The 144,179-nt window shown below is 44.5% G+C and overlaps 2 protein-coding genes across 8 annotated transcripts in view; one reads left to right on the top strand and one right to left on the bottom strand.

The window, feature by feature from the left end:
• The window catches only part of SIN3A (SIN3 transcription regulator family member A), a 104,672-nt gene extending 60,364 nt beyond the window's left edge, over positions 1–44,308 (top strand). For 4 of the 7 annotated variants that reach the window (XM_040342978.1, XM_040342980.1, XM_040342977.1 and 1 more), the window contains 4 exons: positions 2,157–2,249; positions 14,105–14,199; positions 16,793–16,991; positions 43,442–44,308. In XM_040342978.1, coding sequence (XP_040198912.1) covers positions 2,157–2,249; positions 14,105–14,199; positions 16,793–16,991; positions 43,442–43,672 — 618 coding nt within the window. In that variant the 3' untranslated portion in view covers positions 43,673–44,308. Of the gene's footprint in view, positions 1–2,156; positions 2,575–14,104; positions 14,200–16,792; positions 16,992–38,191; positions 38,712–43,441 lie in introns of those variants that run through there. The other 3 variants (XM_040342981.1, XM_040342982.1, XM_040342983.1) reach the window with 3 other exon arrangements.
• A 12,002-nt stretch (positions 44,309–56,310) lies between these two features.
• On the bottom strand, positions 56,311–115,703 carry ANXA2 (annexin A2). The gene is made up of 13 exons (XM_040342975.1): positions 115,596–115,703; positions 106,921–106,979; positions 106,674–106,776; positions 101,015–101,109; positions 100,027–100,140; positions 75,173–75,263; positions 73,434–73,513; positions 71,272–71,331; positions 70,740–70,833; positions 67,028–67,123; positions 65,476–65,534; positions 57,294–57,416; positions 56,311–56,548 (listed from the first exon to the last, which is right to left on the bottom strand). Exons 2-13 carry the CDS (start codon positions 106,966–106,968, stop codon positions 56,489–56,491), a joined length of 1,023 nt encoding a protein of 340 aa, XP_040198909.1. The 5' UTR covers positions 106,969–106,979; positions 115,596–115,703; the 3' UTR covers positions 56,311–56,488.
• Positions 115,704–144,179: the final 28,476 nt, after the last annotated feature.

Raw genomic sequence — 144,179 nt, 5'->3', positions numbered from 1 at the left:
CTGCTTTGGTTTCTCCATACTGATTTTTCTTTTTCTTTATAGTACAAAGTTGTTGTATTGGTAATGAATGTGTTTACCTTTTTTAAAGGTCCGTCCACCCAGAAGTGATCACTTATTTATAGATGGAATCTGGGGGGCTCTGTCAGTCCCTAGCTTTTTGTATGTCTGGAAAATTCCCAACATGTTTTTTTTTTTCCCTCTTTGACATTACGGGACACAGTAAGGCCCCTTTCACACGTGGGGATCCATTTTTAGGCATCTGCTTGCTCAGCGGGGATTGCTCGGTTGATCCCCGCTGAGCCGACGGATGACTAGGCGGAAACGGACCAGGCAGATCTATGCTTTCCTCCATGGGGGGGGGGGGGGGGGGTAGAAAATTAACAGTCTGTTTTCATCCGATCCACCAGACGGATGCAAAATAGGGTTTGCATCCGTCGCACGTTAGCGGAGAGGATTGGATCGAGGCTGATCGGGTGTCAGCGGACATCACCGCTGACATCTGACGCTCCATAGAGGTACATGGAGCGCCCGTTCTGGTTCGCCTCAAAAAAAAGAACAGGCGGATCTAAACAGTCTGCACTTGTGAAAGGGGCCCAAGTCAAGTACCGTACTACCTACAGTAGGTTTGAACCCTGGCAAACAGAACAATGGTAAGCCGGCCACTCTATCCCTGTTTAACCCCTCTCCTAGCCAGCACATCCCATTTTTTCATTTATTTTTCCTGCTAGTGTCCTGGCCGCCTAAATCATTTTCTCCAGCTGCCTGGGTTTCTGAGTGCAATACTTAAGACCATGCGTCACATTTGGGCCTAGCATTTTACCACAACAGGTCTTTGCTAAGATGCAAGGGGAACAGTCTTGCTGCCACAGGTGCCCTCAGCCCATACTACCCAAGTGGTTCTGGCAAGTGGACTCTGTATCCTCAGAAGGAACCAGCGCCTTTAATCTCAAACCTAAATTTGTCATAGGGTCTTCATATAGGAGTCATTCTCGGCTTCTTCAGGTGAGGTGGAGTCCTCTGCCTGCAGAGACCCCAATGTCCGCTCAGAACACACTGCCTGCATAAAGTGTAAGCACTCCAAGTTTATTTGATCCTCCTGAACACTCAGATCAGGCTGGGCCTTTGGTCGCTGTAGCCAACAGTCTATCTCCTGAAGAGATTTATTTAATACAGGCATTTATATAGCGTCAGAAATCTTTCAGTCTTGTTTTAGATGGATGTGTTTGGTCCTGTAGGTATGTTTTTTTTCTTGGTGACCTGTCGATGGCTGTTGCTGGACCATTTGCTTTTTGACGTCCTTGTATCTGAATACGAGCAAGAGAATTTTTTGGGGATTTGCATGCTGGGTAGAAGACTGGTGGGCTGTCTTACAATTTTCTGCTTGCCATTGCTCAAATCTCCTGTATGCTGCATTATAACCTGACTATCTGAATTCCGGTATCCCTCATCTGCAAAGAAATATAATTATTTGGCAAGTACTGTACATCTTATTATCCCTGTCATAACTCCTGACTGTCCACCTTGGGAGTTTTGGGTGTTCCCACACACTTTTGTATGTTCCAGCTCCTATAACAAGAAGAATGGGTACTTCCATTTGAGGACCCGGCACAGATGCCGTGGCTCTTAGAGGAAACCATTGGGGGTCCTTTTTTAACACGGGCAGTCCGCCTGGTGGACTCCGCTTTCTCAGCAGGTGATTGATCTGCAGATCCCCACTGAGCTGGCAGGTGACTGGTCCGTCTCCGCCCACTGTGGAGAGACAGACCCGTTAGAGCCCCGCTCTCCTCTATGGGGAGATCGGATAAAAACGGACCGCCTTTCTGTTTTCAACCGATCTGATTCGTTACACTGATGGGAAATGGGGTCACCATCCGTCTGGATTGATCGGATCGCAGCAGGTGTCTGCGGACAGGTCACCATTGACATTAGCTGTTCCATAGAAGTGAATGGAGTGTGCGATCAGGTCCGCCTGAAAAACTGACAGACCTGTTCGGAAAGACTGTGTGAAAGGTGCCTTGGGTAATTTTTAACTTTCAGCTTTTTACATAACTGAAATCTGTTTTGTGTAGACTGACCCTGTAAGTGAAGAAACTGACCAATGATCTATTTTCCCCACTGACTGATGTGTTTTTGTTTTTTTCTTCTTCTTTTTGCAGTTGGTGTTCTCCCAGAGTTGTGGGCAGGTCCAATTAACAATTGAATTGCTGGACACTGAGGAAGAAAACTCAGATGACCCAGCGGAGACCGAGGTAAGCCCGACTCGCGCCTGAGGGGCTCTCGGTTACCGCCACCCCTGGCAGGACCCCAACCTCCAGCACCTCCTGGGGGATGGGACACAGGGGGGCATGTGTGAAACCTAGAAAATCCACCTTCTGAGATCAAATCACAGCCCACCCCGGTCACACTAAACCTGCAGTGCGTGTACTGTCTGAATCTCTTTTTATAGAACTGTACATAATGTTACCTATCCGTGGTTTGTTACTGAATCCAGAAAAGACAAACTTCCCAAAAATATCCAAATATTTTGGAGCCAGAGTTAAATTGTAATATAATAAAACTTGTTTTAACGATCCAGGGTGACTCAGTGATTTGTTCTGTTTTCTTTTACTTTCCATGCCTTTTTCTTTCCATTCTTATCTATCTTTCTAAATATACTAATATTCTTCCTCTGTCTTTAACCCATGGAAACCAAGATGCTTTAGTCATTGTTAGAAACATTTAAAGGGGTTTTGCATTGAAACGTAACATTCTCTATTAACACGGATAACCCAAAATCAACAGTGGGTGTGTGTTTGTTGGAATTGCCTGGCTGGCAAAGGCCAACTTTGAAGCTATAATTGTCAAGATATTTGAATGGACGAACTCGGATACCAGGTAAAATATCCCAGTACTTCTGATGATCGCCTCTCATTTAAAAGAATATGTTCAATATTTGTTTTGCGGAGTCGCTGTCACCTTTGTCTATTTAGGGCGAAGGGATTTGTGTCTGCCAGGAGTCCCCTTCAAGGTATATTTGTTGCCTCCCTGCTCTATTGGAGCCTTGGCTTTAGTGCTCTGATGAAGTAGGTGGTCTGGAGCTTAAAGAGCAATTTTGGGCAAAAGTTTTCCCATGCAGTGGGGGCTGTGCCTGCATTGCACGGGTCAACTCCTTGTCTAGGTGTAACGAGAAGGCTTATATTCACCCAAATCTTTTTTTTCCACCTGAAAACGGCGTTACCCCCCTTGGTCCAGTCCAGTGGTGGACTGTTCTTGTCTGTGGAGCTTGCTCTGGGCTTGATGACGTCAGGAACAGTCCACAACTCGAGACCACCAGAGGTAGGGGATTGCCAGACCAGTCTTGTGCTTGGAGGATCAAATGATTAGGTATGTAAATCGTTCTCCTCTCCCCTAGAGAAAAACAAGCAGTTTACTTGTGCAGTGCAGACACAGGTCCACTGCATGAGAGAACTTTTTGTGTTTGCCCGAAGTTGGGCTTTAACCAGGGTAGACTGTACCTGGGAGGTGGCAACAAAAGCATTGATCCCTAGGTATACCTTCCTGGGGAAAAAGGTGTAGGCAAAGGGGTAGGCTATCAACAGACTCTGCACATTCAGGGAAAAGTGACCGGGTCCTCCCCTTCCAAAATCCTATGTAAGGGTGTCTACATTTTTGTGTGCCATAATTGCTTTAGGTCTCAATACTGATAAAAAAACTAACTTTTTAAACAATATATTGTAGGAAAACACATGGTAAGCTTAAACCTCTCATTCATTGAGGACCAGTTACTTGGAGACCTGTTTTTAATTTTTTTATTTAAGACCTTACTTTTTATATACAATGCAATTATTGGTAATCAAATGTGATATAACATTTTCTGTGTTTAGCAGCATAGGAATTGTGATGACATGGTAAAACCAAAGAAAATGTAAGCTCCACAACTTGCATGAAGGAGAATTTGCAGTCCTTGAACATAACATGTATTCTAGTGTGTGTATCCTCTAATCGGCTGCTTTAACCTATAAATCGGACTCTAAAATGCTGATTTTGAGATTTCTGTGATGGTTCAGGTAAAAATATTTAATTTAATCGCTTGGCTCTGGAAGATTTTACCCCCTTCATGACCAGGCCATTTTTTGATATTTGGCACTGCTACTTTATGGGAACTGTACCCAAATAAAATTTTATATCGTTTTTGTTTCTCACAAATGGTTTTCGCTTTTGGTGGTATTTGAGCACCACTGGGGTTTTTTTTTGTATCACATTTTACGGCTAAATAACGCCCAAAAAGCGGGGGTCGTCTAATACGCCCAGTAACAAATGCAGTCGGCTGTATGTCGATCTGCCGGATGTGCGGTAATACTGTATGTAGCTTCGGCTACATACAGTATACACCGCTGAGCCAATCCGGGCAAGTGATGTATTCTATTAGTGAATACAGAGCCTGCTCAGATTGGATTAACGTCTGCCAATCAGAGCAGGCTACATACAGTAGACTGCTCGGATTGTTTTTGAGAGCCAGAGAGGCGCGGGCTGATGTTGCAGCCTCTGCCAATCCAAGCAGGCTTTGTATTCATTAATAGAATACATTGCTTTCCTCGATTGACCCAGCGTGGTATGGCTCCAACTTCCATTAAGAAGGAAATATAGGCAATATGAAGCCTCAGAAGAGGGGTCGTCCTATACAGTGAGTATAGGCAAACAACTGTAGAAATACAGTAGAATTAGGGGGTCGTCTTGTACGCCCGGTTGCCTTATACAGCGGAAAATGCAGTATATCTTTTACTTTCTGCTATAAAGCATCCAATTAAAAAAAAAATTATTCTGCTACATGTCTTTGGTAAAAAAAAAAATCCCAATAAGGTGTACATGTTTGTGTGACTGCTTTAACATCTACGAACTGAGATATATACTAAATTAATTTTTTTTTTTTTTTACTTTTAATGGTGGTGATTGTTTACACTGTGAATAACTGAGCCGATCACCAGGTCCCGGCAGTCAATCATTCGGCGAGACCCGCGACCATTATAGGTATTGTTCGTTGGAGGACAAAGCAAAGAATGCAGTCATCAGTTGAAATGGTTCAAGAAAATGATGCAGTCTTGTAAAGTCTCCACACACACTACAGTGACAGAGTACCCTTTCACAACCTTGAAGATCCACTTTCCTGTATGGAGTTTCTCCTGGCCTCGGTTCACTATAAAAAGGAGGTTGGCACACGTCTGCAAATTCTTAGCTGACCAAGAATGCAGTTTCTGTATTTTTTTTGGTCATCCGATTTGTGCAGTTGCACCGGTTCCGCCCCCTTGCTGTGAGTGACAGGTTATTTACATATCTCATGCACTAGCCTGGAGACGGGCATTATTTTTTAATTCCCACCCCCACCCTTTTCTGAAGTTGTGTGGTTACTTTTCTGGATTTTGACTGGATGTTTGTGATCATAGCAGAATTTAGTGTAAAAAATACACAGGAGAAAATGCCTGTTGACAAGGGAAGTGTAGAGGAGGACGGGGAGTCTACTGACATCACGACTCCACCCACCGAGCTCCAGACAACAGATCCACCCACAGAATCTGCAGTTTTTCAGTTCTTGTGACAGACAGAGGGGAGACATTTGACAGGTAAGGATACATGCAGGAGGTGTCTATATCCTTATAGATCAGCACCATGGCAGTAGTTTAGAAAGGATGAGAGTGGGTTTACATCCACTTTAATAAAGAGGCATGAAAGTCTGCTGGCAGCCATCTGATTTAAAACAGAGCTGGTGTGGAGTTTTCATGCCCATTTATTTAGAAGATTAGGCCTTTACTCTCAGTTTCTGTACATTGGTAGGTATTTGGGGTTTAAAGCAAATCTGTCTCGAAGTTGGGAGGCTTTCGTTGACAATCTTATAGAAATTCTAGTTGCCCGGCAATGGTTTCCCACTTCCTTTTGTACTTTCTGAGCTATTTACTTGAAACGAGCAGATCCTCAAAGTCGCAAATCCTTTTATATGCGCTTTCAGAAGGGTTTTTTAATGGCAGCCTCCATGTTTCTCTTCAGAGTAAAATCTAAAGGAACTGGCTATTTACTGTGCACCATGTAGAATTGCTGGCATCTGCGGAACAGGCGCCACCTTGTGGCTTCCTCTGGATTGCACAGGGCACATTCGATGGAGATGCACATGGCGTTTATCACATTCAAATATTTTGAGATCACAAGATCTGGAGCATAAGGGCCTGAATTTGTATGAATTTAAATAATCCTTTTTGGAGCAGACAATAAAGGTTCCATGTTTATATGACAGACATTCCCTTCATCAGACGGTGGGCCTAGAGCAGAAATCCCCACGTTGTACCCAATGTCAGGATTCTGATGTTTCCCTCTTGTAAGTTACATTTTTAACTAGGGCTGCAACTAACGATTATTTTCATAATTGATTAGTTGGCCGATTTATCGTTTCGATTAATCGGATAATAGCCTTAAAAAAAAAAAGAAATTAACATTTTTTTTAAAATGTTGGCCCAATTTGTTGTTGGGTGGATTACAAAACACAAAATTGCCGCAAAAACACATTACATGCCTTTCTTCAGCTTCTCCATTGAAGTATATTGAACCAAAAAAACAACAAAATGGCTCTGTTTTGCGTTTAAAAGTCCTCGCCCTTTCCATATACGCATCAGCTGAAAAAAAAAAATCATGGATGTGAACGTGTCCCATAGGAAAACATGTAACTGAACTGTAGTGTGTTTCTGCAAAAAGCACCAAAACACAGAGGCGTGATCCCAGGCCTGAGATGTTTAGTAACATAATGGGGTTAAAAAAACAACAATAAGTACAAAAAGAGCAAATAATCGCTACTGTAAGGGGTTATTTTTTTTGCTGTGGGACAGTGAAAGTAATATTTACAGTAGCGATTTGCTTTTTTGTACTATAAAGGGCTAATTTTTGTTGTTTTAACCCCATTATGTTACTGGCCGATTAATCGATTATGAAAATTGTAATAGATTAATTTCATAATCGATTAGTTGTCGATTTATCGATTAGTTGTTTCGGCCCTAGATTTAACTGTACTCTATCCAGTGCAATGTTTGAAATGTTTTTATCTGTTTCCCATGTACTTGAATAAAAGGCTAAAACACTCAAAGTAAAACTGAAGGTTTTTTTTGGGGCTATATTTGTCCCATTTAGGAGATTTCACTCCCTGCCCCATACCTGAAACAGGGGGCAAGGGGTAATTTGTGGTAGTCAGTAGGGTCCCTGGAACTAGCGTCCTCATTGGAAGATTTCCCCTCACTTCCTGTTCTGACAACCAATTAAAATTTGGCTTTTTTTTTCTCATTTGGTAAAAAAATGGTCACCAGGGGAAATCGTGATGGTCTCTCTCTCTACCAGAACAATCTCCTAGTGTTGGTCCCCAAAGATTTTTTACTAATAAGACACGGCTTTAGATTGTCATCACTGGTTAACAATATCTAGCATATTACTAAAATGTCAGTATGTGACTATGTATTCTCTAAAGCAGTCTGAACAAAGGTGATTTGATTTGGTGTGATTGATTACTTCATTTTGAACACAAACACAATCATTGCCGATTTATAAAAATGCACCGCCCTATTTTTTTTTTTTTTTTAATCAACTTGATACTGAAGCGATTTGTAAATGTTCAATCTCCATTACAAATGAGCCAGTCCAGCCCTGAAGATATGCTGCATTTGTAAGGCTGTTCAAGACTTGATTGTTAGAAGTTGGGAATGTGTGATGTCACCATGTCCCCTTAGGTCTGTTGATCTCAAGTCCTGTCCTCGGGACCCACTAACAGGCCGGGTTTGCAAGATAACTGAAATACATCACAGGTGATCTCATTTGCTGCTCAGTGATTGCCGTATTCTAGTCTGCATCTCCCCAAGGTAATACATAATATCTGGCCTGTTGGTGGGTCTTGAGGACAGGAGTTGAGCACCACTGCCCTAGGTCCTCTAATTATATTGTGAAGCCCAAACACGTTACTCTACTAAAGACTGGCATCACGGATGAGGCTTCTAAAATCTGTGAGAGGAGTTCTTGGGTTTCTCATTTGTGTTTTTTAAAGTGGAACTTTAGTGAGAAAATTTAAGTCGGGGATCCTCCAACTACGGCCCTCCAGCTTTTGCGGAACTACACATCCCATTAGGCATTGTAAAACTGTGACATTCACAGACATGACTAGGCATGATTGGAATTGTAGTTCCTGAACACCTGGATGGGCTGTAGTTTGAAGACCCCTGATTTAAGTCCTTCTAGATCACTTCAGCATGACCTTTTGCAGCTATAGCCATGTAAAACATTAAAAATGTGTGTCTATACTGTTTAAAACCCAGTAATACACTGTCTCGCTCTGCACATGCTCAGTAGCTCTCTATTTTTTGGCATGGTCGAATTTGTAGAGGTCTGACAGTCTTAAAGCAGTCTCTAACCCTCCTATTGTTTAAAGCAGTCTCTAACCCTCCTATTGTTTAAAGCAGTCTCTAACCCTCCTATTGTTTAAAGCCAAGGAAGTTGCTTCTGTTTGATCTGCAACTGGTCCTGCACATTTGATCATTTGACACCAGCCATTTAATGGTTTGACAGTTTGTTTGAGGATACAAGCAAATGTGACATTTGGCGATCCTGGAATTCCAAGAATGTAACAGTTGATGGGTTTAGTTCCGCATTATGATTTACTGTTCGGGTGCTCCGGGCTTCAGCAAAATGGCAGAAAGAAGAAACCATAGCAATTCTGGAGGCAGTTTCCAGCACATTCTAATATTGGGTAGCATAATTATTAATGTGGAATGTATGCTCCTTGCTAAAGGAACATCACTTTTTTTTTTTTTGGATAAAGTTCTGCTTTAAACTGCTAAATTATACAAAATAAAATGACCGCATACTGTTATCTTATAATTTGAGACTCCGCACAATCTGGGTTCAGAACAAAGTATAAAGTGTTTTCCACTAAGGCCCTGTTCACACTTATACGACTTGTCCCCCTGATTTGTGATGGCAAAGTAGCATGACAAGTCATTTCCCATGACAACCATTCATATTAGTACGACTTCAAGTCGTTCCAACTTCAAAGTAGTCCCTGCACTACTCTGGTCCGATTTTGATGCCACTTACACAGGCATTCCCTGAAATCGCGGTAAAATCGCGTGACTTTGAAGTCGCAGTAGTGTAAAAGGGGGCCTAATGATCCACTCTTCTAGTTCTGTGATTGATGCACCATACCTTTTTAACTTTGAATTTCAGTGTTAATAATCTGAATGGCATTTCATGCATTTGGCCACATTGCTCAGTGCAATACTTGGACCACAATGGCAATCTCTGTTAAGTTTGTCAAGAGTCTCCTTTGTTAGGAGGAAATTGATAACCGTGTGCTGTAAACGCGTTGAATGCCAACAAGTGATGTCTCTCAGCAGGAGATTACACTTTCTCCACTTCAGACCAGGGCTGCATCAAAAATGTTAGTCTTGGCAGGAAAGACCTGAAGGTATGGAAGACCTAATGCTGTATTCTATGCCATAATTGGAACTAAATATTAGCGTTCGTTTGGTTGGCTTGGGCTGCATTTATACTTTTGACATGATGTATTTTCCATTGAAATGTATCATGACACAGCGATGAATGTTGGCATTGCACATCTATGTGCATCAGAATGTTTTACCAAGGAAAGGGCACTCTGCATTTCCACTGATTTCTAAGGAAAACACAACTGTGCAGGAGGGGGCATAAGGGTCAATTCCGCCTTAAAGTTAGGAGCTCCATCCATACAGCTCTGGAGATCTGGGGTGGTTTTCAAGAATGGCAGCTAGGAAGGTTTCCCTTCTGTGTAGGAATGACTTTTAGTCCTTTGAGGGCACTCGTGTGATGGGCCTGTTTCTTTGGATAGTGCTTTGTGTATGTGGGTACTTTTATTAGGAAGCACCCATCTTCTGTAGATTGTCCCTATACTTCAGCTCTATCCAGTCATGTATTTATACCTCTACTACCAGCAGAAACACTAAGCATACATTCTGTGGCCAGAATTGGTAGGGATACTACAAGTGTATCTACAAATGTTACATCGAAAACTTGGAGCCTTTAAAATATGTGGCCCAAAGTGTTAGGTGATTTCATTTTATTGTTTTACACTTTTCTCTAAGCTACATTGCTACTGTTTGTAGAAGTATCATAGGCAGAATAACTAATTTGACTCCATATATTTTTACTGAACACTTAAAAGGGTTGTAAAACCTCCTGTAATGCAGCTAGCCCCCCTTTTACTTACCTGAACCTGGTCTTTCCAGCAATTGGGATGAGCACACCATCTCCAGCCAATGTCTCCGGTCCTGATTGTATAGGTTCATAGCAGCACAGCCATTGGCTCCTACTGTTCAAATCTAATGACGAGGGGGGCCTGAGTCTTGCTGTCTGTCAATAAAACTCAGCGGCAGGACACTAGAGCGCGCCCACATGAGTGCCCGAGGGAGAGCGGATCTCAAACGGTACAAGTGGAGGAGCCAGGAGTGCCACTGGGGGACCCCAGAAGAGGAGGATCGTGGGCACTCTGCAAAACCAACTGCACAGAGGTGGCAAGTATGACACGTTCGTGTTTTTTTTTTTTTTTTTTTTTTTTTTTTTTTGTGTAGAGCGGGAATGGCTTACCTTGACTCTTTGGCCTACATTTCCTTGGGAACCTTTTAGTACCTCGGGACATGCAGTACCCAGCAATCCTTGGAGTGTTTGAGACAGAGCTATGTATGGTTAAGGGACACTGTCAAGATTTTGTTACATAATTGGTCTGGTTGGGGAAAAAAGACACAAGTCCATCCAGTTCAACTAATAGAGGGGGGGGGGGGGGGGGGTGTCATTTATTTTGGGACCTTCTAATGTTAAGTGGTGAACTTTATACAGAAAAAGCCAGTTTGAGATATGACCTATAGTACCAGACTGTAAGATCTTAAGACAAGAAATTGAAGTCAATGCATAGATATAAAGGTGTCCATAGGCAACAGTCTTGTGAATCGAGACGTTTTTGCTTGGATCAGTAGACTATTGTATGTCCATGGTCTCTGATCTGTGCAGACCTTCTTTGGCCGATTGATCTTGGTGAAAGAATCCAACATCCATGTTGTGTTTTCCAACTTAATCACAGTCTCTGCCCAAAAAGAAGTACAGTGCCAGAGCTATAGAGTTCATAAATGTGTACTCCAAGGCAATACAGGCGTGCATGTTTGTGTGACCTCATTCACTTTGTCAACGGGCACATTACCATTGGAGTAAAGCATACAACATGCTTTTTCAGCAAGATACAACATTCTGCTGCTTCCAGGTATATCTTCTCTTGAAACTGCTGCTGGGTGACTCTTTTTTGAAAGTTGCTATTGCAGACCTTGTTTTTGAAAGTGCAAGGCAACATTTCTGTACTGCATTGTAAGTCTACTTTGTGTATCAAGTATCCTGATATTTCTCTAGCTGTGTGCAGCCATTATCTGACTGGGTTGTGAAGCCTCCGTCAAGATGACATCCCTGGAGCCACATCCAGTGTAAGAACGGCCATTGCTAACGCACAAGTTAAGAATGGGATTACCTATACTTCTATCTAACGGGATCACTCTGCACATGCTCAGTCTGGTGTGTTTTTTGCTAGAGCGTTTTTCTTGGGATGGTGCATGTGATTGGCACCAGTCTAATAAGGGGGTCAGGGTCATGCAGCCTTATAGGACGGTAAGAGGAGACTGAAAACTCCTCCTACAAGCTTTAACCAGACACTGATAAAAAGTCACAAGACTATTATTCGCTGCTGAGTATTTAGCATTTAGCATAAGTACTGTTTGAGACCAGATATAGCGAATGCATGGTCCTGGGTTTAGTTGCCCTTTAAAGTGGTGGTAAACCGGCGTGCTGTCACCGCTAAGAGGGCTGACCTCTTCCCCCAGTCTTCCTTCTGGATACTTGTCCTCCAGCTACACGAGTGGCCGGGGGCGCGATGACATCGCTCCCATGCATGCAGAAGCTGCCGTTTTACGGCAAAGGCTCTGAAGGTCCAGCACTGTATGCCGTACCTTCAGAGCGCATGCACCGGTGACCTCATTGGCTGCATGCACTGTGAATATCTCTTAAACTGCAAGTTTAGGAGATATTCATAGTACCTACAGGTAAGCCTTATTATAGGCTTGCCTGTAGATACAAGTAGTAGAACAGAGTTTACTGCCACTTTAAGGTAAATCTACAGAAGAGTTTTTTTAGTGACAAAGTCACCATTGTGCCTTGCTACATTTGAGTTGCTGAAAGCAACACCTGCTCAATACTTTGCTGATATCTAGATGCTCATGACTAGTTGAATAATGCTGCACTTGTGTGCCATCAATCTCAAATGAGTCGTTTACTAGGGGAAAGTAGATGACTGATCACAGTAATGGCAGTTATTTGCTAAGACTAAACATTGGCCAGCAATTGTCACTTGTGTAATCCAATCGGGGGCCCAAAACTGATACGTTGTCAAGTGCGATTGCCAATTTTGAGTTTTGAAAGCATTTAAAGTGACTGTAAAGTCTTGTTTTATAGAAAAATAAAAAATGTTATACTTGCCTTCTCTGTGCCATTGGTTTTGCACACAGCTGCCCAGATCCTCCTCTTCTCAGGTCCCCCTTTGGCTCTTCTGGCCCCTCCCTCCTGTCCAGTGCACCCACAGCAAGCATCTTGCTATAGGGGCAGCAGAGCTGCAGCTCCGTTTGTCCATTCAGGCCCAGTTTCGGCCCCACCCCCTCGATCTACTGATTGGCTAACTGACTTTGACAGCAGCTGGAGCCAATGGCGCTGCTGCCGTGTCTCAGCCAATCAGGAGGGAGAGTCACAGAAGGCTGAGGCATTTGTGGACATCGCTGGATAGAGATGTGGCTCAGGTAAGTATTTAGAGGGGCTGCTGTACACACAAGGCTTATCTTCATGCATATAGAATGCATGAAGATTAATACCTTCTGCTTTTACAACCCCTTTAACCTAAACATTTTTATTGCAATAAACTAGTGTAAGTAGATGCAGAATCTTGACCAAGTATGACTGAAGAGGACACCTCTGTTTGGAAAAGCTCAGTTGTCAGCAGGTGAAATCTAAATCCGATGATTTAAATGAGGCGAATCAAACCTTTTACTCTTCACAAATTCAGATTTATTAAAGGATTCACGAATCGCGTTCAGATGAATTAAAAACAACGTTGAATTTCCCTGTCCTCTTCAGAATATTTGATTTTAAAATTGAGCTAAAACTGCTTTTATTTGGTAGAATGCATGCAGTGCCTTCCTTGGATTCACATCTGTATCCCTATATTGTTGGTGGTATGGCTTCTTCCTGGTAATACAATAGTATATGAATGAATGGGGCAATCCATTCTTTCTTTTGGGAAGCTGGGATGCTTACAAAACCAGAAAATGGAAAACCCAAGCTTCTCTAAAGGCCATTTGAATTGGTGCTAATAGAGACAAAACGTTTTTTTTTTTTTGGATAGAGTAAGGGGGGGCTATGACACACAGCAACAGGACACGGGATAGTAGATTGCCCTTCACTTCCTGTCCCATAGCCAAAAGAAGTGGAGAAGAAATCCCTCCAAAGTGAGGGAATCCCAGCATGTCATCAGACGTGGCGTTCCCATTGGAAGATTCCCTTTTATTGGTGGTCAATATTTGACTTTATTTTTACTTTTGATGATGATGGTAAACGGGACAAATGGCGTGAATCCCCCTAAGGGGGGCACAGACCGCTATAATAACTGGCAAGTGTTGTAATCCCCCTCCACTTTATCCAAAACTAAAATAAAAATTAAGTAAAACTTTTTTTTTTAACACTTTAAGGTGTAGAATAATTATGTAGTTGGCTTTGGAAATTGCATACTGGGCTAAATCTGAGATTTAGAAAAATGGCGTTGCACAAATAAAGCCGAAGTCTCTAAATATACACTGTCTTCTATGATGTTTTTTTTTTTCTTTGCAAAGGGAGATCTCCATACTGGCTTTTTTAGCATCTGATATAATAAAAGCAGTTTTGCCTCCTTGGTGCTTCTTTGCTGTGCCCTACCTATCTGTGCTTGCTGGTTGTGGTTCCTGGCACTCTGGGCTCTGTCACTAATTCTGCACCCTTTGTCTTCTATTTTAAGCGTTGGTCGGACTATGTGGAAAGATACATGAACTGTGACTCCACTTCCCCAGAGCTGAGAGAACATCTTGCACAGAAACCAGTTTTCTTACCCAGGTGAGCTTACCTTCAGATATCTGTGCCAATTCTGTTATCCTGTGTTCATGTTTATGCTCTGCCAACGCTTTACAATTTTTTTTTTTTTGCCATGTTGGCCTCCTCCACCTCTGCTGGGGAAGTCAATCCAGTAACCATACCTTCCTATTTAGTCTGACTGTTTCAGTCTTTTGGCTTCATCAACCTTTTCATCTACAGTATTTCCTTCCTTTGTCACTATAGTTGCCCACTGCTTTTGAAGCATTGTGCGATCACCTAAATATGTATCGCCTAAATATGTTTACTTGTCCAGTTCCTGCAAATTATGATGAGAAACACATATCCTCTCCACTTTTATGACCAGCAAGCCTGTGTACTTTCCATAGTCTCTTCTGAAACAACTTGCGGACCAGCAACATACCCGTATTTCAAGGGGCTATGCCAGATGCAGGCATTATCCCATCACTGCCTCCTTTTTTTTATTTTAGAGTCAGCAGTCGGCTAACTAGCCACTGGACTGCTTTTACAAGCAGTGGGAGAGGACGCCCTCCCACCCCCTTGCCCTTAGTCTCCGCAGTCTCCTCTGGCTCTCCCGAGCGACAGCCTGCACCTCTGCCGGTCAGAGAGCTGAACAAAGCCCGGATTGGCTATTGTAACCCGGAAGCGATGACCTGACATCAAAAGCATTTGAAAACACTAACCTTAGTGTGTTCGAATGCTTTTAACGGCAGAGAAAGGATCTAGTGTCTTCTAGACCAGTGTTTCCCAACTCCAGTCCTCAAGGCACACCAACAGGTCATGTTTTCAGGCTTTCCATTATTTTGCACAGGTGATTTGATCAGTTTCACTGCCTTGGTAATTACCACAGCCGTTTCATCTGAGGGAAATCCTGAAAACATGACCTGTTGGTGTGCCTTGAGGACTGGAGTTGGGAAACACTGTTCTAGACCTCAGATTTCTTCTTTTTTAAAGAGTACCTGTCACATGCCTATTGCTGTCACAAGTATGTTAACATTTCTTGTGACAGCAATAAAAGTAAAAAAAATAAAAATATTCAAGCAACAATGTAAAAAAAAGACATACACGCAAACAGCGATCATCCCCACACGTGAGGTATCGCAGAAAACGTCAGATCATGGGCAGTAATTCCAGCACTAGACCTCGATTGAAAATCTAAAGTGGTAACCTGTAAAGGCTTTTAAAGTGTCTATGGATAGTAATGTTTGTCGTTTCTTGCCGTTGCACAGGCGTGGGCAATTTTACAGCCTGACATGTTTGATCTCTATTTACTCTGCGTAACCTCTTATACATCAGACATTTTTTTTATAAAGTATATATGTGTGTATAATTTTTTTTTTTTTTAACGTGTTTTGAAAAAAACGCTGCACAAATACCATGCAACACCCACAAATTTATTCTTTAGGGTCTTGACGTAATTTTCTAGCAAAAAAATACTGAGTGTTTCATGTAAACAAGAAGTGCCATAAAAGGTCTGGTCTGGAAGTGGGTGAGCTTGGTACCTAGTGCAGAGATGAAGAGAAAACTGTTCCTGAGCTCAGTTAGTTTATGGCTGTGCATGTATCGTTGATGTATTGTATAAAGCAATATAAGTTTAAAAACCAAAAGCCAAGAGTATAGGTGTACTTTATAAAAGAGAAAAAAAATCTACTTCCTCATACTTCACTGTATAAAGAAGTAAAATCATTTCAACCAATATAGAATTGAAAGCAACATAAATATATCATTTGAAAATACATGGTATACAGAACAATAAGCCTTAAAATGTCCTACTTTCTGATTTTATATATTGATATATTTATTCAGAGGGGAAAAATGGTTCTACAAATTTTACTGTATTGAACAAAGTTCCAAGAAATCACTGAAACTTCTAAAATCTTTAGTATAAGTATTCTCTAATTCTTATACAGCTTCTTCTGTAACACAAGTGTCTGATGCTGGGAAGTGTTTGGATTCCACAGATGTGACAGACAGACTGATTACCTGTCTTGAAAGCTGCCCTTGTCTTCGGTATGAGATGGATTGCACCAGACAGTTATTGGTACTGGCATAAAATCACAAAATATCCATAAGAGTTGCATATACTCCAAAAAATGTATATTTCTTTAATATTGATACAATTGATAGACGTAGCATGAGCTGGAAAACGTTCTATAATGTGAACTCTCAATGTACAGAAATTGTTGATTTTGTAGCACATCGAACTGGTTGTAAAAAATTTTTAAGGGTGTGTTTTTTTTTTGTTTTTTTTTTTTAATATCTTAATGCATTCTCTGCATTAAGGCAAAACAACTTTAGTGAGCTGCCATTGTGTCTCTATGGACACACACAGCAAGCTTGGGAGCGAGCCTGCATAAGTGCCCCTCCATGGCAAGCGTCCTCTGTGAAGTGCAAGATCGGGGCTGCTCTGTGCAAAATCATTGCACGGAGCAGGTAAGTATAACATGTTTGGTATTCAAAAAGTTTAATCACTTTAAACAGTGTATGAAGCATTTATAGAGTTATTCCATAATTATAGAAACCAAAACATTTTTATAAAGCAATTTCTGTACATTTGCTTATTTTTTCCCCTGGCCTACAACCTTATGTACAACAGGAACCTGCGCAGAATCCGGAAATGCCAGAGGGGACGAGAACAGCAGGAGAAGGAGGGCAGTGGAAAGCGAAACCTGGAGAATCTAGAGAGTCTGGACAAGCTGCAGTGCAAATTCAAGCTCAACTCTTACAAGATGGTGTATGTCATAAAATCTGAGGACTACATGTACCGTCGCACGGCCCTGTTGAGGGCACAACAGGTAGGTGTGGACACAACAATTGTTGAGGGGTTTAAAAACAATTGGCTAGGGGTCAAAAGTCAGTTTATGATTCAGGTATATCCTTTATAGTTTTGGTGGGAGCACAAGTACACCTTCAAGGCATATGCCATGCCCACCAGGCTTTTGGACGGTAAGAAAGCAGAAGACTCCACCTTGTTTTATATACTCGGCACAGCCAAGCAGCCATCTGCAGTGTAGCTTGGTGTTCAAAGAGGTAGGGTGTCCCTGCCAGCTCTGATTTTTGAAAAATGAAGATCTGGCTGTGCTTTCAATGTTGCATCAAATTCCCAGTTCTTGCAGAATCACTTCCACAGCTAAGTGTATTCACAGTGTTTACCTTCACCCTTCAGCTTTGGATATTCACTACAGCTTTTGCTTTCATGTCACTGCACACCTTCTGTGACCTTCTGTATGCTCGGTCTCATACCACACCCACCAAACCTTTGAGATGAATTGCAGCCTCTGTTTCTTCTCCGAAAATGAGAACATTTGCAGCTCACACTTTGGTCAGCAAACCATGGGGATTCAATGTAGCGTTTACATTCCATTATTCTATGGAAAGTATCCCAATTATAGCTTTTTCTGGGCTATGTGTACTGTAACTTACCAGGGTGATCGCTATATTGGCAGTCGCCCTGCGCACTGGTGGCAATTGACACAGTACTGTTTGATATCACTAAAGTGGCACTTTCTGAGCCTGCTTAGGCCTTTTTCTCTCCAAATTGGCTGGGGAGAACCTTTGCCACACTAAAGGACATTTTTCTGACTGCACCTCTGGACTTGGTGAATAGCGTGCACACCTAGCATTTCTTTTCTGCAACAGGCGGCATGCCTACCATTTCAAGCTGCTTCAGGTCCTGGCTAAGCAATAGACCACAGGACTGCACTACTGGAACCCTGACACTCACCCCACAGCTTGGCCTTTAACGTACTGCATATTTCATGTTGAACCCTAAAGGATTTGTCTCCTGCCATGCAACATTGCACTGCTGTGGTGCTGTCTGAGCATTACGCTGCCTATTAATTCTAGCAGTATGTCTGAGACTAGTATAAAGCAAAATCACCAGACTGCACTTGGCAGGCCCCTTCTGGCCACAATGCACTGTGTACCCAATGCAACATTAGCTTTGTAATTGGTCAGGATATCCCACTATGTGGCACTTGCAAGGCATCCTTTTGATGATAGCAGCGTTTACCCACCTTGAAGCCTTCACTGGAGACTTAATGTGTGGCCTGGAGCTCTGACTGTTACACAGTCCTATTGTGTACCAACTCGGTCTTCCCACAGTGATGATGAGCTCTTGAAGTGCAAATCTGCTCACCTTAAGGAGAGAATTGTCAGGCTAATTCAAGCAGTTTTTGGGACACTTGAGCAGCCAGTCTTTCCTAACAGTATTGAATTTACCAAGATCGGTTTTAGAAAACACAGAAGAAGTTTCCAAATTTTTTAGGAGTTTGAGGCGCTCCAACGTCTAAGGCTGCGTACACACGGTCGGACAAAACCGATGAGAATGGACCGAGGTTCATTTTCATCGGTCCAAACCGACGGTGTGTATAGCCAATCGGTCTGTTGTCCTTCGGTCCAAAATTTTAAAACAAGCTTTAAAATCGAACCGATGGTCCGCTGCCCGATCGGTCCAAACCGATGGTTAGTACAGAAGGCATTGGTTCAAAACCCACGCATGCTCAGAATCAAGTCGACGCATGCATGGAAGCATTGAACTTCGTTTTATTCAGCACGTCGTGTGTTTGACGTCACCGCGTTCTGACCCGATCGGTTTTTGGAACGATGGTGTGTACACATATCAGGCCGTAAGGCCACTTCAGCGGTGAACCGATGGAAATGGCCCGTCGGACCAGTCTCATCGGTTTGGAAGTAGTATAGCAGTCTGGCAAGGCCTCCTTTGTCAGCTGTTTTGATGCTTCTTGGCTCTTAAGAATTGTCACTCAGTAGACCTGCGTCAGACTGCAATAGTCCCACCGGAGTCCTGCCTCAGCAAGCCAATAGTCGTCCCGATTACAGATTCCGCATCCTTTAAACACTGTGTGAACAGAATCATGGAAATGCTTTTTAAACTTTTAATTGATCATAGGCTTGTGTTGGGACCTAAGCTCTGAATAGTCTTCCCAATACTTGACTGACCAAGTAAACCAGCGTGTTCAGGCCAGCAAATTTTCTGTGATACTACAGCATAATAAATGGTTTGGCGAAGACTAGCAATTCTTAGTACTTGTTTTACATCTGGGTAAAGTAGGTAGTCTCTCTTGGTTACAAAACTGAGTTTCTATCTTTCATAGTAAGCATTGGTGATGATGCTTGTCTCCATGTTTTCTGGATCACTTTCTGCACCTCAGATTTGGTGGAATTCACTACCAGTTTGTGTCCCGAATTAATTTTTACCAAAATGCTTGTATTGGTGCTGGCTCCACTCAAAACCAGGGGCATTCTAATTGTAGCATACCACTTTGACCTCCTTCAAGACGCTGTTCTACGGGAACTGCAACCAACATAAAGATGGCCCTGGAACCAACCGTTAAGCTGGCTTGTGAATGGCCAGAAGTCTGGTTTGATCCCAGTGCAAGACCTGAAATGCCTGGGCATGCTGCCAGGCATTTTCCTTCTTTCTTTAAACAGATCAGATCTCCTCCTTTCTTCAAGCTCAACGTCGCTCTTCCTTCTACCGTATGCATGCTGGTCCTGAGACTAATGGTCTCTGCCTTCCAGGCAATCCCCTTTTCTCAGTACATCAGATTTCCTCAATTGGAACATTTCAATCAAATAAAACATTTCCAGAACTGCTGTGGTTATTCTGGTAGCTTGCTATATTTTGGGGACCTATTCTTTCTCCCTCTTTGTTGGAATTTTACCAGGGACCCAATCCACTCTTGTTGGGAAGGGGTCCTCATCTCCTTATAATGTAAAGGGTTGCTGGATGAAGAAAAACTGCCTGCCATTTAAAATTTCAGAGATCCAAGGGATCTGCCTGCCTCTCCTCCACAGGACAACCTGGTTTTGTTGATGGGTTTAGTCTAATAATGGCAACACAGTGACCTACGATAAACTTTGGAGAGGAAAAATGTAATATGGGAGGTAGAGAGGTGGCTTACATCCTGAGTTGGACAGAAATGTAATTTTTCAACCCTGAAAGTTGATTCCATACTTCTTTAAAGCAGATTAAACAAAGGGATCCCTGCCATCCTAGTAGCCGTACACTGGCCAAGAATTACCTGGTAGTCCGGTAATATTTCTAGGAGCAGACTTCCCATGATCTCTGCCAGACCAACCAGATCTTTTTTCTGCGGCTATTTCTGCATTCTGCCTTGGTCATTAACCTTCACAGCTTGGTTATTAACCACTTGCCGCCTGCACTATAGCCGAATGATGGTTACAGCGGGGAAGGCTAGTTTAGGGAGGCCTCCTGTTATCACACCCGCTGCAGGGTGTGGGTGGTCTGCTCTGTGATCAGTGTCCGGAGGACACGGCTGATCACAGATTGAGGTAAAGAGCCAATCGGCGTCTCTTTACCACGTGATCAGCGGTGTCCATTCACAGCTGATCGTGGATGTAAAAAAAATAAAAGCCGGTTATCGACACACTTTTCTTAATGCTGAGAGCATGAGGAGAGGAGAAAAGAGCCCACATTCTCCAAAAGGACATCTACACAGATTTAGTGTCCTGATTATCAGTGCTTACCAATGCTGCCAATCAGTGCCTCCTCCATCAGTGTCCCCTATCTGTTCAACCTCCTCAGTGCACATCAGTGAAGGAGAAAAATTACCCGTTTCCAACTTTTTATAAGAAACGATGAAAGTTTATTTAGCAAAAAAAAAAAACCCAGTGGTAAATAAATACCACCAAAAGAAAGCTCTATTTGTGTGGAATTTTTTTTTATAAAAATTGTGTGCAGTGTTGTATGACTGCGCAGTTGTCAAAGTGCGACAGTCCTGAAAGCTGAAAATTGGACTGGTCAGAAAGGCGGTAAAAGTGCCCAGTAGGCAAGTGATTTAAAACCCAGGCTCTAAAAGAATGCAGGCTGTCTCGCGGCCCTTTTTACAGTTCCCAAGCCAAATGGAGATGTCCAGCCTTTTGTGGACTTCAAGGGTCATCACAAGTTCCTGAAAGCATAGATATTCAAGATGGACTTTGAAAGAAAATTACTTTGACCCCCCCCCTAATAAATAAATAAATATATTATATTATAATATATATATATATTAATGCAGAGGCCATACAGAATAAAATGGTGGGTGTTGCAATTTTTTTTTATTTGTTTACGGTATTTGCATAGAGATTTTTCCAAACTCAATTATTTTGGAAAACACTTATGACTTTTTATGCACAAAAACACAATATGTTGCCCAATTGTTTGGTAACATATAAAAGATGATCTTATGCCGATTACATAGTTACCAAGCATGACATGCTTAAAAATTGCACACGACCGTGCAGTGGCGACAAACTACATGCATTTTTAAAAAAAGCTTTTGCAGGTTACCACTTTACAGAGGAGGTCTACTGCTAGAATTACTGCCCTTAATCTGATGTTCGCAGTGATGCCTCATGCATGGTACGATTTCGGTTTACATATGACACAACACCACTGCTGTAATATTTATTTATTTTACGCTTTATTTTTACACTGTTTATTTATTTTTTATCACTTTTTTATTGTTATAACAGTGAATGTAAATATCCCCTATGATAACAATAGGTAGTTTACATGTACGCCTTCCTTCCCTTTTTTTTTTTTTTTCTCAAAGGTCGTTTAGACTCTAGATCGCCTCCTAAAGCAGAGCATGATCGCCCTTAAAGCATCCGACCACACCGAGATTGGTGTGATCAGATGCTTTCCCAATTAAAAACGGCGCGGTTTATATCCGGCAAAACCAATGTGATGAAATGCTTGTAGCTTCTGGTTTCTTAGGCCATAGATCTGGTGCTGTTCTGGTCTCCGATCAGCTTTATGGTCAGCTGGCGGAACCACCAGCTGCATTCTCGCGTTCCCTGTTGGGACAGGAGTGCCCAAGAAAACCGCAGAAGGTTTCAGCCGCTAAAAGCAGTTTAGCGGACGAAAAACAAAATACCAAGATGCTGCCTAAACCTGCAGGCATGATCCCGGTATGACCACTCAAAGTCTAGCGACATACCAGTACGTTGCTGGTCCTTGTTGGGCATATATTGTAATGTTCTAACAGATTTCTCCATTCACATTGATCGATGTGAATGAAGAAATCTCTGCCAGAAAGTGTGCAGTATGCCCACCATTACATTATACTGCCCTGCATCCACCCACTTCTAATGATGGGCATATACATGCAGGTATGTGTGTTTTTTTTTTTTTTCCTTAGTTCAGCCCATGGGGTGAACAAAAAAAGCCTAACTGATTCCTTCATTCACATGATGAAGAATTATCTGCCAACAAAAGTGAAAAAAATATATGTCGAAGCATATGGGCAATCCGCCCTCTGTCCACCCCAGCCCCTATGCTTTGGCATATATGCTTTTTTTCTTTTTTTTTTTTTTTTTTTTTTAACTACGCTGGTGAAATTTCCTCCTACAGCGCTGGAGTCACTGATTTAAGTATTGTGGGAGCAAACCTTGTTGCTGTTGGAATAAACAAATCGGTGCTGCAGCTTGAGTGGCTTATCTGCAAAGCAAACAATGGTTAACAATTCCACATTTTTGTAACTAACTTTTAAACGTTCCAGGCTAAGGTCTCTAAAAATGCGATAGCCATCTAATATTTTTCAAGACCCTGTGTGAATGTGTGCCATGCTGTACCCTATACTAATTCAGTAGTGTGAATGGTAGCGCTGGAAACGGTCCTGGATGCAGCGACCAGGTTGGCCAGGACAGAAGTGACAAAAATAGCGAGTGTCATGCCTATATCCACGTTTGCTTTGGGGTGCTCTTTGGGTAGGGGTACTAGGGAGGACATCTGGAAAATGCCTCTTGCAGCCGGCTCACTGCATCTGGATTGGGAAATTGGGCCAAATCACCTTCTAAAAACAAAAGGGCTGTGATGATCGCTTCCAGAAATTTTAAGAAGAATTCACTTCTTCCTTGACACCTTGTATAGTACATAAGCGTTGAACAGAACCAATTGGAAAAAATATACAGACACATTCTTGTACCAGCGTCTGGCCTTAAGGGCAATTATGTACAGCGCCATCATCTGGTCGGTGAAGTGCCATTTTAATTTTGTAGTCATGGACACAGAGGGGCTTCTCAACACCAGTCGCTGTTGCAGTTTGGACTGTCGTATCTGCATGAAAGGAAGACTGAACAAAACTGTTCCGTTTTATTCTTCCACCTAACTGCAAGCAATTCATCACATCTCAAGCAGGCTCTCTCTCCCCATCTAATTCGGGAACTTTTAAGCATTTGGGCGAAGCCCCAGCGATTAGATCGCATGGTGCCACATGCAGCAATTCCAAATTCAAAAAGGTGTCTAAAGTCGCTTGTGTAATAATTGTCCACGTACAAGTGGTACCCCTTTTCAGAAGAAGGGTGACACCAAGTCCCAAACAATTTTGCTGCTGCTCCCTATGTAGTCTGGGCAGTCGGGAACTCCATCTTTCCCTTTTCTAATCCGGGAACTACATGTATAGCCTGTTGCCCTGTCACAGAGCTTATACATTTGGACCCCATATCTGGCACGCTTGCTGGGGAAAAACTGTTTGAAATCAAGGGGCCCAATTTTGTGTAGCCGGTCATATCCAGAGTCACCCCGAAGATGAGTTCATTGCCGTTGAAGTGCGTAAACTGCATAATTTTCTTGTATCTAGTCCTGGCCATGGCAGCAGAGAACACAGACATTTCATGGTGGCTCAGTGGACCAATATGACCAACTCATTTTTAGTAATGCCCACGTTGAGACATCTGCCCAGAAAAGTTATTTATTTATTTATTTTTTTTAAATATTCGGGAACCGTGATATGTTTCTATGCAAATTGTCTGGCAATAGTCAAATTTTGGGTTTGCAGTGATAAATTGATTGGCATATACAGTTTCTCACAAAAGTAAGTACACCCCTCACATTTTTGTAAATATTTTATTATATCTTTTCATGTGACAACACTGCTGAAGAAATTGTACTTTGCTACAATGTAAAGTAGTGAGTGTATAACAGTGTGAATTTGCTGTCCCCTTAAAATAACTCAACACACAGCTATTAATGGCTAAACTTCTGGCAACAAAAGTAAGTACACCCCTAAGTAAATATGTCCAAATTAGCAATTTTTTCCTCCCCGGTGTCATGTTGCTTGTTAGCGTTACAAGGTCTCAGGTGTGAATGGGGACCAGGTGTGTTACATTTGATATCTCTTTCACTCTCTCAGGCTGGGTTCACACTTGTCCGACAAACGGTCCTACATTGGGAGCTCATGTAGCATGACGTGTGAAAATCAATGTTTCCCTATGAGAGCTGTCTTAACTGGTCCTACACAAGTCGGTCCGACTTTGAAAATGCTCCCTGTACTACTTTTGGTCCTACATTGATCCTACTTCAGCCCATTGAATATCATTGAAGTCGGACCAAAGTAGTATCCTGTTCATGAAAGTAGAATGGATGTAGGACCAATGTAGGATAAATGTAGGACCAATGTAGCAGAGCAAAGTAGGATGAAAGTAGTGTAGTAGTGTGAACCCAGCCTTATACTGGTCACTGGTAGTAAACCATGGCACCTAATGGCAAAGAACTCTGAGGATCTGAAAAAATAATTATTGCTCTACATAAAGATGGCCTAGGCTATAAGACGATTGCCAAGACCCTGAAACTGAGCTGCAGCACAGTGGCCAAGACCATACAGCGGTTTAACAGGACAGGTTCCACTCGGAACAGGCCTCACCATGGTCGACCAAAGAAGTTGAGTGCACGTGCTCGGCGTCATATCCAGAGGTTGTCTTTGGGAAATAGACATATGAGTGCTGCCAGCATTTCTGCAAAGGTTGAAGAAATGGGGGTCAGCTTGTCGGTGCTTAGACCATACGCTGCACACTGCATCAAATTGGTCTGCATGGCTGTCGTCCCAGTAGGAAGCCTCTTCTAAAGACGCACAAATCCTGAAAACAGTTTGAATACAAGCAGACTAAGGACATGTATTACAGGAACCATGTCTTGTGCTCTGATGAGACCAAGATAAACTTATTTGGTTCAGATGGTGTCAAGTGTGTGTGGTGGCAACCAGGTGAGGAGTACAAAGACAAGTGTGTCTTGCCTACAGTCAAGTATGGTGATTGGAGTGCCGTGGTCTGGGGCTGAATGAGTCTTGCCAGCACCGGGGAGCTTCAGTTTGAGGGAACAATGAATACTAACATGTACGGTGACATACTGAAGCAGAGCATGATCCCCTCCTTTCGTAGACTGGGCCACAGGGCAGTATTACAAGATAACGACCCCAAACACACCTCCAAGAAAACCACTGCCTTGCTAAGGAAGCTGAGGGTAAAGGTTATGGACTGGCCAAGCATGTCTCCAGACCTAAACCCTATTGATCATCTGTGGGGCATCCTCAAATGAAAGATGGATGAGCACAAGGTCTCTAACATCCACCAGCTCTGTGATGTCCTCCTGGAGGAGTGGAAGAGGACTCCAGTGGCAACCTGTGAAGCTCTGGTGAACTCCATGCCCAAGCCGGTTAAGGCAGTGCTGGAAAATCATGGAGGCCACACAAAATATTGACACTTTAGGCTCAATTTGGACATTTTCCCTTAGGGGTTTAGACATTAATGGCTGTGTGTTGAGTATTTCCGAGGAGATGGCAAATGTACACTGTTATACAAGCTGTGCACGCGCTACATTACATTGTAGCAAAGTGTAATTTCTTCAGTGTTGTCACATGAAGGTGTATATATATTTTATTTTTTTGTGAGATACTGTTAGGGCCGTTAAATCTGTTTCCACCTGAATTCCGGGTTGGCCAGTGATTTGGGGGGGGGGGGGGGTGTGGGCTGCCAATCGAGAGAGCGCATCAGGAAGTACACTATTGGCTCTACAGGCCTATGTTGGAATTCTTGGTTACTGTGGAACACTACTTGTGCTGGCCACCGCACCAGCTTGAGCTGCAGTTAAGGGACTCGTCATGTCACCAAGTATTACTGCAGTGCTGGTTTGTCTATGACCAGCATGTACTAGGCCGCTTGGTTCTTGCCAGTTCACCAGAAGGTAGAGAAACTAGTACTGACATTCTGCTGCATACGGGTATTGTACGATTGTAGTACCTCAGCAACCCGGGAACGGGTACGCCTGACATTAGCCAGGGACCTCTACTTCATCGTCAGAAAAAGTATTCATACCCCTGGAAATTTTCCAAATTTTTTGGAATGTTGCAACCAAAAAACATAAATTGTATTTTTATCGGGCTTTTAACCACTTAAGACCTGGACCAAAATGGAGCTAAAGGACCCGGCCAGGTTTTGCGATTCGGTACTGCGTCGCTTTAACAGACAATTGCGCGGTCGTGCGACGTGGCTCCTAAACAAAATTGGTGTCTCCCCCCCCCCCCCCCCCCCCCACACACACACAAATAGAGCTTTCTTTTGGTGGTATTTGATCACCTCTGCGGTTTTTTATTTGTTGCGCTATAAACAAAAATAGAGCGTAAATTTTGAAAAAAATTCAATATTTTTTACTTTTTGCTATAATAAATATCCCCAAAAAATATATATATATATATATATATATATATATATATATATATATATATATATATATATATATATATATATAAACATTTTTTTTCCTCAGTTTAGGCCGATACGTATTCTTCTACCTATTTTTGTTAAAAAAAAAATCGCAAGAAGCGTTTATCGGTTGGTTTGCGCACAATTGTCATTTTCACAGCAAAAAATGCATTTTAAAATGCATTGTTTTCTGTGAAAGTGACAATTGCAGTTTGGGAGGGGGGCGCTAATGAGGTTATGTGTAACCTGAAGTGTGTTTTACAACTGTAGGGGGGTGTGGCTGTAGGTGTGACATCATCGATTGTGTCCCCCTATAAAAGATCGATGACGCCGCCACAGTGAAGAACGGGGAAGCTGTGTTTACACACGGCTCTCCCCATTCTTCAGCTCCGGGGACCGATCGCGGGACTCCAGCGGTGATCGAGTCCGCGGGTCTCGGAGCTTCGGACCGGGCTGCATGCCCGCGACCGGGTACTAGCACAGGATGTACCTGTACGTGCATGTGCCCAGCCGTGCCATTCTGCCAACGTATATGTGCAGGAGGCGGTCCTTAAGTGGTTAAGTGATAGATCAGCACAAAGTGACACATAATTGAGAAGTGCAAGGAAATTAATGGGTTTTTAATTTTTTTTGTTTTACAAATATCTGAAAAGTGTAGCGTACATTTGTATTCCACTCCCTTTACTTGGACACCCCTAACTTAAATCTAGTGGAACCAATTGTCTTCAGAAGTCGCCTAATTAGTAAATTGGTCCACCTGTGTGTGATTTAATCTTAGTATAAATACAACTGTTCTGTGAAGTCCTCAGAGTATTGTTGGAGAACCTTAGTGAACAGACAGCGTCATGAAGGCTAAGGACAGGTCAGAGATATAGTTGTGGAGAAGTTTAAAGCAGGGTTAGGTTTTAAAAAATATCCCAAGCTTTGAACCTCTTAAGGAGCACTGTTCAATCCATCATCCGAAAATGGAAAGTGTATGGCACAACTGCAAATCTACCAAAACATGGCCGTCCAACTAAACTGACAGGTCGGGCAAGGAGAGCCTTAATCGGAGAAGCAGCCAAGAGGCCCATGGTAACTCTGAAGGAGCTGCAGAGATCCAAAGCTTGGGTGGGAAGATTTGTCCATAGGACAACTATTAGTCTGCACTTCACAAATCTGGCGTTTTAATGTAAGAGTGGCGAGAAGAAAGCCATTAGAACCATAAGAAGTTCCGTTTGCAGTTTGTGAGAAGCCATGTGGGGGACACAGCAAACATGTGCAAGAATGTGCGTCCAAAATTGAACTTTTTGGCCTAAAAGCAAAACGCCACGTGTGGTGGAAAATTAACACTGCACATCACTCTAAACACACCATCCCCCACTGTGAAACATGGTGGTGGCAGCACCTTGTTGCGGGGATGCTTTTCTTCAGTAGGGACAGGGAAGCTGGTCAGAGTTAATGGGAAGATGGATGGAGCCAAATACAAAGCAATCTTAGAAGAAAACCTGTTCGAGTCTGCAAAAGACTTGAGACTGGGAGGAGGTTCACCTTCCAGCAGGACAAAGACCCTAAACATACAGAATGTGCTACAATGGAATGGTTTAGATCAAAGCATATTCATATGTTAGAAAAATATAGTCAAATGTAGTCAAAGTCCAGACTTAAATTCAATTGAATCTGTGGTAAGGCTTAAAAATTGCTGTTAACAGAGGCTCTCCATCCAATCTGACAGAGCTTGAGCTATTTTGCAAAGAAGAAAGGACAAAAATGTCACTCTCTATATGTGCAAGGCTGGTAGAGACATCCCCAAAAGACTTGCAGCTGTAATTGCAGAGAGAGGTTTTTCTACAAAGTTTTGATTCAGGGGGCTGAAATACAAATACACACCATACTTTTCAGATATTTATTTGTAAAAAATTGAAAACGATTTATTTTCCTTCCACTACACAATTGTGCCACTTTCTGTTGTTCTATCACACAAAATCCAAATAAAATACAAAACAAAGCACCTGGTTGTTAGACTGTTTTTGAAGCGCTACAAAAAAATTGAACTGCTAGTACTAGCAGAGATCAGGCCTGACTCTAACGTTGCAGTTTTGTGTATTGGCAGTGACCGTGATCTACTGCACTGAACTTGTTTTGGGGAGGGGGGGGGTGCGCTAAAACGCAGGTGCTGGCAGGTGTCGGGGGCTGATCCTCCTAATGCTGTGTCTTTTAGAACATTCTACTATTGGGTAAGCTAGTATAGTTCTGATCTGATGAGAGATTGATCCCTTCAGACTATACTAGTAATGAAGGTGTATAGTATTAAATGTATTCTTCTCAGTCTTCGCAGGAATCGGGGGGGAGCTTCAGGAACCAAAACTGCAGTCTTTATCCTCGTGTCACAGCACAGGAAGGACCTCCATGGTTAACAAAACAGAATTAACATTAGGCTTGCACCCAAGGGTACTTGGGGAACTCGGTCAAGTAATTGCCAGACCATTGTTCCTTATTTTTACTGACTGGAATGGTACCAGCTGATTGGACAAAAGACAATGTAGCACCAATATTTTAAAAAGAGCCCAAAATACATCCCTGGAAATTACAGAGAACGGTATGAGTAGCAGAAATCCGCATGGATTCATGAAGAATCATTCTTGCCAAACCGATCTATTAGCCTTCTATGAGGAGGCGAGTTGCCAACTAGATAAAGGAGTACATGGATTGAAAACTGGCTACAGGGGCGAGTTCAGAGGGTGGTGATAAATGGGGAGTACTAGGAGTGATCAGGGGTGGGAAGTGGGGTCCCCCAGGGTTCTGTCCTGAAACCAATCCTATTTATTTGTTCATAAAATCCTTGAGGATGGGGTAAGCGGTTCAATCTCTGTATTTGCGAATGATACTAAGCTAAGCAGGGCAATAACTTCTCTGCAGGATGTGGAAACCTTGCAAAAAGATCTGAATAAATGAATGGGGTGGGCAACTACATGGCAAATTGAGGTTTAATGTAGGAAAAATTAAAATCATGCATTTGGGTGGCAAAAATATGAATGCAATTAATACACGGAGGGAGAATCTCTGGGTGAATCTAGGATGGAAGAGGACCCGGGGGTCCTAGTAGATGACAGGCTTAGCAATGCCAAGCTGCTGCTAACAAAGCAAACAGAATATTGGGATGCATTGTAAAGGGGACCAACTCCAGAGATAAAACAATAATTCTCCCGCTCTACAAGACTCTGGTCCAGCCGCACCTAGAGTATGCTGTCCAGTTCTGGGCACCAGTCCTCAGGAAGGATGTACTGGAAATGGAGCGAGTACAAAGAAGGGCAACAAAGCTAATAAAGGGTCTGGAGGATATTGGTTATGAGGAAAGGTTACGAGCACTGAACTTATTCTCTCTGGAGAAGACGCTTGAGACTGGATATGATTTCATTTTACAAATACCATACTGGTGACCCCACAATAGGGATAAAACTTTTTTGCGGAAGTGAGATTAACAAGATGCGTGGCCACTTATTAAATTTAGAAGAAGAGGTCTAATCTTTAACTACGCAGAGGGTTCTTTTCTGTAAGAGCGGCAAGGATGTGGAATTCTCTTCCACAGGCGGTGGTTTCAGCGGGGAGCATTGATTAGATAAGCACCTGAATGACAACATACAGGTATATACAATATAATACTGACACATATAATCACACACATAGTTTGGACTTGAGGGGATTGTGTCTTTTTTCAACCTCACCTACTATGTAACTATAGTGTGTTAGTGTTACTGGCAATCAAAGGGTTCGAATGTATTAGTGAATATGTGGCAGGTAATCTGACGCTGTCTGGTATTGACATTAACTGACGCCATCTTGCATCGCCCGTGACCAGTGATCAATAAAAAGATCTGCACACTGTGTAATAATGACACTGTGACAGGGCAGTAAAAGGGTTAACTGGGGGGTGATCAGGGGGCTAAACCGTTATTCTGGAATATATGGCGGGAACCCTGACTGTATCTGGGATGGACGCTAATGCTAGCTAGCGTCACCAGTGACACCAGTACAGTGATCGGTAAAAAACAATTGTACCATGTCCACCTAGTAACACTGACAGGGAGTGAAAGGGTTAACTCGGGTGATCAAGGGGTAAATATGTCTAACTGTGTGTTCTGGTGTCAGTGAAGTGCTTTTACTCTCTGTAGATGTTCTCTTCTGTCACGGGCTCCGGGAGAGAAGATTGCATCATTTCCTGTGCCTGTTTATATTGAACAGGCACAGGATGGTTTCCCCATTTGTCAGAACCGTTCAGCAGGTCCAGGCCAATGATTTTATGTGGATTGATCGGTTCTGAAACAAATCCGATCCCTGCAGGGATGGCGGGCACGCGCCCCCTACCTGTGGGCATGAATCACGTACAGGTATGTGATTTCGCACTCAGAGGCCGCCCTGCTGCAGTATATGTATGTGGGGCGGTCCATCAGAGGTTAAAGGTGTGTGTGTGTGTGTTTTTTTTTTTTTACAATTTTTGGTTTCTGAAACCCTTTGTATGCTTTCATCACATCTTGGACTTGATACCTTTTTGTACATCCACAAAAGTTTTGAATGGAATTAATTGATCAATTATTGGGGTTTATTTTCTAAAGCTGGAGAGTGCAAAATCAGGCTCGTGTCTGCATAGAAACCAATCAGTTTCTAACCCCAGATTGGCAACAAGTCCTGGAAGCTGATTGGTTTCTATGAAGAAGTGAGATTGATTTTGCACTCTCTTGCTTTAGTAAAGAAACCCATCATCTCCCTTCATTGCGGAGACTTCTTGGTTTCCATTGGGCTCCATTCAAACCTGAGCGTAGCGCAGCGACCGCTGCTACAGCTCGTTATTTTTTGCCTTTTTTTGTTTGTTTTTAGTGAAGTGTTTTTGGAGCGGCACCATTTATTTTCAATGGCCCGTTTTGTCGCTTGCCAATCGTGGAAATACCGCACCTCGTTTGGGGTGCCATTAGGAAATAATGTCATCACAAACTAATTCCGCCGTGATTCTGGAATCTCGGACAGAATTAAAGCGATTGTGCCCACGATCGGAATTGTTCATGGTGTGAATAATGCCAAAGGGTTTTGTGTTTTCCACATTCCTTTCTACTGTCAACCTATAAACCGCTGTCAGTTTGTTGCTCTTGTCAGTCCTTGTCTCAAGGGTATTCCATTCATCAGATACTATTGCTGTGAGATCAGACCTCCCTGACCTTGAACTCTTATGTATCAATCATGCTTTTAACCACTTAAGGACCGTCTCCTGCATATGTACATCAGCAGAATGGCACGGCTGGGCAGATGTACGTACAGGTACATCCTGTACATGTACCCAGTCGCGGGCCAGGTCTGAAGCTGCGCGACCCGCGGACCTGATCGCCGCGGGGGTCCCGCGATCGGTCCCCGGAGCGGAAGAACGGGGAGAGCCGTATGTAAACACTGCTCCCCCGTTCTTCACTGTGGCGGCGCATCAATCGTGTCATCCCTTTTATAGGGGGACACAATCGATGACGTCAGACCTACAGCCACACCTCCCTACAGTTGTAAACACACTTCAGGGAACACAACCCCAACAGTGCCCCCTAGTGGTTCACTCCCAAACTGCAACTGTCATTTTCACAATAAAGAATGCATTTTAAATGCATTTTTTTGCTGTGAAAATGACAATGGTCCCAAAAATGTGTCAAAATTGTCCGAAGTGTCCGCCATAATGTCGCAGTCACGAAAAAAAATCGCTGATCGCCGCCATTAGTAGGAAAAAAAAAATAATTAATACAAATGCAATAAAACTATCCCCTATTTTGTAAACGCTATAAATGTTGCACAAACCAATCTATAAACGTTTATTGCGATTTTTTTTTTTTTTATACCAAAAATAGGTAGAAGAATACGTATCGGCCTAAACTGAGGAATATTTTATTTATATACATATGTATGTATGTATGTGTTTTTGGGGGATATTTATTATAGCAAAAAGTAAAAAATATTGCATTTTTTTTTCAAAATTGTCGCTCTATTTTTATTTATAGCGCAAAAAATAAAAACCGCAGAGGTGATCAAATACCACCAAAAGAAAGCTCTATTTGTGGGGAAAAAAATTGCGCCAATTTTGTTTGGGAGCCACGTCGCACGACCACGCAATTGTCAGTTAAAGCGACGCAGTGCCGAATCTCAAAAAGGGGCCTGGTCCTTTACCTGCATTTTGGTCCGGGGCTTAAGTGGTTAAAGGGGTTGTAAAGCTTCGTGTTTTTTCACCTTAATGCATCAAGGTGAAAAAAACACCTTGCACTCTCCGGTCCCCCCGAGCCCCTATTTTACTTGCCTGAGCCCAAAATCTCTGTGGGCACGATCCTGCATCGTTCTTTCCATAGCTGATCGGCTCCTCATTGGATAGATTGATAGAAGCGCAGCCATTGGCTCCTGCTGCTGTCAATCAAATCTAGTGATGTGGGGGATGGGGCCGAGTTATAAATTCGGCGGCTATGTATGCCCCCGAGTGTATAGCACGGGAGCACGCCCACAAGGTAACCCCCTTGGGAGAGAGCTTCCCAAAGGGGGTTAGCTCTTGCGGGGAGGAGCTGAGGCAGCTGCCGAAGGACCCCAGAAGAAGAGGATCGGGCCCACTCTGTGCAAAACAAACTGCACAGTGGAGGCAAGTATGACCTGTTTGTCATTTAAAAAAAAAAAAAACATGGAGCCTTTAGTGTCCCGTTAAGCCCCGTACACATGGGCCAAATATCAGCCAGTACAGTAGATATCGGCTGGCTTTTGGCCCGTGTGTACAGGTCCTTGTTTCATAGAAGTATATCTTGCTGGAAAAACCAGCAGCTGATCGGCATCCAATCAGCACGCTCCGCTAATGGCTGTGAGCGCTGACCGGTGTGTTCTGGCGGGAGTGCGGTCCCCCTGTCAGAAGTCAATAGATCAGAGGGGAAATCACTGTACTAACGTCACATTGTTGGTACAAAGACTCCCTCCTGAGCTCTTTAGGTTTTTTTTATTCAACATGAAACAACAAAAAAAATCTCAGCACCAATAATAAATGCACAAAAACCTTGTCAAACTAGAATAATAATGAGGTACACTGTTAGGCGGTATTAAATCCAAAATCAAATTGCGGCATTCGCTTTCTTTTTAACATTTTTGGCTTTCTTGCCTTTTTAATCTGGTGATCCAGCCAATGGGTCTGTTTTTTTTTCTCCAGCAGAAAAAGCTCTCCTGCACATGTAGCAGTTAGTGTGAAGACAAACCATATACCACTGACAGGGGTACTTGCACTGATCAGCTTTTATTCATGTAAAACCTTTTTAGTTGGAGATTGGCATCAGTTTGTTAGATGTGCTAGTGAATCTAGCTACACTAACACTCCCCTCCCCCCCCCCCCAGACTGACAATGCTCCTATCTGCCCCTGTCCTTCGCCCAGTGGGGGCGCTCTAATACAGGAGGTTTGCTATTGGTTAGATCACCAGGTGAAAGCAAAGGGGGGGAAAAAAGCCCCCAAGAAAGGAAACTAATGCAGCCACCACATCTAATTCCGTTTTCGGTTTTGGGTTTACCAATTTCAGTACCAACTTGTAAAATTGTGAGCTCCCTGTGAAAGGAAAGACTTTTAGATCAGAAAATATTTGGACACTTGCACACCTATATAGTTTTTAGGTAAGTAGATCAGTATTTGTATATACAAATGTTTCTATAGTTTGTCTAAAATTGATGGCAACCCTGTATGGATCAATTGCGCCCTCGTCACATATGGTATCAAGGAGAAATATAACTCTAGATGTTTTGTAAAATCCCCTAAGCCCCCGTTCACACCGGCTTGACATGTCATGTGATTTGACAGTTCCAAATCGCATGACAAGTCGCACCCTATTGTTGGCAATGGAACCGTTCAGTTCGGTTTGACTTTGCATTGCCGCTAAGATTTGAAAAAAGGTTTCTGCGCTATTTTTTGCGATTTTTTTTCAGGTGTGACTTGCATGAAGTCACACAGATGCCAGCCGGGTTGCTGTGCAAATCGCGTGCAATGCAAATTCAGCCATACAGATTGTATGTCTGGATTTGCATCACATTCGGACCAAAGTCGTGCAGGGCCTTTTTGGGTCCATACTAGAATCTGATCGACTTCATGTTTGAACTGACAGTTCGTATTGCGATATGTGAACCGATCTGGGGGCGTCATTAACTTTGTATTGACGCTCCCAGTGGTTCGCATAGGGCAGTGTAAACTGCCTGCGAGTCGGGTGCGATTCAGGACCCCTTGCTGGATTCGCATCAGTTCTCGCATCACACCGGTGTGAACCGAGCTTAAAGGGGTTGTAAAGACAAAAATATTTTCCTCTTAAATTAAAGTCTGACAGTAGCTGATAAAGTAAAAAGTAATGTTTTGCATTATAACTAGTTTGATACCTGTTGCAATCGAGCTGTTTTATTCACCTCCAGCACTCCTGAATCATTATTCTCACTGACCTACTGGTTTGCGGTGCGCATTCATTCTTGCTACATCACGGCCCAATGGGAACTACAGTTCCCATTAGGCTTAGCCTCCATGCCTGTGAGGGATAAGAGAGCATCTTCACGCAGGGCTGTAGTCATAGGGAGGGGGTGAGCACATTCTGCTTTCCACCATGCAAAAGGGCTCAGATGCTGGTGGAAAGCAAGAAGAGGAGTGACAGGAAATGGCATTTTCATACTTGGATTACTGTATTTTGGAGGTCAAAAGGAAAAACGAGGCAAGTGATATTTAAATGCTCTAGCTTACAGCAATCAATTGATCTAATAAACAAACCTTTAGTGTTCCTTTAATGCCTGGTACACACAATGAGATTATCGGACGATTGATCGCCCGTTTTTATTTTGCATGCTAATCTCGGATCGAACCTGAAGTCACGACAAAAATTCGGAAGTGATGTCATCTGTTATATTGCATTTTTGAATGACAACTGTAGTGTATAAATGAAAATCGTACGCTCTGACATGATATAAAAAAATTCAGTGCATGTTCGATCAAATAATATCGGCTGAACTGTCCCGATCTCGAAAGCTCTGTACTAACAATCTGATTATCAGATTAACAATCAGATTATCGTACGATCGCTCCAAAATCAGTATTTTCGTACGATTTTCTGATCGTGTGTACGGGGCTTTAGGGATTGATTTACTAAAACTGGAGAGCGCATAATCTGGTGGGCACAGCTGTACATTGTAGCCAATCGGCTTTTAACTTCAGTTTGTTCAGTTGAGCTTTGGAAATAACACCTGGAAGCCGATTGGTTTCTTTGCAGGGTTGCACCAGATTTTGCACTCTCCAGTTTTAGTAAATAACCCCATTATTGTCTACATTACTGCACTGATTAGGGTGTTCCAAAGGTATCTGTGTTACCAAAGAGGAATTATGTGTATATAGCTAAATTCCACATGTAGTTGGAAGTGCTGTAATAAGGAACCTTGGTTCAAAAAATAGGGAGGGGAAACAAAATAAGGAACCTTCTCCGTGCAATATAAATATCCAACAGATGATGGAACGTGTCTCCTATGCGTTGCTCTCCATATTACTCCAATGAAAAGAATGTCTTTCATGTGAAAACAGTCCACATACAGAAATAACTTCTCTGTACAGCAGGGGGGCCCCAACCTTTTGAAGAGCGAGGGCCACTTTACCGGCTTGGTAACTGGTTGTGGGCCACAATTAGTGGATGTCAGGTCTGTGTCTGCTCTGCATATGCAGACACAGACCACGCTACTCTATGGGCCCTCCAATCTACACTGCCCAGATGGAAGGGGGTGTGATCACCTTCGGTTTTGTTTTAGAGGATCGGATTGGAGGAAGGCAGGTATAAAACGGCCACAAGTTTGTTTTACATCTGCCGCTCCATAGAGGGGAATGGAGGGTCTGGGTTGGACTGATTATGTCAAAGGAGCCTAATGCCCTGTACACACGATCAGGCTTTAGCCCGACCAAACTCGCATCGGAATTCTGAAGTAATTTCATTGGAGGAAAAGAGAACACGTTGTCTATGTAATCTCCGGAATTCCTAGGAATATTCGATGGGCATACTGTCAGACTCTTTTTTCCATCGGAAATTCCGATCTTGTGTACAAGGCATAATTATGGCTGCTTTCAAACTGATGCGCTGCGGTTTACCTGCACTGAGGGTGCAGCACAGTTCACCTTTGGCTTTCCTGCAGGTTAGCTTCACTTTGGCAAAGGCTTCCATTACCTGCAGATGTGCACTTTCTGAAAGCTCGCCAAACCCGCAGGTAGTAACTGAAGTCTATGGCTCAGTGCAGGTAACCCGCGGGTGCTGATCAGTTTGAAAGCGGCATAGTTACCACTGCAGATCAGATATGCCCATATGTACACTTTGGGGCAGATTCACATACAATTGCATGGGCGCAGTGTATGTGAGATACGCTACGCCGCTGTAATTTACTTTTGAAAGCTTTGAATCCAGAAAGAATTTGCGCTGCAAGTTACAGCGGCGTAGTGTATCTCTCGCGGCGTAACGGCGCGTAATTCAAATCGGCGAGTGGGGGCATGTTTCATTTAAATGAAGCGCGTCCCCGCGCCGAACGAACTGCGCATGCGTCGTCCCTAAATTTCCCGCCGTGCATTGCGCTAAATGGCGTCGCAAGGATGTCATTGTTTTGACGTGGACGTAAATTACGTTCAGCCCCATTCACAAATGACTTACGCAAACAAAAAAAAATATTTTCAAATTCGACGCAGGAACGACGGCCATACTTAACAATGCGTACGCCACCAAATAGCAGCTTTAGCTATACGCCAAAATAAGCAGAACGGAAACGACGTAAAAGAATGTGATGGCCGCTCGTACGTTCGTGGATTGTCGTAAATAGCTAATTTGCATACTCGACGCGGAATACGACGGGAACGCCACCCAGCGGACGCCGAAGAATTGCATCTAAGATCCGAAGGCGTACAAAGACGTACGCTTGTCGGATCTAGCCCAGATGCCGTTGTATCTTGTTTTGAGGATTCAAAACAAAGATAGGCCAGCGTATTTTCAGATTTCCCGCGTCGTATCAGTAGATACGCCGGCGTACTTCCTTTGTGGATCTGCCCCTTTGATTTTAGTAATAAACTTAACTTTAATAACTGTCTTCCATTCAGGTATCACCAGGTGTTGCTGTCCCAGGCAGAGCACATTTGGTATCACTCCGCCTGTGACAGGAGTCGGCTCTATAAAAAAAACCATCGGCTTATGCAGCTCTTCTCTGCAGCCGCTTGTTTCCGCTACCGCTGGCTTCATTTACAACACTGATGCTCTGGGATGGCAGGTTGGCAACCCACGATCTGGGCTTTGCCTACCCACCATCACAGAGCAGGAGGTTGGGGGCCACATCAGAGGGCTTTGTGGGCCACTGGTTGGGCACCCCTGTCGGAATACAAGTCACGGGATATCAGTTTAGGGTCTTGAAATAAGTGGGAAGGGTTTTATCTCGGTGTGTTTTTTGGTTTCTTTTAAACGTTCTTTTTAATCTTTCTTATTCCATAAGGAGTGAAACACATTCTGCCGAGTGAGCCTTTTGCTAAGAAGTGGCACGAAGTTGATTTGCGGTTTATCACGAAGGAAGCAATATTGTTTTATCGCGAATAGACTTTCTTCTAAAGAGCATTTTTTGGAAGTGGAGCTTTATTGTATTTCTAGATTTATTTCACATATTTATGTTCTAATATTATGCATGTTTTCATAATGTGTATTGTTTTAATATATGATGACGTGTATGAAAACCCACAAGCACAGCACAGGTTTGGAGCACAAGAGCATTTTATTTTGTATACTAATTTCTATTCCTATTTTTAGAACAATATTTTATCATCTAGCAGTCAAAGCATACATACAGTAATAGATAATGATTAAGGGCACATTGCTTGAGAACACACTCCACAGCTAATGGATATTTTATTCTGATCTTCCTTCCCCTTCCCTCTTGTGCCAATGTCATATTTTTTTTTTTTTTTAGTTGATTTAAAATGGAAAGCTTTGGGGTAAATAAAGTATTTTTTTATGCTTTCCAGGTGGTTTCAGATGTATATCTTATTTTATATATAATCTTTGTGAATGAGATGTTTCCAATGTGAAGACCAGAGTAATTCTTCTCTTTAACCTCTTCGCATCCACACTATAGCTGAAGGACGTCTACAGCACGGGCCTAAATTGCTAGGAGGGCGTCCATGTATGTGCTGCCTGCGGGGGCTCGGGCAGTGCGCCCTGTGATCAGCGAGTCTGAGACTCGGCTGATCGGAGTCACACCGGGTCGTTTTGCAGGTGCTATTGCTCTAAAAATAGCGCCTGCAAACAGACCTGAAACGGCCGCTTCTGTCTCTCCAATTTGAAAGCCAAGAGGGCTTTCACACGGGAGTGGTGCGCTAGCAGGACGGTAATAAAAAGTACAGCTAGCTAAATCTTTGGAGCAGTGAAAGGAGTGGTGCGTGTGTGTGTACCGCTCCTGCCCATTAAAATCAATGGGGCGCTGCGGCTATACCGCCGACAAAGCGCCTCTGCAGAGGTGTTGGAATTTTTTTTTTTGAACTCTTTCTCGGCCGAATAGCGCCCCTGCCCAAGTGTGAAAATGGTCCTAGGGTTTATCTTTAGGCCACTGTTTCTTTTAGGCCAACAGATTCTGCTTAATCAAAATGGCCATAAAATAGGTTTTACAGCCACCTGATCCACTGATTCTAAGTGGATTTGTCAGGTTATTGTTCAGGCCCATGAGATGTCTTGTTCTGTTAAAGCAGGGTTCGACAATATCCGGGCGCCAGGTCGCAATTGCGACAAATTGAGGCCGCAGCCTACAAGGCCGCAAAGCCGTGGCCTCAATTACCGGCCGCCGCTGGAGAGGTGGGGGCGCACGGAGGCACAGGATCCTGTGTCTCCGTTTTCCCGCACGGCGGGCCTGTGGCGGCCGGTAATTAAGGCCACGGCTTCGCGGCCCTCTGAAGTCCCAAGCTCTTCCTTCTGTGAGCTGGCGCCATCTGGTGGTGGCCGTTGGCATTAAAAGTTAAACGGCAGTTCTAATATGTCATTTTTCACTATTTTCACTGCCATCTCCTTCCCTCTAATTAGAACCCCCAAACATTATATATATTTTTTATTCTAACACCCTAGAGAATAAAATGGCGATCGTTGCAATACTTTCTGTGACGCCGTATTTGCGCAGCGGTCTTACAAGCGCACTTTTTTGGGAAAAAATTACACTTTTTTAAATTAAAAAATAAGACAACAGTAAAGTTATCCCAATTTTTTTTTGATATTGTGAAAGATAATGTAACGCCGAGTAAATTGATACCCAACATGTCGCGCTTCAAAATTGCGCCCGCTCGTGGAATGCCGACAAACTTTTACCCTTTAAAATCTCCATAGGCGACATTTAAAAAAAAAAAATCTACAGGTTGCATGTTTTGAGGTACAGAGGAGGTCTAGGGCTAGAATTATTGCTCTTGCTCGAACGATCGCGGCGATACCTCACATGTATGGTTTGAATACCATTTACATATGCGGGCGCTACTCATGAATGCGTTCGCTTCTGCGCACAAGCTTGACGGGGCGCGTTTTCTGAGTCCTAACTTTTTTAGCTGGCTCCTAGATTCCAAGCAAATTTGTCAAACCCTGTGTTAAAGCTCTCTACTAGGGCAGAGTGCTTCTTGAACTCGTTGTCCTTGGACCTCCTGTGTCTCACATCTAGGGCAGAGTGCTTCTTGAACTCGTTGTCCTTGGACCTCCTGTGTCTCACATCTAACTATATATATATATATATATATATATATATATATATATATATATATATATATATATATATATATATATATATATATATATATATATATATATATATATATATATATATATATATATATATATATATATATATATATATATATATATATATATATATGTGTATATATATATATGTGTATATATATATATATATATATATATATATATATAATCTCTTGTTGGATCTACCCTTTTCATATGTAATTTTCAATCGGGAAAACTCTGCAAGAGGATCTTCATTGCCCTTTGGTTTTCTTTTTTATCTTTTTTAAAGGATATGTTCTGCTTTTCTTAAATGTTATACCCATATTCGGGGTGTAACATGTTACAATTGCACTGGCCCCCGCACCTGCCTCAGTCCCTGTTATGACAGCGGCCAGGTGGAAAAGATCCCCTGCTTGCTGTCATATTTGAAGAAAATGTGGGCCTCCGTCTGCAAAACCACGTCATCCATTCAGTGTTCTGTGAATTGGAAAACGACAAGTCCCCACAGCCTTTGTGGCTGCCGGATTGTTCTCCATGATTTGATTGTTGTTCTCCCATAAGAGCAGACGGATATACTGACGGTGTACAGGAGTCCTGCATGGCCCCTGTGATCAGCTGATCGTAGGCGCAATGCTTTACAGGCTCAAAGTTAATTGCACGATTTTTCTTTACCTGCAAAAGAAAATTTGCATTTATTTATTGGGGTGTCAAGTGGACTGCTGGGTGCACACTACATATACTGTTCTCCTCTGCAAAAGAGGGTGGCTGTGTTCCTACAACCAGTGGGAACATGGAAGTAAATGTAGCCACCTTCGAACAGGTTTGCAAACGAATAATTTGGGGGAGACTTAGACCGGCCATACATTATACAATTTTCTTTTACCAAAACCATATAATATGAAGTCAAACCAAAACAATCTCAATTTGCATGCAATCACGCAGCCCCTTGCACTGCATAGTTGAAAGTAAATCTAAAGTAAATTAAATAAGAAAAGAAAAACTGTATAATATGTCCGGCTAAGATCAGAATATACACTATATGACCAAAAGTATTGGGACACCTGCCTTTACACGCACGTGAACTTGAATGGCATCCCAGTCTTGGTCCGTAGCGGTCAATATTGTGTTGGCCCACCCTTTGCAGCTGTAACAGCTTCAACTCTTCTGGGAAGGTTGTTTACAAATGTGTCTTTGGGAATGTTTGATCATTCTTCCAGAAGCACATTTGTGAGGTCAAGCACTGACATTGGATGGGAAGGCCTGGCTCATAGAACACCTTTGGGATGAATTAGAGCGGAGACTATCGGGTTGGAGGTCGGGACTTTGTGCAGGCCAGTTAAGTTCCTCCACCCAACCTCACTCATCCATGTCTTTATGGACCTTGCTTTGTGCGCAGTCCTGTTGGAACAGGAAGGGGACATCCCCAAACTGTTTCCACAAAGCTGGGAGCATGAAATTGTCCAAAATGTGTTATGCTGACACCTTAAGAGTTCTCCTCACTTGAACCAAGCGTGTCAACAACTGAACACCATAATCCTCCCTTTGGACCAGTGCACAAAAAAGGTCCATAAAGACATGGATGAGCGAGTTTGGAATGTCATCTTTGGGATGTATTAGAGCGGAGACTGTGAGCCAGGCCTTCTCGTCCAACGTCAGGGTCTGACCTCACAAATGCACTTCTGGAGGAATGGTCAAACTGTCCCATAGACACACTCCTAAACCTTGTGGACAGCCTTCCCAGAAAGAAGAGTTGAAGCTGTTAGAGCTACAAAAGGTGGGCCAAATTAATATTGAACCCTACGGCCTAAAAATGGGATGCTATTAGTTTATGTGTGTGTAAACGTACATGTAAGCAGGACTTGGGGAAAAAAAAAAAAAGATTAAAGCCATTTTTTTTTTAATGGGGACAGTCCTTCTGCTGTGTCTAGCGTCCATGTCTCCTGTAGGTGGTAGTATAACTACACTTTTTATTATTATTTAAATAAATACATAACTGTGCCCTTTAATGGAAATGCCTCTAGTTCAGGGCCCTTCAGTTGTTCAGAAACTACAATTTAAATCATGTCTGTTAATGTTTTACAATACCTCATGGGACATGTAGTTCTGCAACAGCTGGAGGACTGTAGTTTGGAGATCCCTGCGTCTAGTTCAGTGGTTCTCAACCATGTCCTCAGGGCCCACTAACAGGCCAGGTTTGCAAGATAACTGAAATACATCCCAGGTGATATCATTTTCTACTCAATGAGTCTGCGTCTCCCCAAGGTAATACTTAAAATCTGCCCTGTTAGTGGGTCCTGAGGCCAGGTGTTGAGAAGCACTGGTCTAGTTGATTAAAAACTTACCCTAGTCAAACTGGAAAATGGTGCATTTATTGGTATTTTTTTTCTGGCTATAGATTGCATAGAAAATTTTAATCGTGACAATTTTGCCAAGAAAAGGCTTTTTTTTGTCTGGGAGTAAAATAAATAAAAAAAAATATATATATAATTTTATCTTGCATTATGACATCAACAACTACTAAAGGGTTATAGCAAAAATGGAACAAGCGCTCTAGGCACCAACTAGGATATAACTGGCTTATTAAAAAAAAAAAAGTTCATAACCGAAACTACTCACTATTCCTTTTGAGGCTTGCATTAATTCTACTTTTTATGAAGTGTCTTTTGAGAGAATTGAGTTGTTCCAAGTTGTAAAAAAAATAAAAATCTACATGAAACAAAATGGTGGTATATGAAAAATGCATATTTTTTTTTTTTTTTTTAATGGAGGGAAAATAGTTCTCCAACCTGTGCAGCGGTTTTATGCCTAAACTGAAAATGACAAACTCTGGTAAAATAACCGTCATGAATGGACGTGTATCTAGTGGAACAATGCAAATATCAGTCAGTTTACTGTTATAATACCATTTTTCGTTTGTTTTTATCGGCTTTCCGTTGATGGTGCAGAATAACAAAGAATCTTTTGTATTGTGTGTTTTCTTTAGTCTCACGAGCGAGTCAGCAAACGACTGCACCAACGCTTCCAAACATGGCTGAACAAGTGGAATATGGAGCACGTGAGCCGGGACATGGCAGCTGATACCAGAAAGTGGCTGTTGGGGGAGGGGGTGGATGGCATGGTGCCTTGCGCCACCACCCGGGACTCAGAGACCCTACACTTTGTAGACATCAATAAGTATCGTGTAAAATATGGACCACCTTTTAAAACACCGTAAAAACACATGCAACAAACAGCCCTCCAGCGCTGAACTGACTGAAGTAGTCCAGGCTTTTCTGAAGGACATGGTATTTTGCCTAATAGAGAAGAATCATTGGCAGAGGCATGGCTGTACCCAACGCTCATTAGAGGATAAAGTAATCTCTTCTTCTGCCAGAGGAGGCGCTGTGATCCTAGGGGGTTTAATGTTACTGAAAACCTTCTGCCAACTGCCCCACCAGTTAGTCTTAGCAGACCTCCTGTTATTCCTGGTGTGTAAATACAAGCGTGTAAATAACGTCAACAAAGGTTGTCCTATACATCTCCTGTACCCATTTCTTATTTTATAGCAAGCACTGTCTTTGTTTAATGGTCTGTTACCTATCTTTGTAACATAGTGATGGGGGTAGGGGACATCTAAAAGCCACAACCTCCTTTATTACTGTTTCTACCAAAGGGAGTCTATTGAGAGTGTGGTTTATATATATAAATATATATAGAATTACAGTATATATGTCTAATCGCCCCGTCCCAGCGCCTCTTTGCTGTATTTCTGTCCGTGTGAGTGTTACATTTTATCTTCTATTCTCCTATCCTTTCTTCTGCCCCTTTTTTTAAACACAGTGTAAATAAAGAAAAGGTTTGGTATGATTAAGTTTCTGATGGAAGCTAATGAACTCCGCACTGCATGATCTCGCTGGTCACCGATACCGTCTCCAAGCTTCCTTCACCGAGAACTAAGGATCTGGTCATCTAAAGGCGCAAAACGAAGCCAAAGTTATATTTGGCTTTTATACACTTAATACAGCGATCCCATGATGCTTTGTTTTTATTATGCTTATTAAGGGATTATTACGTCTTCTTTTGCCATAAACATACATCACTTATGTGCAAGGTGAGGATTTTTCTCCCCCCTTTTTTTTTATTATTTATTTTTTTAATTGCATATATTGGGTAACAATGGTGACTTCCTTTCAGGATTTTCCAGCTTCTCTTCTCTACTGTGACTATTACAATTAGAGGTAGACCGATATGGGTTTTTCTCTGGCCGATATTTAGAAATTGGGGTGGCCGATATATGATGCTGATTTTTATGGCCGATATTAGGCCGATTAAAAAAAAAAACCTCACCCACTCCACTCCTTCCTCCTGTCGCTCTAGCACACACTTGTCCTCAGTACAGATTGGCGGTGGCACTGGCAGGTTTCACACTAAGCCGAGTGTAACTGTGTGAAACTAAGAGTAGAGAGAGAGGAGCTGTCAGCTCGATGTCGGGGGTGGGCCGGACCCAACCGCTAAATTACACCAGCCAATGAATGGGCTGCATTAGAAAGGGGGCGGGGCCACATACACATAGTGGCCTGCCCAGATACCATCCCATTGGCTGGTGTAATATAGCTGCTGGGTCCCGCCCACCCCCGACATCGAGCTGCCAGCTCCTCTCTCTCCTCTCTGTTACTTGTCAGTTTCACACTCAGCGCGGCGCTTGATGCTGCCAGAGCCGCTGAGTGTGGAGAAGGGAGGCGGAACGGCGGTCAGTGTAAAATATCGGCCTAATTCTGATAATAATCAGAAGATGCGGATTTATCAAATATCGGCCGGGCTATATATTGGTCTACCCCTAATTACAATGCCCCGCTAAGGAGTCTCAGATCTGCTACATCTTTGGTAACATAAGAAAAGAAGCGCCACCTGCAACGTGAAGGGTAGTTGATTCATTTTTGCATAAGTTATCGTGGAACAAATCACCTCCTCGGTAGGCTGTTTCCTTTGATAGTTTATGTAGGTATTATACTTGGTATTTATGAAGAGTGCACAAGGTTTTCTAAACGCAATTCTCCACCCGAGTTGAGTTGCTAATGCTTCATTGAGCTGTGGCCGATTGACCTCCCATCTGATGTTGCCTGCAAAGTTCTGAGCCCAGCGCCACTTGGAAGAGCAAGTAGTTTGCCAACAAAATGACTGTATGGGTGGCATTCTTCCCTCTGACCACCAATGTAAGGGCATGTGCTTCCAATTTAAATATATTTTAGCAGGGGTTCCCTGGGCACCTGAAAGTTAAATTAAGGGCTGTTCTAAACAGTCAGGTATTTTGAGTGAAAGTCAAGACATAAGATTTGGACCTAATTGAGAAATTTGCAGAACCTACCTTTAAAAAATAAAAAAAAAATAAAACTGAAATAGAGCTTGAGACTGCCACTGCTGACCACCCTCTGAAAATGCTAGTTGTCTGATTTCATTACCGTCTGACCTGCAACAAATATCTATCAGATCAGAGTGAAGTCAGCCCCTGACCTGTATATTTGTGCCAAACCAATGATTTATGTTATTTTTTTTTTGTTTTGTTTAATAAACTTTATTTCATTATTTTTTTTTTTTTTCAAATAATACAAAATCTATTTTTACGACCCATTGTTACAAAGTCATTGGGGTTGTAGTACAATATATCATGAAACATTACTGACGCACTTCATGCCATACTCCAGCAGGTTAACCATCTTTTCATGGTCAAAAATCAACATGAATTACGTTTTTGTAAAGCCTCAAGGATTTTCACCTTAATGCGTTTATTTTTTTTGCATAAACATTTACCGTATTTATTCGAGTATAACGCGCAAAATTTTATACCCAAAAAAAAAATCAAAGTTTGGGTACGCGTTATACATGAGGACTGGGGTGGCAGTGGCGCTCTACTTTAAACCTAGCCTCTTGTATCACCTTGCCGACCCCCCCGCCGCTGCTACCGCCGCCGCCACCGAACGGGGAACATTACAGACAGCTTTCGTTTGAATAGCTGTTTTCCCCACCGCGCGTAGACACTCCCCCTTGGACGGATCTGTCCAATCGCGAGCAAGGGGGAGTGTCTATGCGTGGCAGGGAAAACAGCTGTTCAAACGAACGCTGTCTGTAATGTTCCCGCGCCGCAGTGATTAACAGTAGGTACGGGGGACATGGCTGCATATACAGGGGACATGGCTGTATATACGGGGGACATGGCTGGACATACAGGGGACATGGCTGGACATACAGGGGACATGGCTGGATATACAGGGGACATGGCTGGATATACAGGGGACATGGCTGGATATACAGGGGTCAATACATTGTCAATAAATGATTTTTGGCAATTACAATGATTTTATACCGATTTTTAATCGAAAATTAGGGGTGCGCGTTATACACGTGTGCGCGTTATACTCGAATAAATACGGTAATTAAATTTTTAAAGCAATACAGAAAAAGAAATTACACACACAATATACCAGTGATGGCGAACCTTGGCACCCCAGATGTTTTGGAACTATATTTCCCATGATGCTCAACTACACTGCAGAGTGTATGAGCATCATGGGAAATGTAGTTCCAAAACATCTGGGGTGCCAAGGTTCGCCATCACTGCAATATACAGTCATGGTAATAACAGAAAAGTGAACCATGCACCTTAATGCATTGTATATATTAAGATGACAAACCTGTGCTGATGCTCAACTACACTGCAGAGTGCATGAGCATCATGGGAAATGTAGTTCCAAAACATCTGGGGTGCCAGATGTTTATCACGGCAGCCAGTGAACTAGTCTAGTCAGCAATGACAGCCTGCATAATTTCTCAGTACATGGTTCTGAAACTGTTTACTCATAACATAGTGTGAAGGTGCCAAAGAATGTTCTAAAAAATCAGGTCACATGATGCTGCTGTACTATTTTAAAAGATACAGCCTAGGTGACCTTTGAGAGGTAAATCTGAACAACACGGAAGGGATCACTGGGGTACGGCCCGCTCCCTCCTTTTTTTTCTTCTAGTAATTAATTAGTAAGTCCCCAATAAAACTAAGGACGACAAAAAGAAAACTTAGATGAATATAATAAAACAAATGTCACTGTAAAATTATAAACCTAAGGCCCCTTTCACATGTACGGATCCCGTGAGGATCAGTATATGTGTATCCGCTTGCTCAGCGGGGATCGCTTTGTTGATCCCCGCTGAGCTGGCAGATGACAGGTCGGTCCCCGCACACTGCAGGGACCGCCCTGTCAGCTCTCCCCCTATGGTTGGATCGGATGAACACGGACCGTCTGTCCGTGTTCACCCGATCCGCTCTGCAGACGGATGGAAAAAATAGGATTTTTCTAGGTCTGCAGAATTGGAGGATTGTAGACACTGAGTAATGTATGCCCCTTTTTCACCTGTAAACGGATGGATGAAAAAGCAGTAGGGCTGTCCCTATACCGATACTAGTATCGGTACCGATACCGAGCATTTCCCCGAGTACTTGTACTCAGGGGGGGAAATGCTCCGATGCCTCACCCGATACCTGGGCAGGCATGGGAGTTGCAAGTCTTCTCCCCCCCTGCTGTCTTTTACCATGCCGTCTTCTCCCCCCGTGCGTGCCGTCTTCTCCCCCCGTGCGTGCCGTCTTCTCCCCCCGTGCGTGCCGTCTTCTCCCCCCGTCCGTGCCGTCTTCTCCCCCCGTCCGTGCCGTCTTCTCCCCCCTCAATTTGTCAGGATGGAGAGCGGAGGTAGGAGCCGCTAAACCCGGCTCCTACCTTTTCCGAATGAACAGTCAGTGATCCCTGACTCTGTTCATTCATCTAACTGAGCATCGTAAACTGTTTATGATTGGAGAGGAGATTCTCTCCATTCTTAGCTGAGGCTGCTGAGAAAGGAACTGGAGAATATGTGTCCTTAGTCCCTTTCTCTGTCTTAAAGGGGAGATGTCAGAGATCTTTTAAGACCCCTGATATCTCTCCAAAGACCCAACAGGGCTGATTAAAAAAAAAAATCCAATAAATATATATTTTAAAAAAAAATTAAATGTAAATAAAAAAAAAAACACTGACAATTCACTCCCCCCCCCCCAACAAAAAAAATCACTGTAAAAAAAAAAAAATACTGCCGCTGTCACATGACATTAAAAAAAAGTATCGGTATCGGCGAGTACTTGAAAAAAAAGTATCAGTACTTGTACTCGGTCTCAAAAAAGTGGTATCGGGACAACTCTAAAAAGCGGACATACTAGCCGCGTGTGTGAAAGGGGCCTTAAATGTTGGGCACCTTTCACATGGGCTGGATCTGTTTTTTCTCAGCAAGGCATCTGCTGATCCCCCTCTGAGCTGAGCTGTTGTCTGACTACAATCCAATCCAGCCAGGAGAAAAACAGATCCCCTTCCTTTTTTTTTTTTTGCCGGGTCAGATCCCGGAGGCAGCCAGGTGTAAACAGAAATAAGTCAGTTTACATCCAACTGCCCATAGAGGAGACTGAAGGGTCGGGCTCAAAAGTGGACAGCCAGTGTGACAGGGGGTGATTGGACTGCTTGTGTGACAAGGGCCTTAGCTTCAGTGAGAAAATTGATGTTCACTTTCGTTGTCTGGTGAGTAATTTGTCAACCACACATTCCTGATAGTCCTTTATGAAGGAAAAACAGGCTGCCTTGCTCACCTAGTGTCAGACCTGGCTGGCCTCATTGCTACTGGCTGTCCTGAGTTCCGGCTAGTGTAAATAGTATGTAGGGCAGTGTATGGGGGTCAGTAGTTTGTACAGCTGAGTAAAGGGGTCATGAGTATGTAGGGCAGAGTAGGGGGGGGGGGGGGTCATTAGGCTGTAGTGCTGAAGCAGTATCCTCCACATTCGCAGTATACTACCCGGGCTCGTTTGTACCATCCCTGGATAGGGGTGATTGGACTGCTTGTGTGACAAGGGCCTTAGCTTCAGTGAGAAAATTGATGTTCACTTTCGTTGTCTGGTGAGTAATTTGTCAACCACACATTCCTGATAGTCCTTTATGAAGGAAAAACAGGCTGCCTTGCTCACCTAGTGTCAGACCTGGCTGGCCTCATTGCTACTGGCTGTCCTGAGTTCCGGCTAGTGTAAATAGTATGTAGGGCAGTGTATGGGGGTCAGTAGTTTGTACAGCTGAGTAAAGGGGTCATGAGTATGTAGGGCAGAGTAAGGGGGGGGGGGGGGTCATTAGGCTGTAGTGCTGAAGCAGTATCCTCCACATTCGCAGTATACTACCCGGGCTCGTTTGTACCATCCCTGGATATCACTGTGGGAAGGGAATGCTCCTACCCCTTAAATAGAAGGTAAAAGTGACGGGACAGAAACAAGTGACACTTTTGGAATCCAAGAAGAGCTTTTTTCAGTTGTGTCATTGGGCATTTGTGGTAGGTGCCTTGGTGACTCCTTGGGATCAGTTTTCCCTGAGCTATACAAGTACCTGTAATAAATAATAAAGCTATGCCTTCCCCATAAAGGTAGAGGCCGTTCGGGTGATTCTGATTGCATATCACGTTCTTGGCCAAGAAGATGCAAACATCTATAATCTCTTGGCAGATGACCCGTGGGCTCTTCCAGATCTCAAGACTTGCTGTTGCAGGGTTAGATCTACCATCTTTCTTTCTTTGAAGATTCCAAATCATGTTTATCTGCAAAATTGTTGAAGTGCGGTCAGCCTACTTCTATGTTTCTTCAAGTGTCACGATTGTAGATTGGACCAGCACCAATGGATGTGTGGAGGGGCTGTGAGTTCATACAGCGGTTTTCTTCATTAAGCATAGCTGTTGAATCCCAGGTCCTGAGAGATAGCATTGTTTCTGACTCGAATCCCTTTCCCTACTTCAGGTGAGCACATTGACCTCCAGGAAGGTGCACCACCCTACATGGAAGGCCTTTTCAGCCTGGTGTGAGGCTTCTAAGCTTCATCCCCTACAGTATAAGAGCTGTGAAAATGTGGAACAGACTCCCTCCAGAGGTGGTTCTGGCCAGCTCAGTAGATTGCTTTAAGAAAGGCCTGGATACTTTCCTAAATGTACAGAATATAACGGAGTACTAAGATTTGTAGGTAAAGTTGATCCAGGGTAAATCCGATTGCCTCTCAGGGGATCAGGAAGGAATTTTTTCCCCTGCTGTAGCAAATTGGATCATGCTCTGCTGGGGTTTTTTGCCTTCCTCTGGATCAACTGTGGGTATGGAGTTGGGTGTATGGGATTGTACTGTGCTTTTTATTTTGTTTGTTTATTTTTTGTGGTTGAACTGGATGGACTTGTGTCTTTTTTCAGCCTGACTAACTATGTATATCATGGGTCACATTTTGGCTTTTCTCCTGTCTGGTGCGGAGAGTCTCTAGCTTAAAGTACCAGCAAGGGACTGAACTCAACATTCTTTTCTGTTTTAGAGACCTATCGCATTTCATTCCTTGGTAGAAATCTTTGCAGAAGTTGACACATGGATTGTTCTGCCTCTGCACTCTCCTGCGGGACCTTAATCTAATCTTGGTTGGTTTGCAGACATCACCTTGTGAACCTCTACAAGCAGTTCTCTTGTCACCCTATGTACAAGGTTCTCTTTTTGGTTACCATTACCTCAGTTTGCGGGGTCTTGGCGTTGGTTGCACTTGTTGAGGCTTCTGTCCTTTCCAACCAAAGGTGGCCTCTTTGTTTGTCAGGACATTGTGTTACACCCCCCCCCCAATTCAAAGCATCCTCAGGAGAGGGGGCTTCACTCTTTGGATGTTGTTGGAGTTTATCTGAGGGTTACTGCTTCAACAGACCGGTTTGTTTTGCCCGAGGGCCTTACAGGGGGGGGGGGGGTCAGGCTGCTTCTTGATCCAGTACCTCCAAATGTATTTGTCAGCTCATTTCTCAAGCCTATCGTATGAAGCCCCATTCCATCTGGAGTGTCAGTGCCTCCTAGGCTATACAGTAAAACCTTGGATTGCAAGGATAATTCATTCCGGAATATTAAATGTCCTGCGATGTACTCTAAAGCAGTGGTTTTCCACCTCAGTCCTCAAGTACCCCCAACAGGTCATGTTTTTAGGTTTTCCTTTACACAGCAGCTTTAAATCAATATCAATGACATGGTATTGATAAGTTTTTTTTATCTAAGGGAAGTTCCCAAAACATGGCCAGGACTGAGGTTGAGAACCACGGCTCAAAAGGCTGGTACACACCAAATTATTATTATTTTTTTTTACAGCTTCGGTCGGAGCGGATGTATCCAACCATACTACAGCGATCTCCCCCACTGTGCTTTTGAGTTCCGATAGGGAGACGGTGCCCCTGCCAGAACACTCCAGTCAGTGCTCTCAGCCACTGGGATCGGGAGCCAGTCAGTTGCTGGTTTTCCAGCTTCTGTAGTACCGGCTGCCACACACAGGCCGAATGTCAGACATTTTTTTATTATTGAACTGGCTGATTTAGCCCGACATTCAGCCCATGTGTACTAGTGGCTTTAGAAAGAATTTTACAGACAAAACAAAAATCCTAATATTTCTATAAGGCCACTGGAATCCTACATCATCTGTGGCAAGAGCACTTCAGCCCATGGCAGAAATGTAAAAATAAAAAATGCCTAGACTGCCAATGTAAGGAAGTGTTAGGATTCTGAATTCATTAAAGCAAAGGTATTAAACCAAAAACCAATAATATATCGCAGCTTACCAATTATTACATGTGTTGGGTGCGTTGGCTTTCTTTTCTTACACTGTTTTCACCTGATGATCTGGCCAGTAATACCTCTCCTATATTATAATGCCCCCACTTTGGAAGAATGAGCACAGGGGGCATCTTTGAACAGTGGCATTGTCAGTCTGGGGGAAGGGGGTGTAAGTGTATCTAAATGTGCTAGTGCATCTACCAAATATCTTTAAATGCTTTTAAAAGTATAAGGAGTTCAGCTTCAAAGTTTTTTTTCCCCTTTTGTCTTCTTTCACACAGGCTTGTCCGTTTTGACAGAATCCGCTTGCTCAAAGGGGGATTGCTCCGCTGATCCTCGCTGAGCAGGTTGATTACAGGTCCATCTCCACTGACTGTGCTGAGACGGACCTCTCAGAGTCCCACTCTCCTCTTTGGAAAGATCTGATGAAAACGGACCACCTGTCTGTTTTCATCCAATCCACTAGACCAGTGATTCTCAACCCTGTCCTCGAGTACCCCCAACAGGCCATGTTTGCAGGTTTTCCTTTATCTTGAACAGGTACTTTAAATCAGAGTCAATGGCTTGGTATTTTGGACAGCTATTTTATCTAAGAGATATTCCCAAAACATGGGCTGATGGGGGTACTTGAGGACAGGGTTGAGAACCACTGCACTAGACCAATGTTTCGCAACTCCAGTCCCCAAGTACCCCCAACAGGTCATGTTTTTTTTAGGATTTCACTCAGATGAAACGGCTCTGGTAATTACTAAAGAAGTGAAACTGATCAAATCACCTGTGCAAAATAATGGAAATGTTTAGTAGGGTTAATCCGCGCTATCCCCAAAGAAAGGGGGTGTGCAATAGTGCAACAAAGTGCAAAACAATGCCATCATGTAAAAAAAAATATATATATATATATATATATATATATATATATATATATATATATATATATATATATATATATGTGGATAAGACTTGTCCCCACTGGGACAAAATTCCAAATATGACAAAAAATATATGACAAAGAAAAGGTACTGCAATTATAAAAAAATAGTTTGAATAGTAAACTTGAAGTAAATGTAATAAAGTGAAAATATTTCACAACCTAAAAAATCGCATAAACAAGCGACTATAGAAGTGTATATGTGTATAAACTTAAAAAAAACATGAGAGAATTAATGTGAATATAAACACAATGCCGCTCATATACAAATGATGAAAGAAAGCAGCAATATAAGTGAATGAAAACTGCCGCACACTTTCAGCGATAATCCCGAGTGATCACTTAAAGTCCAACAAAAAAGCAATAAAAAGCAACTTTGAAGTCCAAGAAAGAAGCAAAAAAAAACTGCAAGGATTCAATCAAACACAGTAGCAGGGATACAAATCTTCTGTTTTATGCTTCCATCAGGTAAAGGTAGATAAATTGGATCTCTGCTACGAAGATCAACCGGTCTCAACACACCAGGGTTGGTTCACCAGGCTCCGGACATGGAAGTTGATCCACAGCAGAAAATCCTTCCTTAGCAAACTTTTTCACCTCTCCATGGGATACCAAGCAACCCTTTGTATCAGCTGGATCTTTGTCCCAGGACACATACACTATCTCTTCCCGGTAAAGGCGTTAAATGAGCCAGTTTGGGCATATTATAAATGAAAAAAAAGAGGAAAACTCCACGGTGCAGTATATCAAAAAGGTACCCTTTATTAAAATAAACAAGTTACTGACATTCAGATAAAAACCAATAAAAAACAGACTACCAGCGAGTCCTTAGCTCCACCCGATGCTGCGTTTCTCCGTACAAGGCGTCCACTGGGAAAGAGATAGTGTATGTGTCCTGGGACAAAGATCCAGCTGATACAAAGGGTTGCTTGTTATCCCATGGAGAGGTGAAAAAGTTCGCTAAGGAAGGATTTTCTGCTGTGGATCAACTTCCATGTCCGGAGCCTGGTGAACCAACCCCGGTGTGTTGAGCCCGTTTAATCTCCATAGCAGAGATCCATCTGAGTCGGTAAGCGGACAATTTATCTACCTTTACCTGATGGAAGCATAAAACTGAAGATTTGTATCCCTGCTGTGTTTAATTGAATCCTTGCAGTTTTCTTTTTTTTTTGCTTCTTTCTTGGACTTCAAAGTTTCTTTGTATTGCTTTTTTTGTTGGACTTTAAGTGATCACTCAGGATTATCGCTGAAAGTGTGCAGCAGTTTTCATTCACTTATTTTGCTGCTTTCTTTCATCATTTGTATATGAGCGGCATTGTGTTTATATTCACATTAATTCTCATACGTTTTAAGTTTATACACATATACACTTCTATAGTCGCTTGTTTATGCAATTTTTTAGGTTGCGCATTATTTTCTTTATTACAAAATAATGGAAAGCCTGAAAACATGACCTGTTTTCAGGCTTACTTGAGGACTGGAGTTGAGAAATATTGCAATAGACGAAAAGAAAATAGGACCACCATCCGCCTGGACTTGGCAGGTCGGATCGGATAGCAGCAGATGTCAGTGGACAGGTCACTGCTGACATCCGCTGCCCTATAGATGTGAATGGAGTGTCCGATCAGGCCCCCCTGAAAAACCGACAGGCGGACCTGATCGGAAAGCCCTTGTGAAAGGGGCCTTAGGGATAAGGGATTTACATTAATAAAAGCGGATCATTGTAAGCACCCTTGCAGTTCAATGGTTTGTCTCATCTCTAACATACATTCTGCTGAGAGCTGCTTCTTTTGAAAAACAACAAACTTACTGGCTGTAAAACCAGATGAAAATAGAAGAAAGCCTAAAAAAATAATAATGCAGCCATCACATCTAAGAATTGGTAAGCTGCAATATAATAAATGTTTGATTTTGGGTTTAATATCACTTTAATTAGTACATCATGCTTTAGTTCTAACAGTCTGGAGTGCACACATTTTTGGAAATCATTAAGCAGAGACTTGTCTGTACATTGGATTGTCAATCCTTTATGAGGACAGTTGTTCATCTTCCTATATTACTAAAGTGCTTTTTACATGGCCAATTCTATTTTGTAAGATTTTTAACACCCAAAATCCCATTCTGAGAGCTACCAGCCGCCGGGTCCTTCACACCAATATCAATTTTGCAACGAAAATCACCCAATGAACTAATATGTTTTCACATGTATTTAAGACCCCTTTAACACTGAGGCGCTTTGCAGGCGCTATATCGCTAAAAATAGCACTTGCAAAGCACCCTGAAAGAGCCGCTCCATTCACTCCAGTGGGAAAGCCCAGAGGGCTTTCACACTGGAGCGTTGCGCTGGCAGGACATCAGAAAAAGTCCTGCCAGCAGCTTCTTTGCAGCACATTAGGAGCGGTGAATACACCACTACTAAAGTGCACCTGCCCATTGAACCCTTTTTCAGCCGCTAGCGGGGGTTAAAAGCTAGCGGATGAAAAGTGCCGCAAAAACGACGATACAGCGGCACTAAAAATAGCAGTGTTTTACCGCCAACACCTGGGGCGGCTCAGTGTGAAAGCCCTCTAAAAGGAAGGTCAATGAACATATGCGATTTGAGGGTTTCAATTGTAAAAAAGGTTTTGATGTTTTATAAATTGAGGCAAAAGCAAGAAAGTATTGCTAACTTCATCCAGCCAGGTGTTTTCCTTCTCTTGCCCAAATGCAACCAATGAAACCTTTCTCTGCATTTAGTTAGGTTTGAGGCAATTCCATGTAAGCCCATGCTTCTTAAGCCCCGTACACAAGGGCCAAATGTCATGTGGCATTGGCTGGTTCAATAGAAACTGTCTGACATTTGGCCCTTGTGTACTGCAGCCTTTTCCGCCGGCTTCTGTCGAAGGGGCATCACCATAAAAGGTCTGGTGATCATGGGCAAAGAACGCTGATCGAAGTGTTCTGGCGAGGTGGCCATCCTCATCAGAACAGTGGTGGAGATCAATGTGCTAACATCGGACTGTTAGTACAGCAGCTCCGACCTGAGCTCTGTTTTTTTAGTTCAGCCCACCGAGTTGAAAAAAAAAAAAACCTTGCCGTTTGTAGTAGGCTTTAGTCCACATGCAAATAGGATGGCTGATCCCATAGTTCTTTCTTGGCTGCACCCAAGGATTCCTGGACTGTGCTCAGTGTTGTCTGTCCACCACACACCATGGAATGGACTTGATCAGCAAGATAACCAATTTTGAATAGTGATGGAAAAAACCCAACGACATGCATATTCACACAAAACAAAAAAAACACACAAGACAGGTTACAGAAAAAAAATATACATATATTTAGATGTTAGCATTGTATTGGTCAGTACATTGGAGAGGAGCAGCCAGGCGACACTGGGATAGAAGGTCGATGGGAGCTCTGTGCAGAATATGGTCAGGACAAGCAGTAAGGCATCTTAAGGGGGGGGGGGGGGAGCAGGAACAACATGTAGCTCAGTCATCTCCAGCACATAGGTTTAGCAGGGCACGTTGATAGTCTCCTTTTGTGTCTTGCTGCAAAGACAAAGCAATGATCAATTTAAAAATGTATTTCTACACACAAAGTATCTATAAATGCTTCAAATATAGACCCCCCCACCACCCCCGGTGATACCACATGCAGTTTATGTAGGATTTACTTAATATATTAACATTTTGAACCCCGTTATAGTTCGTACAGGCTGCATTCCCACATGCACACTGCTTATGAATTTAGGTGATGTCCACAACAGGATCCAGAATGATCACACAATGAGGATTACAATTAAGTCTTATATTGAATTACATTTAAAAAAAAAAGTGTGGGGGGGGGGGCACAAATGTTACTAAATGTGTTGCTGCCCTTAGCTAATAATTCTAGTTGCAACAGCAGCATGAATAACGTCAGCACAAGGTGGCATGCTGCATAAAGGACGGTTATCAGTGTGTAAGGAGCATCTACCACTCACCAGCCGTGCGACCTTTACTATATTACACACCTCAAGCTGTGACTTTGTGCTAATTTTTTATTTTGCCAGAAGCTGGTTTGTATGCACTTAAATGGATATGCCTTGCTGTCTAACGCTAAACCAACAATAGTCCTGCAGTCTGAAAACTGCACAGCAGACAAGCAAATAACTGAATGGGCCGGGTGACCCCGTGCCCCAGCTACCCTCAGTACTACAGTTTGCACTTGAAAATATCCAATTATGTGTTTGACAGCTGGAATAATTCTTATGCAAGGTCACAAAAATAAAAAATAAAGTTGTATCACACTTACTGAAATGAAGTAGGACAGAGATTTGTTATATTTCCTCTTGAATTCTGCCTTGATTTTAAGCAGGTCTACCTCACAGCGGGACACCATATTCCGGATCAAGATTTTATCTTTGGTGCCTTTTCCCTGGAAATAAAAAAGTTACAGGTTAATTCCCAATTGAATACTGACAATTCACAACAGACAAACCTGCCTTTCAGTTCTAAAGTAGTCTACAAGAAGGACAAACTAACTAGACCTATGAGAGGCATGCTGGTCAGAAATCATAAAATAAAACGTTTTTCTTTCTCATCCAGTGGGGGGTACAGAAATGTAGGCAGCTCATAACAAGGTCACACTTGCTGGCAATCTGTGGCAGTTTTCCATATGGAGAACTGCGGCATTCTCTGTTAGTTAGGGGCAGCCCTGCGCTAGTTTCTATTTCAGACCAGGCACAGAAGCTGCGGCAGGTGGTATATACACTATCTGCTTAGTTAATGTGGTGCACGCCACTCTTGACCATTTCTGCACAGGAAGCCTAGCTAGTTCCCGTCTGTGTAGGTTTCTTTGGGCTGAACACCACAGTTTTTTTTTTTAATAAACATTGGTTCTTTATTGAGCAAAGAATACAGTACATGTAACAAACACATTCGGCCAACGCAGCCGATTGGCATGACATTATATATGAACGGCAGTCACATGAACAACATCCACAATAAGCAGAGAGAATAACAGAGAAATTAGTTAGGTGCACATATAAGAGTCTTTAAGGCAGGATCAGCAGGGCTAAAAACAAAAAACAACCTACCAAGAGGAGAAATCTCAAGGAAGCATCACTAAACCATAGGGAAAAAATTTAAAACGGAACAGGGCGCCTCAGCAGAAGTCCCGCCACCCCCCAAGGAGAGAGAAGGGAGATCACCCCTCACCAGGAGACAACCACAACTGCCAAACTTTATCAAATTTCCATGGGCATCCCCTGTTGATATATGTCAATTTGTAAAGAGGGAGAGCAGTATTAATCATCGCCAACCAGGAGGATATGGATGGAGGATCAGGAGAGGACCATTTGCAGATAATCGCCCTCTTCGCATAGAAGAGCAGGTATGCTATAAGCAATTTGCTATGATGGGACCTCTGTTCATCATCAGGTATACCAAGTAGGGCTAGCTCCGGCGTCAGGGGAAGTGAAAGATCTAGTTTAACCACTTCCCGCCCGGCCTATGGCCGATTTACGTCCGGGAAGAGGTTATGAAATCCTGACAGGACGTTCTAGAACGTCCAGCAGGATTTCATGCCGCGCGCGCCCGTGGGGGCGCGCATCGCGGCGATCGGTGATGCGGGGTGTCAGTCTGACACCCTGCATCTCCGATCTCGGTAAAGAGCCTCCGGCGGAGACTCTTTACCACGTGATCAGCCGTGTCCAACCACGGCTGATCACGATGTAAACAGGAAGAGCCGCCGATGGCTCTTCCTCACTCGCGTCTGACAGACGCGAGTAGAGGATAGCCGATCGGCGGCTCTCCTGTCAGGGGGGGTTCGCGCTGATTGTTTATCAGCGCAGCCCCCCCTCGGATCGCCACACTGGACCACCAGGGATGCCCACCCTGGAGCACCAGGGTGGGCAAAAAAAAAAAAAAAGCCAAAAAAAAAAAAAAAGTCTAAAAAAATAAATAAAAAAAAAACATAAAGAAAAAAGATGCCAGTCAGTGCCCACAAATGGGCACTGACTGGCAACAATCAGTGCTGCCACCCCAGTGTCCATCAGCGCCACCCCAGTGTCCATCAGCGCCACCCCAGTGTCCATCAGTGCCACCCCACAGTGCCCATCCATGCCCAGTGCCCACCTAGCAGTGCCCATCTGTGCCACCCATAAGTATCCATCAGTGCCGCCCATGAGTGCCCATCTGTGCCGCCTATGAGTGCCCAGTGCCGCCCATGAGTGCCCATCAGTGCCGCCTATGTGTGCCCATGAGTGCCGCCTATGTGTGCCCATCAGTGCCGCCTATGTGTGCCCATCAGTGCCGCCTATGTGTGCCCATCAGTGCCGCCTATGTGTGCCCATCAGTGTCGCATACCAGCGCCGCCAATCAGTGCCACCTCATCTGTGCCCGTCAGTACTACCTCATCGATGTCCATCAGTGCCATCTCATCGGTGCCCATTAGTGCCGCCATATCAGTGCCCGTAATTGAAAGAGAAAACTTATTTACAAAAAAATTAACAGAAAAAAATAAAAACGTAATTTTTTTTCCAAATTTTCAGCCTTTTTTTAGTTGTTGCGCAAAAAAAAAAATCGCAGAGGTGATCAAATACCACCAAAAGAAAGCTCTATTTGTGGGGAAAAAAGGACGACAATTTTGTTTGGGTACAGTGTAGCATGACCGCGCAATTGCCATTCAAAGTGCGACAGTGCTGAAAGCTGAAAATTGGCTTGGGCGGGAAGCTGCGTAAGTACCTGGTATGGAAGTGGTTAAGGTTAACCAATTCAAACACCTCCCTCCAGAAATTCTGAACTTTGGGGCAACCCCAGATCATATGCAGATAATCACCCATCTGGACCAAGCAACGAGGGCAATGAGGGTCCCTGTCAGGGTAGATCCTATGCAATCTAACTGGTGTAAGATATACAGCGGGGATCGAAAGTTTGGGCACCCCAGGTGAAAACTTGTATTAATGTGCATAACGAAGCCAAGGAAAGATGGAAAAATCTCCAAAAGGCATCAAATTACAGATTAGACATTCTTATAATATGTCAAAAAAAGTTAGATTTTATTTCCATCATTCACACTTTCAAAATTACAGAAAACCAAAAAATAGCGTCTGCAAAAGTTTGGGCACCCTGCAGAATGTATAGCATGCACTGCCCCCTTTGCAAAGCTGAGACCTGACAGTGTCAGGGATTGTTCTCAATCATCGTCTTGGAAGACTGAGTGATGTCAATCTCAAAGCCCCCGAACCCTCCTGACCAAAATTGCCAGAGGCTCCAGTGCCAAGGCAAAGAGGCCAAGAGAGAGAGGACAACCTTGCCGAGTGCCTCTGAACAACAGAAAGGGATCCGAGACCCACCCATTAGTACGGACCCGCGCCCTTGGGCTCCCATATAGCATCCGTATCCAGTGAATAAAATTAGGGCCGAATCCAAAACCATGTAGGACCTCCCACAGATATTCCTATTCAACCGAATCTAAGGCCTTTTTGGCGTCAAGGGAGGCAACTACACGAGATCCAGTTGAGTCATGGGTCATGCTCCTCTAGGGTGATGTCCTTTTCCAGAGCCATCCTAGAACCCTCTGCCAACACAGGGAAGTCAACGGTCCCCAAAAAGGCCTGGAGTTCAGAGAACAGGTAGCGAGCCCTAGAGGAATAGACCTCCCGAAAGAACTGGGAAAACCGATCATTAATGCCCTCTGGAGATGTAAGCACCCGTCCTCCCGCATCCCAGCTATATGAGTAAAAGGGATGTGCCCCCTAGCCAGCAGCCGACCATTTTTGGTCCCGTATTCAAACATTCTCTGGGTCGAGTGTAGCATGGCTTTCTTAGTTTGGTCAATCCTACACAAGGATAGGTCTCGGAGAACCCGCTGCCACTCATAAAAATTAGCGTCAGAGGGGGAAGCCACAAATTCCCTCTCACACCTCCCAGCCTCCTCCTCCCTATCCACCAGGGTCTTTGCCCCCACCTTCTGCGACAAGGAAATCCGGGAAATGTACTCACCCCGAACAAAAACCTTGAATGCATCCCACCTAACACCGGAGCCAACCAAGTCCTGATTCAGAGTCCAATAGTCACATATAGATTCCTCCATACCCTCCTGAATCCCAGCATCTAAGGCCCAGTATCTGTACAGGCACCACAAACTCATACCCCTGGTCTCCCCAAGGGACACCACGATACAAATGAGGGCATGATCAGAAATTCCTCTAGCTAAGTGGCAGGCCCCCCGAGTCCAGTTAAGGGCCGGTACAGAGCCAAACACTAGGTCAATCCTAGATAGGGTCTTATATGTGGCAGAGGGACAGGTATATTCCCGGGTACAGAGATGAAAGTGCCTCCACACATCTGTCACACCATACGCCTCTGCCCACCAGGAGAGGTCCGACGAAGGCCTAGCATAAGGGTACAGCCTGTGCAGATCCTGAGAGAGAACCATATTAAAATCCCCAATGACATAAAAATGCGGTGTGTCATACTCCAGGATAATCCCCATAAGATCATACAGCAGTTGTATTGAGGCTGGCGGAGGAAGATACACTCCAGCCAGTACCAATCGCTTATCATATATGCTAGCATGTAAAACCACATACCTACCCCTGGGATCCGTGTGCACCTCCAAAAGCTGGAAAGGCAACGATTTCCTAACAAGCACACTAACTCCTCGAGCATAACATGAGTAAGTGGAGTGATAGGCTTAACTAATTCAGGACCTGGACCCGTCAAATGAGTCTCCAAGAGGATACAAACATGAGGAGCAGCCTTTTGTAAGTATTGAAACACCAGGCACCTCTTAACTGCCAAATTAAGGCCCTGGGTGTTTCAAGAAACAATCTTTAGCTAGGTCATGTTACCCCATGATATAGATACACCAGTAGTGGTGCAAAAGGATGTAAGGCACGAATATCCCGGGAGCAGAGGCTCCCCCACCTCCCCATCCCCAATCAGTAGTCGAAGAACCTGTAGGACGAAAAGGTCATGCATGTTATAAGTGAGCAAGTTAAAACAGAACCCCTTAAAAACTGCAACCGCAGCACAGAAAACAAACCACCCCACCCCATCCCAAACATGGAGAGCATTACCCCCGAACTACAGACAACAGGTCTGTCAAACCAAGTCAATAAGGTAGAGGTCTATGAACCAGAGGAGTCCGCACCCAAGTCCAGGTGGCAGTCCAAACTGGAGATGCCGGCCCACCACAGATCCTGCAGGGGAAAAAGAAAAGAACCCCATAGCCGCACATATAGTCTCCATAGCTATACCCGATACACAAAAGGATAAGTTACCGTATCAAGGGCAGTCTGGTATAGTGTCAAGTCAAATAGGGATACACAGGGCACCACAGTAACATTAGGTGGTGAGCAGATAAACTTCACCTGCAAGCAGGGGCACAAAACTTAAACGTTACAGTACCTGAGAGCAACAATAGTTCCAGCAGTCCACCGGACAGAACTCCCTGGGGTCCAGCCAAAACAGAACTTGAACAGATGGCCAGGGCAGCAAGGGGAGGTAGTCCAGAATCACGAGCCAGGAACAAGGGCAGCACAGCTGCAAACTCACAAGCAGAGGCCACCTCTCCCCTCTCAGCGATGAGGCGGCAGGGTATCGATCCAGGAGAAAGCTTCCCTGCAGGGACGTAAAGAACATAGTCGTCTCCCTATCCTGCACACGTAGCCGCGCAGGAAACAGCATGCTGTAGCGGATAGCACGGGCTTGTAGCAGGGCCTTCACTTGGAAGGATTTCCGCTGTTTCTGTGTCTAAAGCGAATAATCCGGGAAGATGAGCAACTTGGTGTTCTGATAGCGCAGCTCCCCCTTCATCAGCGCCGCTCGTAGCACCTCATCCCGGTACCGAAAGTTCAGAAAACTGAGGATAAAAGTGCGGGGCAGACCCCCCACAGGGTTTGGCTTAGGGGGGACCCGGTGAGCTCTCTCCACAGCATAATAGGGGCAAAAGGTTTTACAGCAGATCCTCCACAAACACCGCCGGACTCTGGCCCTCCGCCAAACTGACAATTCAGAGGTTGTTCCTTCGATTCCGGTTCTCGGCGTCGTCAACTTTATATTCCAGGGCCTTCACCTTATTCTGCATGGTCCGGATAGCCGAGAATTGCTCATGCACGGTGTCTTCCACAGCACTCACTCGCTCCTCCGCCTCCGTGACTCGAGTGCGGACCTTGTCAATGTCCTGCCGCATGTGCCCCATTTCAAGCTGAACCGCCTCAATCTTGGTCGTTAGCGCCGCCTGGCAGGAGGCAATCGCGGTCATAATGTCCGCCACAAAGCTGGGCTGAGGCAGTGTCTCAGGCAGCTGAGTATCATCCGGCATGTCTGTCTGAGACACCATATTGACGCCCTTCCTGTCACAAGGACTCACACAGGACGCAGGGGGAACTAGCTGGATCTCCTCGATCGGCGGAAAACTAACCGGTTTACCCCTGCCAGATCCTCCCTTGTGCAAGCGGGATTGCATCGGTATAGGGCCCGGTCAGCAAAGCCCCAAATTACGACCAGGGGACGGATAAATTCTCAGGCAGCCAGCAGAGCTCCGAGAAGTGCGACCGCTCAGTCCTCCATCTTGGCCACGCCCCGAACACCACAAGTTACTTTATTTGTTTGGATCACCAGGGATTGTGGTGTCCCTGAACGTTTATTACTGGCTACCAACTGTCTAGTTTTCTGTAAGTCCCTACGCCTTGCCTTATCCTCCAAGCTTAAGCTGCCTTACCTCTATGTTGTTGTTACATCTGTTCTTGGACACAAAAGAGGTCCATCTCGCTGTAGCAGGTTAACCCAGATTACACCACGCTAACCGCTCTGGAGAGGTTTGTTCTGTGCCTTCTGAAGGTGCCAACATCTGCAACCTGGGATCCTCTCCTATGAATATAGAGTTTTAACTCATCGCTGGAGTTCTATCTCTACCAGGTGAGGCCAACTCCTCTGCCTTGTTGGCACAGATTTTTACTACAGCCACACAAGACTATGGCCGATCTATCCTCGGCTGCAGTAAGCCTCTGAACCATTTATCAGAGGGGCCATTTTTGATTTGGAGTCACTTCAACCTCTACCTCAGTGGTCATCAAGCCTGTCCTCAGGGCCAATTAACAGGCCAGGTTTTATGTATTACATTGGGGAGATGCAGATTGGAATACTGCAATCACTGAGCAGCAAATTATATCACCTGTGATGCATTTCAGTCATCTTGTAAACCTGGCCTGTTAGTGGGCCTTGAGGACAGGGTTGATGACCACTGCTCTACCTGACAAGATTATCCATGAGGAGTTACAGTTTTCTCAATTAAAAGATTGTTTCAGCCAAATCTGGAGAATCTGCCTAGTAATTCTAATCTCGGGTGCTTCAGAGTTCCAGCAGCTGCAAGACCTTCCTATTGCACTCACTCTTCCAAGGTCTTCCTCAATCGGGTTTAGAAATACTTTCACATTCAAGGATCCTACTGATCAGCAGTTGCAATCCCGCTTTAAAAAAACAGTTGTTGCAGGGTTTGTTGGCCATTGTTCCAGTCCCTGCGTCAGTTCAGTCAGGGGTTGTACTCTATCATGGTCACTGTTCTCATTACCAGAGCAACCATCTATCCTCCTTTAGCGGTCCAACGGTTTTGCATGGTACCCACCTTTTTTTTTTTTTTACTTACACATCCTGGCAGTAAAAGGGGATTATACTGAGCTGGACTACAGTTTTATTTATTTTTTGACAGTACCTAGACCCCATGTACGTGGCAGTATTATCCTAAGGTGAAAGGATCCCTATGTCCATCGATGGACTTTAAGAAAATAATTTTACAGTGGGTACAAATTCCTTTTCCCTCCTATACTTCGATAAGAGTTAAAGTACAGCCATACCAGAAAATAGCATTGCTCCAGGACCTAGTGTAGTCTGGAAAATACGAGACTTAGGATTCAATGAATGCACACACAGTTCTTGTGGGTCAGATTACCATGAACATTATTAGTATGTTGCAGGGCAAACTACAGTATAATAAGCACTGTTCTCATTGTGTTTTATGGGAAAACCTGGCTTGACAGTCACTGCTGATCAAAGGGACTTTAATGCTTTTTCTTCCACAGAGACAAGGATGCAGCCCCTGAAATGGCAGCAAAGACGGAGCTCTGAATCTGCATGCTTGTTCCAGATCAAGTACAGTACAAGTACAGAAGCCATCTAGCATTTATGGAAGTAATGCAATGACAGCCTATGCATTTCTCTGCACATAGGTTTTCTGGTTGGGACCCTGAAACCCTGGACTTGCCAATCTATTTGACCTATTAAATGTTACATTTGCACTTGCTACACAATCAAGTAGAAGTCTGAGTTTTCTCACAGATTATTAAAATAGAATATGGTGTAAAGAGATGCAGGACTCATTTCCCTTCAATTATTTAAAGTTTGGAGGATAGGATTGACCTTTCATTTTTCTCAAGAGACTGAAATATTCTGTTAAAATGTTTAAAATGAATTGTGAATGTTGCTCTTACCTTCATTGACTCGTACAGCCTGTCTGCAAAATACAGGGGCTTGTTCTGAATACACTGCACTGTAGGAGGAAAACAATAAGGAGAGGTTACAACACCGATATATCAAGCTGGCCACAAAGGGATCCAAATAATCAATAGAGAAAAGCTGCAGGAAATGGTGTGATCCCAAGTATCTCAATCCAACAAACATTAGGGATAAGATTCAGGACCTACTGAACAAAATGGCCCAAATTGGTCACTTTGCCAGTCTGAATCACCAGATGCTGCAATATAAAAACAGTCAGGGATCCGAGGGCATCATTGGCCATATGGCACCTGTGGGTGCCCGCCCCAGCTTGCCTCTGCATGCAATAGAAAATGAAGGCATGGCTGAACACCATGACTGGTTTCCAAAATCCTTTATTGGACATCCCGAAGGGACACCACAGGACACAGGAGTTGCTTGGTAGACGCGTTTCACACAATACAAATGTATCTGGGGTATAGATCAAAGACTTCCTCTTACCTTTTATTAATGGTAAGAGGAAGTCTTTGATCTATACCCCCGGACACCTGTGTAAGGTAAAGGTGGGGCTATTTAAGGAGTATCAGTTAGACATACCTGTGTAATGATTAAGCACATTTGTATTGTGTGAAACGCGTCTACCAGGCAAATCCTGTGTCCTGTGGTGTCACTTTGGGATGTCCAATAAAGGATTTTGGAAACCAGTCGTGGTGTGCAGTCATTCCTTCATTATCTGTCACTGGGGATCCCCGGCGCTGTGATTAAATTATTGTAGTGCCGGGGATCTGTCATTTAGTGGCAGTAAACATGAAACGGGCGTCAAGAGTGACAAGGATTTACAATGCCTTTACTTATGATTGACTTGCATTGCTGGATGAAGTGACTGACAATGTATTTACATCTGGGGACATTAGTGAAATTTCTTTTGTATATTTTCAATTTAAATCTTTGTGGGAATGGGTAAGTGGTACTTATCTGTGGTGGTGAATGGTCTGAGCCCATGTGAGTTATGCGGTAACAGAACAACAATCCGTAAGTTTTAAGGATACGTGCAAGTTTACTCATAAAAATAACTTTGCTCACTATCCTCTTAAAGCCCAATATAGTAAACATTCAGCACAGGAACTAATGTATGCTTCCAAGACATGCTTCTTACACCCCTGACAAGTCGGGGTGTTAGTTTTTATGGAAATGTAAGCGCCAACATATCCTCTTCCTATCTGGCACACCAGAGGCTACAGTGTACTCTCCCCATAGGCCAGAGAGACAGGAAACTTTACAACCTATGAGGCTTCATCAGAAGGGGAGTATTTTTAATTCTAATGATAGAGGGGGCTGGACAGAATTATATTTTCTTTTCAGAGTAAACTTTTTACTTATCCTTCAGACTTAACATTCATATATATGGTTCACAATTTAAGTAACTAAGACATTGGTAAGCATACAGTACCCAACAATCATCTCTCTGTGTAGAGAAATGTTCATAGAATTTACTGATCCTCCTAATGATCTCAGTTTAAATCCGAGAAAAAAAACAAAAAAACTTACCAAGATTAAGGAACGCATTCTCCAGGTCACCTTTCACTTCTTTCTTTATGCTCTCCTGCATGTCATATGGGCTGTAGCTCTTGTACCTATCAAACACTAGAATGGAAACAACCAACATTATTATATGACGGCCAAAAAATAAAAAATAAAAGCTATGAAATATTAACAGGGAGAAAAAAAAACATATAAAAAATGTAAAAGCAGCACAGATTGCACATTGTTAGGCACATATGTAATCCCTTGATGTTAACCCCTTCCCAGCCAGTCTCATTAGTACAGTATTATCACTGTATTAGTGTCACTAGCGACGTCAGTGTTCGTTACCATTTGCCGACCGCCCACCGTTTGACGGAGACAGTATGGCACTACTGTACAAATCGCCATAGCTGTACCGTGGGAGCTTTAAGTATAGGGGGGGCACGCTCGCCGCGTGACGTAGGAGCCAATGCGTGTAAACAGACAGATCTCCGTTCTGTCAGGGGAGTAGAGACAGCTCATCTGTTCCCAGTACTTAGGAACAGCGATCGGTCACCTCCCCCAGTCAGTCCCATCTCCCCACTGTTAGATACACCCCGAGAGAACACACTTAACCCCATTGATTGCCCCCTAGTTTTAACCCCTTCCCTGCCAATGCCATTTATACAGTAATCAGTAGCTATTTTTAACTCTGATCTCTGTATAAATGTCAATGGTCCCAAAAAAAGTGTCCAATCTGTCTAAGCTCTATTTGTGGGGAAAAATTAACATAAATTTTGTTTGAGTACAACGTTGCAAAACCCCGCAATTGTCAGTTAAAGCGACGCAGTGCCGTATCGCAAAAAAAATTTCTGGTCAAGAAGGAGGTAAATCGTTCTGGGGCTGAAGTGGTTAATGACCTGCCCAAAAAATGTCTCTTAGCAGGAGATTGCCCACCACACTATCACAGTCATACTGTAATGGCGCTGATCATCGACTTATAGCGTAGCATCTATAGCTGTGTAACTTCCAATACAAATATCATAGTGTAGAGACACTATAACTTTCAGACAAACCAATTAATATATACTTATTGGGATTTTTTTTTCTTTTACCAAAGACATGCAGCATAGTATATGTTGGCAAAAATTTATGAAGACATTTTTTTTTTTATTGAATATATTTTAGAAATGAGAAAATATTCTTTTTTTTTTTTCAAAATGTTCGATCTTTTTTTGTTTATGTAACAGCAAAAACGAGTGGTGATCAAATGCCAGCAAAAAAAAAAAAAGGGAGGGGGAACCGCAATTTGTGTGAATAATAAAAAAATTGCCAGTTTGCAAAATCTTATAACAAACTATGGAAAACTTTTTTGTTTTTAAAACTTTTTCGGTCTTTTTTAATTTATTTAGCAAAACATTTAAAACAAAAAAAACAGTGGTGATTAACCACTTCAATACCAGGTACTTACACCCCCTTTCTGCCCAAGCCAATTTTCCGCTTTCTGCGCTGTCGCTGTTTAAATTACAATTGCGCGGTTATGCAACATTGTACCCAAACAGAATTTTTATCATTTTGTTCCCACAAACAGAGCTTTCTTTTGATCACCTCAGTGGTTTTTATTTTTTGCTAAAGAAATAAAAAAAAGGCAGAAAATGTTGAAAAAAAAAAAGTTTATTTTGTTTCTGTTATAAAATTTTGTAATCAGGGTTTCTCCTTCACTGATGGGCACTGATAAGGCGGCACTGACAGGCACTAAGGTGGCACCGACGAGGTGGCATTGATGGGCGGCACTGATGTGCACTGATAGGCGACACTGATGGGCAATGAAAGGCTGCAATGATGGGTACTTATGGATGGCACCGATAGGCTGCACTGGTGGCATCCCTGGTGGCACTGGCCGGAATTGTGGCTGGGCACAGATTGGCAGCTGCCTGGGCACCGATTGGCAGCTGCCTGGTTGTCTAGGGGGGCATTCCTGGTGGTCCAATGTGGTGGCCATCTCTGGTGGTCCTGGACAGGCATCTGAGGGGGGGCTGCGTTGATAAACAATCTGCACAGACCCCCGTCAGGAGAGCAGCCGATTAGTCAGACACGAGTGAGGAAAAGCCCATCAACGGCTCTTCCTGTTTACATCGTGATCAGCCGTGATTGGACATGGTTGATTACGTGGTAAAGAGCCTACATCAGAGGCTCTTTATCGAGAGCGGTGTCGTAGTGTGTCAGAGTGACACACCGCACCACCGACCGCCACGTCAATGTCAACAGCTGTAGGTCATGTTGGTTTTAGTGCATTGCATAGTGTCAATCATGTAACACTAGTAATCTCTAGAAGAGAAATGGTGCTCCTTCATTTTCTCTTCCTGTTCAACACTGCAGTGAAGCCTGGGCATACAGCCAAGACAGCCGATTTAGAGGAAAGGCACACACCCCCTCTCTCCTCATAGGCAAAGACTCTCAGAGGTATTCTGTGACATGAAAAGCTGCCTGCTAATCTATTTATAACTCCCTCCCCAACAAAAACTTCAGCCTACTTTTATCTCACGTGTCTAAGAATTTGTCAGAAGTTATCAGGCTGCTAACAGAAGGAGCATTGCCGGATCAGATTGGTTAATTACCGAGCTTACCTGGTTGGTCCGCCCACCTGGTTTGACTAAGCAATTTCATTATATATATGTGGCAATATGGGGGTGAAGGTAGATGCCCCAGTTGAAGTCCACTTGGACGAAACGCGTCGGGCTTGCTATACCTGCACCCCATATTGCTTTTATTCAATTTTTTACTGAAGTGATCACTTTCATGTCATTGGTTTTATTTCAATAAAACCTATCCTCTTTTACCTGCACCATCCGGAGCATTGTTTTCTTTCTCTTCCCTGCATGACTTGCTTGGATACAAAGTTTTTTCAAAACTCCATACCAGTGTGCACCTTGCATCAGTGGACACCACTGTTCGTATCACCAGTTGGCGTGTGAAGAATCGGACCCTTGGTTCCTGTCCACGGATTCGAGTTGGAGCGAGTACACCTATGGTGAGGTTCCAGTCTAGGCCTACAGCCATTCAACAGGATACCCCGTGGTGAGTCTACCACTGTACCAACATCCAGCCGAGCAGAGCCGAGCCGATCCCTTACATGCCTTTGTGATCTGTTGTCGCTGACAAGCAGATCCACGACATCTGGTAAGAGTATTCCATCTATTTCCGATTCTACCGTGCAGAAAGTTTTTCCAAAGATGAGGATGTGGTCATACACTCCATATTGATGGACTTTTTTCTTTGTGTTTTTCTTTTTGTGCTGGTTGTTTCAAATGGACACTCATTCACAGGTTATTGCGTTATCATCACATTGATGCATAATTTGTTCTTTATAAGAATTTTTAGCGCTGCATATTGTTTCACTATTTTATTTTCAATTTTTGTCATATTGCTTGTGTGGCTGCTCACTTGATATTTAGATCAGCGCAGTATTTCCCCCTTTTCACATGCTAACAGAAGAACAGAGCAGGAGAAAGCTACAGGACATAGTGCTTTAAAGAGAGATAAGAAAACACTGCAAATATATGTGCCTAGCTCAATTTTCATGAATCGGGTTTACATCCACTTTAAGCGGTTGGTCTGGAGTTCAGCTAAACGTTGGTCTAAAGTTCAGCTGTAAGAAATTTTTCCCCCAATGCTTTAAAGTAGGAGGTATCCAGCCTACAGCATATTTCAGGGAAATCTCGTTCATTTTCAGCCCAGATTTATATGAACGCCATACCTTTCTGTAGATGACAAATGCTTCTTTCGGTCATGATTGTAATCCACTTGCTTACATCTGTTCCCTTTCTCTTCACTCCGGCTTCATATAGTTCCTGTGCCGCAATAGGAATTCACATAAGGATTAGAGCCCCGATTCTGGTTCTCGTGTTATGGAAGAGTGAGAAGTTATGTACAGAAGAATTTACAATAAGGAGTGTCCTGGTAGATCAGGGCAGAAGTTATTTAATTTTAATTCTCTATAAATATCTAAACCCATACTAAAATAAAAGCCATATAGTAAAATCGAGTATTGGAGTTTGAAACTGAAGTTTCACTAGCTGGTACACTGGATAGAGACCCTTTACTATAGGCATAATAATAATAATAATACTATGGGTATAATAGGCCTGTTCATGTGGCTGGAGCCAGCTGCCTCTTTTATCACTTACAAGGGTTAGAAAATATTACCGACACTTTAGAGAACTACACTTTAATATGAAAAGTGTGTCTGTGTATAATGTGATTGCAGCATGGTATATAAATAGACTTACCCTGGCATCCTGGTCAATCTTCTCATAATCCACCACTGAACCATCCTCTTGCCTTTTGCCCTGCATACAAACATACAGATCATACAGGTCATTTTCTGGGGTTACAGATCACAATGATACAAAAAGTAGAAATAATTTTCCCGCTTCTTTTCAGTTCTGCTAAAGGTAAAGCTGTCAGAAGATACAAATGAAACGCAGGAATCGCCGCAATGATATTACATACAAGACAGTGTGGTGAGAAAATACAATGGACGTCAGTGTAGTAAGATTTCTACATTTTTAGAATCCCATTATATTGGTATTCGTGATTTCTGTAAAATTTAACATCGGCCAATATTTATGATTAGTGATAAAAAATAATCAGTACAAACACTACAACTCAATTGTATAATCCCCCATCTGATTGGATATAAAGAGATCACACTGTTTAGAGGAATTACATAGTTGATGAGAATGTATGTGACCATTAACATTAGATATAATCGGTGGGGGCATCGGCGGTAGAGCGCCGCTATTTTTAGCAGTGCTTTACCATTGTTTTTACTGTGCAGTGGCGCTTTGCCGGCGCTGCCCATTTATTTCAATAGGCATGGGCGCTTTAGGAGCTGTGTATTCACCGCTTCTACAGCGCCTCAAAAATGCGGATAGCAGGACTTTTTTTTACCGTCCTGCCCGTGCACCGCTCCAGTGTGAAAGCACTCAAGCTTTCACACTGGAGTGAAGGGAGACACTATTTCAGGGTGCTTTGCAGGCGCTATTTTTCGCGCTATAGCGCCTGCAAAGCACCTCAGTGTGAAAGGGGTCTTACTGTTCACATACAGAGTGAAAATAACACCTGAGCAAACAACAATGCCTCCATTCTTCTAGGTACACTTGCACAAAGTTTTTGAATTAACTTGTCAACTAGGCTGTCCCAAACATCTAGAAGAACTTACCATAGACTTGATGTTTAGAACAGAGCTCTGTGGGGGGCCAAACCATCATTTCCAGACTCCTTGTTCTTTTTTACATTGAAGATAGTTCTATATGACATTGGCTGCATGTTTGGGGTCGTTGTCCTGCTGCAGAATACATTTCGGGGCCAATTATACGCCTTTCTGATGGTATGACATGATGGGCATGTATCTACCTGTATTTCTCAGCATTGAGGACACCATTGATCCTGACCAAATCTCCAACCCCATTTGCAGAAATGCAGCCCCGGCCTTGCAAGGAACCTCTCACCATGCTTCAGGGATGCCATATCACCAGGGAGGTGTGTGATTGGTAGGGGTACAACGGATCGTCATTGATCCGTGATCCGAACGCGTCAACGTCCACGAATCGGCACACCATGCGATCCGCGGATTGAACCCATAGGAAAGGCCTCGGCCTAGCTCCGGAGCGGCGGCCATCTTGCTACACCCGGCGGCTGCCTAGGTGAGCTTCCCCAGAGCGGCGCGGGGAGATGTGGGGGGACATTACAGTGGGGGTGGGGAGATGTGGTGAACATTACAGTGGGGGGAGATGTGTTACAGTGGGGGGAGATGTAATATTACAGTGGGGACTATATATGATGATGATCCGATCCGCGACTCTGATCCGAGGAACGATCCAAACCTTGAGTTTTTTGATCCGTTGCACCCCTAGTGATTGGCCCCAAATTCTTCTGCAGCAACACGACCCCACACATACAGCCAATGCCATGAAGAACCATCTTCAGTGTAAAGAACAAACAGTCCTGGAGTCCTGATCTTAACATCATCGCAATTGTCTGGGATTACATGGAGACAGAAGGATTTGAGGCAGCCTACATCTACAGAAGAAGATCTGTTGTTAGTTCTCCAAGATGTTTGAAACAACCTACCTGCTGAGTTCCATCAAAAGCTGTGTGCAAGTCTACCTAGAAGAATTGGTGCTGCTTTAAAGACAAAGGGTGATCATACTAAAAATGTATTTGATTTCTCTTCCGTTTACTTTCCATTTTGTTAATTGATAAAAATAAACTTAACACTTCTATTTCTAAAAATATGCCTAATTTACAGCATTTTTTCACACCTGCATAAGACTTTTGCACATTACGGTAGATGGAGATACATGTCTCTATCCACCTTACACTCCAATGCCATTTCTTGGTTGATGCAAAATAATCCGTTACTGTAGGGCCAACTTGTGCCACTCACCTTAGCAAGCGCCACCATCAGTTTCCTAAAGTCCCCTGATGTGTCAGAAACAATGTCTTTCTCCAATTCTGTCTTGTATACTGGAAGAAAAAAAAACATTTTGGTCATTAAAAAACACTCTGAGGACCTCTACTGTTATATTCTAAACTAAGCATGTATTTACATCTACACACCACTAAGTGTCACACTAATCCCACCTCAATCGTGTGAGCTGAAGTGTTGGGCTGGTATTAAAAAGTGTTACTAAACCCAGGACCCTGCATTCGCTATATCTGGTCTCCCACAGCATGGAAACACAATAGTTTTAATAAATACAGTAGAACCTTGGTTTGAGAGTAACTTGGTTTGAGAGCATTTTGCAAGACAAGCAACATTTTTTAATAAATTTTGACTCGATATACAAGCGATGTCTTGATATACAAGTAGCGTCATGTCACAACTGAGTATAAAAAAGAAGAGAGGCGCCTCTAAGTGTAGCAATATCATTACTTTTAATGAAGGTACAACATTTTGCAACTCACATGGTTGATGATTAAAAGAGGCACATCTAAGTATGCAGGGATCCGGGGGAGGGGGAAGCTGTCCACATAGACCGTCCTCCTCACCACCATAGACATCGTCTCTTCCACGCTGCGCTCCACGCCTCAAGCCTCGCTTTCAGATCACTCTACTGCAGGGTTGTCTTCCTGGGTATGATGGAAGGCTGATAGTGGTGAGAGGCAGCGTGTGCGGAGGATGGTCTACATGGACAGCATTACCCCAGATGCCTGCATACGTAAATGTGCCTTATTTAATCATCAAACATGCAAGTGTCTAAATGTTGTATCTTCATTAAACGTAACCATATTGCTACACTTAGAGGCGCCTCTCTTCTCTTTAATACTCTAACTCCTGTTGGGTTTTTCTTCTAATCCCCTTGTGGATGGACATTTTATGGTTAAACTTATCACATTGCTATAATCTTTTTATCAGGACTATAAACTGAAGGACTTATGAATAAATGGTTGTGGAACTAATCATTTGAGTTTCCATTATTTCTTATGGGGAAATTTGCTTTGATATAAAAGTGCTTTGGCTCACAAGCATGTTTCTGGAACAAATTATGCTCGCAATCCAAGGTTTTACTGTATACCTTTTCTCATCGGCAGTCTTGTGACTTCTATCAGTGTCTGGTTAAAGCTTGAAGGAGGAGTTTTCATTCTCTCCGGATTGTCCTTTGAGGCTGCAGGGCACCTGACCCTCTGTCTGGACAGTGTGGATTGGCCCTGTGCTGATCACATGCACACTCCCAAGAAAAAAAAAAAAACTCTAGCAATACACACCAAACTGAGCATGTGCAGCCTGTCCCCAAGGCTCTGTTTTAGCAGGAGATGGATTGGGGACAGTAGAAGGGGAGGATAAGAGAAGACAGGGTCAAACAGCCTTTTTACACAATGCAGAGGATTAACCCCTTGGGTTCCACAGTAAGTATAACAAGCATGCTTTACTGCATATACAGACTGATGTTACTGTTGTGGGTTTAGTAACACTTTAAAGGACAGGGTGAAAGTCACAGGGACAGGATTATTAAAATCATTAAGAACAGTTGATATGTTTACTTTCATTTTAATAACTAATGGATTGATGACAGATGGAATGAGTAGCTCATATTGGCACGGCTTTCACCTTTTTATCCTCCAGTTTGTATCACATAACATATGTCTGTCTTAATTATGTTAGTGAAGTTTGCCAACACTCACACTCTTTGTATGCAGCCTGGATTGCGTGTAGTTCATCGTTATCTCGTGAGCAAATGATTTCAATAAGTGTGTCTTCATCTGTACCCAAGCCCTATAAATATAAAGTCAGCATTTTATTAGAAATACATTAAAACAATAACAAAATTACTTTTCACCACCATGTTCCTTGTGTATCTCAAAGTCTTCTCTAAAGGTCTACTCACACTAATGCACATTCAACATGTTACATGCATTGGGGCACCTAGCGTGTGATGTAGTGAGCTGCCAGTAATGGTACATGCACCTTTTCTGGTGCATTAGACAGCCTTGTTTAAAAGAATGCAATACATGTTGGTGTGCAACGTACTGTAAGATGCAGAACAAAAGGGAGAAAGAGGTAACAAACCTCTGGACTTTAAGGTGTCAAATCAAGAAAATATAATAACAATTACAATTAGATAACATTTTATATTTTATTACAACAATAAGAACATGATAGAATTTGTTTGTTCTATTCAAAGCATATACACACACTACCACTCGACATGTTTCGCTTTATACAGCTTCTTCAGGAGATTCAGTTGTGTTGTATTGAATGCCATAGATAACAAGGAAGACGAGAATAAATTTCATGTTGTTTTTGACAGAATAAAGTATCCATTATATATATATAATGGATACTTTATTCTGTCATAAACAACATGAAATTCATTCTTGTCTTCCTTGTTATCTATGGCATTCAATACAACACAACTGAATCTCCTGAAGAAGCTGTATAAAGCGAAACATGTCGAGTGGTAGCGTGTGTATATGCTTTGAATAAAACAAACAATTTTGATAAGGATGAACAAAAAATTCTATCGTGTTTTTATTGTAATAAAATACAACATTTTATCTAATTGTAATTGCTATATGTTCTTGATTTGACACCTTGATTTGACAGTCCCGAGTTTTTTTTTACTTCTTTCTCCATTTTGTTCTACTATTGTATTGGGATGTGGTGTCTGTTCTGATCTCTCTGCCCCATTTTCTATAAACATACTGTAAATGCATTCACATGCATACACTAATGCACCGTCACAATGTGAATGGGCCAAAAGACAAGCAGCCCCTCAGATGAATTATTGCAGAACAATGATACTTTTACCTATATACTATAGTGCTAACCCTCAAAAATCTTTTGGAAAAAAAAAAAAAACACAATGAAGAGATCAAGATCACCACTGGTCTTGATAAAGTAATATTTAGACTTCACTGTGATTTAGCACTGTAGAAGGATGCCATCACTACAAAGCCAAACGTATCTCGGAAACCCGTTTAGCAATTCCCTATAGTCACAAGAAAAAAAGTATGTGAATCCCTTGGAATTAACTACTCTTGGTCGCATGTCTTCAGAGAGAGCTTTTTTTTATATTTAAGTGTCTTATCAAAGTAGAACAAAAAATGAAAGGAAAGAGCAGGGGAGGACAAGTAGTTGAATAGAGGACCAAACCATGGTATTCATGTGCCAAATAGACTTTATTGTAACACAACATATATAGTAATGAAAATATACTCTCTAAGCACCATCAAATAGTTTCTAAAAAAGATTTCAAAGGGACGTTGTCACTGTAAAATATTAGACACGCAGGAATGTAAAATAAGCGCATAAACCATGGAGTAGTTGTATTTCCATGTATCTGAGCCACAGTGGTCTGAGTGGATTAATCCAGAGCACAGAGCTATACTTGTTCCTTCCAGGCTTGTTGTATGCTACATGTGTCAGGACACGGTATGTACAGAGGTTTTCCCAGATCTTTACTGGTCTGTTTGAACCATCCACATTGCCGTTTCCCTGATGAGAATCTTTTCTGGTGCAACATCCACTGGTGGCTAAAGCCTCATACACACGATCGGACTTCCATCGGACAAATCCCTGGATTTTTGTCCGAAGGGCGTTGGCTGTGAACTTGTTCTGCATACAGACGGCAGAACTTTTTCAGCCAACATTCACGAAACGACATTGTTTTTCCCGCTCTTTGGCAACTTCTGCTAATGTTGTCTTATAGTTAGCATTGGTTCGGAGCATGCGTGTTTGTACTGGGTATTTTGCTGGGCAAAGTGACGTATATTTACATATTTACATCAATTTCCGCCTGTGTCCCGCGATTGGGTCACAGAGCTGCAGAATGGGGAAAGGCAAGTGTAAACATGCCTCTCCCCGTTCTGCCTAGTGACACTGTCACTGATTGTTTGTTTTCTGTGATCGGGAACAGCGATCGGTGACGTGTCACATGTAGCCAGAGCCCCTAACAGTACTAATCACTCCCTAGGTCACACTTAACCCCTTCAGCGCCACCGATTGGTTAGCCCCTTCACTGCCAGTGTAATTTTCACAGTAATCGCTGTAAAAATTACAATGGTCCCAAAAATGTGTCAAAAGTGTCCGATGTGTCCGCCATAAAGTCGCATTTACGATAAAAATCACTGATCGCCGCCATTATTAGTGAAAAAATAAATATTAACCACTTAAGACCCGGACCAAAATGCAGCTAAAGGACCTTGCCCCTTTTTGCGATTCGGCACTGCGTCACTTTAAACAAACAAAATTGGCGTCTTTTTTTCCCCACAAATAGAGCTTTCTTTTGGTGGTATTTGATCACCTCTGCGGTTTTAATTTTTTGCGCTATAAACAAAAATAGAGCGACAATTTTGAAAAAAATTCAATATTTTTGACTTTTTGCTATAATAAACATCCCCCAAAAATATATAAAACAATTTTTTTTACTCAGTTTAGGCCGATACGTATTCTTCTACCTATTTTGGGTAAAAAAGAAAATCGCAATAAGCGTTTATCGGTTGGTTTGCGCAAAATGTATAGCGTTTACAAAATATGGGATAGTTTTATTGCATTTTTATAAAAAAAAAATTTTTACTACTAATGGCGGCGATCAGCGATTTTTTCGTGACTGCGACATTATGGCGGACACTTCGGACAATTTTGACACATTTTTGGGACCATTGTCATTTTCACAGCAAAAAATGCATTTAAAATGCATTGTTTATTGTGAAAATGACAGTTGCAGTTTGGGAGTTAACCACAGGGGGCGCTGATGGGGTTATGTGTTCCCTGAAGTGTGTTTACAACTGTAGGGGGGTGTGGCTGTAGGTGTGACGTCATCGATTGTGTCCCCCTATAAAAGGGATGACACGATCGATGCGCCGCCACAGTAAGGAACGGGGAAGCCGTGTTTAAACACGGCTCTCCCCGTTCTTCAGCTCCGGGGACCGATCGCGGGTCTCCAGCGGCGATCGGGTCTGCGGGTCCCGCAGCTTCGGACCTGTACGTACATGTGCCCAGCAATGCCATTCTGCCGACGTATATGTGGTTAATAAAAATGCCATAAAACTATCCCCTATTTTGTAGATGCTATAAATTTTGCGCAAACCAATCAATAAAAGCTTATTGCAATTTTTTTTTACCAAAAATATGTAGAATACGTATTGGCCTAAATTGAGGAAAAAAAATGTTATATATATTTTTGGGGAATATTTATTATAGCAAAAAGTTAAAAATATTGCTTTTTTTTTCAAAATTGTTGCTCTATCGGATCAAATACCACAAAAAGAAAGCTCTATTTGTGGGGGGAAAAAAGGACGTCAATTTTGTTTGGGAGCTACGTCGCAATTCTCAGTTAGAGCGACACAGTGCCGAATCGCAAAACATGCTCTGGTCTTTGGCCAGCGAAATGGTCCGGGGCTGAAGTGGTTAAACCAGGGGTGGGCAATTATTTTTTCGATGGGGCCACATGAGAAACTAAAAATATTTTGGAGGGCCGGGCCAAAAGGCTAAACTCAATACTGCATAAAATCAATTGTATTTCTTTATAAAAAGCAGTAAATATCATTGTTGGAAAACTGGTACGAGTACTTGTTATAGACATGGCACAGGAGGGGGACAGAGGCTGGGGACATGGCACAGGAGGGGGACATGGCACAGGAGGGGGACAGAGGCTGGGGACGACACAGGAGGGGGACAGAGGCTGGGGACATGACACAGGAGGGGGACAGAGGCTGGGGACATGACACAGGAGGGGGACAGAGGCTGGGGACATGACACAGGAGGGGGACAGAGGCTGGGGACATGACACAGGAGGGGGACAGAGGCTGGGGACATGGCACAGGAGGGGGACAGAGGCTGGGGACATGGCACAGGAGGGGGACAGAGGCTGGGGACATGACACAGGGGGGGACAGAGGCTGGGGACATGACACAAGAGGGGGACAGAGGCTGGGGACATGGCACAGGAGGGGGACAGAGGCTGGGGACATGACACAGGAGGGGGACAGAGGCTGGGGACATGACACAAGAGGGGGACAGAGGCTGGGGACATGACACAAGAGGGGGACAGAGGCTGGGGACATGACACAGGAGGGGGACAGAGGCTGGGGACATGACACAGGAGGGGGACAGACGCTGGGGACATACGCTGGGGACATGGCACAGGAGGGGGACAGAGGCTGGGGACATGACACAGGAGGGGGACAGAGGCTGGGGACATGACACAGGAGGGGGACAGAGGCTGGGGACAGAGGCTGGGGACATGACACAGGAGGGGGACAGAGGCTGGGGACATGACACAGGAGGGGGACAGAGGCTGGGGACATGACACAGGAGGGGGACAGAGGCTGGGGACATGACACAGGAGGGGGACAGAGGCTGGGGACATGACACAGGAGGGGGACAGAGGCTGGGGACATGACACAGGAGGGGGACAGACGCTGGGGACATGACACAGGAGGGGGACAGACGCTGGGGACATGACACAGGAGGGGGACAGACGCTGGGGACATGACACAGGAGGGGGACAGAGGCTGGGGACAGGCAGCCACTGTTTAATCAATAACAATTGATTAAACAGTGGCTGCATGTGATGGCACAGTGGCTGTGTGTGATGGCACAGTGGTTGCGTTTGATGGGCACAGTGGCGACAATTGATGGCACAGTGGCTGCGTGTGATGGGCACAGTGGCAACAATTGATGGCACAGTGACTGCGTGTGTTGGCACAGTGGCTGCGTGTGTTGGCACAGTGGCTGCATGTGATGGCCCAGTGGCTGCGTTTGATGGGCACAGTGGCTGCGTGTGATTGGCACAGTGGCTGCGTTTGATGGGCAGAGTGGCTGCGTGTTATTGGCACAGTGGCTGCGTGTGATGGGCACAGTGGCTGCATGTGATGGGCACAATGGCTGCGTGTGATTGGCACAGTGGCTGCGTGTGATTGGCACAGTGGCTGCATGTGATTGGCACAGTGGCTGCGTGTGATTGGCACAGTGGCTGCATGTGATTGGCACAGTGGCTGCATGTGATTGGCACAGTGGCTGCATGTGATTGGCACAGTGGCTGTGTTTGGGAACAGTGGCTGTGTTTGGGAACAGTGGCAACAATTGATTGCACAGTGGCTGCGTGTGATTGGCACAGTGGCTGCGTGTGATTGGCACAGTGGCTGCGTGTGATTGGCACAGTGGCTGCGTGTGATTGGCACAGTGGCTGTGTTTGGGAACAGTGGCAACAATTGATTGCACAGTGGCTGCGTGTGATTGGCACAGTGGCTGCGTTTGATGGGAACAGTGGCTGCGTGTGATTGGCACAGTGGCTGTGTTTGGGAACAGTGGCAACAATTGATTGCACAGTGGCTGCGTGTGATTGGCACAGTGGCTGCGTTTGATGGGAACAGTGGCTGCGTGTGATTGGCACAGTGGCTGCGTGTGATTGGCACAGTGGCTGCGTGTGATTGGCACAGTGGCTGCGTGTGATTGGCACAGTGGCTGCGTGTGATGGGCAGAGTGGCTGCGTTTGATGGGCACAGTGGCTGCGTGTTATTGGCACAGTGGCTGCGTTTGATGGGCACAGTGGCTGCGTGTGATTGGCACAGTGGCTGCGTATGATTGGCACAGTGGCTGCGTGTGATTGGCACAGTGGCTGTGTTTGGGAACAGTGGCTGCGTGTGATTGGCACAGTGGCTGCGTGTGATTGGCACAGTGGCTGTGTTTGGGAACAGTGGCTGCGTGTGATTGGCACAGTGGCGACAATTTATGGTGGCACAGTGGCTGCGTGTGTTGGCACAAGTGGCTGCATGTGTTGGCACAAGTGGCTGCATGTGTTGGCACAAGTGGCTGCATGTGTTGGCACAAGTGGCTGCGTGTGTTGGCACAAGTGGCTGCGTGTGACCCCTCCCGGCCCTACCTACTGTTATCACCGCGGCGGGGAACATTAGACAGCGTTCGTTTGAACAGCTGTTTTCCCCGCTGCGCATAGACACTCCCCCTTGGACGGATCTGTCCAATCGCGAGCAAGGGGGAGTGTCTATGTGACTCCCCCTTGCTCGCGATTGGACAGATCCGTCCAAGGGCGAGTGTCTATGCCATAGACACTCCCCCTTGGACGGATCTGTCCAATCGCGAGCAAGGGGGAGTGTCTATGTGACTCCCCCTTGCTCGCGATTGGACAGATCCGTCCAAGGGGGAGTGTCTATGCGCGGCGGGGAAAACAGCTGTTCAAACGAACGCTGTCTAATGTTCCCCGCCGCGGTGATTAACGCGGCAGCGGTTTCGGCGGCGGGCCGGATTAAAAGGTCCGCCGGGCCGTATACGGCCCGCGGGCCGTAGTTTGCCCAGGTCTGGGTTAAACTGATGTCAGAAATCTGACACAATTGGATCCAGATATAACGCCAAATAGATCTCTTTCAGTGACTTGGACTTATTGAATTTGGGTCGTATACGGCCCGGCAGACCTTTTAATCCGGCCCGCGGGCCGTAGTTTGCCCAGGTCTGGGTTAAACTGATGTCAGAAATCTGACACAATTGGATCCAGATATAACGCCAAATAGATCTCTTTCAGTGACTTGGACTTATTGAATTTGGGTCAAAGTGATACGTTTAATCTACCTATATGTTCTATGAGGCTACTTTGAGCTATATCTCAGGAGGAGACTATCTCTAATTGATTTCATTATCACAATGTTCCTCTCAGTCAGATTTATCTAAAAGGGATCCCCATGCATTGCAACATAGTTGTCATGCTATTTGTGATAACAACTGAGGACTTCCTTTGGTTAATTTATGCACAATTTAACTGTTACTTTATACTGCTCTAGGTAACTTTACTAACCAGCGGTGTCTTATTTCCTCAGCGATCAGGGAGCCCTGGACTTGGTCCTTTAATTGGTCGATATTTTGTGGAAATCTATGACACATGTAGCATACAACAAGCCTGGAAGGGACAAGTATAGCTCTGTGCTCTGGATTAATCCACTCAGACCACTGTGGCTCGGATACATGGAAATACACGTACTCCATGGTTTATGCGCTTATTTTGCATTCCTGCAGTAATGTCCTGTGTGTCTAACATTTTACAGTGACAACGTTGTCCCTTTGATATCTTTTTTAGAAACTATTTTACGGTGCTAAGAGGGTATATTTTCATTACTGTAGATTTTTTGTTACAATAAAGTCTGTTTGGCACACGAATACCATGGTTTGGTCCTTTATTCCTCTACTTGTCCTTCCCGGCTCTTTCCTTTAATTTTTTGTTCTAAATTACCGTAGCCAAGTTGCGGAGGTGTCCTGTCTTTTTAGACGAATTGGTCTCTTTTTTTCCCAAAAAAATAAACAGTAGTTTGAGATCCATCTTTTAACTGGGGTTAAAGTTATCAAAGTGGCTGTTATGGTGCCCATACTACTAGAGTAGAATATTTTGAAAATCTGTAATTTGGCCTTGAAAATCTTTCATCATTCGTTTGTTTTTCATCCAGTTAAAGCGGTTGTATAACTGCAGATTTTTTTTTTTTTTTAAACCTATAAAGGCAAAAAGGCATAATGAGCTAGTACTAAGTCATTATAAAAAAAAATTATCTTAGAACGAGGCGTTAGCAGGTGATCCCTGTCCACGCCGAGGGAGGTGACATTTTACCTCTGCGAATCTTCTGGGTATCGCGGCTCTGGCGCTGTGAGTGGCCGGAGCCACAATGTCATCACTCCCACGCATGCGCGGGAGACTTCTTTCCGGAAAGGTCCGGCATTGTCTTCCGGACCTTCAGAGTGCATGCGCCGCTGACGTCAGGTTTAGGAGATATTCTTTTTACCCACAGGTAAGCCTTAATATAGGCTAACCTGTAGGTCAAAGTGAAAAAAAGGGTATATAACCACTTTAATAGGCACAAGTCGAAAATTGGTTGTAACGTTTTTGAGCCAAAAAATATTTTTTTTTAAAAAGGAAAAAAGTTTGAAAAACTTCTGCCGAACGACTGATAAACTGAAAGGTTAATGTGTTTCTCTCGCCCGTTAAAAATTAAACTGTTGGTACTGCACATATGTGACCCAGAAGCGAAAACCAAAAACGAGAAAACCGAATTATGTCCACATGATGGCAATATCGTTTGCTCTCATGACCATGTGTCCTGAAAGATTTTTAGACTTTCGTATGGCTAGCATAAACCACATCTCCAAACTCATTTCATTATTTGGACTCAAAATGTGCAAACCACTGACTCCAACTAGCTTATTTTTTTTAAAGCAATTGGTCTTTGGGTTCACTTACTGTCTCCTCCTGCACTGTGAATGTATAATGGGTGTGTTCAATAAAGACACGAGGAATAAGAATTGTTTGTGTTATCAGCTTAAGTACATTGGGCCAGATTCACAGAAGAGATACGACAGCGTTTCTCTGATACACCGTCGTATCTCTCAGAGTATCTATGCGACTGATTCATAGAACCAGTTACGCATAGATAGCCCTAAGATCCGACAGGTGTAATTGTCTTACACCGTCGGATCTTAGGATGCAATACCTCGGCCGCCGCTGGGTGGAGTTTGCGTCATATTCCAGCGTCGGGTATGCAAATTAGCAGTTACGGCGATCCACAAAGGTTTTTCCCGTCGTTACGTCGGCGCAAGTCTTAGTTTCCCGTCGCAAAGTTAGGGGTGCTATTAACATGGTGTAAAATTACTCCACCATGTTAAAGTATGCCCGCTGTTCCCGCGTCGCTTTTGAATTTTTATTTTTTCCCGGCGTAAGTACGTTACGCACGTCGCGATTCACAAACACGTTGCGCTGCCGTAATTTCGCGCAAAGCACGTCGGGAAAATTGCGAACAGAGCATGCGCAGAATGTCCGGCGTGGGAGCATGCCTAATTTAAATGGTACACGCCCCATTTGAATTGGGCGGGCTTGTGCCGGACGTGTTTACGATACACCGCCGCAAGTTTACAGGTAAGTGCTTTGTGGATCGGGCACTAACACTGAAATCTTGCGGCGGTGTAACGTAAACGGGTTACGTTACACGGCCGCAATTGTACCTGAATCTAGCGCATTGTGTTTGTCTATTGTTTTGTTTCAGATGAAGATCAGATCACATTTTATGGCAAATTACTGCTCATTCCAAGGAGTTCACACACACACACACAACTATTATTATTATTATTTAGGTACTTATATAGGACTGTCAATTTACGCAGCGCTTTACATATACATTGTACATTCACATTGGTCCCTACCCTCATGGAGCTTACAATCTAAGGGACTACATATAAAACAGCCACAGTATGGCAGGTTTCCTAAACCTTTTGAAGAGTGAGGGACACAAAGTGGTTCTAAAGCCTTAAAGTGATTGTAAAGTAAAAAACATATTCTCTGTGAAGTGGTTTTGCACAGAGCAGCCCAGATCCTCTATTTCTTGTGTTCTTCTTCGGTGTTTCTGGCCCCTCCCTCCCTCCTGTTGAGCGCCCCCACAGCAAGCAGCTTGCTATGGGGGCACCCGAGCTGAGTCACAACCCCCTGTGGCTATTCAGACAGAGCTGCGGCACTGCCCCAACCCCCCCCCTTTCTCATTGGCAATCTTAATTTGATTGACTGCAGCAGGAGCCAATGGTGCCACAATTCTGTTTTAGCCAATGAGGGGAGTCCCCGACGGCTGAGACATTCCTGCTACTTCACTGGATCTAGAGAGACCTCAGGTAATTATTAGAGGGGCTGCTGTACACAGAAGGCTTTTTATCTTCATGCATAGAATGCATGAAGATAAAAAACCTTCTGCCTTTACAATCATTTTAAGGATTTCCACCTTTATGCTATGCATGAAGGTGAAAGATCATCTGTGCTGCAGAATCCCCCCCATTGTTACCTGTGGCCAATCCAATCCAGTAAAATGCACGAGAGCAGCAGCTCTTGCTGCGGTCCCCCTCCTCATTAGGCAGCTTGATAGCAGTGGGAGCAATTGTCTCCCGCTACTGTCAATAAAATGCTGAGCAAGCGTGGGGGGGGGGGGGGGTGGGGTGGCTGAGCCTCCCACTCTGTCTTAATAGACGCAGACAGGGCGGTTCAGAAGCAAGCCTGCGTGGGTGCCACAAAGGGAAGCAGCTTTCCATGGGTGCACTTGCCAAAGAGGCCAAAATGAGCTATGGAGTTTTACTGCACCCAAAACCAAAAATGCAAACAATCCTTTACCTGCCTAAGCCCCCTATAAGGTTGCTTTCTCACAAATGCACTGCAGTTTACCCGCACGGCAAATGCAGCTCAGTGCACCTGCGGCTTAGCTGCGCTTTGCCACAGACTATTATATCTTGCAGGCTTGGTGAACTTCTGAAAGCGCACCAAAACACCCGCATTCAAGAGTTTTGGTGCGCATTCAGAAAGCGCACTAAACCCTCAGGATATAATAGAAGTCTATGGCTCAGTGCAGCTAACCCGCATAGAAGCCACATGTGCGCTGCACTTCACCTGCAGATCATTGTAAGCAAAAAGTAGAAAAAAAAATAAACGCAGAGACTAGGACAGGAGACTACAGAGGAAGCATCAGCTTATGCAGCTCCTGCTCCCAATGTGGCCACCTGCTTCCTCCGCTGCCAGAGCCGGTTCCATGTATGGGATGATGGGTCGGCAACCTGTTGATCTTGATCTGGGCTTGCCATCCCAGAGCATGGGCATGCTCTTCTCTGGTTTAAGGTTATGGGCCATGGATTGATCACCTCTACAGTAAGGTTGTTTTTGTGGATGTTCACCACACTATGCAGAGAAAGCCAAACCTATGTCCAGCAATTATTGAATTCCAGTGAAGGTGAAATGTCAGTACAGACAGCTGTAGGCTAGAAAACCCTCCATATAATTATTGAAGAACCAGTTCTTAAAATTGGGAGGTTTGACTGCCTGAAATATAATTCTCTATCAGAAACTCTGGAATTAAGATTCCTTCTTGTGTAAAGGTCTTAGGCCTCGTACACACGACAGAGTTTCTCGGCAGAATTCGTCGAGAAACTCGGTGAAGAGCCGGATTCTGCCGAGAAACTCTGTCGTCTGTACACTTTTGGCCCGATGGAGCCGCCGAGGAACTCGTCGAGAAAATAGAGAACATGTTCTCTATTTTCTCGTTGTTCTATGGGAGAAGGCGGCCCGCCGAGCTCCTCGGCGGCTTCATTCCTGAACTCGACGAGGAACTCGACGTGTTTGGCACGTCGAGTTCCTCTGTCGTGTGTACGGGGCCTTACACCTGCGAACCTGCCACTCCACGCTCTCTCTATAGGACTTTTTATTTCTTAATATTGAGAATAAAGTAAATGGAGTGTAAACACCCAGATCTCCAAGAGGAGCTACACACGATCGGAATTTCCGACAAGAAAAGTCTGATGTGAACTTTTGATTGTAAATTCCGACCTTGTGTAGGCTCCAACGGAATTTTTCTGTCGGAAATTCCAAACGTCTGCAATTCCGACGGAGAAAAATCCTACGCATGCTCGGAAGCATTGAACTTCATTTTCCTCGGCTCATCGTAGCTTTGTACGGCACTGCGTTCTTGACGGTCGGAATTTGGTGTGACCGTATGTATGCAACACAAGTTTGAGCCAAAATTCAGTCAGAAAAAAATCCACGGTTTTCTTGTGGGAATTTACGATCGTGTGTACGCGGCATTAGGAAGGAGCCGTAGTGGAGAGATTCTTTAACCACTTAAGGACCGCCTAACTCCGATATACGTCAGCAGAATGGCACGGCTGGGCACAGGCACATATATATACGTCGCCTTTAAGAGCCCAGCCGTGGGTGGCGTGGGCACGCGACCTGGTCCGAAGCTCCGTGACCCGATCGCCGCCGGTGTCCCACAGGGAGAGGTGTGTGTAAATACACCTTCCCCGTTCTTCACTGTGGCAATGTCAGTGACCGTCTGTTCCCTGATATAGGGAACGACGATCACTGACGTCACACGTCCAGCCCTGCCCCCCTACAGTTAGAAACACACATGAGGACACACTTAACCCCTACAGTGCCCCCTTAATCGCTGATCGCCGCCATTAGTAGTAAAAAAAAAAAAAAAAAATATTAATAAAAATGCCATAAAACTATCCCCTATTTTGTAAACGCTATACTTTTTGCCCAAACCAATCGATAAACGCTTATTGCAATTTGTTTTACCAACAATAGGTCGAAAAATACGTATCAGCCTAAACTGAAAAAAAATTATGTTGTTTTTTTTTATATATATTTTTTATAGCAAAAAGTAAAAAAAATTTTTTTTCGAAATTGTCACTCCATTTTTGTTTATAGTGCAAAAAACGGACGTTACTTACCGGTAACGGTGTTTCTATGAACCTTCCAGGACGGCACCCGAGAGATGATGGCTCCTCCCCACAGGAAACACAATCACTTAACAATTTAAAAGTCCCCACCCTTCCCCTTGATCCTCAGTATGAATTAGAGTAGTCCTGAACTGGTTCACAAGGGACATTGTTCCGTATAGGTACTTACCACCTAGCGTTTAGCTTATCTTTTCCCTCCACATAGGGCGGGAAGTAGGCCTGCCGTCCTGGAAGGTTCATAGAAACACCGTTACCGGTAAGTAACGTCCGTTTTCTCTCATCACCTTCCAGGACGGCACCCGAGAGGATAGACGAGTAACCAACAGGCCTACTTTAGGGTGGGACCCTTGCCTGCAAGGTCTTTTGCTAGATGTCAGAATCTGATTTTATTTCACCACTTCCACTTCCTAGTGTGTGATGAGGGTATCCTAGCTGGATCATGAAAATGACCTGCAGGTCTGCTCCACCTATGCTCCTGTCTCCTCTTTGGATGCAGAGTCTAGGTGGCACGTGCTCTTAAAGAAAAAAAAAATTCTGAGAGCTTGAGTATTCTTTAGGATAGAAAGGTTGGCTGCGCCAATATTCTAGCCATCGTGGTTTATAGTGTCTGCAAAGCTGCATAAGACCATCCAAAGTTTAGTCAGAGATTTGTTCTGTGAAACAAAGACCTACTTTGATCAACCCAGAAAAAAAAACAACATGTGGTTTTAAGCTACTAGTCTGTACAGGAGAATGGTTTAGAAAGAAACAGGGTCTCCCGACGTACAATCCTTGTGGGTCCCCCTTTTTTGTTTGCCAAAGTCCTGGTGAAACAAGGAAATAAACCCACTCAAGGATACTAGATTAAGGGAAGTCTATTCCCTTCACTCAAATGACTGGACAGGTATGTGACCAAGCAGGGCGTTTGGTGTGCTCCTGCACTCCCTTCAGTCCACCTGTCCACCTCCATTCATTGGAATGCATGTGACTTTATAGCGAGGACACTTATTGGTCAGTGTCTGGACCACAGGATGCCTTGGCGTGGCTCGTTCGTGCGTCCGCCAATACGCGTGGACAAACTCCTGTCTCCAACGTACACTGCTAGACCGGACAAAAACAGCTGCTCTGCAAGCCGGTTGACAAGCAGGTCCCATCCTGGTCATTCCCCATTTCTGGGTTCCTTCCCATCTGAATACCGACATGTCAGATGTGAGATTGTTCTATATACCCTAGGCTCCTTATAACCCTGCGAGTCGATCATTAAACTACGCAGAAAGGAGCCTGTTTCGAAATTGCAAGTAACCACTGCATTCATTGGTATATAACAGAAAAGAACAAAGGTGTCGGGGAAAGAAAAAACTTTTCACCGCCCCCCGCGTATAATATGCAGATACATTTTACCCTATAATCTCAGGGTAAACCCATGAGTGCCACACGCCAACAGAATACAGTATTCTGTAAAAATCCAGTGTTTGAGGTCATGATCCACTCCAAGCACCAAGGAGTGTTAAGTTAAGCAGATCCCTACCACAAGGGACCAATGCCATAGTAGGAGTAAAAGATGAATATTGGTTATTCATATCCAGTTCGTCCAAGGGGGTGACATGAAGGACATACACTGAGCTATAAAGCTCGGATCGGATCGGGAGAACCAGTCAGAAAGAATCCTGATGCTGAATTTTTTAGGCAAACAGCCCCTAACAGCGTAACCCCTTTCCTACTAAAAAGAACCTACTAGGTGATTTTATGACCTCCTTCCAGTGTCCTATAACCCTACTGGGTTCAGGTCTAGGGAATGTCTCTGGCATGCCTAGAAGTAAAGGCCCGCAATCAGAAATCCTGTTCCTTCCATGTGAATGGAAAATAAGGTCTGAAATAAAGTGACCAAAATGTCCCAGATATACAGGTCCTAGATCTTGTATTTCCGAAGGACAGCAAGCTCAGACTTAATATGGAAAAACAGATAGACACCCCCAGCCTCCACTGCTGTGTTTTCTGATATACAGACACCTGTAGGATAGAGAAGACACAACCAACCTTAGGTGTGTATTTCTCATATGTAGTAAGATACCATATAACCTAAGCCCAGAGAAAGGACAGAAGCTCCAAGTGTGAGCTTCTGATGCTTAATAGGTTTATAGGTCCTACATTCAACAGAGAGGCCACTAGCCAATAAAGGGATTTTTAATACAGCTTACCTGTAAAATCCTTTTCTTGGAGTACATCACGGGACACAGAGCGGCATATTCATTACTATGTGGGTTATATGGAGTACCTTCAGGTGTTGACACTGGCAATCTCAAACAGGAAATGCCCCTCCCTATATAACCCCCTCCCATAGGAGGAGTACCTCAGTTTTGTAGCAAGCAGTATGCCTCCCAAAATGGTCCCCAAAAAGAGGGGTGGGAGCTCTGTGTCCCGTGATGTACTCCAAGAAAAGGATTTTACAGGTAAGCTGTATTAAAAATCCCTTTTTCTTTATCGTACATCACGGGACACAGAGCGGCATATTCATTACTATGTGGGATGTCCCAAAGCAATGCTCACAATGAGGGGAGGGAGAACATCTCCAAGACAAAAGGATTTAATTTAGAGAAATACTTAAATCATAATAAATCCAACTTAGTTGAGAAAAATAATCTTAAATTTTAAATTTAACTCAAAAAAGAGGAGCCCCCGGAATCCGAGGGTCTCAAACTGCAGCCTGCAGCACTGCCTGCCCAAAGGCTGTATCAGACTTCCTTCTTACGTCCAACTGGTAGAATTTTGTAAACGTGTGGACAGAAGACCAGGTTGCCGCCTTGCAAACTTGAGCCATAGAGATCTGGTGGTGTGCTGCCCAGGAGGCGCCCATGGCCCTAGTAGAATGAGCCTTTAATGATACTGGAGGAGGCAACCCTTTCAAGCCGTAGGCCTGAGTGATTAATTGCTTAATCCACCTAGAAATGGTGGACTTTGCAGCTGCCTGCCCCTTCTTGGGCCCATCCGGTAATATGAACAGCACATCTGTTTTCCGGATCTTCTTTGTAGCTTTAAGATAGGCCTTCATGGCCCTGACGATATCCAAGGTATGCAGCAACCCTTCCTTTCTGGAAGTAGGTTTAGGGAAGAAGGATGGTAATACCAAATCCTGGTTCAAATGAAAACTGGATACAACCTTCGGTAGGAAGGAAGGATGAGGGCGGAGAACGACCCTGTCCTTATGAAAAATAAGATATGGTTCCTTACAGGATAAGGCCGCCAGTTCCGATACTCTTCTTGCGGAAACTATGGCGACCAAAAATACTAACTTTTTTGTCAGTAAAACCAAAGGAATTTCAGCCAACGGCTCAAACGGTTGTTTCTGTAAACTTGACAGAACAAGGTTTAAATCCCACGGGCAAAGCGGGGATTTAACTGGAGGTTTAATACGTAAGACCCCTTGAAGGAAGGTCTTAACCAGCGAGTGGGTGGCCAGCGGCCGCTGAAACCACACTGACAGAGCAGAAATCTGTCCTTTGATTATGCTTAATGCCAATCCTTTATCCACTCCTAGCTGGAGAAAACTTAATACTCTATCGATGGTAAATTTGCGAGAAAGCCATCGCTTGGACTCACACCAGCCTACATAGGCCTTCCAGACCCTGTAATAAATCACCCTAGAGACCGGTTTCCTGGCTCTGATTAGGGTAGAGATTACTTTCTGAGACAGACCTCTACCCCTGAGAATCAGGGATTCAGTTTCCAGGCCGTCAAATTTAGATGCCGTAAGGCAGGGTGGAGGATCGGACCTTGCGATAGCAGGTCTGGCCGTAGAGGAAGAGTCCAAGGGTCTCCCACTACCATCTTTAAGATTAGTGAGTACCATGCCCTTCTGGGCCATGCTGGAGCTACCAGGATGACTGGTATGTGCTCCACCCGGATCCTGCGCCGCAGGCGGGGTAGTAACTGGAGCGGGGGAAACGCATAAAGAAGTTTGAACTGATGCCAAGGGCAAACCAACGCATCGGTTCCGCAGGCCATCGGATCCCTTGAGCGGGACATGAACCTGTCTAGCTTCTTGTTGAGTCTCGATGCCATGATATCCACGTCCGGCACTCCCCATCTTTGGCAGAGTGCTTGAAAGATTTGTGGATGCAGAGACCATTCCCCCGGCAAAAGAGTCTGGCGGCTTAAGAAGTCCGCCTGAAAGTTGTCCACTCCTGGAATGAATATTGCCGATATGCAGGGCACATGAGCCTCTGCCCATAGGAGAATCAAGCTCACCTCTCTCTGAGCGGCTTGACTCCTGGTTCCCCCTTGGTGATTTATGTATGCCACGGCCGTGGCATTGTCTGATTGAATTCTCACCGGGAACCCCTGCAATTTTGACGTCCAAGCCCTGAGGGCTAGTCGAGCAGCTCTGAGCTCCAAGATGTTGATGGGCAACTGCTTCTCTGGCGTTGCCCAAGTACCTTGGCGAGTGCAACCATCCAAAATTGCTCCCCAGCCCGTCAGGCTGGCGTCTGTGGTCACTATCTTCCAAGCCACTGGGCTGAAAGACTTCCCCTTCAGTAGATTCTGAGGGTCTAACCACCAGCACAGACTTTGTCGGACTCTTGATGAGAGCGGCAACGGGATATCCAAGGCCTGCGGCCTTCTGCTCCATGCTGACAGGATGGCTGCCTGCAGGATGCGAGTGTGGCTCTGGGCGTATGGTACCGCCTCGAATGTGGCCACCATCTTGCCTAGTAATCTCATACATAGGCGAATAGTCGGTTCCTTCTTGCTTAGAACCAGTAGGATTAATTCCTTGATGGCTTTGACCTTCCTCAGAGGTAGAAACACTCTTTGTTGTTCTGTGTCTAATCTCATGCCGAGATATTCCAACTGCCTTGTGGGCAGGAAAGCTGACTTTTCTCGATTTAGGACCCAGCCGAACTTCTCGAGGTATTGGACCGTGAGGGCCACTGCTCGCTCCAAGCCGGGAGACGAGTGATCTATGACTAGGAGGTCGTCCAGGTATGCTAGGATCGTGACCCCTTGGATCCTTAGTTTGGCTAGGATTGGAGCTAGGACCTTCGTGAACACCCGGGGGGCCGTAGCCAACCCGAAGGGAAGCGCCACGAATTGGAAGTGACGCGAAGCCACCATGAAGCGTAGATATCTTTGATGTGGCTGATAAATTGGAAGATGAAGGTAGGCATCCTTTATGTCTATGGACGCCATGAAGTCGTCCTTTTGGAGTGTGGTAGCTGCTGACCGCACGGTTTCCATCCGAAATGAGCGGATCTCTAGGTATGTATTTACCATCTTTAGGTCCAAAATTGGCCTGACATCTCCATTGGACTTCGGGATGATGAATAGGTTGGAGTAGAAACCTAGCCCCTGTTCCAGGACTGGTACCTCTACTATTACTTCCTGGGAAAGTAGATGATTTAATGCCGACATTAATGCGGCTCCTTTCTCCGGATCGTTTGGAATCCTCGACTCCTGGAAATGAAGAGGAGGAAACCTTAGGAAATCTAATTTGTAGCCCGTGGCCACGGAAGACCGTACCCACGCGTCGGGAATGCTGGCTTCCCAAACCTCTGAAAAGAGTCGCAGCCTTCCCCCCACCTTCGTGGGTGGGGGCGCCCCTTCATAAGGTCGGCTTGGGGGCTGGGTTTGCGAACCCACTGCTTTCTGCCTTTAGCAGCCTGTCCTTGTGATTTGCTGTTGAAGCCGAAGTTTGCTTTCGCAGGAGGCCGTCGATACTGTTTGGCATTAGAGGGCCCCTGCCCAGGGGAGTACTGTCGTTTAAACGCAGGCCCCTGAAACTTCCTCTTAGTTGGCAAGAGAGTACTTTTGCCATTTGAAATGGTTTGAATGTATTTATCTAGGTCTTCTCCGAAGAGTCGTCCTCCATGGAAGGGGAACCCTACCAGGAGCTTCTTGCATGGGGGCTCGGCCTCCCAGCTTTTTAACCATAAGAGTCTTCTCATATGGATAAGGGATAACGATAAACGTGACGCTAGCTGGATAGAATCCTTAATTGCGTCTACTGTAAAACATATGGCCTTAGGGACATCCGAAAATTCTTCTGCCTGCTGGGCAGGAATAAGTTTAAGCATCTGCTTAACCTGATCCGATAATGCTTGAGCAACCCCAATCGCAGCCACGGCTGGCTGTACTACTGCCCCTGCAGTAGTGAAGGAGTTCTAAAGTAGTGCTTCCAAGCGTTTATCAACTGGATCCTTGAATACCTGTATGTTTTCTACAGGGCATGTTAATGATTTGTTAATACATGAGATGGCTGCGTCCACTGCAGGAGTAGCCCATTTCTTGGAAAATTTATCTTCCATAGGATATAGGGCAGAGAATCTTTTAGGTGGTAAGAAGATTTTTCTGGCTTGTTCCAATCTTGGAACAAAACTCCCTCTAGTAGAGGGTGGATCGGAAATACTGCATTGCTTTGAGGCGCCCTCAGTGAGCCCAAAGCTGAAACCGTAGATACCTGGAGATCTGGTACTGGCAAGTTGAATGCATTTATGGACCAAGTCCGTTAAGGCTTGAGTCCACCAGCTCTCCCCTTGGGAGACTGCTCCAGACTCCTCTGTATCCGGATCTTCGATCCCTGAACCTACTTGGTCCTTGTCTAAGAGGTCGTCCAATTCCCCTGAGGAAAGGACCTCCTCTTCTGAGGGTCTGCGCTCGGGCAACGGAGATCTAATCCGTTTACTGCCCCGCATAGCTGTGGCTATCATTTTTCCCATTCTTTTCTCCATCTCTCTTAAAGAGGTGAGTAATACCTCGTCCGTGACCATCTTAGGGTTGGACTGACCTGCGCCAGCTCCAGCCCCAGATCCCGATGGCCCCAAGGCTCCCTGTGGGGAAAGCAGCGGCATAACTTTGTCCGAGACCTTAGACTCTCCGGATGCCTATGGTACAATACCAAGGTACACCTGCTACCTATTGGTATTTGGAACTATAAAAGTTAATTGCCCAAACACCTGTTTGGGGGATAAAAAATGCTTCCTCTCCCCTAGATGACTTTTTTTTTTTCGTTTTTGTTTCAAATCCAGGAAAGAAAAAAACATTCTGTCCCCCTGAGTAGTATTGCAAAGAAAAACTATGAGATGGAAAAGAAAACAGCCTATTTCTAGGCTTGAAAAATAGTCTTCTGAAGACTGCAATATCCTTTCTGGCCACTGTGAGTCCTCGGCGCCCCGTGCTGCCGTTCTGGTCTTTCCTCCCCCGTTCCAAAGTATTGAATGGAACAAACAAGGAAGGGCCGCCCCTTCCTTAAGCCACTGACCCGCCCTTCCCCCCCCAGCAATCTCAAACAGGAAATGCCCCTCCCGACGGGGGGGGTTTGGGAGGAAGGGACCTCTCTGTTCCAGCAAACTGCAGCCTGCAGCCTGGAACCATGAGGAGGTCAGCGTTTTGCCTGCTTTGCAGGCTCTGAGGAGGAAGACTGAATGGAGCATCGCCTGGAGGCTTGCAGGTAAGCACAGCTCTCTGACACACACATATATTTTTATATCACACAGGCCCCACTCAATGCTTTTCCAACACTACAAGGGAGGTCACATCTTATGGGGAATAATACATATAGAGCCATCCTATCTTTATGATATGTGACTAGTTTGCCAGATGCAGTGCATAACTTTAGGCATGTCCCCTGTGACCCCCCAGAAAAAAACCTGCTAAGAACCAAGTTCCGCAAGTTTTCCCCTCACTTACCTGCTCCATGCCGCAGGACTTTGCCAAGCAAGAGGCCCAATCTTCCCCCATCTCCGTGGGGATGTCTAGACCTTCAGGCCCTGGGTTCCTATGAAGGATCCACTGTCCTGGGCCCATATAGCACCCTGGCAACAGAAAACATTAGGCACCCAAAGGTTTCTAAGTTCTGGGCCCAGGGTCCAGCTCTCTAAAAAGAAAAGCATTATGGGCTATACCCCAAGGGTTTGGGGTCCGGTTACTGACCACTTTAGCGCTGAGGCTTTTTTGGACAGAACCGGTAGCTCACCTAATCCCAAGGATGCGGAGGCAAGCTAAACCATGACTAACACCTAAGACACTGGCGTAAAAACTGAGGTACTCCTCCTATGGGAGGGGGTTATATAGGGAGGGGCATTTCCTGTTTGAGATTGCCAGTGTCAACACCTGAAGGTACTCCATATAACCCACATAGTAATGAATATGCCGCTCTGTGTCCCGTGATGTACGATAAAGAAATGGTGTTTTTTCTGAGTAATAAAGAACGCAGAGGACACAGACACCTTCTACTGCTGTGTTTTATTTATGTGCAGTGACCCAAGGTAATAGATTCAGGACAGGAGGACAAGAACCACTATAGTGTTGTCTATTCCTGACTGACCGCAGTACGGTCTTCCAATCAACAGAAAATAATACTAGCACCTATAGTATATCTCTGATGATCATAGAAAAAAGCAGTCGCATGGCCAGTATGACCAAAAGGACATATGCGGCCTCAACCGTGTATTGCTGGTGTTATACTCCCTGCAGTCATAACTAGCAGAGAGTGGTATTAGCATACTTCAGATAAACAATAGGGTATAGGACAAGGGACCGAAATGTTACAGACAGTAACATTGTGTATTCCAACACCCACAGTCATATACCTGATAGAAACGTCACTAGCAAGAAAACTCAATGCTGTGCGTTTCTGGATGGTAACAGTATACCGTCATGAACCCACAATACCAGTTGTGCATTATTTTGATTAGAAAAAAACTTGGAAAGTTTATATGACCAACAGCATGTTGTCGGCAACCCAATGTGTTACTTAATGCAACCTTGTCGGGTCATCTAATCAACAGAAATGTCACTAGCAAAAAAAGGACACTTAAAGCAGTGCATATCTGAATTTATAAATATCCTTAACAATAATACAATGCTATGCGTTTCTGATCAGCAAAATTGTATAGTCATATAACCACAGCAGAAGTGTCGCTATCAGTAACTCAGCGTCATGCGTTTCTGATAAGTAATAGTGTACCAACATGTAACCTCCACAAATTTTTACCAACAGTAACTCAGTGTGGTATGTTTCTGAATAACCATAGTGTGCGGTTTATATAATAGAGGTGTCACCGACAAATCAATGTCATGCTTCTCTGATAAGCAATAATATACATTCCTGTATCCGACAGAAATTACACCGACAGTAACTCAATGTGGTATATTTCTGAATAACCATAGTGTGCGGTTTATATAATAGAGGTGTCACCGACAAATCAATGTCATGCTTCTCTGATAAGCAATAATATACATGCATGTATCCGACAGAAATTACACCGACAGTAACTCAATGTGGTATGTTTCTGAATAACAATAGTGTGCGAATATACCATAGAGGCGTCACCACCATTCAGTGTTATGCGTTTGATAAGGAACAGAGTACCGTTATCTAATCAATTTTAGGCATTTCTGGTGAGTCATAGGATATCCCTTGATCATCAGTCTACATATATACACACACAAATATATATATATATACATACACACACACACATATATCTCAGAAATGACCCAAGATAAACCCATGTTGTGCATTTCTGATGTGCGGACTGACCAACGCTCTATCCTAGCATAACCTGAGTTTCAGATATTGATCCTTCATCCCAGTGAAGGAACATGGTAGTTCCAAATACTGGAAATCCGAGGTGTGTGACTATACCACAATAGTGGTAGCTGCTATTCTGCTATTGCAAAGGTCTGAGTAGGTGTAGCTGGTCCACACACAGGTGGGAGCTAGTCCAAGCCTTTAAGGTCTTAACGAGCACAGACTCAGAAATCAATTAGGTCTCTCATGAAGAGGTGACCATAGTCTCAGGCTGGAGGCAATCAGACACCTGTATGGCTGATTTTCATAGTTTTAACACAGGGGTTTGTACCAGAGAAACTCCCAATTAAGGGTTGCAGGCTAGCATTTTATGCTTCTCACACCACCTAAATGGTTTGTTGCCTGAGCCACAAGAGGTTTAGATTAACTCTAACACACTGACAGATATACCAGCAGTGTAAGGAGGAAGTGATCGGTTGGAACTTGGGAGATATTGTAACCAATAAACAACCCCCACAAGGGTAATACACCCACTAGTATGCCCCCTGTTGGGCCTATCCTAAGAGTTTAGGAGGTCAGTTTTTTGGCTAAAAAACCTAACTGCACCCTTGTGATCTGCCTGTCAGATTCATGGCAGGCTGGCCCTAACTGGATTGAGCCTTGCTCAGCCCCCTTTTATGAGATTATTCTAGGGATTTTATAATCTCCTCAGAGGCCTGTATTTGCCTGCAGGAGTCCAACCAGACCCTCTAGGGTGAATGGCTCCTGTTTAGCTTGGCTTACCATATCCTCCCTGTCCTCCTTAAGCTTCCTCTACCTGGACTAGAGGGAATGACTGTGAGGGCGGGGGAAGGGCACTAGGTTCCGTTCGGACGAGGCCTTCTTGGGAGGATATGTCTTCTCTAGGGATAAGCTCCTCTATGTCAGACCTTAAGTTACGGACTGCCTGGCGGCTTCATGGAAAGTTTTTCCTTTCTCTGCCAAGTTATGAGGAGCTATGCCCTGTAGCGGTAGGAGACTGTTTATTTGGGGTCTCCTGGGATCCGCTGGGGGGTTTTTGCAAGACAAGAGATATACATATATGCATAATATTACTTTGTCCTCCCCCAGGACTGCAGGTTTGTACTGGGGAGGTGAAAGGGTGAGAAGTAAAAACCAGTCCTGTGCTGGCTGGCTGGCCCCAGAGACTCAGACCCTGAAGACCAGGACTCTCACTCCCTTTCCTCCTCCCTTTCCAAGGGGGAATGTACTCACTGCGCCCCGACCTGGATCTGCCTGCAGTCACATTTGCCTTCATCTCCTCCTGTCCATGAGGAGGTTTGGCTGGGTCCCCGGCTGTCGGTACCTCTTGTAAGGGCTATCCGCAAGCCGACCCTTCCACCGCCATGCTTCTCTCCGGCGTCCCTTCCGGGTTGCGCTGTGAGGCAAAAGCCCACCTTCACTCAGAGAGGCTTGGAGCGCCATGTTTCCAAAAGTAGGAAGCAGTACCCGGGAAGAGAGAGCTCTTCAAATGGCGGCGTTTCTTCTGCACCCTAGCGATGGCAAGCCTCCCCGCAGCTCAGAGCGCTGGTGCACGCCTGGGGCGACCTGTGAGTTAGACCCGAAGGCCTACAGGTTAGTTCAGCCCTCCCCGGCCTCCCTAAGACCTGTCTCAACAGGGGTACCTTCGACCCTCCCCGGTCTCTAGGTTTTCAAACAAAACAAACGTGACGATGTGTTCGGAGAAACACAATCAATACTGAGGATCAAGGGGAAGGGTGGGGACTTTTAAATTGTTAAGTGATTGTGTTTCCTGTGGGGAGGAGCCATCATCTCTCGGGTGCCGTCCTGGAAGGTGATGAGAGAAAATTAAAAACCGCAGAGGTTATCAAATACCACCAAAGAAAGCAATGTTTGTGGGAAAAAAAGGACGCCAATTTTGTTTGGGAGCCACATCGCAAGACCGCGCAATTGTCAGTTAAATCGACGCAGTGCCGAATCGCAAAAACTGGCCAAGTCCTTTACCTGCATAATGGTCCGGGTCTTAAGTGGTTAATAAAGTTATTTGAGAGACTTAAGCCGCGTACACACGATCAGTCCATCCGATGAGAACGGTCCGAAGAGACCGTTCTCATCGGTTAACTGATGAACCTGACTGATGGTCCGTCGCGCCTACACACCATTGGTTAAAAAAACGATCGGGTCAGAACACGGTGACGTAAAACACAACGTGCTGAAAAAAAACGAAGTTCAATGCTTCCAAGCATGCGTCGACTTGATTCTGAGCATGCGCGGGTTTTTAACCGATGCTTTTGCATACTAACGATCGGTTTTGACCTATAGGTTAGGCATCCATCGGTTAAATTTTAAAGCAAGTTCTAATTTTTTTGACCGAAGAATAACTGACCGATGGGGTCCACACACGATCGGTTTGGACCGATGAAAACGGTCCTTCAGTCCGTTTTCATCAGTTTTGACCGATCGTGTGTACGCGGCCTTAGATTCCGATCTGGAGCTGAAATATCACTTTTGGGTTGATTGGACATTTAAAATAGGGAAGGCCTTCCATTTCTAAAACAGACCATATAGGTTTTGTACACACATGCAGGAACATACATAATGCTTTGGAAAATCATCAGAAGTGTCTACTTTTACATGTTGGGTTTACACAAATACCAGGTAAAAATATAAAATAAAAAAAAACTTAATGGAACTGGAGCTAGTGACATCAACATTTTGGTTGGTCACATTGTAGGCATAGGATTCTATAAGATCCCTGATCACTTGCCTTCATTGCAGATTTCAGCTCTGAAGCATCATACTGAGGCCGTGTCTTCATCAGTCCAAGGATCAGAGTCTCCAGATGTCCAGAGAGAGCGCCTTTGAGTGCAGAGGGGAGATCCTAGAGAGGAAGCAGATGGTTTCATTTACAGTAAAGTATCATCACGCTTGTATTAGAAATAGCCTAGTGGCGACATGTAAACATTAAAGACCAAACCGGGACAAGTATGCAACTATATCCAGCTTCCTTTGCAGTGTGAGGAGGCAGCAGTAAAATGCAGCACCATACAGTTTGAATTGAGTAAAAACGTGCCACATTGGTCAATGCGAGCATGGGTGTCATTAAGATTTAACGGCACTCCCACGCATCTGCTTAAGGCCCCTTTCACATGGGGCAGTGGAGGTGCGGTGACGGTATAGCGGCGCGATTTTTAGCACCGATATACCGTCTTATTTACCGCCGATATACCGTCTTATTTACCGCCGATATTCGGTTGTTAGCGGTGCAGTTTTAACCCCCGCTAGCGGCCGAAAAAGGGTTAATACCGCCCGCAATGCGCCTCTGTAGAGACGCATTGCGGGCGGCATTACCGCGGTTTCCCATCGATTTCAATGGGAAGGAGCGATATAGGAGCGGTAAACACCCCGCTCCTATACCTCTCCAAAGATGCGGCTAGCAGGACTTTTGGAGCGGTCCTGCTAGTGCACCGCTTCAGTGTTAAAGCCTTCGGGTTTTCACATTGAAGCCTGCAGGGCACGATTTTTTCAGGCGGTATAGCAGCGCTATTTTTAGCGCTGAACCGCCTGAAAAACGTGTCAGTGTGAAAGGGGTCTAACAGCAGCGTAATTGCCTGTATGTCGGCAACACGCGCGATTTTGCGTATGTTCACAAACCACAATAATGTGGACCTAGCCTCATATATCCTGAGAGAGGATTAGGAAGAATATTGCCCTTGGAGGTCATATTTTATAATATTTCATGGAGAGCGATGTACCTTCTTGGTCCTCCTCTGGTAGGCAAATGCGATGTCCTGCCTCTGATCATTGGTGCGGTTTGTTAGAATGCTGATGATTGTTAGTTCATCCACACCTGAAATCAAATGTTATGGCATTAGTCTTGTACTGAATGCATAATAGAATACACAATTACATATTATATGGAGCCTTTGTAGACAATCTACTCATCCGTTGGGGGGGTTCTAACCCCCAACGGTTATTGTATTCAAACTTTTACATATGCAGACTAATTGCTGTCTCCCTGTTTTGTTGCATACATGGAAAAACTCAAACGTTTAGGCCAGGTTCACATATGTAAGGCCGCGGTTCCCAGCATGGGGTCTAGTGTGTTCCGTGTGAATCGGGTCAGGATTTTTGCCTGAAATTGCACCTTCATTGGACCCAAAACACACCACAGGACACTTTTGGAATCCGCAAAACGGCCGCCCCGGACATGTGCGAACCAGCTCCATTGAGAGCCGATCACACTCGCATGTCATCCTTCATCCAAATCGCACATATGTGAACCCCTCCTTATAGAAACATACATACATTTTTGCATATTATTATAATAATAATAGCATGGAACCAAAGATATAGAAAATTACAAAGGCATTAAAGTACAACTAAAGCCAGCAATAAACCTTTATATATATATATATATAAACACCTCAAAGTTACACATGGTAATAAATACAAAAAATTCAATTATGATTTTCCTACAATATAGATTCAATTGGGATCTCTAATCTCCCCCCCCCCCCCCCCCCAAAAAAACTTCTCTGCTTGACAATGTAAGTGATAGTGGGAGAAGTTCTGCAGAGCTAGCACATCATTTGCTTTCACTGTGCCAAGCTTCTGCATCTTCTACAGGGAACTACATTTCCCATGACTCCTTATGCCTTCTATCTTGCTCAGTCTATTTTACATGACACACACCCATCTGTCAACCAATAGCTGGGTCTGCGTTATGTAAAACAGTCAGCGCGTTCTTGTGAAAAAAAAAACAGTCAGCGCAATCAGAAGTAGGCGTCTGCCAGTGCGGCTGCAGCGGTGCTCTCAGTGAAAGGTAGAATACATGGGAACAGGCTTTTAAGAGATGGGCGGGGCAGGGCATTGCACACCAATCATGGGGAGTGGGCAGAGCCATGGCAGGACACTGGTGGGCACTGACGGGCTGCACCCCACCTCTCCACCCTAAACAATAACCTCCTCCCCACCTCTCATCCCTAAACAATAACCTCTTCCCCACCCTAAACAATGACCTCCTCCCCACCCTAAACAATAACCTCCTCTCCACCCTAAACAATAACCTCCTCCCTGCCTCTCCACCCTAGATTTTATGAGATGAAGGAAAAAAATAAAATAAAATCGGCCTAAAATATCGGCAACATATATCAGCCGCCCCGATTTCTAAATATCGGAATCGGCCAGAAAAAAAAACCTATATCGGTCGACCTCTAGTTCGAACCTTCTCCAAGTGTTTGCCTTAGGCATAAGCATAAAGGACGAACACAATATAAATACAAATGTAATAATAAGGAATGCGTGATGCCCAGAGATAGGCCGCTCATTCTGGTGATGGGATGCATGCATCTGACACTACGCAAGGTCAGGCTGGTGGAAGACTACTCAGGGTAAAGTACAGGCTTCATATCCTGTAAAGTAATGGACTTTATTATTAGCCATCTGAATAATACATTGTCTGAGCACTTTCTGCACTCACATGTCTCTGTAGAAAACAAATAAATACAATTATCTCCAAGCACTGAACATCCCTGCTTGTAGCAGATAAGAAATGACTTCTCTAATTAGGTTTCAATCTGCATCCATTAGGCTCAAGGACAGTACAGAAAGCGTCAAGCCGCAATTAGAAGAAAAATAAAGTCTAGCAGCATTTCATAGAACTTCCACAGCAAACAGTACTTGTGGTAAAGAATATAAAGCTTATTTATTCAGGATTGTTCCATTATGATATAAATAAGTAAAAGCAGAGCCAAGAGGAAATCTGAGCAGTTTCCTCTATTCCTGGAGCAAATTATGGTTTTCCTGGCCCAGGTACAGCAGCTCCTCTGTGTACACATCTCAGTCACAATTGCTCTCATATGGCTCCCCTAGGACCTCTAACAATTTCGGCCATTTCCCATTATAGAGGACACCTGGAATGCAGAGGAAGGAGAGGACCAGACTGCTGCCAACAAGAGCAAATATGAGAGAATCATGGGGAATGGACAAACAAGGAAGATAGGAAAATGGAGCACAAAACAATGGAGGCTACACCCATGTCTACAGTCCAACCATCAAACTACATGAACATTGATTACACCATCAAGACCTCGATTTTCATGGCCCGAAGCTCCATGGATTAAAAAATAAATAAAAAACAGCACACGTTGGTAGGATCAACAGGTAACTCTTGGGGTTTACAGGGAGGGGTCGAGGCAAAGAAAAGAAACACTTCACTGTCAAAGCAGTTTCAGCCAATAGCTTTCTTTAAACCTTCATGCATTCTGTGCTGAGACAGTAGCGGAAGCCCATTGGTACACACTGCTGTCAATCACAGCCAGTGAGCCAATGAGGAGAGGCGGGGGGTGGAGCTAAGCCACAGCTCTGTGAGTCTGTGAGTTGCTCTGTGCAAAACCACTGCACAGAGCAGGTAAAAAAAAACAATAAAACAAAAACAAAGCTTTAGTATTACAGCAATACCAACAAAAAACAAAGCTTAAGGCTCCATTCACATCTAGGCGGACGAAATCGCGGCGTTTTGTCCCGCTAATTGCGGCGGCAAATAGCAGCGTTTTGTACCGCGATTTGCGGCGACAAAACGCCGCAATTGTCCGCCTAGATGTGCCCCTAGGATGTGCCCCTCTATGGAGATGGTCCCCGAACGCCGAAAGCCGCCTGAAAAAAGGTCCCGGCAGGCGACAGGCGTCCGGCGTGGAGATGTGAACCATCTCAATAGAGGGCAATGTGTTTCCAGCCCTCTGGCGGCAGCGGCGTCACACTACAGGCGACAAAACGCCTAGGTGTGAATGGGGACTTAGTATTACAGCAATACCAACAAAAAAACAAACAAAAACATGCTTTAGCATTACAGTAATACCTTGTATTGCGAGTAAAGTGGTTAACGAGTGTTTCGCAATGCAAGGTATTATTTAAAAGAACATCCTAACTCAGTTTGCGAGCGTTGTCTCACAAAACAAGCAGGATTCAAGCCTCTGCGGTCTGCAGTACCGCATATGGCCATAGGTTTGGGGGCGCCGGTAACACTCAGACGCACTCGGAAACACTCCTTTCCCGAGCCTCTCCGAGTGCATCCGAGCGGTTTCTGAGTGTCTCCGGCGCCCCCCCCCCTACCTCTGGCCAAATGGGGTACTGCATACAATAGTCACTGTGGAACAAATTATCCATTGATTGAGTTTCCATTGACGTATTCTTCTGGAACGAGTTATGCTTATAATCGAAGGTACCACTGTACTTTAAATGAATTCTTCTTAGTGACTAAACTATAAATCCTCATGCATAAAAGGACGTTTTTACAGCTGATCCTATTGGCGTCTGGTGGTTGTTCCCCTGCCTGGTAGCCTATGTGTCCGTGCACACGTAGGCTTTTAGCAGCGTTTAGTGGCAGGCAAAAAAAAAAAACACTGCCAATGCATCCAGTAGCAACAGTGTTTTGGCAAAAAAAAAGGCTTGATGCTGCTAAACGCGCCTCAACACTAGGCGTGTTTAGCATTTCAGCGTTCATTCATTTCAATAGCAAGAATAAATAGAAATTCTGGCCAATTAAATAAACATCCAAACACCAAACGCTGCTAAACTGGTGTGAAAAAAATGCAACTTCGGTGTGTTGTTAACGCTGATTTTCTCCTGTTATAATTTACAATAAACCAATGTGCACGAGGCCTAAGAATCACTAATGAGATCAGCAAGTTATATTATGAAATATCTGAAGAAATCAACATAAACATGTCAGAACTCCTCTGTAATCACAAGAGAAGAGAGACACCAGTACTGGGCAGGGCATACTCAACACAAGTATTGCATCTAGCAGGAATGTATTTACTTCTACCTTTAAGAAGGTTAACCCTGACATCTGATAAAAAGTGCCGGCCCTGAAAGGTTTTCTGCTGCAATAAAGCAGAGAATGGAGGTCACAGTCCACTGGACTTTGTGCAGAGCAAACCAGGCACAGCACAATAGACCGGTCAAGAGCTTTAAGTAATCAACTGCAGTAAGTATCATTAGCAGCAATAATGTTAGTAACTATATTAAAAGAGAAGTAACTTTTCTCCCGAATCATACTTGGGTGGATGCAGAATCGGTCCGATGCTGCATCTGTCCCCCGGCGTCTCTACACTGAGAACCGAGCGATCAAACCCCGCCGATCACTTAGTTTTTAGAGCTCCTCGAGTAGAGAGTTGTAGACCGTCAGTCACAGCTCTCTGCCCCCTCCTCGCTCATTGGAGCTCTGAGCTGTGGAGGGGGTGGCCAGTGATCTGACGATCTGGTTCCAGGTAAGGAGCTGGTTCCTGTAAGGGCTGCGCAGGCGCAATCCTTGCCGACGGAAATCTCCGAACCTCGGCCGGCATCCAGGGCGACGTGGAATTTGAGGAAAGTGGCCAGTCGGCCTCACGTCCTCGATTTGGCCTCCTGGCTCTTTTTTTAACATCCTCCAATCCACAGGGATGTTAAAGAATGAGCCTGGATGCCGGCCAAGGTTCGGAGATTTCCGTCGGCAAGGATTGCGCCTGCGCAGTCCTTACAGGAACCAGCTTGTTAGGGGAACCTCATCGACAAGTCACCGGCTCAGTGGCTCGCTGAGAGGCTGAGCCAGTTCTCAGTCCAGACAACTGGCGGAACATGACTCAATTGCCGTGATGACGCGGTGCCTGAGCCGACTTCTGTGACTTCAGCAGAGAGCGGACTGCAGCCAACTTTCTTCTGAAAACGGGTCACAGGAGTGCACAACGAACTGCACTCCTGTGATTCATAGGAGAAGCCCAGCCAAACAAACGATAGTAGTCACCCACATCACTATCCATGGATCACATTTCTTCTAAATGTCGACAATGTGCCTTGAAACCACAGCAGTCATGCCACATATTGTCATATCAATCCTCGTGCTAACAATACATAGCTTGAATTTCATCCAATTTCTGCTGACTTGGCAGAACTTCCAGCCACGGGTGGCCCTGTTGGCTCTACCCAGCATAACAAAAGTAAAAAAAAAAACAAAAAAAAACACACACCATTATTATCGCTGGGTGGAAAATTGTCAATTGTGACTTCACCCTATGAGATGTAATCACTGTTTGGGTTTTCAGTCAGTCGCGCATGTTGGCTGTCTGAATACAATAAACTGCAGTAGAGGTTCCTCCCATCTACGCTGTGTAGCATGTAGCGGGTTTTCTCTTGTTCAGCCCCTGGGCTAAAGGAGGAAAATCTAAGCATGTATGGCCAGCTCAACAAGTTACACCACAGCCCAATATCTACAATTAAATACAAAGTCCAATGCTGATTATCTTTTGTTTGCATTCCCCAAGCTGTCTGAGGAATTCTTTCACTTTGTCACATTTACAGACCACAGCATTTATCTGGAGCTAAACACGTCACTAACTGCTCAGTGTGTGTGATCAGCTTTGAAAGGGCACCTACCTTTAGTCTTAATGGCAGTTTCCAGGGCGGCAGCATCTTTCTCAGCATCAAAGTTGGTGGAAGGCCTGACAGTCCCAAGAGCATGCTGGGTGGTGCTGGATTGCTGCAGGTGGAGTTAGAAGGTCAGTTCAGTAATAGGGAATTAGGTGGAGAAAAAGAATCAGTTGGAAAGGATTACAATGTAGTACACAGATTTTCAGAGGCTCTAAAATAAAAATATGTATACACTGTGCAGCATGGTACTTACATTTCCTTCTAGTTTTAGCTTTCCTAGGATTTCATGAATAGTAGCCATTGCTGCGGGTTCTGGAACAAAAATAAAAAAAAGGGGAAAGTTATAAATAATAAATAAAAAAAATAATATAAAAAACAAAAACAAAAAAAAAAAAACACACACACACACACACACACACACACACACACACGACAGAAAACTTTTCATCTCCACTATGGTAATAGCAAATCCACCACACCCAACACATCACACTTTAATCCTGCATCCTTAAATCATATGGTTTAGAGTTAATACTATACACGTTGCTTGCTGATCACCAGAAATTACAACATCATTTAAACTGAGTCAAGTACTAACAGGCACACCCAATGCCTAATAGGAACACTAAATAAGGGAAGAGGGGCCAGTACATCCCTTTATGGTACAGTGCGGAATCTATTCACAGAATTATTGTTCCCGTCATGATGGAACAGCTTCCCGACAAACTGGATGACAGCACACTGTGAACATACATGACACAATAAAATGAAAACGAGGAGAATGATTCCAGCATTGATAGCAACTACCAGGCTGTAGAGAGCTTCAATTGAAGAATAAGCGATTCCAAGCATTGGGATTGTTGGACTATTGTACACAGGTTGTCAATCTAGTTTACAAACTCTCTATACAACTAGGTGATGAAAATCAGCACAAGGGAAGTCATGTGTAGTCAATAGAATGTGTCCCTTGTGCTGCTGGCTGCAGGATTACTTGAAATTTTCCCCTGCAATCTCGACCCCTGCTTCCCCCCCCCCGCGCTACCGTATTCTTCTGGTACAGCAAGGGTTATTAGAAATGACAGGCGCCCACCAAGAGTGTTGACTATGACCGTCTCTTTCAATCCCCCCTCCTCCATTCATAGAAGCCATACTATAGTTTCTATGAATGAAATGCAATCTATAAATGGAGGGGGCAGACCTGTCATTCATCCACTTAAATGTGATTCATAGATCACATTTCATTCATAGAAATCTTAAAGAGTATTTGGGACCCTGCATTTCATTATATTCTGGTGAGTGACAGAAATGCGCATTAAAGCTAGGCGCGTTTAGTGCTTGAGTATAATAAATTATTATTCTGGCCAATTAAATGAATACCCAAGTGCTTGACACCTCTAAACACGGCAAAATGCGTTTACAAGCGTACAGCGTTGTTCTGCTGCCAGGAGAAAGGGGTCTAAGGTGTGTCGAGTGTGCATCAACCCTGATTTCAGAAATTCAAATTTATTCAGAAAGCAATAGAATGTTCAGGATGCAGTGCCAAAACGGATTGACATACATGTACAGAAAGGGCGCTTCCCTCATTAAGGATCTGTCAGTACACGTCCAGCGTATACTCCTGGCTGCACTTATTTTCCCATCATAGCCAATCCTTTGATATACATAAAGAGAGTGATCAATTCAGCACATAGACGATAAGGAGAAATTCCTAACAAGGAGGCCCTATACGAAGGAATGTGTTATTTTATTTTTTTCAGCCATTTATAAATGGCCAGCAATTAACATTGCGCTTTTACATACTGCACATTCACTACTTCAACTGAAACCCCAAAGTAGATAGTGGAGCGAATTCAGCACTACAGAACTATGCACTAATGTGATGGCCCAACATTATCATCATCATTTGTCTTCAGGAATTCCGGAAAGCCATTATGGATTTCCTTAGAAAATCACTGATCACCCTGACCTCCTCCCCCATTCTTTCTAAATCTGCTGGGTAAGTGCACTGGACCGCAATCAGCATATGAGATGAAGCCGACATATTCTGCCAAATATAACTTTATAAGGAAAGGGTAAGATAATGTGCCCTTGCCATTCCCTGTACTCTAGTAAAGTGTTCTGCTGCTGGACCTGAACTGCAATCAGTCCTGGTCTATAGGGTTTAGAGCAGTGGTTCTTAACCTTTCTAGTGATGTGACCCCTTGATAAAATTTCCCAAGTTGTAGGAACCCCTAAAAGCAAAATTATTTTTGTAGCATGGGTTGTCAGCACCCAAGGCAAGCCAAGTAATTTGCACCCCTAACCAACGGACATCTAGCGCTCCTCGAGTCCCTTCCACTTGTACCGTATTAAAACCCCTTATGGTATGCTTTAGGATGTACCACTCTCTTTGTTCTCCCTTTGTTCCCTTTTATCTGTCTCTATCCTAATTTTTTTTTTTTTTACCCCATCCCTCTCTCTAGCCATCTTTCTTGTTTTCTCTCCCTCTTTCTTTGTTCCTCCCCCTCTTTTCTTCTCCCTTACATGTATTCTCTGTTTCCTTCTCTTACTCCTTGGTGGGGGGAATGGGATGAGTGGCAGTACTGGGGGGAGTTCCGATCAGCCAGCTTGGGTGCTCTTGATCAAGGTCATCTGCTGATCTAAAAACTGTAGTGGGGACTTTTAATGGCAACTATAATCACAGGTAGTGTTACTCACTGTGTCTCCGACTTTGTGGTGCCTCGTAGCAATGACACCAATACCGAAATCAGGAGCTAGGGTCTCCTCCAGCCCCTCCCACTTTACATTCCTAACCAATCAGCTGACCTCTAGTCTCTGCCCTCCAGCCATGCTGTGAACTGAATGGGCGGCTCAGAAGAGGCTGAGTGGGTGGCCACAGGCTCCAGGGATAGCCCTGCTGGGCGGCCACAGAGACAGTCCTGCTGGGCAGCCTCAGGCTCCAGGGACAGCCCGGCTGGGCAGCCTGCAAAAAGGCTGGGAGAGCGGTGTGGGCTTCAGGAACAGCCCAGGTTCGGTGACCCCTGGCAAATCATCATTCGACCCCCGAGGGGGTCCCGACCCCCAGGTTGAGAACCACTGGTTTAGAGGATGAAGATGAAGCCATGACATGCACACATGAGCACAGCTTTCCTGCTCAGCATGTCTGTATTTTTAGGGCTCATTCACACCAGCAAGCTCAACGCACGGCTACTGGTATCCACTGGGAGTAACATTGCCGGTGCTCTGATCCTGATGCATCCCACAAGTGTTTTTCTATTCAGTTTCATGCACTGCAGCAGTGATAAAAGGCTGGAGTTTGCATCACAACACTCTGCGCTGTGCTGAAAAAAATCAATAGTGCATGTAGTACTTTTTTCAGCACACATCGCCCCAACACAGTGGTGTGAACTTCCTTCCTAGGAAACAAGTCAAATTGCCTCATGTTTGTCTAGGGACAGCGCTGGGATTTAAACTGCAAATAAGTCCTAAGGCTAAAGTACACACAACACACACTCTTGCATTGGGGCACATCCCACACTGCAGGGCTAAATGCTTGTTAGGTCTCGGGGGAAGAGGGATAAGTTGTAATACTTACCTTATCCCTTGATCCACTGTTCGTGTGACATACACTGGGTCCTGTGCCACCATCTTAGTCCTCTTAGGCTGGCTGCCAGCTACTGATGAGTGATGATGCACTGGGCTCGCCCTCCAGTCGCTTTGTATGCCCAATCACGTCGCCTCCTGGAAGATGTGATGCAAGTATCCTATGAGGCTTCAGGACCAGGGACATGTCATTCTGGCCTAGGTCACAATGGTGGGGGGGGGGGGGGGGATGGGGTATCTAAAAAATTAACTCAGAACAAAAATGCAATTCTGCCTGCGAAAGAGGGGAGCGTTTATACACAACCAACTCACTTTGGGGGTCAAATTCTGCTTTAATGAGCATGTAATGCTTGCAACGTGGGGGGGGGGGTCTTAGATTAACGGCCATATCTGTAGGCTAGCCATACACCTGGACTGAACGAATCTAACCTGCAATCGAAGCGATCCCTAAACAGTGTGGATGGAGAAATCACCTGTCGGCTATTTTAGTCTGACAGCCCCAGCACCTGCAGAATAAATGGCAACTCCAACTCCACTTTCATGGGGGGGGGAATAGCAAATAAAGAAAAAATAATATAGTGTATACAACTGCGACAAAAGTCATATTGTAATTGAATGTTATTAAAAATGACCTTTGCAGCTGCTGTAATTTTCTGGAAATGCAATATGGCTACCTGGAGTAGTTTTGTACACAGAATGTGTAGTGACCACCACCCAGAAACATTTCCTGCGTGTGTGATTGGCTCACCAATTTTCCCAGAAGTCTGCACTAAAATACAAGTCAGATTTTAGGCATCCACTGCAACAAAAATGCAATTTTTTGGAGAGATATGCCCAATAGGCAATCACAGCTAAAAGGGATGCAGACGTTGTAATTTTCCCTCATTAATGCCCTGCAGCTGCACTGCTGACTGATAATTATGAAACCACTCCCATTAGATCCACTCCGCACAGAGGAACGAACAGGGATTTCTTCAGAATAACAAAAGGGTGGAATCTTCAACAAAGGTTGTTATAATCCCTACAATATACATAGATCACCCAGAGGGGGAATGTTTTTTTCCCCCTCAACAAAAGTGGAGTTGCCCTTTAAATACCTTAATACTAACTGGCCAGCTACCAATTTGGTGCCAACAAGACCCCCTCACGGCTTCAGTTTTGTCCGATTTGGCAGTAACGGGGTGAAACTGGCGCCACATATGTCAGGCTTTAGTGCCAGTCCAGGCCTGTCTATGAGACACTAGAAGAGGTCCCTTCCCTGTGTTCTTGTACATTGCCTTCCACATACAATAGGAATAGCATATAATCAAATCATCCAGAAAGCTAGCAGAACTATCATTCTCCCACAGTAACCATTTGCTCCATATTTCCAGAAATCCATGAAGTTCTGCACTAAAATATTCCTATTTTGTGGCTGGAATCCTGCCTGGGCATGTTACCAAGAGGGTTAACACTTGAGACGGGTAATGATGCATGTGTGAGCCGCCTTTCATACAGAGAGGTACAATTCATAACTTGGGTGTGGCAGACACGACTAGAATAGTCGGCTGTTCTCCATCCATGTCAAGCTCACATCCCACACTTGGGGGGCTGCTAAAAGGGGGGAGGGGGGGTCCAGAGAAGCAGCAAAAAGGAGAAGTCTTCAGATGTCCACAACTCCGAGCACATTTATTTAGTTTGTGTAAATGTTCCTCCGGTATTATTATTCGGTATAAAATGTCAGAAAACTAAACAGTAAAGTAATTCATGAAGTTGGAAAGTTTTATACATTTCACCAAAGGGATCAATTGTACAACACATCTTTCTGGGTTGGAACTGGTTAAATCCGCCCACTCAATGGTTGAACGTGACGCGAGCCCGCAGGAGGCACAGTGCCAGCTTGTACCTCATTCTGCCACACCTATCCTGCTTATTCATTCCACTTCTCTCTGCGGTTCTGTAAGATTGGCAGTGTATGCAAGATATTCAATTCACTCCCCCATTCCGGGAAAAGGACAATATATGTAAAATATCAACTTCTTACATTTGTGGCTGGGATGATGGGACCTGAGCTGGTGTTGTATGCTGACCAGACTCTAATGGATGGGCATAAGCTGACCATACAGAGCTTGAATTCCGGCAGATTTCAAGCTGTGGGTGGTCTGTCAGCACCACCCGGCTCAACAGTTGTCAAGAAAAGAAAATTGAAGAAGCCGGGTGTAAAACTGTCAGATGAACAGTTATAGCAGCCAATCAAATGCAGGCAATGTTCGGGTGTTCAGGGGTGTTCAGACAGCTGTGGCTATCGGAATACAATAGCTAGCAGGGGAGATTCCTCCATCCACTCTGAAGTGGATGACAGTACACACAGAAGAATACAAGAGAAATATTTGCGGTGTATGGCCAGCTTTGAGATGAGGGGAATGATATACCGTATTAAGGATATGCAGATGTGTTTCTATTGGATGGAATTTGGTAATTCCCAAAAATACAGCTCCTGATTTCAAGCACACACTGTGGGGTACTCAGTATGGAGACAGAATACTGCATACCACTCCCTTAACAATAGCTCAGATGACAGGCCCCCGCCCTTTATCCATCTCTTCCCCACCCTGCCATTCCTACTCCCCTCCATTGAGCCCTTCTCTACCCCCCTCCATTGACCCCATCCCTACCTCCCTCCATTGACCCCATCCCTACCTCCCTCCATTGACCCTTCTGTACCGCTCACTTCTACTCCCCTCCATTGAGCCCTTCTCTACCCCTCTCCATTGACCCCATCCCTACCTCCCTCCATTGACCCTTCTGTACCGCCCACTTCTACTCCCCACCATTGAGCCCTTCTCTACCCCCCTCCATTGACCCCATCCCTACCTCCCTCCATTGACCCTTCTGTACCGCCCACTTCTACTCCCCTCCATTGACCTTCCTTCCCCACCCCTTCCCCAAACCCCACTCCTATTGCCCTCCATTGACCCCTTATCTTCCCCACTTCTACTACACCTCCCTTGATCCTTTACTTATAATAGTTTTTGCTTCAGCTTTCTTTCCCAAATATATTATTTCTGTACTTTGCATCCCCACCCCCCTCCATTGACCCCTTTCATACCCCCCACTTCTACTCCCCTCCATTGAGCCCTTCTCTACCCCCCACTCCCCTCCATTGACCCCCATCCCTACCTCCCTCCATTGACCCTTCTGTACCGCCCACATCTACTCCCCTCCATTGACCTTCCTTCCCCACCCCTCCATTGAACCCTTCCCCAATCCTATTGCCCTCCATTAACTCCTTATCTTCCGCAACCCCCCCACTTCTACTACCCCTCCCTTTACTTATAATAATTTTTGCTGCAGCTTTCTTTTCCCAATATATTATTTCTGTACTTTTCATCCCCCCCACTTCACTTGGATCTTAGAATGGACAAAAAGGTGTGTCCACTTCATGTACAAGAAGCCATATGAATAGTGATATATTATAGAGTTATTTATTGAACAAGGCAACATTCTTCACATGCACGGGTCATATCTCTGTACGGACATACATGTAATCATCATGTTTGTCACATCACATCTGTGTCTTACATAAATATTTATAAAAAAATATACTTCTATAGTGTAAACTACTTGTATATAGTATAAATCTTGTATAATAATAGCAATAATATAAATAATAATAAAAAAAAAGCATATGTAGCGATGGCACCAATTTTTTTTTTTGCAGAGGCACTGCAGCCTGATGCCCTCACGATGCCAGATCAAAGTGCAATTATCTTATGAAGTAGGAAAATTAATGGAGGACTCATTATAGCGGATAAAGGATCATGCAGAGTCCCACATAAATGTACATCGCACATGCGGTCAGTGATACTTTGTTTTTAATGTGACAGTATCCAGAGGGAGCACAACTTCCAGTATGAGAATGAATGACCCATCCCTGGGGAGTGTGCAGGATAGACGGGACCATCTGTGTTTATTAGATACGGACACACCTAGTACTGATGTGATTGGATGCCATCTATACATTGTTGGTGCTATATACATATTTGTAATAAAATAAATCAATGTTGTTTTCCACAAATGTACAGAATCAGCTCATTCATTCTGTATTCTCGCATTTGATAAAAGTCCCAATTATGTTGAACTTCTCTCCTCACATTTTGGGACAGGACTCTGCTGACTATACAGTCCTGGAGCCCCGGATGTGACATTGATGAATGAAGACAGAAATGAATGGACACATTAGGGTGGGGCGAGTGAATGCAGCAATCCTTTCTACTAGATGAAGACATTTGCTGATTCACAAGTCACTCTTCTTCCTCGCCCCCGCCCCCCCCCCCCCCTCCCCATCACACAGGACCACTTGTCCAACTGCAATCAGCACCCCAAATAGGAGGTGATGGGGGTCACCCGGCTACATAGGATGCAACTGGTAAGGATAAGGAGGAAGAGTCCAACATCCATCAATGAATATACACATAATAAATATATAATAACCTAAATACAGAAAGTGAGACAGACAGCCCCCCAGGACAGGTTGTCCCTACACAGGGAGTAGTATTAGCTGGTCCCAGTGAGTAGTGTATTATGGGTAGTATTAGCTGGTCCCATAGATCAGTGGGTATGGTTAGTATTATTACCTGGTACTGTGCTCTGTGAGTAGTATGATCTGAATGAGTAGTGTGGGTAGAAGTATTACCTGGTACTGTGCTGAGTGAGTAGTATGATCTGGTCCCAGTGATCAGTGTGGGTATGGGTAGTAGTAATAGGAGTATTACCCGGTACTGTGCTGAGTGAGTACTAGTATGATCTGGTCCCAGTGATCAGTAAGTAGTGTGGGTAGTAGTATGATCTGGTGCCAGTGATCAGTGTGGATATGGGTAGTAGTATTACCTGGTACTGTGCTGAGCAAGTAGTATGATCTGGTCCCAGTGATCAGTGTGGGTATGGGTAGTAGTAATAGGAGTATTACCCGGTACTGTGCTGAGTGAGTACTAGTATGATCTGGTCCCAGTGATCAGTAAGTAGTGTGGGTAGTAGTATGATCTGGTGCCAGTGATCAGTGTGGATATGGGTAGTAGTATTACCTGGTACTGTGCTGAGCAAGTAGTATGATCTGGTCCCAGTGATCAGTGTGGGTATGGGTAGTAGTAATAGGAGTATTACCCGGTACTGTGCTGAGTGAGTAGTATGATCTGGTGCCAGTGATCAGTAAGTAGTGTGGGTAGTAGTAATAGGAGTATTACCCGGTACTGTGCTGAGTGAGTACTAGTATGATCTGGTCCCAGTGATCAGTAAGTAGTGTGGGTAGTAGTATGATCTGGTGCCAGTGATCAGTGTGGGTATTGGTAGTAGTAATAGGAGTATTACCTGGTCCTGTTCTGCACTAGGTTGGATGTAGTGGGATCTCCTCCGTTCTCTCAGCGCTCTGAGCTCTCCAGTCACCGGGCGTGGCATTTAACAGGCGGCCACGTGTAAAGTCTAGCCCAACTCCGGAGAACACCCCTCTGTGCCCGCCCTGATCATCACCACCTCCCCCCACACTTTTCCGTTATGGACCATCCCGGGCACTGTGGCCGCTGGCTGTCGCAGACTGCTCCATCGTAGAGTGGGGGGAGCGCCCCAGTACAAAGCAAAGGTGTCTTAGTTCTACATATAACGGCGACCACACAGTTCTGTGTTATGTATTATAGTTACAATCTCTCCATACATGTACAGTGTCATCATAACCAATGAGGATGTATGTATGTAGTGTGCCAAGTCTGCTTATCCTATTCATCCTCCAGGAGTATCCTGTGCTTTCCCGATTGTGATCACAACTTTTTTTTAACTTTAACTTAGCTTTTTTTATTTTATTTTATTTTATTTTATTTTAGAGTAAAGCTGGCCATACACGGTTAGAAAATCGTTTAGGGAAAAAAGGTCAAATTTCTTATGATCTGTTGAACGCGCATGCGATAATGGCATCATTGTATCCATAGGTGTCGCCTATTTATCGAACTACACTATATTATCAAAAGTATTGGGACGCCTGCCTTTAAAAGTGGTTGTAAACCCTTTACAACCACTTTATGCTACAGGTAAGCCTATAATGAGACTTACCTGTGGCTACCCAGGATATCTCCTAAACCTGCACGGTTTAGGAGATGTCCCCTGCATGTGGCAATGTCATTGGCACATGCGCACTAGAGAAAACTGAAGCAGTGGCACCTATGTGCCGTTGCTTCAGTCAGCGTGCCGTTACCGGCGGCTCCCGTGCGCATGTGTGATGAGTGATGTAATTACGGCTCTGGCCAATCACAGCGCCGGAGCCACGGTGCCCAGAAGTAACCCCCGGGAGAGATGTTGCCAGCCAGAGGGGGAGACGAGGATGGCTGCAGGGGCTTCGATCTAAGGCAAGTAATTCATAAGGTTCCACAAGGTTTAGGAGTGTCTATGGGAATGTTTGACCATTCTTCAAGACAATGGCGTCACTGGGGTTGGTGTCACCCAGTGCGGTAAAACATGGCGTCACCCCCCCTCTGTCTAGGCTGCCCAGCACCAAGCAGGCAGCGCACGGGGCGCAGTATAGTGGCAGGTTAGGGTAGTATAGAGTGGTATAGTGGCAGGTTGGTGTAGTGGGGTGGTATAGGACAGGTTAAGGTGGTATAGGGCATGTTGGGGTGATATAGGGTAGTTTGGGGTGGTATAGGGCAAGTTAGGGTTGCATAGGGCAGGTTGGGGTGGTATAGGGCAAGTTAGGGTGGTACAGGGCAGGTTGGGGTGGTATAGTGCAAGTTAGGGTGGCATAGGGCAAGTTGGGATGGCATGGGAAAGGTTGGGTGGTACAGGTCAAGTTAGGGTGGCATTGGGCAGGTTGGGGTGGTATAGGGCAAGCTATGGTGGCATAGGGCAGATTGGGGTGGTACAGGGCAAGTTGGGGTGGCATGGGAAAGTTTGGGGTGGTACAGGGCAGGCTGGGGGGAATACAGGGCTGTTTGGGGGGGGTACAGGGCAGGCTGGGGTGGTATAGGGCTGTTTGGGGTGGTACAGGGCAGGCTGGGTGATACAGGGCAGGCTGGGTGATACAGGGCAGGCTGGGGTGGTACAGGGCAGGCTGGGCATGTCAGCTAAAAAAAAAAACGGATGGTGTCACCCATCTAGCGGGTGTCACCCGGTGCGGACCGCACCCCCCTAGCAACGCCTCTGCTTCCAGAAGCACATTTCTTAGGTCAGGCACTGATGTGTACAAGATGGCTTGGCTCACAGTCTCTGCTCTAATTCATCCCAAAGGTGTTCTATCGGGTTGAGGTCAGGATGGTCCAACATTGCCACAGACACTCCTAAACCTTGTGGACAGTCTTCCTAGAAAAGCTGTTATGGCTGCAAAGGGTGGGCCAACTCAATATTACACCCTACGGACTAAGACTGGGATTCCATTAAAGTTCATGGGCAGGTGTCCCAATACTTTTGGTAATAGTGTATTATTGATGGATACCAACATAAATGGTACATTTTTTGCCGATCGATTACACGATCCAGCGCTACATTTTAACACGTGCATGCGCTGATCGATTCCACTGCTGTTTAGAAAATTTAGAGTTTAGTTTAAAAAAATCTGACATGATGGTTTGTATTTTTGCACATAAAACTTTGCATTTTGATATTTGAAATGAACCCACTAACGTTTCGACAGTCAAACGGTTGAGCGTATCAAATGTTTTTTACAATGATTTTCCAACCGTGTATGTCCAGCTTTAGGGAGTGTTATAACCCCCAGGGCCAAGACAGGGGGGGGTGGCGGCGGCTGCCCTGGTTGCAATGGTTTATTGCAGGGATGGGTGATCCCTGTGCCATATACATATCTCCCAACTGTCCCAGATTTTCGAGGGACTGTCCCTGATTTGGAACAAAGTCCCTATTTTCTCATTTGTCCCTCACTTTGGTCTGATCTATATAGTTGTATATACAAATGTATTATTCATCTTTCAAATAGTGTTTCCCAGCGCGAAACCTTTCATTCAATTTCTCAATTGTTGCATTTGTAAATTTCAAAAGCCAGTATAAAGTAATAGTAGTGGACTAGGGGTAAAAAAGCACTTGTGGGTTTAACTCATTTTTCTTTTGTATAATTCTCCTTTAAGGGGTGTGTCCTATGCCTACATATTTTTGCCAATAGGTGTCCCTTATTCACATCTGAGAAATTTGGGAGGTAAGGATTTTCTTCTGTTACATGTCTAACAGGAGTAGTGACAGCAACATCACTGCTAACCCTAAGGGAATGGGGGAGGGTGTCGTGTGGCATCTTTGCCCTGGGCGCTGGATGACCTTGTCCTGTCACTGATAACCGGTCAGGTTTTTTTTTTTGCTATAGTGTCCGATTGGAGAGATTTCACTTCCCTGCAAAGTGAGAAATATTCTTGGTAGTCACCGGAACCAGTGTCCCCAGTGGAAGAATTCCTCTCCTTTCCTGTTCTGGTGACAACCTATAAATTAGGATTTTCTATTTCTGTCAGTGATAACTTTAAACAGCACAATAAGGGCGAATCGCACTAATGGGGATGCAGACATCAATAAAACCTGACAGATTTTCTGCTCTATTCAAAATGAAAACAAGAAAAAGTATTTCCTATTAGTTCTACTTTTACCACTTGCTGACTGTGTGTGTGTAGCACAATTATGTGGTACTAATAAAAGTGGGTCTACTGACATTCCTTTTCACAGTGGCCAAACAGGTTCTTGCTAAAGCATGGTGATCATCCGTGTGAAACAAAATAAATTGTTTTCTCCTTAGTGAGAAAATTGCAGCACTCCTTAACCGTTTGCTGCCCAGCGTACGTATATAAACCCCCCCGAGCCACAAGCAACTGGTATCCATGTAAAAGTGATCCCTTTTACTCTATTGGGGAGCCCAGGAACACAAAAAGGGGTCAGGACGACGGCTGTCTGCAACGGTTTTCCTCTGTGGTGAATGAAGCCAGAAGTTACAAGGATGCCACCAATTCCATTTTTACAGCTGTCATTAAAGTGGTTGTACAACCACTTTCACCCACAGATAAGCCTAGATTAAGGCTTACCTGTAGGTGCTGGAAATATCTGTTAAACCTCCACGGTTTAGGAGATATTTGCAAAAGAGACAGACGCCGATGTCTACGGGACAGGCGCACTTTAGGAACGGCGATCCTGCCATTTCTCAAGGTCATCGTGCAGTGACTGGCGGCTCGAATGCGCGGGAGTGACGTCATCGTGGCTCTGGCCAATCACAGCGCCGGAGCCGCGATACCTGGAAGGAAGATTGTGAAAGATGGATGCTCTGTGGAGGCGAGGAAATCTGGGACATCGAAGGCTTCAGTTTCAGGTAAGTGACACATAATGGGCTAGCCCATTATGCTTTACCTTTGCAGGGAAATAAAGAGGAAGTAAAACCCATCTGGGTTTACTTCCTCTTTAACTGGCTGTGACAACCAGGAAAGCAGCTAATCAAAGGTAATCAGTGCTTGATCAGCTGCATTGAAGCACAGGGGAGACAAGATCCATAATGTCTCCTTAAAGAGGAACTGCATTCTGCTTACAATTTGTAATAAAAACATCTTTGCCATTCTGAAGTTTCCCTCGAACCACTTTGCATATTTTATATATTCTGTACTTGCCAAATATGCTGCAGAAATCTCTGTCCGCGGAGTCTGACTGCATCTATTTTAACTGTGGGGAGCTGAAGCTGCTGCCTGTTCACTTCCTGGATTTACACAGAGGCACGCCTCCAGCCCTACAGCTCTCATTAACCCTCTTAGGACTTATCCCCATCCCTTCCTGGCAAACTCTCACAAGAGTAAAAGAGCTGTGCATGATGTCAGAAGCCAAGGCCAATGACCACACAAGAAACAGTAAGTTAGCTGTATAAGCAGGGCAGGACTTAGGGTGGTGGGGGCCCCTGGGCTTGAGTGTTGAAGGGGCCCCCTGGAGCCGAGAATTGGGGGGGATCGAAGTTGTTGAGCGGGGGGGGGGGCGAATTGAAGTTGTTGAGCGGGGGGGAGCGCATTAAAGTTGTTGAGCGGGGGGGGGATTTTGCAGTTGTTGAGGGGGGGGAGTGCCTCTCACCTGTGCCAACAGCCGGGGCCACAGACTGTCATTAGCCCGGCCGTCGGCTTTCTTCCCTTCAGCAGCCACAGTCCTCCACACACCACTCCGGTTCCTCCTGCTTCGGTGCTGCCTCCTCTTGCAGTGCGGGAAAATTAACCCTTTTGCGGGACTGCGGGAAGAAGCTGTCTGTGCGGGAAAGTCCCACAGAATCCGTGCGTGTTGGGAGGTATGCGCAGGGCCGCCATCAGGAATTTTGGGGCCCCTTGCACAGCTTAAGGCATGGGCCCCCTGAAGCAGAGAACCTAGGGGGGGTGGGGGTGCTGCCGCCTGAAATTGAGAAGCGTGGGGGCTGCCGCAAATTGAGAAGCGGGGGGGGCCTTTACAAAAAAAAGAAGAAATAAAGAAGAAAACAAATATATATAAATATATGTAGCCTTTTAATAAAAAGAAAAAATAAACCTCTGGGCCCTTTAATAATAAAAAAAAAAAACATTTATAAAAAATACATAAAAAAAGGGAGGTTGCCAAACCCGGGGGCCCTGGGGACCTCTGGGCCCCTGGGAACCTCTGGGCCTTTTAATAAAAAATAAACAAAAATAAAAAAATAAAATAAAAAAAGGGGGGGTTGCCACATGGGACCCCCCTTTAATAAAAAAAAATATATATATATATATATATATATATATATATATATATAAAAAAACTGTAATTTTTTTTATAAAAAAATAAAAAAGGTGGGTTGCCATCCGGGGGCCCTGGAGACCCCTGGGCCCTTTAATAATAATAATAATAAAAAAAATATATATATATATATATATATATATATATATATATATATATATATATATATATATATATATATAAATATATATAAATATATATATATATATATATATATATATATATATATATATATATATATATATATATATATATATATATATATAAAAATAAATATATACAATTTTTTTTTTTTTACAAAAAATAAATAAAAAAAAGGGAGGTTGCCGTCCGGGGCCCTGGAGACCCCTGGGCCCTTTAATAATAATAATATATATATATATATATATATATATAATATTATATATATAAAAATAAAAAATATATAAAAAAAAACATTTTTTTACAAAAAATAAATAAAAAAAAGGGGGGTTGCCGTCCGGGGCCCTGGGGGCCTCCGGGCCCCTGGGGACCTCCGGACCCCTAAAAAAAAAAAAAAAAAAAAAAAAAATTTTTTTTTTTTTTTTTTTTTTTTTAAAGGGGGCCCCCTATTGGGTGGGGCCCCTGGGCTTGAGCCCAGTCAAGGCCAATGGTAAGTCCGGCCCTGTGTATAAGGTATTTACTGGCAAAAAAAATTCTCTGCTTCCCCCATCTCCAAAACCCTTCATAACTCCCATCTTTGTTCTACTCTGGTTCCCCACTTTGAATTTTTGGCAATTTCAAACAAGTAGTGGTAAATATCAAGGCATACATTCTCTCTCCCTTTCATTTTGGCTGTCAGGGACCAATAAAGTTCACTTAACTGATAATTGAGACTCCGTGGACATCACCATATATGATCAATGGCAGAGCTTTTTTTTTCCTCAGAGAATAGGTGCAGTAACTCATCATGCCAAATCAAATGATGGTGTGGCCAAATTGCACTAACAGTGTGTGTGTGTTAAATACCAGGAGTGCTTCACGTACGGGCTGCCGGGGTCGGGAGTGCTTCACCTACGGGCTGCCGGGGTCGGGAGTGCTTCACCTACGGGCTGCCGGGGTCGGGAGTGCTTCACCTACGGGCTGCCGGGGTCGGGAGTGCTTCACCTACGGGCTGCCGGGGTCGGGAGTGCTTCACCTACGGGCTGCCGGGGTCGGGAGTGCTTCACCTACGGGCTGCCGGGGTCGGGAGTGCTTCACCTACGGGCTGCCGGGGTCGGGAGTGCTTCACCTACGGGCTGCCGGGGTCGGGAGCGCTTCACCTACGGGCTGCCGGGGTCCGGAGCGCTTCACCTACGGGCTGCCGGGGTCCGGAGCGCTTCACCTACGGGCTGCCGGGGTCCGGAGCGCTTCACCTACGGGCTGCCGGGGTCCGGAGCGCTTCACCTACGGGCTGCCGGGGTCGGGAGCGCGCTTCACGTACGGGCTCCTGGGGTCGGGAGCGCGCTGCCTGCAGGCTCCTGGGGTCGGGAGCGCGCTGCCTGCAGGCTCCTGGGGTCGGGAGCGCGCTGCCTGCAGGCTCCTGGGGTCGGGAGCGCGCTGCCTGCAGGCTCCTGGGGTCGGGAGCGCGCTGCCTGCAGGCTCCTGGGGTCGGGAGCGCGCTGCCTGCAGGCTCCTGGGGTCGGGAGCGCGCTGCCTGCAGGCTGCCGGGGTCGGGAGCGCGCTGCCTGCAGGCTGCCGGGGTCGGGAGCGCGCTGCCTGCAGGCTGCCGGGGTCGGGAGCGCGCTGCCTGCAGGCTGCCGGGGTCGGGAGCGCGCTGCCTGCAGGCTGCCGGGGTCGGGAGCGCGCTGCCTGCAGGCTGCCGGGGTCGGGAGCGCACTGCCTACAGGCTGCCGTGGTCCGGGAGCACTCTGCGTACAGACTGCAAGGTCCGGAGTGCCCTTCGTACAGACTGCAAAATCCGGAGTGCCCTGTGTACAGACTGCAAGGTCCAGGAGTGCGCTGTGTACAGAGTGCAGGGTTGAGAAGTGCGCTGTGTACAGAGTGCAGGGTTGAGGAGTGCACTGTGTACAGGGTGCAGGGTTGAGCAAATCCGCAAATCCTCTCTCCATCATCTAGAAAGTATCAGAGAGGGGGGCTGTTGCAGATAAGCAGTCACAACTTACAGTACCAAAGTGTGGGCTACCAGTCAGACTTCAGGAGGAGCTTCCGCTGTGAGACTAGAGCGGCTGTGTAGATCCCCCACCCCCTCCCTCCTCCGCTGTCATAGGGATATGCAGGGTACAAGGGGTTTTGTCCAAGCTGCCAGTAGAGGAGCACGGTCACTTGTATATACAAGAAGCCGCACTTCTCTATTTACAAATAACGGAAACGAGCCGCGAGCAAGGGACCAGAGCCAGAGAACTCCATTCCGCCACGTTCCATGTGAAAAAAAAAAAAGCCCTGATTTATGGTCATCCATAAAAGGTTTCACTTTTCAAGGAGGGCGATTTTGTAACAATTCTATAATAATTCTCAGAAGCCTTGAATTTTGTATCACTGTTTTGTCTGCTCTGCCCAGTTGTATGTTTAAAATCTTCAATAAAAAATGATCGCAATGAAAAAAATTGTACTGAAACTTCTTCTGTAACAAACATTCAGCTAAACTGAACATTGTGGCTGGAATCACATTGTTCTGTGTGCATGTGATAGGTGCGAATGGGTCAGTACAGTTTCCCTTTCCTTTCTAACACTAAATTGCAGCCCATGGATGTGAACAACCACTTAGGTTAGGGTGACCAGACATCCCCGGTTTCCATGAACAGTCCCCGGATTGAGGACACTGTCCCCAGACCAAGTCTGTCCCCGGTGTTGTCCCCAGATTGGTCAGTGAAGAATTTATTTAAAAACTCTGAATTACACCCCCCACTCTGCCGCTCCTACTAGCTTAAAGCGGGGGTTCACCCTATTAAAAATTTTTTTTTTTTTTTTTTTTATTCTAGCATAAAATTCGGCATCGTAGCGCGAGCTACAGTATGCCGGTCTTACATTTTTTATCCCCGTACTCACTGTGCTATTGTACATTGAAGATTCCGGGGAATGGGCGTTCCTATGGTGAGAGAAGGTGATTGACGGCCGGCCCTGGCACGTCACGCTTCTCCGGAAATAGCCGAAATAGGCTTGGCTCTTCACGGCGCCTGCGCATAGCCTGTGCGCAGGCGCCGTGAAGAGCCGAGACCTACTCCGGCTGTCTTCGGGGAGCGTGACGTGCCAGAGCCGGCCGTCAATCATCCTCCCTCTCCATAGGCACGCCCATTCCCCGCGGGAGTCGGAATCTTCAATGTGCAATAGCACAGTGAGTACGGGGATAAAAAATGTAAGACCGGCATACCGTAGCTCGCGCTACGATGCCGAATGTAATGCTAGACTGATGTTAAGGAGGGTGAACCACCGCTTTAAGGGGGTCTATTTTTTCCATTATCTGAGCCCCTTTCTGATGATCGTGTGCTGGTCGGAGCGGAGTTAATATTTCTTCAGTTTCGGGCGCATGCTCATTCAGCTCCGCTCACATGTTCTTCTGCCTTGGCTCAAGTCCCCGCAAGCTGCCTGCCTGCTCATCGCCTTGCCTTCCCTGGCGGAGTGATCTTCCTCCGCTCCCCACCCAGTAGTAGCCACGGGGCCTGGAGAGTAAGACTTGACAGGCTGTCGGCGGGCGGCGGCGGCGGGCAGAGAGTAAGACTTGACAGGCTGTCGGCGGGCGGCGGCGGCGGGCAGAGAGTCGCTGATTGCCGCCATTACTAGTAAAAAAAAAAAAAATATGTCCCCGGATTTAATTTTACAAATCTGGTCACCTTAACTTAGGAAAGACTAGGATTTCCTATTTGACATATATTTTCATACATCAACATGCAAGACTTTGAATGTGTGACTAGAGCCTTAGGTCGGCCATAGGCTGTTCGAATTTCGGCCGGTTCAGCAGGAACCGGCCGAGATTCAAACCAATAATGGGAAGGCTACATGTACCAAGTTGATCGATCAACTTGGGTACAACCATCCTGCCAGATTTGCTTGCGATCACAAGGGGCTGCTATGGACGCTAGCAATAATCACCGTCTGTGTTGATGGGGGGAATAGCGTGAATTTCTTTCCTGCAACCTGTGGTTGCAGGAAAGAAATTAACACAGTCTATGGCCTGTCTTAGGAAAGACTAGGATTTCTATTTGACATGCATTTTCATGCACTAAGCGGGTTGCACAAAAAATAAATAAATTGACCGCTCCGGTCAGAGCCGCTATACTAAGCATGCAAGTATGCACTTCTGACAGAAGTCAAACAGACCGACATACACCACGGGCCAAATGCTGGCTGTTTTTTTGTTTTTTTTTTAAACTGGCTGTCGTCTCCTGACATTCAGCCCAGGTGTACAGGGCTTAAGTGTAATTCAAGGGAGAGTGGATGATTGGCCTTAGAAGATAACTAGCAGCACTCCTTATCTTAAGGGACAACAATTGAAATGTGGACAGGCTGTAGGGTCGAGGACCTTTCATAGACATGAGTTTGTCACCCAATCTATCCAAAAACGAACAGATCAGTCGGTTGTTTTAACAGGGGATAGAGAATAGAAGATAGAAAGATAGAGCTAGAGATGTTTGACTTGCCAGCTTTCCAGAATTCATTTTAGGTAAGAACCAGCTTGACAACTCTTTCAAAATATCCATGAAGCATGAAGAGAATTTACTATCATCATTTATTACCACCTCAGAAGTATTTCCTCTGAAATCACTATGCCCGAGGTTGCAATTTTTCTTTTATTTTTACTATTAAAAGAACTAATGATACAGTTCTGAATGTGTACACTGTGGATACATTTGTAAATAAAGCTTGGTATACATACATGGGCAGATATGGCTGTTTGATACCTCGCCATCTCATCGTGGATGGAACTTTTCTTGTGATGGCGAATCTGGAAAATCTAAACATCACATACCAGTAGTATCATAGACATAGGAACAATAGCAAAGCGAACGCCACATACAAGTGGCCCTCTAACAATCACATATAACAGCCCAGCAAGTAGGTAGATTATGAATCCATTGATTTAAAGCAGAGGTCTCCAAACTCTCTAAACAAAGGGCCAGGTTTCTGTCCTTTAGACTTGAGCAGGGCCGGACTGTGGTCATTGGGAGTTGAAAAAGTCATGATGTCAGTGGGAATAAAAAAAAGTGCTCCATCTCTGGTGTCAGTTGATGGAATAACATCCCATTGTTGGTGTCAGTAGGAAGAATTGGGCCCCCATCTTTGGTGTCATTGGGAGGAATTGTCCCCCATCATTGGGAGGAATTGTGCCCCATCATTGGTGTCATTGGGAGGAATTTTGCCCCATCATTGGCATCATTGGGAGGAATGGTGCCCCATCATTGGCGTCATTGGAAGGAATTGTGCCCCTGCTGGAGGAAGAATCTGCTGTTCTGGACTCTGTGCTGACAACCTGATTGGCTCTGATCTGTTGCCCCCACAATTTGCTGCCTTGCTTCACCTGACTGCTGTAAGCCACGCCCCCCCGTCATAGAGGGCTTTTTCTGTCATGGCGTCACCGCATCAGTGATCCCCCTGCTGGAGGAAGAATCTGCTGTGCTGGACTCTGTGCTGACAACCTGATTGGCTCTGATCTGTTGCCCCCACCATTTGCTGCCTTGCTTCACCTGACTGCTGTAAGCCACGCCCCCCTCCATAGAGGGCTTTTTCTGTCATGGCGTCACCGCATCAGTGATCCCCCTGCTGGAGGAAGAATCTGCTGTGCTGGACTCTGTGCTGACAACCTGATTGGCTCTGATCTGTTGCCCCCACCATTTGCTGCCTTGCTTCACCTGACTGCTGTAAGCCACGCCCCCCTCCATAGAGGGCTTTTTCTGTCATGGCGTCACCGCGTCCCGCGGTGGGCGCGCCTCCGAAGCCCCTCTGTGCCCCTCCGTGCCCATACTGACCAGGAGGGCCAGATTATTCCAAAGGAAGGTATGCCAGAAAGAAGAAACATAGGTAAGATCATTTATACTCATACCTATCTAAAAAGTCTAAATAACAATAATACAGGGCAACCATCTGAAATAGCTAAAATCACATGTGCTCAATTTGGACTGGCCAAATTACCACATCCCTGCGAAAAACTGTCAAGACAGCTAGCCTCACAAGCTGATGTATTCCCTCTGGACACAACGGGCACCTTGCCCCTGAGCCCCCCTATCCCTATTGATACAATCCCAAACAAGAAATTAAAACCCCCTACTGAAGAAATCCTGAAACTGAGCTATATAAACGCCAGGTCTGCTGTGAAGCACGCCCCGGACATTTATGATATGATTACGTCTGAGCACCCTCATTTATTCTCTATAACCGAGACATGGTTCGGTCCGGGCTCTGAAACAATTTTTGATGAGCTTATACCAGACAACTACAAAATTTTGCATAAAAATAGGGTGGGCAAAAGGGGAGGTGGTATTGCAGTCTTATATGACGAAAAATTATCTTGTACGGAGCTAGTTTTTCCTTCTCCAAAAACCTTTGAAAGTCTTATCATTAAATGCTCAGTCAATCCTTGCTCATCATTTACCCTGGTCACTATATATAGACCTCCAGAATATAGCGGCCATTTTGTCAAAGAATTTAATGAATATATTATGCAACTAACTGCTAACCAGGATAAATTAATAATTCAAGGAGACTTCAACGTTTGGTTAGAGCAGACTGAAGAACCACACGCCAAGGACCTCCTAGAAGACCTGGAGGGTATGGGGTTCGAGCAGAAAGTTCAGGGGCCAACTCATATCCTTGGACATCAGCTTGACGCTATACTCTCTAATGATCTTCAAGTCACAAATCTATCTACAACAGTGACAGGATGGACGGACCACTATCTATTAAAATACACTCTGCCAGACTTAGCCCCCAGAAAAAATACCTCAGGACCCCGATGGAAAGATCAAAGCCTTTCCGAAAACTTACAAAAATCAGCGATGAAACCTTTCATTCAGCCTATATTAACAGCCAAGGCAATTCAGAACAGAAGTTAGTCGACATTGAAAATGATTTGGAAAAATTAGAACAGGCCATGGATGCATTTGAACAAAAACTAATAAACACCCTTGACAAAGTGGCGCCCATCACTACGTCATACAATAGGCCTAGGAAATCTAAATCATGCCCTTGGTATTCATCCTCACTGGGAGAGTTAAAATCCAAAAGACGTCAGCTTGAACGCAAATGGATCAGAACTAACCACCCGCAGGACAAATTGGCCTACAGGAACCAGTGCAGAGTGTATAGCAAGCACGTAAAACTCCAAAAAAGAAGCTATTATAATGCCCAAATAGCCCAAGCTATTAATAAAGAGGCTGAACTATTCAAAATCACATCCAGCCTCTTTAACAACAAAAAATACTTTTCTTCCATACCATCCTCAGATAAAATGTGCTCCAGCCTTCTTCTGTCATTTGAAGCCAAAATACAGAAAATCCGGACATCTACCAACCAGGCTATGCGACCCTTAGACCAACCAATATCATCTGGCTTCCATTCAGGTCTTATGCGATTTACAGATACTACCCCTGGGGAGATACTGAAAATTATGAGAGACTTAAAAGCATCATCATATCCGGATGATATCTGTCCCGGGTGGCTCATGAAGGCCAATGCAAAAACATTGGCCCTGGACATGTGCAAAGTTATTAACCTTTCTCTGCAATTAGGCATCGTCCCAGGAAAAATGAAGCATGCCATAGTAACACCCCTTCTGAAAAAGATGGGTCTAGACATAAATGACCCGCTCAATTTCAGGCCCATTTCCGCCATCCCCTTCCTGGCAAAAATCCTAGAGCAAGTAGTCTTCAGGCAGCTACAAAACTATTTTGAGGGGGGTAACCTCTTCCATGACACCCAGTCTGGGTTTCGTCCGGGAAGAGGAACCGAGATATCTGTGCTGGCCATGCGAGAAAGACTATTGACAATCCGTGACGCAGGGGGGTCGGCAGCCCTGATTTTGCTAGACCTCTCCGCAGCATTCGACACTGTCGACTATGATATACTGTTGGACAGATTAAAAAATCTTTTTGGTCTTAACGGGGTGGTCCTGAGTTGGATACGCTCATTTCTCCATGAGAGAACACAATGTGTCAAGATGGGAACACACCGGTCTACCCCAAGACCTCTGACATGCGGAGTTCCACAGGGCAGTGCTCTATCGCCACTCCTCTTTAACTGCTATGTTCGTCCTCTTGCTGACATCATCCAGAACAATAACTTGGAGTGTCAGCTTTATGCCGATGACACACAAATTCTGGTTGATTCAGCAAGAGGACCTCAGCAGCCAGTTCAGTTGGCGAAATGCCTGGTAGAAATACAGGACTGGATGGCTGGCAATAGGCTTGGACTGAACGCAGCTAAAACTGAAGTTCTATTAATTGGTCCTACTAGCCCCCTATTGCTGGCTGCTTGGCCTCTGTCTTTCGGACCCACACCCATTCCAGCCAAGCAGGTAAAAAACCTAGGAGTCATAATCGATGACACCCTCTCGTTTGTTCCCCACTTCAGAAACATCCTGCGGAATGCCAATTACCATCTAAGGCTCCTCAGAAAAGTAAAACATCTATTCACCCAAAATAACAGATCACTACTTGCCCAGGCTGTTATCCATTCCCGGTTAGACGGGGCAAACGTATTCCTATTGGGTGCCCCGCAGAAATGGGCCCATAAGCTTCAGGTGGTTCAGAACCACACTGCTCGCTTTGTACTCGGTCTAGCGAGAAGAGACCATATTAGCCTGGCCAGGAGATCACTTCATTGGCTCCCTATCGAGCAGAGAGTGATCTTTAAAACGCTCTGCATCTTCTTCCGTGCATACTGGGGACAGGGTCCCAAGTACTTACACAGCTTGGCGGTGCACTATGAACCCTCGCGCCCATTAAGATCCAAGACCCAACATTTAGCCACAGTCATTCCATCTAAACTTTCTTCCATGGGAGGCAAACGACTCCAGAGTAGGGGTGCCATGCTGTGGAATGCCCTCTCCTTGGAACTTAAGATGACATCTAACCTGCTCCTCTTCAGAAAAAAACTAAAGACGGAACTGTTCATCCAGGCCTATGGTTAAATTTATATTCTTTTCCCTCTTACAGTCCGCCCCCTCATTGAAGGGGCCACTTGCCTCTCTAATAACTATGATGTCTTCTACCCCTCCTCTAGTATCCCCACTGTTCCTTTTTCTTTTATATTTTTTCTCATACACTTCACGGCTCTTTCCTCTTGCTCCCCTAAGGGCTGGATACCCTTTCCTTTTACCGCCCTCTCTTCTCTTTTCTCTCTCTTCTTCACCATGGATTGATTCAAAGTTACATCTCACCAGCGGCGCTTAGACGCTCACTTCACAGTGGGCATTTGGCGCCTAATTAAGCTCAAATATAAATCAATCAATTGGGAGGAATTGTGCCCCATCATTGGCGTCTTTGGGAGGAATTGTGCCCCATCATTGGCATCATAGGGTGGAATTGTGCCCCATCATTCATGTTGGTGGGGGGAATTTTGTCCCATTGTTGGCATCAGTTGATGAAAATAGTGCCCCATGGGCCAGATAAAAGCAAGCAAGGGGCCGCTTCTGGCCCCCGTGCCGCAGTTTGGAGAACACGGATTTAAAGGATAAGTTCACCTGTTGGATCACGTTACACTTTACATCCATATTTAGGGTGTAACATGCTCCAGGTCTACCCCCCGGACCCCCTTCCTCTTTGGGATACTCTCCGCTGTCACTTTTCACTGATGAGTGCCCCCGTAGTTCATTGACACTTCCACCAGCTATGTAACAGCCTGCCCGTATGAAGGTGCAGACAGGCAAGCTGGAGGCAGCGTCTGCAAGAGCCTGACATTGCACCCCTGATCTACGGATCGCATGTACAGCACTCTGCAGGTTCATCACAAAATAAAAAAATGCAAAAAAAATTCCAGCAAAAAATGTGTGCGTTTTTTTTTAAAGGTGAATGTATCCTTTAAAAAGAGAACTAAACCCTCCAATCCTTTCTAACCAAGGAAGCTGCCATCTTTGCCCCTGTTTGATCTGGTACTGCACATATGACCAGTTATAACACCAGCCATTTGATGGTTTTACAGTTTGGTTGAGAGCCAAAAGCAAATGTGACAGTATTCCCGGCATGTAGGGAATGTAATGGTTTGAGACCATTACATTGATGGGTTTAGTTCTGCTTTAACGGATTCCCAAGACGGTTACACTCAAGGCATTCCGTGAACTGTCACAGGTGCTTTTGCTCTCAACTGAACTGTCAAGCCATCAAATAACTGATCACATGTGCAGCACTATGGCAGTTGCTGATTAAACAGAGGCTTCCTTGGATGTAAAGGATGAGTGGGTTTGGTTCCACTTTAATAGCCCAATCATCTTCTAAATTGCCAAAATATCCATAACTAAATGATTTGTATCTAAAATATGTGAAAAGCCAATTTTCTTCATCTTGAATAGAACAGGAGAGGGATAAAATCCTTTTTTTTCCTTTCTTTTTGGTGTTTCTGTGATTTCTTGTCACTTCCTGTTTTGAACACACAACAGCAAGCAAGTTATCACTGGTAATAGGGTCTCCATTGGAATTTTTTTTCTCTATGAAGGCCGATTCGCACTGGTGCGCTGTGCGAGATCGCATGCGATTCGCACCTCTCTGCAGCGCAAATTACATGCGATGTCCGTGCGATGCGATTTCAGCCATACAGATAATATGGCTGAAATCGCATCACATTCAAACTAAACTCGCACAGGACCCTTTTTTTGGTCTGCACCAGAATCGGATTGCATGGGTGTTCACACCTATGTGATCAGATTCATGTCCGAACTGACAGTTCGCAGTGCGATATGCGAGCTGAAATAGGGGTGTCATTAACAATGTATTGACACTCCTCAGTAGTTCGCATATGGCAGTGTGAACTGCCGTGCGATTCGGGTGGGATGCGAAAACCCGCAGTAGATTCGCAGGGTTCCCGCATCGCACTAGTGTGAACCCAGCCTTACTGTTCTGCTGACTACTCAAAATCTGACATTTACCTCTTTCAGTCTTGATTACAGTGGTCACCATGAGGGAAAAAAAAGTGAATCTCCCCAGTGTTGACACAGACAGCAATAAAAGGGTCAAACAGGTTGTAATCCTCTCCCTACTCTTTCAAAACCTAAATAAAAATTGGGGTTTAGACACACATTAAAGCAGAAACCCCATTCTCAGTTAAACTGGTAAACATATTTGATTTTCCAAAATGAGCTGGACTTAAACTACTCTGTGCCCTTTCACATGGGCGATCCGTTTTAATTTGTCTGAAAGACAGGTCAGGTCTATCTGAACAGAAGCTCAATGTTAGTCTTTGGGCAATCAGAAGAAAATGGATGTGCGGCCTCCTCCTCAGTGCTTACAATCAAGGACAGAGTGTTTCAAATTATACAAATAGACAATAATTTGGGGGGGGGGGGGGGTGAGCTGATGGAGAAAATTCAAGTACAGTTAGGTGTGGTCAAGGTAAGCTTCTCTGAAGAGGAGGGTTTTCAGGGATTGTCTAAAAGCAAACAAAGTAGGAGATAATCAGACAGATTAGGCTAGGGAGTTCCATAGAATGGGAGAGGCTCTGGAAAAGTCCTGGAGGCGAGCATGAAAGGAGGTGACGAGGAAGCTAGAGAGCAGGAGGTCTTGGGAGGACCGAAGAAAACTATTAGGTTGGTATTTTGAGACCAGGCTAGTGATGTAGGTGGGGGCCGAGCTGTGATGGCTTTGTAAGTGGTTAGTATTTTGAATTTAATTTGTTGGGTGAGCGGAATCCAGTGGAGGGATTGGAAGAGAAGAGTAGCAGACACAGAGCAGTTGGTAAGGTGGATGAGTCTGGCAGCAGCATTCATGATGGACTGAAGGAGGATAGCAAATATAAAGGAGGGAGTTGCAGTAGTCAAGGCGAGAGATGACCGGGGAGTTAACTAGGAGCCTTGTGGTGTCATTGGTTAGGAAGGGGCATATTTTGGAGATGTTGCGGAGGTTGAGATGGCAAGATTTGCATAGTGATTACATTTGGGACCTAAAAGGATAGTGTCCAGGATTACACCTTGGCATGCATGGATAGGCTAATAGTTGTGCCAGAGATGGGGGGCAGAGGCACGTGGGGGAGGAAATATTATGAGCTCGGTTTTGGATAGATTGAGTTTGAGGAAGTGGTGTGACATCCAGACTGATATGTCTGTTAGTAAATTAGTGATACGTGAGGAGACTGAAGGCGTGGTTTGAGGTGTATAGACATACATTTGGGTGTCGTCACCATAGAGATGGTAATGGAAGCCATGAGAGGCTATCAGCTGGCCCATGGAGGTGTAGATCGAGATTGGGGAGAGGCAGGGCCGATCCGCCCTATAGGCTTACTATGCAAGCCGCTTGGGCCCCCTGCAAAGCTGCGGAGGGCCCCCCAAATTACTAGTGGCCCCACCTTGTGAGAAGTAATTTTCGACCCCTCACCCCGCTTCTCAACTCGCTGGCTGCATGGGAGAAGAGGTAAGAAGGATCGGCACTGGGGAGAGGTCCAAGTACAGAACCTTGGAGGACCCCAACAGAGAATAGAAGAGGAGAGGAGAAAGTATAATTGTAAATAATGGTAAAGTTGCGGTTGGATAAGTAGGAAGGGAACGAGTGAAGAGTACAGTCAAAGAGACCAAAGCCGTGGAGTTTTTTGAGGTGGAGGAGGTGGTCAAAAGGCAGCAGAAAGGTCCAGGAGTAGGATTACAGAATCATGTCGAATAGAAATATGCCCACTTCTAGAAAGAGCCCCAGCAGCAAATGTGCCTCCCCATAAACATGCTTCAGTTTTATACTGTTAGAGATGGGGGGGGGGGTGCTTTCCAATTAACTAATCAGGAGTTAATAAAGGATGGTTGGCCAAAAGAGCAAGGTTTTCACTTCACAGTCACAGACTAACAAGAGGGCACTAAAGATAAGAACAGGCCATAATTTTAGGAAAGACAAAGGGGGGAAGATAAAGCATTGCAATGTGGACAGCTCTACAGATGGTCAGGCAAACATAACAAACCAGAGTTATACACAAACATAAGCAAAGCAGTTTTCAATATTGCAGTTATTCGCTGAAGTAGCAGGGACATACAGTACCTATGGAGGTACAGAGAAGAAAAAGGATGTACAACCCCAATTTAAAAAAGTTGGGGCGCAAAAAAAAAAAAAAAAAAAATTGGGGCGCTGTGTAAAATTGACATAAAAACAGAATGCAATGATTTGCAAATCTCATAAAGCCATCATTTATGGGAAAAAAGAACAAAGACCCAGGACTGTTGAGCAGTTACAATCGTATATCATGCAAGAATGGGACAACATTCCTCTCCAAAACCTCCAGCAACTGATCTCCTCAGTTCCCAGACATTTACAGAGTGTTGGTAAAACAAGAGGGGATGCTACACCATGGTAAGCATGGCCCTGTCCCAACTTTTTTGAGATCTATTGCTGCCATCAATTTCAAAGTCAACATATTTTTAAACATTTGATATGTTTTCTATTGTGAATAAAATATGGACGTCTGAGATCTGCAAATCATTGCTTTCTGCATTATATGAAGTAAATAGTGCAGCGCAACCTTCCTATTGCAAAGAAGTGGTTAATATTTATACACTTCCGTGAACACAAAAATATATTATATAAACCAAAACATTACAAAAAAAATTTAAAGTCCATGTATACGAATATAACAACATGATCCACCAAGGTGCTTTTAGTGAGATAGCCTTTAATTAACAGGCTTGCCGACCGCCGTATGACTATTTACGTTGACAGAATGCCACGGGCAGGCAGATTGGCGTACAGGTACATCCCGTTGAATTTGCCGCCCAAATGGGCGGCACTCATGGGCGGCACAGATGGGCACTCATGGGCGGCACAGATGGGCACTCATGGGTGGCACAGATGGGCACTCATGGGTGGCACTGTGGGGTGGCACTGATGGACACTGATGTTTCCATATTGCCAGTCAGTGCCCATTTGTGGGCACTGATTGGCATCTTTTTTACTGCCCTTTATTTTATTTATTTTACTGACTATAATGATACAAAGCTAAGCGGGACATTAACTTCACAACAAAATGTGGAAATCTTACAAGAAGACCGCAATAAAATAATGGATTGAGCAACTAAATGGAAATGAGTTTTAATGTTAAAATATGTAAAATAATGCATTTGAGTGCATTAAAATACGAAAGCAAGTTACTCGCTAGGGGGGAGAACCACTGGGGGAATACAGGATGGAAAAGGACCTGGGTGTCCTAGTGGAGGACAGGCTCAGCAACGGCATGCAATGCCAAGCTGCTGCAAGCAAAGCGAGCAGAATATTAGCATGCATCAAAAAGATTTATTCCAGGAGATAAAATGATAATTCTGCCACTCCACAAGACTCTGGTCTGGCTGCATCGAGACTAAAGTATGCCTTCCAGTTCTGGGCACCAGTCCTCAGAAGGGAATGTGCTGGAACTGGAGAAGGCCCAGAGAAGAGCAATTAAGCGAATAAAGGGACTAGAGGACCTCAGCTACGAGGAACGACTACAAGCATTTAACCCATTCTCCCTGGAGAAGAGGCGCTTTAGGGGAGATATGATAGCGATATACAAATACCTTACTGGTGACCTTAGTATAGGGAAAAAAAATTCAGTGGGAGGGAGGTTAAATGAAACACGCGGCCATTCATTGAAACCGCAAGAGTATCTGTTTAACCACTTCCATACAGGGCACTTACGCACCTTCCCGCCCAAGCCAATTTTCAGCTTTCAGCACTGTCGCACTTTGAATGGCAATTGCGCGGTCATGCTACACTGTACCCAAACAAAATTGGCGTCCTTTTTTCCCCACAAATAGAGCTTTCTTTTGGTGGTATTTGATCACCTCTGCGATTTTTTTTTGCGCAACAACTAAAAAAAGACTGAAAATGTTTTTAAAAAAATTACGTTTTTTGTAAATAAGTAAGTTTTCTCTTTTAATTACGGGCACTGATATGGCGGCACTGATGGGCACCGATGAGATGGCACTGATGGACATCGATGAGGTAGTACTGATGGGCACAGATGAGGTGGCACTGATTGGCGCGCTGGTATGCGGCACTAATGGGCACACATGGGCGGCACTGATGGGCACACATGGGCGGGACTGATGGGCACTCATGGGCGGCACTGATGGGCACTCATGGGCGGCACTGATGGGCACTCATGGGCGGCACTGATGGGCACTGATAGGTGGGCACTGGGCATGGATGGGCACTGTGGGGTGGCACTGATGGACACTGTGGGGTGGCACTGATGGACACTGTGGGGCGGCACTGATTTACCAATGTTGCCAGTCAGTGTCCATTTGTGGGCACTGATTGGCATCTTTTTTTTTTATGTTTTTTTTTTTTCCCAGACTTTTTTTTTTTTTGCCCTTTTTTTTTTTCCTTCCCTGGTGGTCCAGGGTGGGCTTCCCTGGTGGTCCATGTGGCGATCCGAGGGGGGGGCTGCGCTGATAAACAATCAGAACCCCCCCTGTCAGGAGAGCCGCCGATCGTCTCTCCTCTACTCGCGTCTGTCAGACGCGAGTGAGGAAGAGCCATCAACGGCTCTTCCTGTTTACATCGTGATCGGCCATGGTTGGACACGGCTGATCACGTGGTAAAGAGTCTCCGTGAGAGACTCTTTACCGAGATCGGTGTTGTGGGGTGTCAGACTGACACCCTGCAACAACGATCACCGCGATGTGCGCCCCCGGGGGCGCGCAGCGGCTCAGAATCCCGAGGACGTCATATGACGTCCAGTCAGGATTCTACAACCACTTTGCCGACGTCAATATATCATTGGCGGGCGGCAAGTGGTTAAACGTAACTGCGTAGAGGGTTCTTTGCTATTAGAGTGGCAAGGATGTGAAATTCCCTTCCACAAAAAAACACAACTCTACTTCCATATTTAATAATCTGGAGATCCCAAAAACTTGGGATTCCTGGGAAATTAGAAAATTATTTAATGAAGCATTATGCAAATGACAAAGCCAAGCAATCAGAATTCATATATTGTATGATTCTGTGGAGATCAGATAGCAAATTTTCATGAAAAATCTAAACTGATTCCCAACATTAGATGATCACCCTCATCTACAGGCTGCTGGCCCCTGCAATAGAATACAACAATAAAAGTTTATTGGCTCTGGATTTCATTTTCTTCTGGTAACTTTGTATGCACAACAACAATGAAGCTGAACATTTTATGAAGACAGAGTCGTAAACTAGCCTTCGTTTTCTCGGATATGTATACTCAGTCCAAGCGGTTAATCAGTTTCAGAGCTTTCTGATATCACTTAGCTCATACAAAGCCTGTGAATTATTTAGATCAGTGTACCTAGAAACAGAGGAAAGTGAAGTTAGGTGAATAATTGCTAAGAAGCGGGATGCAGAAGGAAAAAAAAAAGCCAAACTTTGTTCAATGAATACAATGACTCACTCTCATAACTGAGATAAAGTAATACACACTTTTACCATTGTTGACTTTTTGATTTCTTATCGACAATGTCTGCAAAAGTCTGTAAACTGTTAAATTCAAAAGGTATTTACACTAAAAGTATGTTTGTAGAAGCAATCTGTTTGCAGTTGATATAAGTTGGTCCAGTATATGAGGTCTGTTTATTAAACATCAGGCCTTCATCATGTACAGAAGATGTTGGGTGGCCAGGACACAACACAGGTTTATATCTACCCAATCAGCAGAGAGCAAATGGGCACTGCAAGGTTGATTAACATCGGAGAGCACAAAATCTGGTGCAGCTCTGCATAGAAAACAATCCGCGTCCATTTTTTTTTTTTGTCAAAGCTTAATTGAATAAGCTGAAGTTAGAAGCCGAATGACTACCATGCACCAGATTTTGCACTTTCCAGTTTTAGTAAATCAACCCCACTGACTGCAGTCTTCCAGTCCAGCAGATACCCTACAGAGGTTACTCAAGGTTCAGTTGTGATCATTAGTAACCCACACAGGGTCTCATACAATTGATAAGGTTTTTCCTGTATGCTCTCCTCTTGTCCTCATACATGTATTACTGTTCAAGTGTATGTAAGGTCAAAATAGTTTTTTTGGATAGATAGGGAAAGGATTCAATCCCATCAGTTTATTTGTTTTTGCTGTCTGTTTCTCACTGGGATATGGAACACAGAAGCAGAGGCGGCTCTAAGCTTTGTGAGGCCTTAGGCAAAACTTGACATGGGGCCCCACTCACACCCATGATGGGAAAAATAATTCAAGGACAAGAGCCTCTTCCCCACAAACCTGGCCAGTGGTTGTGGGGGGTCTGTGGGCAGGGGGCTTAACGAAATCTGGAGGCCCCTTTTAACAGATCCTGCTCTTTAATAACTAAGGATGTCACCTGGTGAACCCACCCCCCCTTTATGACGTCACTGACTGAGGGCATGCCGAGTCATTGATGTCACAAGGGGTGGGGTCACCAATATTTACTGGTTGTTAGGGATCCTGGCCGCCCCGCTCCTGAGTCAGGGCTCTTAACACTGCCTGAGCACATCAGCGTTAAGGTCCCCTGTCCCTCAAAACTGGGGTAATACATTGGGTAAGTTAAGCGGTCACGAGGCCCCTGTAAGTGTGAGGTCTTAGGCGACCGCCTAATTTGCCTAATTAAAGAGCCGCCTCTGCACAGGAGAGGGGACCTCTCCAAAGTGAGGGGCGTCTACTTCTAAAGCTAGCCAAACACAGCTCAACTTTCAGCAGATTGAGAAGGGCGCATCGGGACCACCTGGCTCAACAAAAGTCCATTTAAAAATAGAATAAGCCTGCAAATGTTTAAAACATTTTTTTTTTATTTACTAAAGCCAGCTGGAATTTAACTGGCTGAACAGTAACTGCATCCTAACAGACAAAGTCACTGTTAAGGTATTCAGATAGCCACAGATGCTGTGGCTGTTTTAATACAAAAGCCAGCAGTGCAGATTCCTCACTTTCCGTGCTGTTTAGTGTGGATGAAAGAATCTTTAGATTTTCTGCTGTTCAGCTTAAAGCAGCCTTACTCAACATTATTACCCCAGAGGAACCCTCAAAATAATTTTCAGGTCTCACGGAACCTCTGCTAAAATTGGGGCAGTGGGAAGAATGCCTCCGACAGCTAAAAAGATCCACCAACTGGCTTTGGACCAAAAATTGCAGGTGGTAGGTCAGAACAGCCACAGCTCAAGGAACCCCTAGCAACCTTGGAGGAACCCTAGAGTTTCACAGAACCCTGGTTGAGAATAGTTGGCCTATAGAATGAACCAGAGAAAGTGTATTTATGGCTAGCCTTAGGCCAGCCATACACGTTTAGAATGTTGGCCGGTTCAGCAAGAACCCTTGTTGCAGGAAAGAAGTTTGCTCCATGTATGACCGGTCTTTGCTTATACAGTCACCCACCTAAGGGTGCCTTTACCATGATCTTGGGGGTAGAAGCAGTGGCGGGTGGTGCTCAAAATTTTTGGGGGGGCGCAAACGAAAAAAAAAAAAAAAAAACAATTGCAGCCTCACTGTACCCATCAATTGTCACCACTATGCCATCAAATTCAGTCACTGTGCCATACCATCAAACGCAGCTACTGTGCCATCAATTGTCACCACTATGCCATCAAACACAGCCACTGTGCCCCCAATTGTCGCCACTGTGCCCCCAATTGTCGCCACTGTGCCCCCAATTGTCGCCACTGTGCCCCCACTTGTAGCCACTGTGCCCCCACTTGTAGCCACTGTGCCCCCACTTGTAGCCACTGTGCCCCCACTTGTAGCCACTGTGCCCCCACTTGTAGCCACTGTGCCCCCACTTGTAGCCACTGTGCCCCCACTTGTAGCCACTGTGCCCCCACTTGTAGCCACCGTGCCCAGTACCCCCCCCTGGCACTTACCTTTATGGCTTCTACGTCCCTCGATGTCCCTCGTCCCGCCCTCGATGACGCTTCAGCCAATCAGGTTACCTGATTGGCTGAGACGCCTGTCAGTCTTATCCTCGGACCTACGGCCGGTACGTCCCGAGGATGAGCTTCAGGAAGCCGACTACAGCCTCAGGGCTGTACTCGCTGGCCCTGATAGGCACTTCCACACAGCCAGTCAGCTGCCGCTATTCAGCTGACCGGCGCTCAACATCCGGCCAGCTAAATAGTGGGCGGCAGCGGCGAAAATATACAGATTCATACAGTGTATGAATCTGTATATTTTACTGGCTGTGAGCGAGCCAGAGGGGGCGGCGCTCCTGCGTCCCTATGGACGCACCGCCACTGGGTAGAAGAGTATTCAAATGTACACATGGAGGACAATTTCCAATATAAGTATATGGCAGAACATATACTGCAGATGGGCCACAAAATGTTTTTCCTTAAAAAAAATGAATTGTTCTCCAATAATTGTAAAAGTTGGATTACTCTGCTATCTATGCAGTGTGATAGGGGTGTATAAATCACAAAATGTGGCTGAACAGAATCTCAAAAATAGTTTACTGTTCATAAGTTTACCAAGCTGTTTGCCTTCAGTTTTAAAATGAAGAATTTGCAAGCCAGTTTTGTAACTTTGCTTCTAGCTTCTATTATTACTAAACAATGATACTAGAATAAAAGCAGCTCTGAACTCATAGCCTTATTGACTATAGAAGACCAGCATTACTTTCCCACCCAATGTGTTTTTTTCCTGACCTCTGAAATACTTTGGACCTTACTGTCCTCTTGATTACATTATAGCATTGCAGCCAAAGAACTGAATTCCTCCATTGTTTCCAGAACTCAGAGCTCGCCAAATGGGACAGCCCGAAAATATTTGGTCTGCTGTAAGAATTGCATATCTGCAATGTTATAAAAGGCATAACGAAACAGACAGAAATTTTGTCACAAGTTCCACAGTGTCCTGGTCAATAGCATGCAGGACAGGACAGCAGAACCTAGACTGAAAAACAGGAAAAGGTCATTAAAACTTACCCTAAAACAACAGAGCATAACAAAATGAGTAATCTAGAGCCACAGATTCACAATCTATTACAGCCATTTTGTCGGCACCCTCACCTAAAAAATGCATCAGTTTTGGGCTATATTCACATTGCAGTTTAGCAGTAGATAGGTTAAAGTGTTACTAAACCCACAACCGTAAAATCAGTCTATATATACAGCAAAGCATGCTCGTTATACTCACTGTGGAACATAAGGAGTTAATCCTCTGCGATGTGTAAAAAGGCTTTTCGATCCTTCCTTCTCCGATCCTCCCTTTCTTCCACTGTTCCCTAATAATTTCCTGATAACACAGAGCCTATGGAATCAAGCTGCACATGCTCAGTTTGGGATGTATTGCTAGAGGTACAGAAAAACCTTGGTTTGAGAGCGTTTTGCAAGACAAGCAAAATGTTTTAATAAATTTTGCCTTGATATACAAGAGATGTTATGATATAAGAGTAGCGTTATGTCACAACTGAGTATAAAAAAAAAAAAGAAGAGAGGAGCCTCTAAGTCTAGCAATATGGTTACATTTAATGAAGGTACACTATTTAGCAACTTATTGCTACACTTAGACCCCTTTCACATGCGTTTTTCATGCGGTACAGCGCTAAAGATAGCGCTAATATACCACATGAAAAAATCATGCCCTGCAGGCTTCAATGTGAAAGCTCAAATGCTTTCACACTGAAGCGGTGCGGTAGCAGGACCGCTCCAAAAGTCCTGCTAGCCGCATCTTTGGAGCAGTATAAGAGCGGGGCATTTACCGCTCCTATACCGCGCCTTCCCATTGAAATCAATGGGAAACCGCGGTAATTGCGGGCGGTATTAACCCTTTTTCGGGCCGCTAGCGGGGGTTAAAACCTCACCGCTAGCGCCCAAATATCGCGGTAAATACGACGGTATAGCGGCGATAAAAATAGCACGGCTATACCGTCACCGCACCTCTGCTGCCCAATGTGAAAGCAGCCTTAGAGGTGCCTCTCCTCTTTTATACCCTGTAAAAAAAAAATGCTTTGATATACAAGTGCTTTGGATTACAAGCATGTTTCTGGAAAATAATTATGCTCGCAATCCAAGGTTTTACTGTATTTCCTTGGGAGAGTGCATGTGATCCGCACAGGGCCAACCAGCACTGTCCAGACAGAGGGTCAGGGGTCATGCAGTTTCATAGGACAGTCAGAAAACTCCTCTAACAAGCTTTAACCAGTGCTTGGCTGGACACTTATAGAGGTCACAAGACTGCTATATACTGCTGATAAGAAAAGGTATTTAGCAGTTTATATTTACTAAAATAATTGCATTTCCATGTTCTGTGTACTGTGGAAGACAAGATATAGTAAATGCAGGTTCTGGGTTTAGCAACACTTTATGGCTAGGTTCACATCTCTGTTTTGGGGATGCGCGCAAAACTGTGCGTTTTCCTAAAACGCAGAGAAACATGCTAAACTTTAGCAGAAATGCAGGGGTGCCATTAATTCTTAATGGCACCCCACACATTTGAAACCTCATAAAACTGCATGGTACACGCACAAAAATACACTTTAACCACTTTTAACGCCTGCCGCACGACTATTTACGTCCGAAAAATGGCACGGACAGGCAGATGGGGGTATATATACGTCCTTGCCTTTCCGCGGGTCGGGGGTCCAATCAGGACCCCCCCGCTGTGTTTGGCGGGCGGCTTACCTAGGGGAGCGATCCGGGACAACGGCGCGGCTATTCGTTTATAGCCGCTCCGTCGCGATCGCTCCCCGGAGCTGAAGAACGGGGAGAGCCGTATGTAAACACGGCTTCCCTGTGCTTCACTGTGGCGGCGCATCGATCGTGTCATCCCCTTTATAGGGGAGACACAATCGATGACATCAGACCTACAGCCACACCCCCCTACTGTTGTAAACACACTAGGTGAAGCCTAACACGTTCAGTGCCCCCTGTGGTTAACTCCCAAACTGCAACTGTCATTTTCACAATAAAGAATTCAATTCAAATGCATTTTTTGCTGTGAAAATGACAATGGTCCCAAAAATGGGTCAAAATTGTCCGAAGTGTCCGCCATAATGTCGCAGTCACGAAAAAAAAATCGCTGATCGCCGCCATTAGTAGTAAAACAATTTTTTTTTATAAAAATGCAATAAAAATATCCCCTATTTTGTAAACGCTATAAATTTTGCGCAAACCAATCGATAAACGCTTATTGCGATTTTTTTTACCAAAAATAGGTAGAAGAATACGTATCGGCCTAAACTGAGGGAAAAAAAATGTATATATGTTTTTGGGGGATATTTATTACAGAAAAAAAGTAAAAAATATTGAATTTTTTTCAAAATTGTCGCTCTATTTTTGTTTATAGCGCAAAAAATAAAAACCGCAGAGGTGATCAAATACCACCAAAAGAAAGCTCTATTTGTAGGGAAAAAAGGACGCTAATTTTGTTTGGGAGCCACGTCACACGACCGCGCAATTTTCTGTTAAAGCGACGCAGTGCCGAATCGCAAAACCTGGCCTGGGCATTTAGCTGCCTAAAGGTCCAGGGCTTAAGTGGTTAGAAGAAAAAAAAAATAAATAAAAAAAAAATAAATAAAAGAAAATAATTATGGGAGTAGTAGCGGACAGATGTTTTTACTTCCATTTCATTTTACAGGAAGTGACGAGCACACTGCATTTCCGGGAAGTTCAACAGGCATTTTCTGCACATGCTTACAACATTCTTAAAAAAAAAATGTGTGAAAAAAAGAAAACTAGTGCAGCAACCAAGCAAGTAAGCAGTGCCTGGTAAGCAGCAATAAATTCAATGTTTGTTCTTGGTCTTACATTTTAAAACACCTCCAGGCTGTTAAATTTACCCATGCACGGCCAGCAATGTTTTTGCTTCATCACAACTTCACAAAGCAGATATACAAAAGTGCCATTGTTCCCCACTTGTTTAATGCCGCTAGGAGCTGTATTGTAGATCAATGAAAACACAAGCCCCTTTCTATAACTCATTAAATAGCGACGATAAAATAAAACAAGCATATGGAAGACCTTGACGTCCTTAACAGTAGAGGCCACATAATGGATACAGGTTTTTTTTTTGTTATTTTTTAAGGAACATGAGTGTCTCCCGTGTCCCAACCCCTGCAGTAATCTTGTCAATTGACTTTGGGTGGAGTAATAGGTACACTGGGTAAAGGGAAGGGTTTACAACCCCCTCCCCACCCCCCTCCTCATTTACCACATTCCCCTTTATTTCTCTTTTATTTTATACCTC

This window comes from Rana temporaria, chromosome 3 (assembly GCF_905171775.1).
Source record: "Rana temporaria chromosome 3, aRanTem1.1, whole genome shotgun sequence".
Classification (NCBI taxonomy): Eukaryota; Metazoa; Chordata; class Amphibia; order Anura; family Ranidae; genus Rana; species Rana temporaria.
Note: the sequence above shows the minus strand (reverse complement) of the source record. Positions and strands in the feature narration are given on the sequence as shown.

What these genes read in the sequence shown, in the direction of transcription:
- ANXA2 (XM_040342975.1), bottom strand. Translation starts at nt 106,968, where the DNA reads ATGGCTACTATTCATGAAATCCTAGGAAAGCTAAAACTAGAAGGAAAT. An exon ending in CCAGGCTGCATACAAAGAGT is followed by an intron (nt 73,514 to 75,172) that starts GTGAGTGTTGGC and finishes TTTTTCTTCCAG; the next exon opens with TATACAAGACAGAATTGGAG. An exon ending in AGATTGACCAGGATGCCAGG is followed by an intron (nt 70,834 to 71,271) that starts GTAAGTCTATTT and finishes ATTGCGGCACAG; the next exon opens with GAACTATATGAAGCCGGAGT.